The 144,179-nt window shown below is 40.4% G+C and overlaps 1 protein-coding gene across 6 annotated transcripts; it reads right to left on the reverse strand.

Moving 5' to 3' along the window:
- Positions 1-2,221: 2,221 nt before the first annotated feature.
- LOC140730083 (uncharacterized) lies at positions 2,222-66,492 on the reverse strand. 6 transcript variants are annotated; one of them, XM_073050220.1, is made up of 11 exons: positions 66,457-66,492; positions 63,587-63,957; positions 62,936-62,990; positions 51,215-51,332; positions 48,715-48,762; positions 35,975-36,025; positions 33,802-33,849; positions 15,084-15,166; positions 8,164-8,233; positions 5,195-5,276; positions 2,240-2,326 (listed from the first exon to the last, which is right to left on the reverse strand). In XM_073050220.1, exons 2-10 carry the CDS (start codon positions 63,942-63,944, stop codon positions 5,199-5,201), a joined length of 909 nt encoding a protein of 302 aa, XP_072906321.1. In that variant the 5' UTR covers positions 63,945-63,957; positions 66,457-66,492; the 3' UTR covers positions 2,240-2,326; positions 5,195-5,198. The 6 variants fall into 6 exon arrangements, with proteins under 6 accessions (XP_072906319.1, XP_072906321.1, XP_072906320.1 ...); XM_073050219.1 differs by lacking the exon at positions 66,457-66,492 and adding an exon at positions 66,051-66,158; XM_073050215.1 differs by lacking the exon at positions 66,457-66,492 and adding an exon at positions 65,786-66,097 and having other exon boundaries at positions 51,215-51,320.
- Between the last annotated feature and the right edge of the window lie 77,687 nt (positions 66,493-144,179).

Here is a 144,179-nt window from a genome sequence, read left to right on the forward strand (position 1 = left end):
AACTGAAAAGCATAATGACAAACATGATAATTACCAGTTTATTGGCTGAGCCATGTACAAATTAGCAAAGGATAAACAGGATCAGAGAGGCAAATGTGTGGATCAAAACTCAATGTGAATTTAGGAAGCTGGCACAATGAGTGGGGAAAGAGAACTGGGATTTCTTTGGAATGGGCTTCACTTGAACAGTGTTGGGTCCCATATTTGGTGAATTGCACAACTAGAGATGTACTTAGGACTTTGAACTAAATTGGAGGAAATGGAACTCCAGGAATGGAAGCTTTAATAAAACAGGAGGAAACCAGAGCAGTGGTGTAGGATAATGAGAGAGAAACTGACAGTCATACTGTGACAGGCCAGGGCACCACAGATCAGATAGTTTAACAACTATTATTGGCAAGAAGTAGACCCAATAAACAGCTAATCATTTAAGAAAAATGAGTATAATTAAACCTTATCAACATGGCTTTATGAAAGGTCTATCACGTTTTGACAAATTTGTTGTAATCCTTTGAGGGTGCGACATGGAGACCTGATAGAATGAAATCTAAATGCAGTGTAATGGGTGTCGGTGTGGAGATACGTCTATACCAAAGGAAATGTAAGGAGCTCCTTCCCTCCACTAGCCTGCAGGTCACCCTTGGGCAAAGTATACCTCCCACTTAGCACCCCCCCCCCCCCCACCAACCCAATCAGGATCATGTGAAGCCATGGGTGCAGCTGGTGCATATCACAAGTCCTGCAACCAGTCTCTGAAGAGTATTGATAATGGCTGGGTCACTTGTCTTGTAAAGACACTGCCCAGAAGGAGGCAATGACAAGAGCATTCTACTTCTGTAGAATTTGCCAAGAGCAATCATGGTCTCAGACCATGATCACTTACATCATACAACATAGCACATAATGAAGATTGTATTTATTTCCAAATGGCGTTTGACAAGATGCCACATAAGAGATTGGTATACAAATTAAAAACCCATGGTATCAGATGGAATGTGTTGGAATGAATTGAAACTGGTTGTCTCATAGATTTAGAATAAATAGGTCATTTTTAGACTGAAAGGAGATAACTAGTTGAGTACTGCAAGGAGCAACTCTTGGCTCACAATTGTTCACTATTTATATTAATGATCTGGAGGACAACAGTAGATAAAGTTTCTATCTTTGAGGCTGAAATGAAAATATGACGATACATTGATTCTACAAAGGGATACAGATTAAATGAGTGAGCAGAAGTTGTTTAATGTGGGGAAGTGTAAGGTTATGTACTTCAATAAATGAAATCAAAAGGCAAATTATCTCAATGGAGCGAGTTTGCAAATGAATGAAGAGTGAGAGAGGGACTAGGTGTCCTAGTAAATGATTTATAAAAAGCTAGCAGGTAGGTCCTACAAGTAGTTAAGACAAACATATTTTGGCTTTCACTACAGAGGTTGGAGTTTAAAAATAGGGAGGGTGTTGCCTCACCTGGAATACTGTAAGTAGTTTAAGTTCCCTTGTCGAAATAAAGATATAACATTAAAGGCAGTACAAAGGAGATTTATCTCTCACCATGAATGAGAATATTATCCTATTAAGACAGACTAAATAGGTTGTGCCTGTATTTTTTGGGAGTTTAGAAGAATGAGGTGTGATTTTATTCAAAGATGTAAGATTTGAAGGGGGATTGATGGTGTAAATATTAGGATGTTTCCAGAAGTGATACAGTGTCGAACAATGGGGTATAACTACAAGGGGTCAGTCATTTAAAACTGAGGTAAACAGAATTTTCTTCTTGCAGAGGGTGAAGAATCTCTGGTATTCTCTGCTCAAGTGGGTGGTGGATAAATATTCCTTCCCTTGCAACAAACTCAGTTTTTCAGCCATCTAACACAACACTCTTCTACCCGTTTGAAATGAAACTAGACTTTTTGCAAATTTTGTCTTGTATCTCTCATAAGGAATCAGATTGGCACTGCAGAAGTCCTGTGACTCACACTACGCTGTTCGAAAGGTTATGCTCTAGAATTGGTCAGCTATAGGCATATCTGTCAGTTAATCTGGTGCAAATGTCAGCATGATGTTTTCCCTATTTTGTAGGAACATAAACCCTATGAAAACAAGCTAGTCATCAACACAAACTGAGAGGAAACAAGAAATGATACAACAGTATTATGGAAATGTTTTTTTTTTTATTAAAGTTATTCCAAAACTTATAACAGCAGCAAAATTTATCAACAAGCAAACAATTTACAGCATGGAACACCACTTATTATAAAACAGATCAATAGCTTCATCTTAACAGATCTCTACAGGCAAGTAGTTATCTCTCAAAGAATTCAGGATCCTGTTGAAAAACAAAAAGAAATTTCTGAATTTGTTAAAGGTAAACTCAGACATCATAACTTACTTGTCACGTCATACACTAAAAGCATACACCACCATAATCCAGCTAGTTTGGGACTTCCATGGTAACTATTCATGGATTCTATTAACATTCACTACACTTTTTTTGTACGTTACAAAATAGAATAATAAGTTTTTTCAGTGAGCCTAGTAAGTTTAAAAGGAGCATGGGAAAACAGGGTCTCTAAAGTTTTAAGGCAATGAGAGAAGCAACCAAGTTAATTTCAAGGGAGTATAGCGGAAAGGGAGTGTAGGAACTGGGGGCCCTGGAGAGTGAAAGCTTGTGAGGAAATCAAAGAGCCAGAGTGTAAAGAGAGTAGAGAACTGAGCACAAAGTGAAAGGAAGTGCCCAGTTCCCCTCCTCTCTTTACTGTACTGTCCTAGCCCAGTGGGATTTTCAAATAGTTCTATATTGGATTATTAGTTTTACTGTACTGTGCTACACATTAGCTGGAAATTCCAAATTCTCTCAAACTAAAATGAATCCTTAAGCTAAATTAAAAGATGTTTAACATTGCTTTTAATACATGAGATATCAACAGATTCATTTGAGATGAAATATTTGATGTTTGGGCTCTGTGACATTGTGTGTCCTAACTGGGCACTAATATATGGTTATTTAATCTTGACTGTGTACCACACAGTCTGAGCACCAGAATGGAGTGATAAATTTGATGGTACAGTGCCCATAAAAAGTAGTCACCCCTCTCCCCAGAGGTTTTCATGTTTTATTGTTTTACAACTTTGAATCACAGTGGGTCTAACTCCTGTTGACTCTGATCAACAGAAAAACTCTTTTGTGTCAATATGAAAAGAGATCTATACAAAGTGACCTAAATTAATCACAAATATAAAACACAAAATACTTGACTGCATTCATCGCCTTTAATATGATACACCAAATTATCACTGGTGTATCCATTTGGTTTTAAGTCACATCATTAGTTCACTTGTGATCACGTGTGCAGTCAAGGTGTTTCAATTGAGTACAGTAAAAATACACCCATATTTGGAAGGTCCAACCGCTGATGAGTCAGTATCCTGCAAAAACTACACCATGAAGACAGAAGAACACCCTAAGCAATTCCACGAAAAGGTTATTGAAAAGCACAAGTCAGGAAATGGATACAAGAAAATTTCCAAGTCACTGAATATCCCAAGAAATGGAAAGAATATGGCACAGCTGTAAATCTGCCTACAGCAGGCCGTTCTCAAAACCGAGTAACTGTGCAGGACGGGGTCTAGTGAGGGAGGCCACCAAGAGTCATATGACAACACTGGCAAAGTTACAAGCTTCAGTGGCTGAGATGGGAGAGACTGTGCATACAACAACTGTTGCCCAAGTGCTTCACCAGTTGTAGCTTTATGGGAGAGTGGCAAAGAGAAAGTCACTATTAAAAAACACTCACATGAAATCTTGGCTAGAGTTTGGCAGAAGGCATGTGGGAGGCTCTGAAGTCAGTTGCAAGAAAGTTCAATGGTCTGATTGAACCAAAATTGAGCTTTTTGGCCATCAGACTAAACACTATGTTTGGTGTAAGCCAAACACAGCACATCATCAAAAAACACACCATCCATACTGTGAAGCATGGTGGTGGCTGCATCATGTTGTGGGCACGCTTCAGTGCAGCAGGCCCTCAAAGGCTTGTGAAGGTAGAGGGTAAAGTGAATGTGGCAAAATACAGGGAAATCCTGGAGGAAAAGCTGATGCAGTCTGCAAGAGAACTGTGACTTGGGAGAAGATTTGTTTTCCAGCAAGACAATGACCCCAAGCATAAAGCCAAAGCTACGTAGGAATGGCTTAAAAAAAAAACAAAGTTAATGTCCTAGAGGGCCAAGTCAGAGTCCAGATCTCAAATCCATCTGAGAATTTGTGGCTGGACTTGAAAAAGGCTGTTCAGTTATGATCCCCATGTAATCTGAGAGAACTTGAATAGTTTTGTAAAGAAGAATGGGAAAAAAAATTGCAGTGTCCAGGTGTGCAAAGCTGAGAGAGACCTACCCACACAGACTCAAGGCTGTAATTGCTGCCAAAGGTGCATCTACTAAATACTGACTTGAAAGGGTGAGTAATTATGCAATTAATTATTTTGTGTGTAACAATTGTAATAAATTTAGACTAATTTGTAGAAATTTGTCTTCACTTTGACACAAAAGTGTTTTCTGTTGATCAGTGCCAAAAAAGCCAAATTAAATGCACCAATTCAATGTTGTAAAACAATAAAACATGAAAGCTTCCAAGGGGTGGGGTGAATACTTTTTAGACACTGTATTTACCAACAAATGATACAATGTGCCAAAACAAGATTAACTTTAAAAATATTTGTGTGCTTTTGAAATCTCTATGTATTTGCAGAATTTGACTAGAAAGAGTTCTACAATTTGCAACGTAGTAGAGCTGCTTGTCCTGCTACACCAAAACATGAGCAAAGACCACTTCCTGCATCACTTGATATTTAAGCTGTATTTGTTACATGCTTAAAAGCAAATCTTCATTGATTCCATAAATGTCCCTAAGCTTCCGTATCCCAGTTTAAAACTGTACAGTAGAAAATAAAGGGGCAAATTGTAAGATGGTTATGCGTTTTACTAATGACTTTGCTTCAGTAAGTGCTGGTAAATTAAATTATAGATTTTCACCTAGAAGTGGAGCTTAATGTGCACACATTGACAAGTATTCCATCCATCATGAAAAATTTAGTCACTGTAGTGAGCACCAAGTAGATAGCTAGATAGTCATAGGAGTAGCTAGGTTGTGGGCTTACCACAGAAAATTTTAATAGTGATGAGGGTAATGAACAGGTATTACCTTCTTATTCTGAAGCCAAAAATGTGTCACGAGACCATGCTGGGGAAGAGTCACAGTCGGTAGCTGAAGATCTGATTAAGGTCTGGAATAAGATTTTGTAAGTGAGAGAGAGAGAGAGAGAGATGAGAAGTATGATGAATATATTGGAAATAAAGGTTTCCGTTGAGGACCAAAGAATTGGAGGATCTATGGGCTGACTGAAGTGATGAGTAGGAAAATGAACCAGAGATAATCATAGCTTTAGTTGGTTGGAGGGGGAGACTGGAGGGCTGCTGACCTTCAACTGGAACATCAGAAAGAGACTGCTGGGCCATGAAGTTCATAACCATGAAGTGTAAGGGCCATAAAGATAAAAATATATGAGTCTTACCTCATCACAGCTGCAGTCCATTGCTTTAAACACCTAGTTATCCTAGGAGTTACCCTAGGAGATCCAGAAGATTATAAGGCTAACAGGAAGAAGCTTAAGAAGGAAATTAGGAGAGCCAGAAGGGGCCATGAGAAGGCCTTGGTGGGTAGGATTAAGGAAAACCCCAAGGCATTCTTCAAGTATGTGAAGAGCAGGAGGATAAGACGTAAAAGAATAGGACCTATTAAATGTGACAGTGGGAAAGTGTATATGGAACCAGAGGAAATATCAGAGGTACTTAATGAATACTTTGCTTCAGTATTCACTATGGAAAAGGATCTTGGTGATAGTAGTGTCGACGCAGCAGACTGAAAAGCTTGAGCATGAAGATATTAAGAAAGAGGATGCGCTGGAGATTTTGGAAAGCATCAAGTTGGATAAGTCGCTGGGCCTGGGTGAGATGTACCCCAGGCTACTGTGGGAGGTGAGGGAGGAGATTGCTGAGCCTCTGGCGATGATCTTTGCATCATCAATGGGGACGGGAGAGGTTCCGGAGGATTAGAAGGTTGCGAATGTTGTTCCTTTATTCAAGAAAGGGAGTAGAGCTAACCCAGGAAATTATAGACCAATGAGACTTACTTCAGTGGTCGGTAAGTTGATGGAGAAGATCCTGAGAGGCAGGATTTATGAACATTTGGAGAGCCATAATATGATTAGGAATAGTCAGCATGGCTTTGTGAAAGGCAGGTTGTGCCGTACAAGCCTGATTGAATTTTTTGAGGATGTGACTAAACAGATTGATGAAGGTAGAGCAGTAGATGTAGTGTGTATGGATTTCAGCAAGGCATTTGATAAGGTATCCCATGCAAGGCTTATTGATAAGGTAAGGAGGCATGGGATCCAAGGGGACATTGCTTTGTGGATCCAGAACTGGCTTGCCCACAGAAGGCAAAGAGTGGTTGTAGACGGGTCATATTCTGCATGGAGGCCGGTGACCAGTGGTGTGCCTCAGGGATCTGTTCTGGTACCCTTACTCTTCGTGATTTTTATAAATGACCTGGATGAGGAAGTGCAGGGATGGGTTAGTAAGTCTGTTGATGACACTAAGGTTGGAGGTGTTGTGGATAGTGTGGAGGGCTGTCAGAGTTTACAGTGGGACATTGATAGGATGCAAAACTGGGCTGAGAAGTGGTAGATGATGGCAGAATATAGTATTAATGGTAAGACTCTTGGCGGTGTGGAGGATCAGAGGGATCTTGGGGTCTGAGTCCACAGGACGCTCAAAGTAGCTGTGCAGGTTGACTCTTTGGTTAAGAAGGCATATGGTGTATTGGACTTCATCAATCGTGGAATTGAATTTAGGAGCAGAGAGGTAATGTTGCAGCAATATAGGACCCTGGTCAGACCCCACTTGGAGTACTGTGCTCACTTCTGGTCGCCTCACTACAGGAAGGATGTGGAAACCATAGAAAGGGTGCAAAGGAGATTTACAAGGATGTTGCCTGGATTGGGGAGCATGCCTTATGAAAACAGGTTGAGTGAACTCGGCCCTTTCTCCTTGGAGCGACGGAGGATGAGAGGTGACCTGATAGAGATGTACAAGATGATGAGAGGCATTGATCGTGTGGATAGTCAGAGGCTTTTTCTCAGGGCTGAAATGGTTGCCACAAGAGGACATAGGTTTAAGGTACTTGGGAGTAGGTACAGAGGAGATGTCAGGGGTAATTTTTTTTACTCAGAGAGTGGTGAGTGCGTGGAATGGGCTGCCAGCAATGCTGGTGGAGGCGGATACAATAGGGTCTTTTAATAGACTTCTAGATAGGTACACGGAGCTTAGAAAAATAGAGGGCTATGGGTAAGCCTAGTAATTTCTAGGGCACAACTTTGTGGGCTGAAGGGCCTGTATTGTGCTGTAGGTTTTCTGTGTTTCTGAGTACCAAATTATGGTTGCTCCTGGGACAAGTCGGTACAAATTTCCTCCAAAATGGTTCAAAAGGAATATTGCACAGGGGATAATGTAAGTTGATATGTGCATCTGAAGTACTGAATGTGTCACATGTATGACCATAACAAATATTGGCTAGAGCTCCGTTGAATTTCCTTAGTGATGCAGAGTAACCTGCATATGGCCATTACAGCAATTCAGTTAAAATTCCAGTTGACAGCAGAGATTAAACAACTTTCAAAAGTATGATCTTCAGTCAGTGGAAAGCTTGTATATTTACGTACAATGCATATTTATCGCTCCCTATTTGCTCTATCTTTATATTCAACATGCTAACTCAACAAACAAAATAACAATTTCCCATTTTATACAATGTAGATTCTAGTCCAGATTAAAACAGATCCCTTTTCAGTGTGAAAGGAGTCAGAAGCTTTCATAAATTTATCAACTCCTTATTCCCTACCTAACTCTAGCCTGAAGCCTAAGTTCTGTTCAGTATCTTCCAGTGGGATTGTAATGTTTAACAGTTCATCATAAATATTCCTCAGACCTATACAAATCATATCCTAAAATCAAGTCAATTTTGTAATATTTTATGTTAGTTAAAAGGTGGACTAGCTTTTTTTTAATTGAAAATAAGATAATTTTACAAAAATAATTGTTTGCCTTGCTCACCTGTTCTTTCTCATGCTTATTTCTCCTTCTCAAACATAAGAATGGTAGGCATAGCATTGATCTTGTCTCCCTAAAAACAAACAAAATTGTGCAAAAAAAAAGCACACATTAAAATACAAATACTTCAGTCAGTTCTTATGACCTTTCTCTAAGGATGTTGGTACAAAGGGGCTGGAGGGAACAATTCAGAAGCTACCATTTAATTAACATACAAGAATTCTTAATTTAAGATATTTTCTTTTTTTTAAAAAATATCAGAGGAGTGTAAGAAATAGGAGTAGGAGTGGAACAGGCGCTCTGCTTTCATTAGTCCTTGGCTCATCTACTAACACTGCACTAGTTTCCTGCACTATCACCACATCCCTTGATTACCTTAATGCTCAAAAACTATCATTCAAGCAACAGATTCTTGAGTGTAGAGAATTCCAAAGTTCACAAGCCTCTAAGTGAAGAACTTTTCATCTCAGACTAATCCAGCCTATCCCGTTCTCAAACATGTCCACTGGTCCCAAACTCCTCCATCAGGGGAAATACCCTTCCCGTATCCAGCCTGTCATGATCTCCGGTCATACTTCCCAACCCTGGAAATTAGAATCTCAGTCGATTTAAACCTCACGCAGCAAACCCACCATCCCTAAATCCAATGGCCTGGGGAAAGAAGTTGTTTCCCATCCTAACAGTTCTTGTTCTAACTCTATGGTACCTCCTGTCTGATGGTAGGGGGTCAAAGAGATTGTTGGATGGATGGGAGGGATCATTGACAATGCTAAGGGCCCTGTGTACGCAGCATTCCTGATAATTATCTCTAGTGGGTGGAAGAAAGACTCCAATGATCTTCTCAACAGTCTTTGCAATCCTTTGTAGGGACTTGCAGTCAGATGCCTTGCAATTCCTGTACCAGACAGTGATGTAGCTGGTCAGGATTCTTTTGATGGTGCTCGTGTAAAAACTCTTTAAAATGGGGGTAGAAGCAGCACTTGCCTCAAGCTTCTCAGGAAGTGGAGATGTTGCTGTTGTTACGAATGTGCCACAACTCTGAGGGGCCGAAGGGTACAAAGTAGCCCCCTCCTTTTTGAGAATCACAAGATCGCTATTAATTCAGGTCTGGGACCCAGGAAATGAGAGAGAGACACACAGAATCCACAAGGGTTTGGAATGTGTCCTGGCCCCCAGAAAGGCAGAACCATTGATAACGACTATTGTCTCTTGGAGATGGAATTGTGTATTGAGTACTGTACTATTCATTGAAGCCCTCAGGGAATGACCAGAGTGGGCTGGTTGAGGGATTGCATCATCCCAACCTGATTGACATCTGAGACCCCGTGAGTAAGGATAAAAGAGGGTCTGGGGAACAACCCCTTCAGACACACCAGGAGAAACGCTAGAAATCCCGTGACAGCGTTTAACAGCGACAGCCGGTGGGGGCCCGCGTGCGTCCTTTCCCTTTGCCGGGATTGGGGCCTTACCACGGAAGAACGGCTTTAGCTAAAGGAGAAATCAACACCAACGGAACTCTGGAAGGATCAACATCATAAAAAAGAAAAAGCTGGCAAGTTTCTAAAAACTCTCTCTTGACTCCAACCAAAGGCTGCAGCCTGAATGAACTTGAGTGACTTTTATATTTCCATCGGACAATACATTATCCCCTAGACAACGATAGAGCTATTTCTTATTGATTATTATTATACCCGCACTTTTAGATTTAGTATTGACAACGTATATTATCTGTATGTTTGCATTGATATTATTTTTGTGTATTTTTACCAATAAATACTGTTAAAGATAGTACCATCAGACTTCAACGGACCTCTCTATCTTTGCTGGTAAGTGACCCAGTTACAAGGTTCGTAATACTGTGCTTTTTTGACCAGAGGTTCAAAGTTCAAAGCAAATTTATTATCAAAGCACATATATGTCACCAAATACAACCCTGAGATTCAATTACTTGCAGGCATACTTAGTAAATCCAATAACCATAATAGAATCAATAAATCAAAGACTGCATCCAAAAGAGCAGACAACCAATCGGTAAACAACAACAAACTACGTAAATACAAAAAAAAAGCAATAAAATTGAGAACATGAGATGAAGAGTCATCAAAAGTGAATCCACAAGTTCTGGGAACAGTTCAGTGATGGGGCAAATGAAGTTCACTCCATTGGTTCAAGAGCCTGATGGTTGAGGGGTAGTAACTGTTTCTGAACCTGGTGGTGAGAGTCCTGAGGCTCCTGTACCTTCTTCCTGATGGTAGCAGTGATAAAAAAAGTATGACGTGGGTGGTGGGGGTCCCTGAATTTGGATACTGCTTTCCTGCGACAAAGCTGTGTGTAGATGTACTCAATGGTGAGGAGGGCTTTACCCATGATGGACTGGGCTGTATCCATTACTTTTTGTTTCAAGGGCATTGGTGTTTTCATATCGGCTTTTGATGCAGCCAAACAATATACTCTCCATCACACATCTATACAAGTTTGCTGAAGTATTAGAGGCTGAAACTTCAAGGAAAGCCGTGCTTTCTTCATAATTGCATTTACTTGCTGGGCCCAGGATATGTCCTCTGAAATGATAACACTGAGGAATTTAAAGTTTCTGACCCTCTCCTCCTCTAATCCCTCAGTGAGGACTGGCTCATGGATCTCTGGTTTCCTCCTCCTTAAGTTAATAATCAACTCCTTGGTCTTGCTGACGTTGAGGAAGACATTGTTGTTGTGGCACCAGTCAGTCAGATTTTCAATCTCCCTCCTATATGCTGATCTGTCACCACCTTTGATTCTGCTAATGGCAGTGGTGTTGTCAGCAAACTTAAATATGGCACTGGAGTGTGCTTAGTCACACAGTCGTAGATATATAGTGAGAGGAGCAGGGAGCTAAGAACACAGATGAGAATGTCTGTTATGTACACTTCCGGAAACTTTGTGCTTCTAACCCTCTCCACAAAGGAGTCATGTAAGTACAGTGAGGAGTGGTCAGCTTGCACTTTCCTAAACTCTACAAACATCTCTTTGGTTTTCTCCATGTTGAGACTCAAACTGCGTTTGCACCATTCTACCAGCTGCTCTACTTCCTTTCTAATCATTGACTTGTTGTTGATGAGGCCAACTGCTGTTGTGTCTTCAGTGAACTTGATGATTCAGTTTGAACTGGATCTAGCAATGCAGTCAAGTGTCAGCAGCAGGCTGAGCGCACAGCCCTGGAGAGCCATGGTGCTCAGTATGATGGAGCTAGAAATGTTTCTGCCAACACAGACTGACTGGCTTTTCTGTCAAGAAATCCAGGATCCAGTTACAGAGAGAGGTGTTGAGACCCAACGAGGACCGCTTACTCACCAGTTTCTGAGGGATGATCATATTAAATGCCAAGCTGAAGTCAAAAAACAGCATCCTGACACATGAGGTACCATCTTCCAGGAGAGACAGGACCGAGTGGAGTGCATAGTCTACGGCATCATCAGTGGACTGAGTTGAGCAATAAGTGAAATGGAAAGGGTCCAATGTGGCAGGAAGATGGAATGTTGGCCTTCATTGCTAGAGGGATTGAATTCAAGAGCAGGGAGGTCATGCTGCAACTGTACAGGGTACTGGTAAGGCCGCACCTGGAGTACTGTGTGCAGTTCTGGTGTCCATACTTGAAGAAGGATATACTGGCTTTGGAGGCAGTGCAGAGGAGGTTCAGGTTCAGATTCAGATTCAGTTTACTGTCATTTAAAAAACACAAATGCAATGCAGTTAAAAAATGAGACAACGTTCCTCCAGAATGATATCACAAAAGCATGACAAAACAGACTACACCAGAAAATCCACATAACGTTTGGCAATCCCCAATCCAGAGTCCAGAGAGGCTGCTGTGCATTAATATTGCGTTACCGTCTTAGCGCATTCCCCAGAAAGGAGCTCCAAATTCACCAGACAAACAAGACCAAATACTAAAGCTACAGGACCTGCACAAAACCACATAGTTACAACAGTGCAAACAATAGCATAATTGATAAAAAAAAACAGACCATGGGCACAGTAAAAATAGTCCAAAGATGTTAAAGGACTATAAGTTCAAAAGAAATCACCACAGTTTCCATAAGTCCCCAGGGTCCCGACAGACTCGCCATCCCACGCCGGCGGCAGAAGGGAGTACCCCCGCTATGGACTTCCACGGCGCCGCCCGACGCAGCCTCACAGACGCAGCACACAATGAAAGCTCCGTCGAACCGAGCCTCGCAGACCAGGTTGATTCCAGGGATGAAGGGGTTAACCTATGAGGAGCGATTGAGTCACCTGGGACTATACTCTCTGGAGTTCAGAAGAACAACAAAATTTTGAAAGGGCTAGATAAGATAGAAGTAGGAAAGTTGTTTCCATTGGTAGGTGAGACTAGAACTAGGGGACATTGCCTCAAGAATCAGGGAGAAGATTTAGAACGGAGATGAGGAGAAACCGTTTTTCCCAGAGAGTGGTGAATCTGTGGAATTCTCTGCCCAGGGAAGCAGTTGAGGCTTCTTCACTAAATATATTTAAGAAACAGATAGATTTTTACATAGTAAGGGAATTAAGGGTTATGGGGAAAAGGCAGGTGGAAGGAGCTGAGTTTACGAACAGATCAGCCATGACTTTATTGAATGGCAGGGCAGGCTCAATGGGCAGGATGGCCTACTCCTGCTCCTATTTCTTATGTTCTTATGATTTAATGCGATCCATAACTAGCCGCTCAAAGCACTTCATTATTGTTGAGGTCAGTGCCATTGGACAGTACAGGTGTTCCCCGTTTCTCAAACGTTCGTTTTATGACATCGCTGTTACAAAAGACTTACATTAGTTACCTGTTTTCACTAACAGAAGGTGTTTTCACTGTTACGAAAAAAAGCAGCACGCACCCCGAGCAGCCAAGCACCTCCCCGAACTGCATTCTAGCCAGCATTGCTTAAACACGTGCCTGTGAGCACCTGTGCTTTATGTCGATTTATTCTGTGCATCTGTTAGCAAGATGAGTTCTAAGGTATCGGAAAAGCCTAAAAGAGCGCGTAAGGGTGCTACACTTAGCGTAAAACTAGACATAATTAAGTGTTTCAGTCATGGAGAACGAAGTAAGGACATCGTTTGGCTAAGGAGGCTGGGTTTGTGGAAGTTGACAAAGATGATGTTAAAGCAGTTTTGGCATCCCATGACCAAAAGCTGATGAAGAGGAAAGGATAACAATTGAAACCAAACGCAGTAACAAATGGCCCGAAAGCGAAGTCGTCCAGGAACTGAACGTGAAGCAATTGCGTGAGATTTTCGCTGCGATTGACAGCGCTGCAATAATTGCAGAAAAATATGACTTTAATTTTGAAAGGGTAAGTAGGTTTAGGGCACATTTGCAGGATGGTTTGAGTGCTTACAAAGAACTCTTTGATCGAAAAATGCGCAAGGCTAAGCAGTCAAGCATACTGTCATTTTTCAAGCCTTCCACATCAGCCACAGCAGATGACAAACCTCAACCTTTGACATCGAGGCAAGCATAGATGATGACCTGCCTGCCCTAATGGAAACAGACAACGATGAGATGACACCCCAGTCTCCTCTACCTCCCACCACCCCAACCTCTGACAACTCAGCCTAACACACCATCATCAGTGTGCTTGCTGTCTTCCCGATTCCAGTAAGTGAAACTACACTGTACATACATTATTTCTACTTTATATAGGCTGTGTATTTTTATGTGTTATTTGGTATAATTTGGCAGCTTCATAGCTTAAAGGTTAATGGAAAGAGTGCTGCCGAGAGCACTTGCGTTGAGTGTTTTTGCCTCGAGTGCTGGCGTCCAGTGTTTTTGCCGTGAGTGCTGCCGAGAATGCTTATGCCGAGTCTTTCTGCTGTGAGCGCTTGCATGAGATTTTCACTGCGGTGGACAGTGATGCAATGATTGCAGAAAAGTATTCCTACTTTATATAGGCTGTGTATTTATCAGATAATTCCTGCTTTTACTATATATTGCTATTATTTTAGGTTTTATGTGTTATTTGACATGATTTGGAAGGTTTTTTTTGGGTCTGTGAACGCTCACAAATTTTTCCCATATAAATAAATGGTAACTGCTTCTTCACTTTACGACATTCCGGCTTACGAACCGTTTCATAGGAACGTTCCACCTTCGACTAGCAGGGGAAACCTGTAGTTGTTCAGTCAGTTACTGTCACCTCTTGGGCACTGGGATGATGGTGGCCATCTTGAAGCCTTGAGGGGACAGTGAAGATGTCTGTTAGAGCCTCAGTTAACTGGGCTCCACAGTCCCTCAGCACCTGACCAGCTATGTTATCAGGTCCCACAGCTTTATGTGAGTTGACCCTGGTTAGTCTTCCTCACATGAGCTGCAGCCAGACAGAGCACCTGTTCCTCGGGAAGAAAGGGTGCCTTTCTCACCCTTTGTAGCACATTGTTCTATGCTACTAATCAATATTCAAAGAACTCCAACAAATTATTCAGGCATGACTCTCCCTTTACAAATCCCTATTATTCTTCGAGATGTTCGGTTATTTTATCTTTCATTATAAATTCCAGCATTTGCCTTACCAATGACCTTAAATTACAAGTCTGCAGTTTTCTCTTTTTCCTTTACTTGCTTTTTAAAATAGTGGGTTTACATTTGTTACTCTATAATCCACTATTCCAGCATCTACAGAATGTATTTTTTATATATATTCTTTTCCTCATTTTGCCCTAATAATCAAATAGTTATGTAGATGTGGCTATTTACATCCATCTACATAAGGTGATTATTATGTAAATGATTTGTACATAGCTATTCATCTACATCTTTCAAAGAAACTACAATGAACATCATTGTCCTGTACTAACCCAGTAACTAGATATTTTCTTGGCTGGTATATGGTCAATGATGCTTTTAAATCTTGCTTACTTATTTATACATTGTTTGAAATTACAGTACTTACAGGTTAGCACTGTCATCATCATCATCATCATCATCAATTTCATCAAACAGCTCCGCACAATACTTAAAGTCCACATCCAATGCCTAATTGAAAGAGGTTCAGAATTACATTCATTTGTTGTAACACACACAAAATGCTGGAGGAACACAGCAGGTCAAACAGCTTCCATGGAAAGCAATAAAGCATTGATGTTTTTGGCTGAGACCCTTCATTAGGACTGGAAAGGAAGGGAGAAGCAGCCACAATAAGAAGGTGGGGGAAAGGGAAGGAGTACAAGATGGAAAGTGATGGGTGAAGTTAGGTGAGGGGAGGGAGAGGAAGTGAGAAACTGGGAGGTAATAAGTGGAAAAGGAAAGGGCTGAAGGAATCTGATTAGAGAAGAGAGTGGACCACAAGAAAAAGGGAAAGGGGAGGGGGTCACCAGGGAGGAGATTCCCTTCTCTCCTCACATCAAAAAGACACTGATAAAAAAAAGTGAATAAATTTCACTGCCCTGAGCTTTGCTGGTTTATAGTAAACTTGGTGTTATGTGTATGAGTTATATGTACTGTGTTGTGTACCTTGGACCGGAGGAACATTGTTCCATTTTGCTGTTATACATGTGTATGGTTGAATGACAATAAACTTGAACTTCAGGTGTTTGTGAAAACAACTGCAAACGGTGGGGTACATGATATAAGTTGCTTCAAAACACTAGATTATCAGTTTGCACATACAAGTATGCTGGCCCAGGTCTTACTTAGACAACATGCAGCCTGCTGAAACTACAGATGAAAACATTGAAAAATTAATTTGATTCCACCCATTACTGTGCTTTCTGATATTGGCTGTCCTACCTTGTTATTACTCACCTTGGGTTTCCTTTTAAATCCTCAAATTCCACTTGCTTCTCAAGTCATCAACCTCAGCCCTTCAAATAAGTGTCATCTTCAGTGACCTCTTTCCACTGAACTCGTGTATTCAAGTAAACCTTTCCTTAAAATAAATTATCATAACCCAGACCAGATCCCATCTTATATTCAGAGTGTGTAAAGGAGAATGAAATAATTGTTACTCTGGATCTGATGCAGCACAAAACCACAACAAAATGAAGAAAACAAGAATTTTAAAAACTAATAAATATAAATACATAAGATAGCTTATATACATAGATTGACTAGATGCTCATAAAGTGATGACAGGCACAGGAGTGTCTGTAAATAGGAGTTTGAGGATTAATCAATGCAAGTAAAAATTTGTGTTACAAATATAAAACAACCTGGAGTAACATTTTCTCACATTTACTCAGCAGCTTTTCATACTGTAACACTAATGGTAATCTAAATTTCCTGTCACTAACATAAATTGACTTAAAAATTAAGAAGGGGGTTGCAGGAACTGTGTATTAGAGTTACTAAACCTCTAGGAGTTAAAAAAAATCAGTTCTGCATTTTTATAGTGGATATTGAATCCCAAGAGTCAAGTGGCATAGTGTCAAGGCAACCTTTCCTCCAATGTCAGCAAAATGAAGGATCCTTGCTTTACGAGCCAGTTTTAATTTTTTGAGAAAGTAATAAAACAGATGAAGGCAGAGCCATGGATTGGTGTGTAAGGATCTTAGGAATGTGTTTGACAAGGTTCCCCATGGTAGATTCATTCAGAAGGTCAGGAGACATGGATCCAGGGAAACCTGGATGTGTAAATTCACTACCTCCTCCCATAGATGCTGTCTGGCCTGCTGAGTTCTGCCAGCATTTTGTGTTTTTATTTATTTCCAGCATCTGCAGATTCACTCGTGTTGTGTAGATTCAGAATTGGTTTGCCCACATAAGGCAGAAGGCGGCAGTAGATGGAATAGTAGATGGAGTATATTCTGTTTGGAGGTCAGTGACCAGTGGTGTTCCTCAGAGATCTGTTCTGGGATCCCTGATCTTTGTAATTTTTATAAATGACTTGGATAAAGAAGTGGAAGGGTAATTCAGTAAATTTGCAGATGACAAGGTTGGTGGGGTTCTGAATAGTGTAGAAGATTGTAGGCTAGAACAAGACGTTGATAGAATGCAGAGCTGTGCTAAGAAATGACAGATGTGATTCAATATGGAAAAGTATGAAGTGATTCACTTTGGAAGATTGAACTTAAGGGCAGAATACAGGGTAAGTGGCAGCATTCTTAGTGTGGAGGAACAGAAGGATCTTGGGGTACACATCCATAGATCCTTCAAAGTTGCTGCATAAGTTGATAGAATGGTTAAGAAGGTGAATGGTGTATTGGTCTTCATTTGTCAGGGGATTGAGTCATAGAGAAGTACAGCAGAAACGGACCCTTTGGGCCATCTATTCATGCTGAAACCATTTAAACTGCCTACTCCAACCAGGACCATACCCCTACCATCCATGTACCCATGCAAAATTCTCTCAAACATTGAAATCAAGCTAACATGCAGCACTTGTGCTGGCAGTTCATTCCATGCAGGAATTTAGAAGGATGGGGGAGGGGGGATTTCATTGAAACTTTCTGAATGTTGAAAGGCCTAGATAGAGTAGATGTGGAAAGGATGTTTCCTATGGTGGGGGAGCCTAGTACAAGAGGGCACAGTCTTAGGATAGAGGGGTTCCATTTAAAACAAAGATGCGGTGAAATTTATTTAGTCAGAGAATGGTGAATTTATGGAATTTATGAAATTAGGAGAGCCAGAAGATGCCATGAGAAGGTCTTGATGGGCATGATTAAGGAAAACGCTGTGGAGGCCAGATCGTTTGGTGTATTTAAGGCAGAGATTGATTGGACACAGCATCAAAGGTTACAGAGAGAAGGCTGAGGAATGGGGTTGAGGAGGGGATGAAAGGATCAGCCATGATTGAATGGCAGAGCACACTCAATGGGCCAAATGGCCTAATTCTGCTCCTATGGACATTAAGAAAGCAGATGTACTGAAACTTTTGAAAAACATTAGGATAGATAAGTCATATGTGATATACCCCAGGTAACTATAGGAAGCAAGGGAAGAAACAGCTGTGCCTTTGACAATGATCTTTGCATCCTCACTGGGCTCAGGATTAGTCCAGAGGATAGGAGGATGACAGATGTTATTCTTTTGTTCAGGAAAGAATCAGTGAGTCTTGTGTCAGTGGTAGGCAAACCTTGGAGAGAATTCTTAGAGGTGGGATTTATGAGCACTTGGAGAAGCATAGTCTAATTTGGGATAGTCAACATAGCTTTGTGAGAGGATCCTTTTATTCCCACTCACTGTCTCCTACCAATCAAGCAATGCTCTAACCATGTTAGTAACTCTCCATGGGCTCTTAACTTGGTAAGCAGCAGTTTGGTGCCATGTCAAAGGCCTTCTGGAAGTCCAAATATACAACATCCCCTTTATCTATCCTATGAGTAATCTCCTCAAAGCAGTCCAACAAGTTTGTCAGGCAAGACTTTTCCTTAAGGAAACCATGCTGACTGTCCTATCTTGTCCTGTGTCACTAAGTAGTCCATAATCTCATCCTTAACAGTGGACTCCAACATCTTCCCTGCCACTGAAGTCAGGTGAACTAGTTTATAATTTCCTTTCTGCTGCCTTCCTCCTTTCTTAAAGATGAAGTGACATTTGCAATTTTCCAGTCCTCTGGCACCTTGCCAGAGTCCAATTATTTTTAGAAACATAGAAAATCTACAGCATAATACAGGTCCTTTGGCCCACAATGCTGTGCCAAACATGGTGGACTCTCACATGGTGGATTGGATAGTGGACTACTTGACAGATAGACCTCAGTATGTGCGGTTGGGAGACTGTAGGTCTGACACGGTGGTAAGCAGCACAGGGGCGCCGCAGGGAACCGTACTCTCTCCGGTCCTGTTCACCCTGTACACATCAGACTTCCAATATAACTCAGAGTCCTGCCATGTGCAGAAGTTCGCTGATGACACGGCCATAGTGGGGTGTGTCAGGAATGGACAGGAGGAGGAGTATAGGAAACTGATACAGGACTTTGTGATATGGTGCAACTCAAACTACCTGCGTCTCAATATCACCAAGACCAAGGAGATGGTGGTGGACTTTAGGAGGCCTAGGCCTCATATGGAGCCAGTGATCATTAATGGAGAATGTGTGGAGCAGGTTAAGACCTACAAGTATCTGGGAGTACAGTTAGACGAGAAGCTAGACTGGACTGCCAACACAGATGCCTTGTGCAGGAAATCACAGAGTTGACTGTACTTCCTAAGAAGGTTGGTGTCATTCAATGTCTGTAGTGAGATGCTGAAGATGTTCTATAGGTCAGTTGTGGAGAGCGCCCTCTTCTTTGTGGTGGCGTGTTGGGGAGGAAGCATTAAGAAGAGGGACGCCTCACGTCTTAATAAGCTGGTAAGGAAGGCGGGCTCTGTCGTGGGCAAAGTACTGGAGAGTTTAACATCGGTAGCTGAGCGAAGGGCGCTGAGTAGGCTACGGTCAATTATGGATAACTCTGAACATCCTCTACATAGCACCATCCAGAGACAGAGAAGCAGTTTCAGCGACAGGTTACTATCGATGCAATGCTCCTCAGACAGGATGAAGAGGTCAATACTCCCCAATGCCATTAGGCTTTACAATTCTACCGCCAGGACTTAAGAACTTTTTAAAAGCTATTATTAATGCTTTTTGAGATAGTGATTTAGATGCATATCATATTTTTTTTTTACTGAGTTAAGTATTGTATGTAATTAGTTTTGCTACAACAAGTGTATGGGACATTGGAAAAAAAGTTGAATTTCCCCATGGGGATGAATAAAGTATCTATCTATCTATCAAACGTGTCCTTACTTTAGAAATTACCTTGGGTTACCCACAGCCCTCTATTTTTCTAAGCTCCATGTACCTATCCAGGAATCTCTTAAAAGACCCTATCGTATCCGTCTCCACCACGGTCGCCAGCAGCCCATTCCATGTACTCACCACTCTCTGCATGAAAAACTTACCCCTGACATTTCCTCTGTACCTACTTCCAAGCACATTAAAATTCTTGTGTTAGCCATTTCAGCCCTGGAGAAAAGCCTCTGACTATCCACACAATTGATGCCTCTCATCATCTTATACACCTCTATCAGGTCACCTCTCATCCTCCGTCACTCCAAGGAGAAAAGGTCGAGTTCATTCAACCTATTCTCATAATGCATGCTCCCCAATCCAGGCAACATCCTTGTAAATCTCCTCTGCACACTTTCTATGGTTTCCACATCCTTCTTATAGTGAAGTGACCAGAACTGAGCACAGTACTCCAAGTGGGGTCTGACCAGGGGGCCTATATAGCTGCAACATTACCTCTCGGCTCCTAAACTCAATCCCATGATTAATGAAGGCCAATGCACCATATGGCTTCTTAACTACAGAGTCAACCTGCGCAGCAGGTTTGAGTATCCTATGGCCTCAGACCCCAAGATCCCTCTGATTCTCCACACTGCCAAGAGTTTTACTATTAATACTATATTCTGCCAACATATTTGATCTACCAAAATGAACCACACCTTATCTGGGTTGAACTCCATCTGTCATTTCTCAGCCCAGTTTTGTATCCTATCAATGTCCCACTGTAACCTCTGACAGCCCTCCATGCTACCCGCACACCCCAACCTTTGTATCATCAGCAAAGTTACTAACCCATCCCTCCATTTCCTCATCCACATCATTTATAAAGATCACGAAGCGAAGGGGTCCCAGAACAGATCCCTGAGGCACTTCACTGGTCACTGACCTCCATGCAGAATATGACCTGTCTACAACCACACTTTGCCTTCTGTGTGCAAGCCAATTCTGAATCCACAAAGCAATGTCCCCTTGGAACCCATGCCTTCTTACTTTCTCAATAAGCCTTGCATAGGGTACCTTATCAAATGCCTTGCTGAAATCCATACACACTACATCTACTGCTCTACCTTCATCAATATGTTTAGTCACATCCTCAAAAAATTCAATCAGGCTTGTACGGCACAACCTGCCTTTCACACAGCCATGCTGACTATTCCTAATCATATTATGGCTCTCCAAATGTTCATAAATCCTGCCTCTCAGGATCTTCTCCATCAACTTACCAACCACTGAAGTAAGTCTCATTGGTCTATAATTTCCTGGGTTAGCTCTACTCCATTTCTTGAACAAGTGAACAACATCCGCAACCCTCCAATCCTCCAGAACCTGTTCCATCCCCATTGATGATGCAAAGATCATCACCAGAGGCTCAGCAATCTCCTCTCTCCCTCCCACAGTAGCCTGGGGTACAGCTCGTTCAGTCTTGGTGACTTATCCAACTTGACACTTTCCAAAAGCTCCAGCACATCCTCTTTCTTAATATCTATATGCTCAAGCTTTTCAGTCCACTGTAAGTCATCCCTACAATTGCCAAGATTCTTTTCCATAGTGAATACTGAAGCAAAGTACTCATTAAGGACCTCTTCCTTACACACTTTTCCTCTGTCACACTTGATTGGTTCTATTCTATCACGTCTTGCCCTCTTGCTCTTCACATACCTGTAGAATGGCTCGGCGTTTTCCTTAATCATGCCCATCAAGACCTTCTCATGGCCCCTTCTGGCTCTCCTAATTTCATTCTTAAGCTCCTTCCTGCTAGCCTTATAATCTTCTAGATCTCTATCATTACCTAGTTTTTTGAACCCTTTGTAAGCTTTTCTTTTCTTCTTGACTAGATTTACAACGGCCTTTGTACACCACGGTTCCCATACTCTACCATCCTCTCGTCTCATTGTAATGTACCTATGCAGAACTCCACGCAAATATCCCCTGAACATTTGGCAAATTTCTGCCGTACATTTCCCTGAGAACATCTGTTCCCAATTTATGCTTCCAAATTCCTGCCTGATAGCCTCAAATTTCCCCTTATGCCAATTAAACACTTTCCTAACTTGTATGTTCCTATCCCTCTCCAATGCTATGGTAAAGGAGATAGAATTGTGATCACTATCTCCAAACTGCTCTCTCACTGAGAGATCTGACACCTGACCAGGTTCATTTCCCAATACCAGATCTAGTACAGCCTCTCCTCTTGTAGGCTTATCTACATATTGTGTCAAGAATCCTTCCTGAACACACCTAACAAACTCCACCCCATCTAAACCCTTTGCTCTAGGGAGATGTCAATCAATATTTGGGAAATTAAAATCTCCCACCTGTTATTATTACTCCTTTCCAGAATCTGTCTCCCTTTCTGCTCCTTGATGTCCCTGTTACTATTGGGTAGTCTATAAAAAACACCCAGTAGAGTTATTCGCCCCTTCCTGTTCCTAACTTCCACCGACAGAGACTCAGTAGACAATCACTCCATGATTTCCTCCTTTTCTGCAGCTGTGACAGTATCTTTGATCAGCAGTGCCACACTCCACCTCTTTTGCCTCCCTCTCTGTCCTTTCTGAAACATCTAAAGCTTGGCACTCTAAGTTACCATTCCTGCCCTTGAACCATTCAAGTCTTTGTAATGGCCACAACATCATAGCTCCAAGTACTGATCCATGCTCTGAGCTCATTCGCTTTGTTCATAATACTTCTTGCATTAAAATAGACTCATCTCACACCATCGGTCTAAGCGCATCCCTTCTCTATCACCTGCCTATCTTCCCTTGTGCACTTGTCTACAAGCTTTCTCTATTTGTGAGCCAACTTCCTCCATCTCTTCAGTTTGGTTCCCCAGCAATTCTAGTTTAAACTCTCTCCAATAGCCTTTGCAAACTTTGTAGCCAGGATATTGGTCCCCCTTGGATTCAAGTGCAACAAGTCCATTTGGTACAGGTCATGCCTGTCCCAAAGGAGGTCGCAATGATCCTGAAATCTGAATCCCTGCCCCCTGCTTCAATTCCTGGCTCTTGTTCTTCAAAAGTTGGCGTTCAATTGGGTGAGTGGAAATAAGATCAAATTTGGTTTGGAGTTCTACTTGCTTTTTGTACAGCTCCGGAATTTTAAATTGAGCATATTGTTGGTCCATTTACTTAATTTGATTGGCCAGATCTAGTCGTTCTTTATGGGTCTTTATTTTCATATTCGCAAAGTAGGAGATTATTTGACCCGAGGTATGCTTTCATAACGTCCCAAGCAACCAGGCTTGAGGTTTCAGGTGACATATTGGTGTTAAGGAAAAAGATTATCTGGTCCTCCATATATTTTACAAAGTCATTATCTGACAGTAAGGTCGAATTGAAACACCAATGCTTATTTATTTGTGGAAGGCCAGGAAGAGTTATGGACAAGACAACCGGGGCATGGTCTGATATCACTAAGCTCTGATAAACACAGGAACAGACCGAAGGAATCAGTTGAGTATTGATTAAAAAATAATCAATTCTAGTAAAGGTGTGATGAACATGTGAGAAGAAAGAATATTCTCTCTTATTTGGATGGAGAAAACACCATACATCGGAGATGCCATAGTTGGAAAGGAAGGACTGAATTAATGAGGCAGATTTGCTTAGTACTCTGGGAATAGGAGACGATTGCTCCAGCACTGGATCTAACCAACAGTTGAAGTCTCCACCTAGTATGAGAGAGTGTGAACTCAGATCAGGCAGCACAGAAAAAAAACGTTCAATGAAGTCCACATCGTCCGCGTTAGGAGCATATATGTTAGCCAGCACTATCAATGTATTATATAATTTCCCTGAGACAATGACAAAAAGGCTGTTTGTGTCTGATATTGTGTTGTGGAGTTCAAAGGGAATGTTTTGGTTAATAAGAATTGAGACCCCCCTGGCTTTAGCCTGAAAAGTGGAGTGGAAGTGCTGCCCCACCCATCGTGACATAAAGACCGGAATTATCAGAACTGCAAATGTATGTTTCTTGTAGAAATGCAATTGCTATATTAAACTGTTTGAGATGCGAGAACACCTTTCTTCTTTTAACAGGGTGGTTCAGCCCCTTGACATTCCAGCTCACAAAATTTAACGGACTAACCATTCTCCTTTAAAAAAGATACAGATTGATAGGCATAAGTAGTATCAAGATTTTGGGTATCAGCTCTGGGGCAAAAGTGTAAAACAAAGAGAAGCAGAGCAGAAATAAATCCTGTATAACAAGGACTTTTAAGGGTTCTTAAAACAGTGTTGGCATTAGAGTATCCTCCCCTACCCCCCAACCCACAAGACAGCTGCCAAAGAACATAGCAGCAAGCTCTTAAGAACAATAGTCACCCAACAGTACAACTTCCTATCACTCGTAGCATCATCTGCAACTCCGTTATTGTTATTTAAAGGAAACGGTAAGCATTTAACACTCCTAAACTGACATTGTGCTTCATGAGAGGTAAACAATTTCCTCAAGGTTTGTTAAACATGACTCTGAAAAATGAACCATAAAACACAAATATAAACTTATATTTGAAAAAAGTGAAAAAATAATAATAAAAAATAAGCAGACTTTACCCAGTGCTCTTCCCACGTAAGGTTGTAGAGTTCATTGAATTGGAGATAAAAGGAAATACTCTCTCTCTCTCTCTCTCTCTCTCTCGAGAGCAGTTTGAGTGAATATTATTCCACCCTTCATAGTAGTCAGCACCTAACCAGGCCAAGTCAGACCAGACCTCGCTATCCAGGCACTACTAATGTTGCCTGCAGAGGGTATGGAATAAAAAGTATTTTATGAAGAGTTCCATGCAGTTGGGAGGCTATCGATGTAGTTCCATGCTTCGTCAACTGAGCCTAGCCGCTTCTCATCACCACTGGAAAGTGTGATGCAGAGCCGAGCAGAATATAGTAAGGAAGGCCTGAGTACTTAGTTGTACAGCTCCATTGTTACTTTCTCTGTACTCAGCTTGTAGGCTCAAAACTTCAGGAGAGTAGTCTTCCACAACCTGAATCTGTTGGCCGCAGTATTCTAGCTTCCCTCTCCGTCGGGCCTCTCTGACCAGGAGATCTTTAATCTTGTAGTGGTGGAGGCAAAGAATAACCAGACGTGGTCTCTATTCTGGGGCTGGTTTGGCTGCTAGTGGACAGTGGGCTCTATCAATCTCCTGTGGGGTCTCCTTCCCGAAGATCTCACAAAACAGACTGGAAAAAAAATTCAGTAGGACACCCGCCTTTGATAGATTTTGGCAGGCCCAGGATGCATAGGTTCTACCGTCTGCTCTGGCCTTTCAAGTCAGTAACTTTAGCCGTTAACTTGATATTGTTTTCACGTAAGCTGGAGCAGGTAGTTTCCAGTTCACTGACGCGCTGGCTCAGATTGTTCATGGTGAGCTCGAGAGAAGGTAAGCGTTGGCCATGGTCCTCCACTTTGGATTGTATTTGGTCAAGTTTCGCTTCCAGCAGGCTGAAAGAAGATTTGAATTCGGCCACTAATGCTACACGATGTTGGTCTAGTAGCGTGGAGATGGCCTCCAGTCAGGCCAGCCGCCAAGTTGTCTTTTTTCCCGGGCTTAGTACTCCTTGAAGTCATTGCAAAGCAAGTGTAGTCGCAGGCAGGTGGAAGAGCAAAAAGTCTAACAGGTTGGTATGAGAGAAGGGGGAAGAAAGAGTGTGGAGATAGAAAATAGAATAGAGCGCTCATTCTCTGCGACTGACTACTCCATATGGCTGCCGACTGGAAGTCCATCACCCGGCCCCACACATTCAAGACTTTTTGGCATGTTTAGCCAAAAAGTTAATTTTTTTCCAAAGTCGATCAAGTTAGGGGCAATCGTAAGGTACCTTGGTGCTTGGAGGACATTCCCAAAACCGTTTGGCCTTTTTGAGTTGCAGCATGAGCCATTTAGACTGAAAAATGCAGCACAGACTTTCCAATGCCTGAAGGACTCTGTATTAAAAGACTTAGATTTTCTTTTTGTTTACCTCAAAGACAAATCTGAACGTATCTCATCTCCGTACACTTTGAGCACTTAAACCAACATGGGTTGATTATTAACCCTACTAAATGCCAGTCTGAGTTGTCAATCATTGATTTTCTCAGCTATTGCATCTCTGCAGAAAGTGCGAAACCCCTCCCATCAAAAGTAGCCTCTATTATGGATTTCCCACTGCCCCACGCTACAAAAAAAACTACAGGTGTTTTCAGGTATGGTAAATTTCTATCACCGCTTCATTCCGCGCACTGCTGAACTTACGCTCGATCCTGTATAGTGCACTTAAAGGCAATACCCCTAATCAAGTACTTGACTGGTCAGTGAACATGACCAAGGCATTTGATGATACTAAAGGAGCTCTTTCTACGTGACCCTACTAGTAGACCTGCTCCCCATTGCACCCATAGCTATTACTACTGGCACATTAGACTGTGCTGTGGGTGCTATGAACAATTGGTTGGAGGCACGTGGCAGCTGCTCGCCTTCTTCAGCCAGCAGCTCTGTTCCCCTGAAAGGAAGTACACCCTATCCTCGTTATATGCGTCTTCAGACAATGCAGATTCACAGTTATGCGAGGAACCTATTTCTACCTATGTCTCCTTATGTGCGTCCAAAACTCAGTTATGCGAGGAGCACTGCTTTCTAGCCAATACAAGTCACGTGCACACGCCTCACAGTTTCACTGCTGGGATGAGAAACACCACTTTCCCACCAATACACGTCAGGTGTGCGCGCCTCACAATCTCACTCCCGCCAGTCTCGCATTGGTTTTGGCAAGGTGTGGATGTGCGATCTTGTGCTCTTAAACTTTTGTTGGTTTTACCTACGGTGCAGTGATTTTGTGCTTGAAATATTTAACTATGCCTCCTAAGCGTCCGATGTCGTATCCTGGGCCATCAGCCGAGTGGCAGAGAAACACTTTAACACTTGAAAAAATGTTGGAAATTATAAACAGTGCGGCATCAGGTGAAAATAACACTGCTCTGGGACACTACTGCCGGGAACACAAATTTGCCTTTAAAGCTCTTTTGTTGCTTGACGAAGTGCCAGCCCATCCTAAACATTTGGACAGTATTCATCCTAACCTAACAGTGTGTTTCCTGCCGCCTAACACAACATCGCTGTTTCAACCACTCAACCAAGGTGCAATCCACATTCAGGGCGTATTTTTGTTTTACGGCAACTATCTCTCAGATGCTGCAAACAACAGGTGATTTTGAAAATCCCGGGAGTTTACCAACGGCGAGGAAATGGTGGAAGTCGGAACACTTGGCATAAATGGCGATGGACATGGACCCAAGTTTAGAACGGAGTCAGCATTTCAGTCGTTCCCCGCTGTCAACCCTTCTTCCCTACAAGCAAATTTATGCTGAAAAACAAAAAATGCTGCCAGGCAAACAACCCTCACCACTTTCTTCAAACCGGTGTCATCTCCTGCTGCCGGCAGTTCTAAGAGTTCTGTGAGTCTTCCTTCACCCCTTGCTGTGCTTGATGATCCTGACGACCCACAACCATCCACCTTATCCATGTAAAGCTGCCCGACACCACAACCACCACTCACCTCCCGGAGCAAACACACCTGCCGCTGTTGGTGAGTACTGTACACCCTAGTATGTTAACTTTTTATGATTTATTACATTGAATATTACTTTAAATTGATGAAATATAGTAGGAATGTTGCCTTGTGGTACTGCTTTTGTGTCGTATTGGTATGAAAATGTGAATAAATTACAGATAAAACATATTTAGGAAGCCCTCTGGAACGCATCCCTATTTTCTCCATTTAAATAATTATTCACATTATGCGTCAACTGTGAGGAATGTATCCCCTGCATATAACGAGGATAGGGTGTATAGCATGTTTGACCTGAAGCATCTAGGTCTCTATCTAGCTGTCCACCATTTTTGCTTTCTTCTACAGGGTCACCATTTCACAAACCCCTCATGCATGCCATGGCCAAAATATCAGACCCTTGGTTTGCATGGAAGCAAAGTCACCTGCTCAACATAGTTTACAACTGATATACAATATATCAAGGGGAAAATTAATGCTGTGACTGATTGCCTCTCATGGCCAGCCCACGAAGCCATACACAATACGATTGACTGTGCTGGCATGGCAATCGACCAAGTTACTGACCCAGTGATCCAGGCTTACTGAACAAAAATCATGGGCCTGAAGTTCAGGGAAGCTGGGGTTTCTCTCTTGTGTGATGTCTCAACTGGTCACCCTCGCCCCCTCGTGTGTGCAAACTGGAGCTGGACTTTTCTGACTCCAGACATGGCCTCTTGCATTTGGCCCCGGAGTCTCACAGAAACTGGTTACACTCAAGTTTGCTTGGCAAGGTCTCAAAAAGGACATGTGTGATTGGACTGCAGCCTGTGTGGAGTACCAGCAGACAAAAATTAACCATCATGTTCAGGCGCCATTGGCACCTTTTGAGGTCCCTGAGTGAGTTTGATCATGTCAATGTGGACCTTGCTGGTCTTCTTCCCTCCCTCCTGCAGTTTCACACACCTTACTATGGTGGACCGTACCACCAGGTGCCCAGAGGTTGTCCCACTAGCATCAATAACAGCCTCAGATATGGCTTGGGCATTCAACAGCATCTGGGTTCCTCAGTTTGGCACCCCATCTGACATCTTCTCTGACTGCGGTCCCCAATTCTTTTCAGACCTCTGGGCCGTGATGACCCAGAATCTTGGCGTTAGGTTACATCACACTTAAGGAGCGGTGAAACCGTTCACATAAGGCTGCTCTGAGAGCTTCCTTGACGGATGAGTATTGGCATGATCAGCTCCCGTGGGTCCTGCTGGGGCTCAGAACTGCTCCAAAAGAGGTTCTGCAGTTGCTTGTGGCAGAGTTGGTATATGGACAGCTGTTCATCTCATGTTCTCAGTATTTATTGTTTATTTATTTATTATTACTCTTTCTTTCTTTTTGTATTTACACAGTTTGTTGTCATTTACATCCTTTTGGATGCCCAAGTTGGTGCCGTCTTTCATTGATTCTTTAAGGTTATTATTCTACAGATTCTCAGCGTTTTTATTCTTTCTTACTTCTCTTCTAATATTTGTATACCTGTGGGCATGTAAGGCTACTGTGACACTGTCATTTCCTCTCGGATCAATAAAGTGTATCGATTTAGTTGTATATGGTGACAAATTTGTACTTTAACAATAAAGTTATATAGAACTTTGACACAACAATGATGAGATGGCCTACAGAGAGGAAGTGGAAAAGCTCGAGGTCTGGTACCAGACAGATGACCTCTTTCTCAAATATCAACAAGACAAAGGAAATGGTTATCTACTTCAGGAAAACCCACCCCACTGACACCCCTCTTCACATTGTTGGCACAGTAGAAACTGCAAGCAGTTTTAGATTCCTGGAAGAACATACCTCAGACATCTCATGGTCCCAGAACACATTCTTCACAGTCAAGAAAGCTCGCTAACACCTTTACTTTCCGAGGAGGCTGTAGAGAGCTGAACTAACCACATCAATACTTATAACCTTCTACAGATGTGCAGTTGAGAGCATCCTAACATGCTACATCACTGTGTGGTATGGAAACTGCACTGTGGCAGACAAGAGGGATTTACAACAGGTTGTTAAAACTGCCCAGAGTGTCACTGGCACCAGCCTACTTGCTATCAAGAATACATATATAGAAAGGTGTTGGATCAAGGCCAGCAATATCATGAAAGATCCCACTGACTTACGGTGCCCAATGGCGACTCCTTTGCTTGAATCTTTGGAAACAGCCCTATTTCCATTTTCAATATCTCTATTTTTGCCTTTCAGGGTTCTTTTGAAGACCCTGACCTGGAGTTACACACTGACTATGGTTCTTTGCGGGAATGGGACCCGCTCTCGGGGTTGCACAATCAGCCGCTATTCGGCATGCTGAAGTCTCAGCCTCAGGTTTCGGCACAGATTCAGAAGCCTGGGATCTCGAGGTACTGGAGACGGGTGGATCAATGGTCGGTGTCGCCACAGGAGGCATAGTGTCATTGGGGGAGTCGGAACATCTGCTGTGTGCTTAGGGACCTGGGATCTTTGCCATCTTCAGGCACAGAGCTCAAAAGAAACAATGTAATAGACGTTTAACATCATAAACTAGCGAGTTGTTTGTTAGGTCTCCCCGCTCACTGGAAAATGGAGTCATCTCTTTCTCCCTTATTAGGAGAGAGAGCCTGCAGCATGTTGATTTATCGGGTGAACAATGCAGTCTTTGGGGTAACCGCAAGTCTGTGTTTTTGCTATTGCTTGGCTCACACTTTTGCCAGTGCGGGGAGGGGGATTGTTGCTCTCTGCCGTTTACGCGAGGGAGGAAGGGGAGCTGGAGGGAGAACTTTGGGGTTCTAACATTTAACTGTCGTTCATTCTTGGGCACTCCTCTGTTTTTTTGTGGATGGTTGTGAAGAAAAAGCATTTCAGGATGTATATTGTATACATTTCTCTGACATTAAATTGTACCTTTGAACCAACCCTGCTTATGGACTGTTCATCCCATTCTCATCAGGGAAGAGGCTATGGAGCATCCACGCAAGAACCACTACACTCAAAAACAGTTACTTCCCCATGATGTCAGGCTGATCAACACCTCCACCCATTAACTCAGGCCTTCACCCAAGGTTTCATATGCCCTGCTGCTACCTAGAAAGAGTTCCACTTGCTAAGAGTCAATTTGTCACCTGATCATTTCCTGCTAGTCATCTTACGTTCAGATACTCCTGCACCTAGCGTAACTTGATGCATATGTAATCAGTCTATATGCGAGCTAATCTTGTGTATATGTGTATGTATGTGCGTGTGTGTATATTGAAAATTCAAGTTAAATACAATTGCTTGCAATAACGAACACACGCACTACGTTGTGACGCTCATGAAAACATTGCGCAGCTTCAGCGGCTCGAGGAAGGAGAACGCCATCTGCCATTTTAAGTCAGATCACGTTGCCATTTACACTGTGTTGAGTGTGTAACTTTGTATTTGGCTTAAATTTTTCTCTTGTTTACCATGTCTCTGAAGCGTAAATCTGATGCAAGTGCTGGTGATGCATCAAAGAAAAGGAAAACGATCACGATTGAAAATAAGGTGGAAATAATAAAGTGATTGGAAAGAGGTGAAACGCCATTGGTCAATGGAAAAACGTTAGGCTACAGTCAGTCAAGGATTGGAACAATTTTAAAAGATAAAGTGAGAATAATTGAGCATGTGAAAGGCCCTGGCCCAATGAAAGCTACAATTATTACTAAGCAACGCGGTGGTTTGATTATTGAAATGGAAAGGCTATTGATAATTTGGTTAGATGATCAAAATCAGCGTAATATTCCTATTAGCCTTACTTTACTGCAAGAAAAGGCTCGAAGCCTTTTCAATGATTTTAAAGCTGCACATACAGCAGTGAAGGTGATTGTGATGAAGAATTTGTTGTGAGTAGGGGTTGGTTCAATCGTTTCAAAGCGAGGGCAGATTTACATGATATTAAAGTGCAAGGTGAAGCAGCGAGTGCCGATGTAAGTGCTGCGAGTGATTTTCCTGAAATGTTTAAAAAAATTATTGAGGAGGGAGGTTATTTGCCAGAACAAATATGTAATGTCGACGAGACTGGCTTAATATGGAAAAATATGCCTGAAAGAACCTACTTTCAAAAGAGGGAAAAAGTACACCAGGGCATAAGGCATTGAAGGATAGGCTAACGTTATTGCTTGGGGGCAACACATCGAGGGATTTCAAGCTCAAGCCTTTGCTTGTGTATCACTCCCTAAATCCGAGGGCATTTCGCTGTATCATTAAGGCATCTCTTCCCGTTATTTGGAAGGCAAATTCAAAGGCTTGGTTACAATTGCCATCTTTGAAGATTGGTTCTTGAATCATCTTGTTCCTGCTGTTGAATGTTATTGCTTGGCCAAGAAAATTCCTTTCAAGATTCTCCTTGTGCTTGACAACGCACCCGGACATCCAAACACTTTAGATGACCTTCACCCCAATGTAAAGGTTGTATTTTTAGCCCCCAGCACCACATCGCTACTTCAGCCAATGAATCAGGGAGTCATAGCCTCCTTTAAGGCCTATTATTTACGGCGGATCTTCTCACAAGCAGTCAGGGCTACCCAAGATGATGTAATGAGCTTAAGTGAGATCTGGAGGGATTATAACATCTATGATGCCATCCAAAATATTGCTGATTCTTGAGATGAAGTGAAGCAGTCAAATATGAAAGGAGTGTGGAACAAATTGAGCCCCCAATTCGCGCATGCTTTACAGGGATTTAAAGTTGACGACATCGCCAAAGCCAGGCAAGCTGTGGTTGATATTGGTAATGAACTGCAGTTAGGCATCAGTGAAAATGATGTCGTAGAGTTACTCGACTCCCATGCGGAAGAACTGACCAATGAAGACCTTATGGAACTAGAGTAGCAGATGAGAGCATTTGAGGAAGAAGAAGACTGGGACCTAGGAACTCCGGAACTGAAAAAGTTTGTAACGAAAAGAGTTAGTTGAAGCCTTTCGTCTCATTGAAGCAGGGATGGCAAAGTTAGAGGAACAAGATCCTAATACAGAGAGGTTCACCAAAGTTTACCATGCAGTTACTGAGGACCTCAGCCGCTACAAGGCCACTTGTGACAAGAAAAAGAAAACTTCAGCAGCAGAATTAAACCCTAACTCTCCAGCACCAGGTCCATCATAATGTTACCTCACGAATGCCCCCTCCAGTATACAAGACATTAATGGAACCATATGTGGTTACTTTTATTATTACTGTATTATTATGTATACATTATGTATATATGTATATATATATGTATATATATATATATATATATATATATATATATATATATATATATATATATATATATATATATATATAGAGTACTTTTATAGGACTTCTTTTATATTTATATATGTTTTATGCTTATTGTGCTTTTTAAAAGTTGCATTGGATCCAGAGTATCAATCACTTCCTTCTCCCTCTCCTTTACACTCATGTACTGAAGAATGCCAATAAGCAACCATTAATCTTGTAGGCTTTTCTGTCCTTGGGCATCGGTGTTTCCATACCAGGCTGTGATGCAACCAGTCAGGATTCTCTCCACTGTGTGTCTATAGAAGTTTGTCAGTGTTTGCCATGCTGAACCTTTGCAAACTTCTAAGAAGGTAGAGGCACTGTGTGCCTTCTTTGTAATGGCACTTACATGCTGGATCCAGAACAGATCCTCTGATATGACACCACCAAGGAATTCAAAGCATCTTGATATATGCGTCTTCACTGTCCAGATGTTCCAGAGCTGAGTGAAGAGCCAATGAAATGGCATCTGTTGTTGAACAATTGTGACGGTAGGCAAATTGGAACATATTCAGGTCACTCCTCAGTTAGGAGTTGATATGCTTCATGACCAACCTGTGAAAGCCCTTTATCACTGTGGATATAAGTGCAACTGGACAATAGTCATTTAGGCAGATTAGCCATGTTCTTTTGGGCACTGGTATGACTGAAGCCCGCTTGAAGCAGGTGGGTAGCTCAGACTGCCAAAGCAAGTGTTTAAAGATGTCAGTAAACACTTCTGCCAGTTGATCAACCCCAGTCTTCAGTACTAAGCCAGGTACGCTGTCTGGGCCAGATGCTTTCTGTGGTTTCACCCTCATGATGGATGTACTCACTTCGGCCTCAGATACCGATATCACAGGGTTTCAGGGGGTGTAGGAGTTTGTGCAGGTTCCTCCATATTCGGTCAGTCAAACCGAGTGTAAAAGTCATTCTGTTTTCTTTTTACTACCTCAATGTAATTGTGAATGGCACGATCTGCCTGGATGACACACAAAGCAAATGCTTCTCATTGTACCTCAGTACATGTGACAACAGTAGCCCAAAACCAATACCATATCTCCTAGTGCAAAATACTATCTTATAAAGCTTACCTGATAGTGTCCTAGAGTAAATTTAGGTTGTTGGCTCTTGCAGTCTGTCTGTATTAAAACAAAAGGGTAGTTCATTTTGAATGGATGAATATAAATATAACCTATACCACATATGAAGAAAAGTTAAAACAGATATAAAAAAGGAAATATAAACACACATAAATGGAGAAAATCAGAAGCTCAGAAATTCAGCTACTCCTTTCAGAAGACAAAATAAATTAAGTATTTCAGATAACCAATGATTTTCTTTCTTCTAGCAACACAATATGGAGAGTTTTTAAAACAAACAATTATAAATACAGAGAGTATACATGGAAATGATTGATCATCTTGTTTGTAAACATGTTAATAAGATGCACCTATTAAAATTTTAATTAACTGCTTTTGGCATGGTTATATTATATTTTCATATAGTTACCTCAGCCTCATCGTTCACTAGTTTTATTTTGTCTTCTGCGCAATATGGCTATGTGAAGAACTTCAGTTATAAAATAGTTACAATTTATTTTTACATTATCTGCTAAGATTTTGCAATTTAAGCCCAAAAGAATAACATAGGCTTGTGTTAGATTTATTGGAGTGAGCAAACACTGTAACACAACTTTTGGTTTAAGCTTTAAGGTACAAAACAACTTATAGCATTAGTACAAAACTACCTGCCATTGTTAGTACTCCTGTGATGGCAGGTCGGAAACCTTATGCTATTGCTCTCATCCACCCTGCAAACAGCTATTCAGTTCAACTCATTCTTCAGGGAAACAAACTCCAAACACTTCACGAAAGGGAAGTCAGGAGAACAAACTGCAGTCCTTATTGAGGGTCAGAATTGGAAAGGGTGAGCAGCTTCAAGTTCCTGGGAATCAGCATCTCAAGCGGATCTATGCTGGGCCCAGCATATTGATGCAATCGTGAAGAAGGCATGTCAGTGGCTATACTTCATTAGCAGTTTGAGGAGATTTGGTATGAAATTTCTACAGATGTACTGTGGAGAGCACTCTGGGTGGTTTTATCACCACTTGGTATGGAAGCTCCAATGCACAAGATTGTAAGAAGCTTTAGAGGGTTGTAGATTCAGTCAGTACAAGCTTCTCCACTATTGAGGGCAATTTCAAAAGGCAGCATCAATCATTAAGGACCTTCGCCATCCAAGACATGCCCTCTTTATATAATAATCAACAGGGAGGAGGTACAGGAGCTTGAAGATGTACACTCAACATTTTAGGAATAGCTTCTTTCCCTCTGCCCTCAGATTTCTGAACGGTCCATGAACTCATGATCACTACCTCACTGTTACTCTTCTGCACTACTTATTTTATTTTTTGTTATGGCAATTTTTAAATGTCTTATACTGTAAAGATGCCATAAAACAACAAATTTCATGACACATGCCAGTGATAGTAAGTCTGACTCTGATAAGTCAATATTGTTTAATTTGAAGTTAAAAGATGAAGTACAATAGTGCAGTGCTGAGGTTATTGGACCAGCAGTTAGAATTCTAGAACACTGATTCCCAGACTTTCCTTACCACACAGTTCTGATGAACCAAAAGACCTCCTTTGTTGGCTCGTAGAGAGCAATCCCATTCCTTAGTTTCCAGTAACCCTTTCTCTCACACATGGTTATTAACATTCCCTTGATTTTCCTGTCATCCACCTACACTAAATGTAATTTACAGTGGCCAACTATTTTACCAATCAGCACATCTTTGGGATGTGGGACAAAGTGGGAGCACCAAATAGAAACACACGTGGTCACAGGGAGATGTGCAAATTCCACACACACAGAGGAGAATAGAATCGAACATGGGTAGCTGGAGCTGTGAGGCAGTTATACTATGTCCACTGTGCTGATCTGAGGTGTGAGTTTAAATCCTATTATGGCAGCCCTGGAATTTAAATTCAGGCAATTAAATGTATTTTGAATATTTTAAAAACTGCTAGCCTCAGTACAATGCTGCTAAAAACCAACCTGTTTAGGAGAAAATCTGCTGTCCTTGTTTAGTCAAGCCTATACAAGAATACAGACCACCAATATGACTAACTTTTAACTTCATCACCAGTTCAGGAGCAATGATGATACTGCATGCCTAGCATTCCCTATCCCATGAACAAATAAATAAAAAAGGTAACTCTTCTGAAAGGTACAAAAGTGAAGCTGTAAGATGAACAGTTACCTTTCTTTTTGATTTAGTGAAAGAATATTTGAGTGACTCCATGCTTCCAAACTGAAAGAGAAAGAATGCCATTCCTCATTATTTTCCTGCTTATGTGATTTCCCATGTCTTTTAATATCCAGAAATCTACTGAGGTCCATTTTCACAGTAGACAATGACAGAGTCTCCGCAGCTCACCTGAATGATTTTTTTCTTTTCATTTTAGTCCTACTTGCAGAGGATAGGCAAATCATAAACACAAGAGATTTTGCAAATGTTGGGAATTCAGAGCAACACACAACATGCTGGAAGAACTCAGCAGGTCATGCAGCACCTATGGAGGGGAATAAACAGCTGAGGTTTTGGGATGAGACCTAATGAAGTGCCCTGGCTTGAAACATCAACCGTTTATTCTCCTCCATAGGTATCCAGAACCTGACCTGCTGAGTTCTTCAGGCACTTTGTGAATAGCATAGGCTTCAGACCTGGATTAGAGAGGTTTAGAAGGCTATGGGCCAATCATGTGCAGATCAGACTAACTGGGCAACACATGGACAAAGTGGGTCAAGGGGCCTGTTTCCATGCTGTAAGTTGTGACAGTCTTATGTTGTGGCAGTGAACCTAATTCTAAGCACTCTAGGATCAGATGTCATCTTCAAATCAATGCAGCCAAGCTCTCTTATACTCAAATCCTCTTGTAACAAAGGCCAGTAAACTGTACACTTTCCTAATTGCTTGCTGTACCTGGAAATGTAATTTTCACTGATTCATACAGGTTACTCTTTTCTTTTTAAATCTTTTTATTGATTTTAAGAACATAACATAAGTAAAATATAAGTACAAAAAACATTTGAGAGTACACAATAGATTCATTAATAATCAATTATATATTATCAATGTAAAAAGTCTCCCAAACTTATAATATTAATATGAAGGATTTAAGACGAAAAGCACAAAAAAAACCCCAAAAAGAAGAAGAAAAAAAAACAAAAAAACAATATATAAAAAAAAAACTAACATGGGCAATTGTATAATGTTAAGTACATACAGTAGTGCCAATGACTCCGAAACTCCATTTATACAATTCAGGATGGTGGCAATAAGGTTCAGGATCAGACCATTTAACTCGCATGAAAATGTTGAATAAATGGTCTCCAAGTTTCCTCAAATTTAACTGAGGAGTTAAAGACCACACTTCTAATTTTTTCTAAACTCAAACAGGAAATGGTTTGAGAGAGCCACTGAAATACAGTTGGAGGATTAATTTCTTTCCAGTTCAATAAAATAGATCTTCTAGCCAATAGTGTAACAAATGCAATCATTCGCTGAGAAGAAGCAGATAAACACATATTATCTATCATAGGTAGACCAAAAATTGCAGTAAAAGGATGTGGTTGAAGATTAATATTTAAAACTCTTGAAATGATATTAAAAATATCCTTCCAATAGCTTTGTAAACAAGGACAAGACCAAAACATATGAGTCAATGTAGCAATATCAGAATGACATCTATCACAGGTTGGATTAACATAAGAATAAAATCGAGCAAGTTTATTTTTAGACATGTGGGCTCTGTGTACAACCTTAAATTGTATTAGAGCATGTTTAGCACAAATAGAGGATGAGTTTACCAATAATAAAATGTTTTCCCATTGCTCAGTAGATATAGGGCAATGCAATTCTTCCTGCCATTCCTTCTTAATTTTTTCTGATATATCCGGCTGTATCTTCATAATCATATTGTAAATGATAGCTACTAAACCCTTTTGATAAGGATTAAGAGTTAGAATTCTCTCTGTAATGTCCAATGGACATTCTTTCGAAAAAGACTTTAATTCATTATATAGAAAATTTCTAATTTGTAAGTATCTAAAAAAATGGGTTTTAGATAAATTGTATTTGTTAGATAACTGTTCAAAGGACATAATGTTATCATCCAAATACAGGTCACGAAAACATTTTATACCTTTTGTTTTCCATAGAAAAAAAGCCTGATCTATAGATGATGGCCGAAAGAAGTAATTAGATATTATAGGACTTGACAGTATAAACTTATTCAAGCCAAAAGATTTACGAACATACAGGTTACTCAGGTCTTTTTAAATAACACCTTTCAAGCTTGGCAGTTAGTTTGCAGATATTTCATCACCATTCGAGGTCACATCCTCAGTGTGCAGTTGTTGGTGTTTCTCTCTGGGAATACTGCACACCGAGGATGTCACCTTGACTGATTTTTCCATTTTAAAATAGCACTATCAAAAATGTGCAATAGCTTACTGGTAAATCATAAGGAAAGAGAATCTACTAAAAACATTACTTATGACTTCTTTCATGAAGCAAATTGCGGTGAACTATCACCACAGACAGTGAGGAGGCAGACGGAGGTGAAGCTGGTTCGGGGAATGAGCTGGAGGGCGGGGACATTCTGAGGCATAATGTGTTCCTGTTCAAGTTGGGGTCGCAGGCGGACTTGGTGGTATCGCTGCTGGAAATAGAGTAGGCAATTTGGAGAGGAGTTGATGTGGAAGAGTTTCAATGTTCGTCCACCTAACCCAGATACGAGGTTGGATTACTCCAGGCACCAAGCTGATTTGGTGAGATCGAGATTGGCTTGAGGTGGGCATATTAGGGCACCAGAACTTGGATCCTAGAACATGCCACTACCCAGTGCTTGGACAATTTAAACGTCGGCCCAGACAGACTGGAGGTCCCAGTGTCGGATATGGAGGTGAGGGTCAGGCAGATTTTGCTTGCTCTCCTGTGAATGTTCATGCCTTTCCCCACGGTGTGAACTGAGCCCGCTGCTATACCTTCCTGCCTGCTGGTGTGAAAACTGGGAACTGAGGCTTGGCTTGGGCCATCTCCAGAAGTGGATCTGGGACTCAGCCTGGTTCGGGATGCTGTTGGTTTGCTTCTATTGTTTGCACAATATGTGTTTTTTCCTTTCTCTTTCTCCAAGCAGTGGTTTCTCGTCCTTTTTTTAAAATTGGGCTATTTGCATTTCTTGATTTGTAGTTGCATATAAGCAGACAAATTTCAAAGTGTATAATTTATGCTTTCTTTGATAATAAATATGCATTGAATCATTGACTAGTGATGGAATGCCTGCAAACTAACTGCCAAGCTTGGCGAATGTCGAACTCTTCAACCCGAGCTATCAAAATTCACCACCATCCTAAAAACCTTTCAATCTTGCAGCATTTGAAAAATACTTTGCCTTTCTATATTTTCTATTAAAGGGGATGATGACATTATATTCAATAGCCAACATCCTCACTCATTCACTTTGCCCATCTACATATCTTATCTTTCTGAATTCTCCACACCACGCATTCAGGAATCAAATTTGTATTATCAGCAAACTCAGATTTATTACACTTCATAATTTTAAAGACTATTTTTATCTCTTGCCTGCTGTCTTGCTCATGAAACCAAAATATTAAATTGCAGTTTTCTGTTTCTTCTTTCTTCACCATCACCACATATACTGGGTTATAGTCCTGAACAAACCTTTGAGGTGAAGAAACTTAAGGACCCCCAGTACCCAGGGCATGCCCTTTTCTCATTGTTACCATCAGGTATGCTGTACAGAAGCCTGAAGGCACACACTCAACGATTCAGGAACAGCTTCTTCCCCTCTGTCATCCGATTCCTAAATGGACTTTGAACCCGTGAACACTACCTCACTTTTTAATATATATTATTTCTATTTTTCCATGATTTAAAATCTATTCAATAGACATACACTGTAATTTATTCATTTATTTTCCCTTCTATATTATGTATTGCATTGAACTGCTGTTGCTGCTAAGTTAACAAATTTCATGACACATACCAGTGATAATAAACCTGATCCTGATTCTATTTTTAAAATCAATTGTATAGCCTACATTTTACTTTACTTTGGGGAATTGCAGCCTTTTCATAATACACAAAGGGTATAATGAAAGAAAATTAAATAATTAACACAATTAAAGAAAAGCCAAATCTTCATAAACAGAATGAAAGAAAGCAACAGATACGATTGCTTATTTTTTACTGCATTGTATTTACCTGTTCAAGATGTTCAGGTTTTTCAGCTACATCTGTCTTTTCATTTGCTTGATCCACCTGAAATTTTTTTTTTTCTGTAACATGATATTTTGGCCAGTTGCACTTAACATTTATACAAAATTATTTTGATCATTACACTGGACTAGGATAAACACAAGAATATTAAGCAGTGTAATATGAATTCTAATTTTGTGAAAGAGGTTTTTCTCCCCCCAGTCAGCCTTTATTTTCTATGTATAAGATAATTAATTCCATTTACAGTAGAATGTACCAGATGTGTCTTTCTAATTTTGTCTTTATTACAACCAATTTCTAATTGGCATGATAAGATGATAAACTCTGGTACGTCACCTAATTAACTTTATCTTAACTAGTGGGTTTTAATTTAATTATGCAATACAGCCCAGCCCAAGCTTTAAACCATCCTAGAAATAAAGTATGAGAGTTCCTCAAGATAGAACTTCATAGTCACAATGTTTTACAACTTTACTAATTGTTCTGCTTCAGAATTCTTGAATGACATGACCAACATATCTAGTAATCCTTCCTCTCTGTGCGGTATTTTGTACAAAGACACTTAAACATGCATTTGGATCATTCTACTTTTATTAGTTCCCTTAAAAGATTATCAGATAATTGAAGTATTTATGCTGTAGCTTTTAAAACTTTTCCAATATTTATATTTTTTGGATGTAATTGTTTCAACCCATATAGTGAAATAGAACTATATCCATACAATCTGCTGCATAAAAATAATTAGAAAATTTTCTATTAGACTATTTTAAAGAGCAGTATTTTGGCATGAACTCTTGGGTAACAGGGTGGAGATACATCTCTACCAAAGGAGGTGTAAGGCACTCTTCCCTCCTATAGCCTGCAGGTTACCCTCAGGCAAGGTGCAGCACCTGCTTAGCCCCTTGATCAGGGTCATGTGAAGCCACTGGTGGAAGGTCGTATGAGCAGTTGGTGCTCATACGAAGTCATGGTTATGTGACCACTGATGCCAGGCAAACAATCTCTGGAGAGTATTGATAATGACTGGGGACACCTGTCTTGTAAAGACAGTACCTAGAAGAAGGCAATGGCAAACCACTTCCATGGAAAAATTTGCCAAGAACCATGATGGACATGAGACCATGATCATCTACGTCATATGACACAGCTCATAATGATGATTATGACTTTGGCATGCGTGGAGAACTTCAGGTTCCTGGGAACCACCATCTCTCAGGATCTTAAGTGGGAGCAGAACATCAGCTCCATCCTGAAGAAGGCCCAGCAGCGGATGTATTTCCTGCGGCTCTTGAGGAAATACGGTCTGCCTCAGGAATTGCTGCTGCAGTTCTACACTGCAGTCATTGAGTCTGTCCTGTGCACCTCCATCATTGTGTGGTTTGGAGCTGCCACCAAGCAGGATAGAACCAGACTACAGCGCACAGTGAGGACTGCTGAGCGCATCATTGGAGCCTCCCTGCCCTCTATTGTGGACCTGTACTCTTCCAGGTTGAAGAAGAGGGCAGGGAACATCATAAAGGACTCCTCCCATCCTGCGCACGGACTGTTTGATCTGCTTCCGTCTGGTAGGCACTTCAGATCCCTCCAAACTAAGACTAATAGGCACTGGAGAAGTTTTTTCCCTACTGCGGTCACTTTGCTGAACAGTTAACTGCCGGTTAACTGTTGGCTAACTATTACTTGGATTGCACTACCTGTATGTATAATCTATATTTTCATTTATATTTATCATTATTATTGTTATGAGCAGAGAGACAACATCTGCCGGAAGTAAATTCCTTGTATGTGTATAGGTACTTGGTGATTAAAGTTTGATTCTGATTCTGATTTTAAAAAGAAAATTTAGCAAAGGAAAGTTTGTTTTTGCTACTATGTGAATACACAAGCAAATCCATGAAATTATAAGGACAGAAGAAACTATATAATTAAGGATACAGTCAGATAGATGAAGAAATGAGATTTACTTGGTCTATTCTGTCAAACAAAGATTATGGAAAAGGTAGAAACATATATTCAGCACTGCAGGAAGCGCTATTGTCATTGAGACATGTTTGCATTTGATGTTTAGTGGAGTAGGTCAGAGATGGTCTTTGTGAACTAGCTAGATTAGAAGACGATAAAATGTTAAGTTTATTTTTCCCTAAAGAACAAAACTGGCACAAGTTGGTTGCAGTTAAGACACTGGGCTACAGATGCTAATGTGCAAGTCCCTCACTTATTGAGGTCATTCATCAGAGGAAATGTAAGAGATTATAAGTGCTGGACTCTGGCGCAAAAAGAAACCTGCTAGAAGTTACCAGGTCAAATAGCATATGTGGAGACAAAGGACCGAAGCATGATTTCAACCCAAAATGTCGATCGTCCTGATGCCTGCACAGACGCTGGCTGACCCGTTGATTTTTTTTTCATGCTTCAGTTTAATATCAAAGAATGTATACAGTATACAACCTGAAATCCTTGAAACAGAAAAAAACCCCAAAGAGAGAATGGCAGAAACCGTTGGATCTCCAAAGCCCACCTCCCCCTCCCTTGTACAAGCAGCAGCAAAAGCATCAACACGTCTCTCTCCCCCCACTTGCTCCAGCAAAAGCATTAATCCCCGACTACCCACCCACCATACAAGCAATAGCAAAGCCTGCAAAAAAACCATGATCCAACAGCTTGTTTCTTGCACCACATGTCAGAGGATCTGGATGATGATGATAGAATGCTGTAGATATATGTTTAGGATTGTCTGGCACATTACTTTGCCTGTCTGAATACCTCCAGACCATCAGGTAAAGACCAGGCAAAGGCTATATGCACCAGTAATTGCTAATTCAGTAAAGTCAAGTCATGCTATCTAAGTGCAGGCAAAGTAATTCTCCAGGGACCAGTACTAGTCACATAGTGCCTGTCAAACTGCACTGTCATCACTCCCTCTGGGCTTGGACCCATCCTTGTGACTAACTTGCATTGACAGAATTGGACAGCCAGCAGAGCTCCTGCCTCACAACCCTGGCAAAATGAGTTCAAGCCTGACCTCAAGTCCCATGTGTGTGTGGTTTGAAGTTCTCCCTGTGACTATGTGGGTTCCCTTGAGTGCTCTGGTTTCTTCTTGCATCCCAATGCTTTCAGGTGGTAGGTTAACTGGCCACTATAAACTACCCCTGTATGTAGCTAAGGGGTGGAATTTGGGGGTAGTTAATAGAAATGTAGGGAGTAAATCATAGGGAGAATTAGAGGGAATGTGGAATTGCTCTATGAGCCAGTATTCCATCAATGGACCAAATGGCCTCCAAGTCATCAGCAAATATGTAAAGTTCCTGAGAAGGCCTTAACTGGTAATTCGATTATTATTGTCACATGAACTGAGATACAGTGAAAAGTTTTGTTTTGTATGCCATCCATACAGATCATTTCAAAACAGAAGTACATTATGGAAGTGCAAAGGGAAAAACAATAACTGAATGCAGAATATAGTGTTGCAATTACAGAGGAAGGACACTGTAGGTAGACAATAAAGTACAAAGGCCAGGACAAGGGAAATTGCAAGACTAAGTGTTCATCTTTATCATTCAAGTGGTCCACTCAAGTCTTATAACAGTGGGATAAAGACTGTACTTGAATATGGTAGTTTGGGTTTGCTAGCTTCTGTATCTATACCATGATGGAAGTAGGGAGAGAATGACTGGGGCACAAGAAGTCCTTGATTATGCTGGCTGCATTCTTGAGGCAGCAGCAAGCGTAGACCAAATTAATGAAGGGGAAGTTGCTTTTTGTGAAAGACTGAGCTGTACTCACAAATCTCTGCAATTTCTTGCGGTTTTGGGCAAAACAGTAGCCATATCAAGCTGTGATGCATTCCAATAGGATGCTTTCTACAGCACATCTACAAAAACTTGGTGAGGGTCAATGGGGACACACTGAATTTCCTTAGTCTTCTGTGGAAGGAGTGGTGCTAGAGCACTTCCTTGGATTTAGCTTCTATGAAGTTGGACCAGGACAAGCGATTGGTGATACTTACACCTTGGAACTTGAAGTACTTAACCATCCCCACCCCCACACCATTGAAGCAGAGACGGATGTGCACTTTGCTCTGCTTTCTAAAGTCAATGCCCAGTTCTTTTGTTTTGCTGACATTGAGAGAAAAATTGTTGTCTTGACACCATGCCACTAGACTATCTACTTCCTGTACTCTGTCTCATTACTATTTGAGATCCACCCCACCACAATGATGCCATCTGCAAACTTATAACTTGAGTCAGAGCACAATCCAGCTACATACAATAGTTGTGAGTGTATAGGGAGTAAAGGAAGGGCTGAGGATGCAGTCCTTCAGGACACCAATGTTGAGGATAATCATGGCAGAGCCATTGCAGCCTATGCTTACTAATGCTCATAGGTTAGGAAGTCAAGGATTTAGTTGCAGGAGATGCTGAATCCTGGGTGAAGGAGTCTTTAGATGGGTTTGTTTGCAATTACGTTATCGAAGGTGGATTTCATAATTTATATTATATCAATTGAAGTAGTATTACATTTTCAAGGTAGTGGTTGTAAGAGGCACCAGGCTCCAGTCATCAAGTCTTTGGTATCAAAGCAGGTAGGAACCTCGGATTCGAGTGGGATGATTAAAAATGTCTGCGAATACTCCTGCCAGCTGATCCATGCATGACCTGAGGACGTGCCTGTTACTCCATCTGGGTCAGAACTTTTCTGAGCCATCACTCTCAGGAAGATGCATTTGATGTCTGCAATGCTGTTTGTGGGTACAGGTGTGTTGGATGCTGCAGGGGTGGTTCAAAATATGCATAAAATGCATTGTGTTCATTGGGGAGAGATGCACTGTTGTCAGCAATGCTGGCTGACATTGTTTGGTAGTCCGTAATAGCATACAAGTCTGAAGAGTCTATTTTGAATTGGTATTATTTTGTGACATCCCTGATAGCTTTAGGAAGGTCACATCTTGATGTCCTGTATAGGTCAGGGTCACCTATTTGAATGTCACTGGATTTCATTAGAAAGTGAATCGCTTGGTTTCCAGTTGAGAAACACCCTGAATGATCTCTTTACCCTTCACCCACTTGCTGGTGAAGTCTGTAATAGCTATGACATACTCACTTCCATTAACCACTGAGTCGTTGAACATACACCAGTATACATCTAAAAGCAGTTGTGCAGAAGCTTGTCTACTTCCTCAGATAAGCAATGCATAACCTTCTGTATGGGATCCACACGTTTTAACTTGTTGAAATTGAAGATGGAGCACAGTCTGACGGTCTGATTTACCAAAGTGTGGACAGGGGATACTCTGTTATCAAAGATGAGGATTTTGCTATTTGACATCCAGGATATTGCCAATGGCAATAGATTGCTGCTACCTGTGAAAAACCAATGTCCAGGTTAACTCCACTGGCTACTGTGGAACAATCTTTAAAAACACATTTAACTGTGTGGTCATTAGTTATGAGATTCCAAATACTCAACACTCAGGTAAACAGCATTTTATCCCAAAGGAACAGACGTAAGCCTCTCACCGGGGCTCGTAACAATCTTGGCTCATGAGCTAACTCTGCTAACAGCCACGTGACTCAGCTGTGAAAAGGCCACCTTCCACAAGCAACAAACGTCTAGGGTCAGTATGATTTGGGTTCAACCAACAGGAACTTTGTGATGTTCCGATGAGGTAACATTAACTGTGCTGAATGCTGTATAAATACTGTTGCATGCAAAGTTATTGTTTGCCAGGAAATAACAGTTCACACACCGGCACAAAATTACAGAGGTATATTTACCAATTTTTCAACTTTAACAAGCAGTTAACAGAAAAAGAAAAGTAAAATAAAGGGGCCCATTACAGTTAAACCAGTCTAAATGGGCACTTAAATGTTGGAGCTTGTTTCTGTAGTGTGGGTGTGTCACTTTACTCACAGCACTGAATACCCATCACCAACCACAGATCAAATTTCCCTCAAAGAATGTCAGAAACAAACTGGCTAACTTAGAACTATTGGCACTTCCTCCTTGAAACCATTCATCTCCACAAAGCACTCCTTCCAATAGGTTCTCCCCTTCGGGTGGGATCTTTCAAGTATCTTCCCTTGTGCTCTTCTCCGTATCTCCTCACAAAAAGACCCCAAATCAGATTACTATCCTCCAGAAATCTGATCCTACCCAGTTCTCTTGAATCTTCCATCGTATCCCACTGGGCAAGATGTTACAACACATTATAAAGACAAACCCAGTTGGCTGATACAACATTCCCAAGTTGGGCAAATGGCTTTAGCTGAAGCCAAAACACTAGCCTTTAAGTTTACTAACAAGGCACACTGTGTTTGCAGAAAACTGCTGAAATAAAAATACCTCACAGCACAGAGGTAGAAATGTTAACCCTGGCATTACACAGAATGAAAACTCCATTAAGTACTTTGAAAATGTATAGAAATTGAGTCATTCGTTTAAATAATAATCATGCTACTGCTTACTTTTTTTGATTTCCTTAACTATTGTCTATTTTTCTAAAGACATTGAAATTACAGAATATGTCTGAATACTCTTATTTGATAAATAGTCCAGTATTTCAATAAAGCACATTTTTTAAACTTACAATGTTTCATAATTTCCTAACCCTTCCTGTGTGCCAACACATCTATTGTCTACAGATCTGCTCCAAGATCCAAATTCATTGCTATAATCAACTTTAATGAAGCTCAGCTATAGAGCTCTCAGTTATCAAGTGCTAGTCTTCCAAATTCTGTGACTAATATGATTTCAATACATTAGTATCGTTAAATGTATAAAATCCAGATAATGGTGTACTTACTCTGTGTGTGTGTGTGAGAGAGAGAGAGATTTATTTATTTATTTATTTGATGGACGATCGATGTTATGGCTTCTCTGCAGCTTGTTTTGAACATACAAGGACACACACACAATCCTGAGTATTGATAAAGGACTCTCTCTCTAAGTAGCCCATGAGGGCGAGTTTGTTTCCATCGGCTACGAAAGTGTGATTGTCACATAGTTAATCCACAGGAGTGGGTTCTCTGGTGAGGGGAAAACCTTTGTGAATACCATATGTGTGTTTACCCTTCTGTCTGGGTGTGGTAGTTCACTGAAAAAAGGCACCCCTGTGGCAAATCACTGTTGGAGTTATTTCGTATGTCGTGGAACTGGATAAGTGTGAGATTGGAGTAACCTTGTGGAATCTACTGGTGTGTCGACCCTTGGCTGGGTGGTGGTTTCGCTGAAGATGGTCCCCTTTGTAATAAGCTACTGTTGGTGATAATCCATTCGTGGATTCTGCTTGAGTATCCTGTGGCCACCACTTTGGAATGCCCCGTAGCTGAATTCGGGTGTGCTGAAAGGATATGCGTTGAAGATCACTGTTGGTGATATTTCTTGTGTGGAGTGGAACAACTTTGGAGATAAAACCTACTGCTATTGTTATTTTGTATTGCTGTCGTGTAATCTGTGGAATATCGACGATATTGCCTTCTAACAACACTTGCCCTTGGATTACAAACATCTCGCATTAACTAACCTGTGCATTTGAACTGAACTTTTCTTACATACCATCATTTACCACCTAAATGACTGTATCATTTACCACCTAAGCTTGAAGAAGTTTGGGGACTTTATTTTTACACCTATATATGCATAACACCATTAACTCTTGATTTACCTGGTTTAATTTACTATATGAGGTAGTTACTAATAAAATAGTGTTTTGTTAACAGCAAAACCAGACTCCAGGTGTGTTCTATTGTTGCTGGTACTTTTACAGGGTTGCATGTACGTGACATACCCAAAAGGAATGTTTCATTCAGACATTTATTTTAAATCAAGACAACCATGGAGGCTGAGCATATTCAAGAAAAACATCAAAAGATTTTTAGATACTACAAGAATCAAGAGATTACGGAGTTAGCACAGAAAAGTAGTGATGAAACAGAAGATCAGCCATCATTTTACTGAAAGACAGCAGGTATAAGTGAACTGCTTTGATTTGTTCTCGCACAAGCTTTCTAAATGAAAAGTCTTACACACTGTACAGGATTTCATTGGATTTTAACATTAGCAAAAAATAAAATAAAATAAAAATAAAAAATAAAAATTTATATAATGTGTAGAAATCAATCATAACAATCAGCAAAGAAAATCATGACCAACATCTTTGTTCATATCAAAATATTCTGAATGGAGGACATTTCTTCCTGCCTGTAAATTAATTTCATATAAAGCATATTAATATTTTAAAACATTATCTGCAAATTATAAATTAAATGAATCAGAAAAAAAACATTTTAATTTAGTAAACTGGAGCTTGGGAGAGCCGTGATGGACCAGATGGCCTTTTTTCTCTCACCATGCTTTTGCACATCTATCTAAATTAATTTTTCAGCATTATCCAAAATACCTTTGTATGACTTATATTATTTTGATCTCAACAATAATCTATGAAAATTCATTTCAGATCTTATTAATTCTTTGACTGTATTTATTTTAGGTTGCTAAATAAAATTTTCTCAATTCCTTTACTTTGTTTCAATGCATTCTTCGAAATTATTAATTTAGATTGGTTGGAAAGCATAAATCAATTTCATGAGTGAATTCTCCCCAATTTAAACACCAAAGTGCCATTGATATTTTTGTTCACTTTACATTTGGTCAGACACTAGATGAAATTGTTTGCTGGCTATGCAAGGACTTACCAGACTCTCCTCCATTACCTCAGGCCCTGTATTTGTTTTTTGATTCACCTGAATAAACAAAAAAAAATACAGTAACATGAAAGAAAATTATGAACGTTCTTGAGCTAATCTCACTTCCGATGATAACGTGACACTTAGATTAGATTATTGGCAGATGACACAATAATTGGCAGAGTTGTGGCTAGAGGAAGACTGTCAAAAGACTCAGCAGGGTACTGACCAGTTGGAAATGTGGACAGAGCAAAGGCACGTTTGTCCTTAATACTAATATATTAAAATCAATTAATCTAATATTTGCCTCTAAACCCCAGTTGAAGTGTAGCAATTTAAAGGTTATATAAGTTTATTTTGTTTCATTCATGGTTCTCTTACTAACATATTTTCCACCAAAGCATCTCATTTTGAAGAATAATTGATCATGATTACTTATTGAGATGCTTTCTAAGTTGCATCTTGGAAAATCTGGATAATGAACAAATTACCCAAGCACGAGATGCGAGTAATGGACAGTTATACACCTAATAAAACTACAAACAGACAGCAAACAAAGAAAACTACTTTCACAGTATTAGTGGGCAATCAAGCAAGCCAGTCAGCTTGGAAACTGTAAACCTCGTTAGTACTGTTGGAAATGCACATATCTTAAAATTGTTAATAGTATAAAAGCTTTGGGGAGTAAAGAGATGAGGTAACTAACACCAGGTTTCTGACATGCTCCTCCAGCTACTATATTTATGCTCTTGACCAAATTTTTAATCCAGCGATGGGCAAAGGTAGTGTCACTGAATATCAAGAATACGTAAATAGACTTTTTTTTAGTTTGAAATAGTCATTTCTTGTTGCTGGGTGGACTCCAGTGTAGTAACTTCATTGAAATACATTTCTTGGCAAATGGTTCAGTTAGTCCAGGATCTCAAGCTTCAATACGATAGCCATAAGTTTGTAAGCTCTCATGTATTTCTTGTACCCAGTGTTCTCACACATTTCTTGGATCTACAGAGTAAATCAAACTGGCAAATGACTGGATTCTATAGTCTTCTCAGAATGTAGTGAGATGGATCCTCCACTTCATACTGCTTTTTGAACTAAACAGCAAACGCTGCAGCCTTATCTGTGCGACTCAAGCTGGGCCTTCACTTCATTGAGCACGAGGATGTTCTTGGAGTCTTTTTTGACCCGCCCCCCCCCCCCCCATCCCCATTATCTGTTTAATTGTCCTCCACTATTCATGACTAGATGTGGCACGGCTTTGATTTCATCAATCAGCTGCGGATTCACTGAGCCCTGTGAATTTGTTGTATCATAAGATCATGGGATCATACAGTAGCACAGCACAGAAGTATCTCCTTCGAACCCAGATGTTTCTGCCAATCCTATTCACCTCATCAGCCTGCATGTGGTCCACATCCCTCCATTCTGTGCATGTAATGCACCTTTCTAATGCCTCTTAAAAGTTTTTATCATATCTGCCTCCACTACTCCTCATGGCAGCTCTAGGCAGCTGCCAACATATAAAAAATCCTTGCCCCAGAGATTTCCTCTGAACTCTCTCCCCACCATCTTAAACTATGCCTTTTGGTATTTAACAATTCCTCCCTGGGAAAACCGACCATTATCTATGCCTCTTATTGTTTATACTTTTATGAGGTTCCAAAGGCCCCTCAGCCTCCAACGCTCCAGAAAAAAAATCGTTCGTCCAATCTTTCCCAATAGCTAATACTCTCTAAACCAGCAACATTTTGATGAACCTCTTGTGCACCCTCTCCCAAGCCTTTACATCTCTGTAATGCAGTGACCAGAACCATACACAATACTTCATATGTGGTCTGTCCAAAGATTTATAAAGCTACATGACTTCCTCACTTTTATACTTAACACCCAAATTTTCAAAGGCAAGTATGTTGGATGCCTTCTTTATCAACCCATCTACTTGTGTTTTCATTTTCAGGGAAATATGGACTTGCACCCCAAGATCCCTCTGTACATCAATGCTCTTAAGGATTCTACCATTTACTGTATGATCTTCTGAAGTGCAACATCTCACACTTGACCAAATTAAACTCCATCTGCTATTTCTCTCTCCTAATGGTCTATATCCTGCTATATCCTTTGACAACTTTCCTCACTATCCATAATCCACCAATTCTTTGATCAGCCACAAATTTACTAATAACCATCTATACTTCATCCAAGTTATTTATGAACATCACAAAAAAACCCAGAATATGCTAAATTTGCTTCCAGTATGTATGAAGTTCTGTGTCATAACTGGCAAATTTGCTCACTTTAGGTACAAATGGTTCTTCTTTCAGCATATCCATCCTAATCAACTAAGGTTGGTCCTCTGGCTTTGATTGCAATGGTAAAGAAATGGATATACTCAACCACAAGACTATATTCTGGTGAAAGCTGAGGTACAGCATATAACAGTGCATGTGGGTATTGTGAAAAGAGAATAACCTGTAGGGGAAGATGGGAGAGAAGAGATAAAAGACCTTACCAATTTACTGATAGTCACTGCTGGGCTAAGGTAGTCATTTTCCAAAATCAACCCTTCCTTTTCTTCCGCCACAAATTCTTGATCTTTAATATTAGTCTTTTCAGCTCTAGAAACAAAACTACAATCATTTTACAAATGGGTTCCATTTTTAAGATATCCATAAGTTGCTTTAATCCACGAGTCAGAGATACACAATGATGTGATACAGTAACCATACCTCCACAGTATTGTCGCAAACATGAGGAAATCTGCAGATGCTGGAAATTCAAGCAACACCACAAAATGCTGGTGGAATGCAGCAGGCCAGGCAGCATCTATAGGAAGAAGTACAGTCAACAGATCATTAGTCCTGATGAAGGGTCTCGGCACGAAACGTTGACTGTACTTCTTCCTATAGATGCTGCCTGGCCTGCTGCATTCCACCAGCATTTTGTGCGTGTTGCTCCACAGTATTGTAATTGAATGGTGTTAGTAAGGTCCAATTAACAAGAACTATTATTTGTCTTCTGTTGCCTTGTTATAACGGTACATAACTGCAATACTACACACTAAATAGCTGGTTTTGATGAGATTAAAGTACTAGTCCATGCTATATTAATAGATACCACTGTACAAGTATCAATAGAAGTCAATTTCCAAAGCAACACTCATAAGTGGCCTCCCTGGTGCAATGGCAACCTACAGTATATTCTTAAAAGACCATAGTGTCAGATTATCACAGGGAGATTACATATAAACGGTCTGACCCATCTCCTCCACCAACCATTTATGAAGCTTATTTATAAATAAATGCCCATCAGTTGGGCATTTGTAACCTGGGTGGTGCCTATATATGTAAATCTTAATTATTTTATATCTTTCAAGAATTCTCTACAGTTGGATATATACAGTATATGGCCTATAATTTTTTTAAATTTTTCTCTGGTGTCTCTGCTCAGATAATAAGGTAGCACACTCAAGTCATGTGACTATCCCTGCATCTGTTATGTTCCATTTAGTTTTGAGTAGTGAATCTCACCAAACTGGTACTCAAGTTGGTCTTACTGATAATACCAGGGTTCTTTTTAACTTCACTCTTTTCAGTTGTCAAGGTCAGCCAATATTATTCATTCCCAAGGCGGCTCAAAAGGTTACACAAGAGAAGATTCATAACCTTAACATGAGTATAAAAGATTAAGCAGTCATCTGATGTAATACAACTTCATCTCTTCATCTACATTAATCTGTACAGAATAGAAAATAATTTGCAATCATCTTGATGTAGTATATGTGCTAATTTTCTTTTATTTATTGTTTTGAGTGACATCTATTACAATAAAAGGTTGAATATTTTAGTGCAAAATCTGATGGAGGAACTCAGCTGGTACAACAGCATCTGTGGGGAGAGGATCTGTCAACATGTTGGGTTGAAACCCTGCATCAGGTCTGAAGTGGAGAGGGAAGATAGCCAGTATAGCAGAGAGGTGATATAAGGGTTAGGTGGACTGAGAAGGATAATGGGAAGGAGGAGCCAGGTGGGGAAAGCAGAGGCAGTTGAATAATAGCTGGAAGCAAACAAGAGGAAGAAAAAACAAACGGAGCCAGTTAAGGAGATAGAGGATGTAGGTGAAGAGACACAAGGTGATAAACAAGGACACAAAGGCTACGAGCTCTGGAACCTGCCAAGTAATGAGAAATGAAAAGCAGATGGAATCAAGAGTGGAGGGGGAGGTGTAGGAGTAGGTGGGTGGAATCAGGATATTGTGGTTTATGGAAAAGGTAACAAAAATAGAATGAGAAGTGGATCTTGGGGGTTTGGGGGAATGGTGGGTGCAGTGGAGAGTAGAAGCGAGGGGGTGTAGCAGAAATTGGAAAATATATTGTTGGGTTGTAGACAAATCAAATGGAATATGAGGTGTTCTTTTAGTGTCTCACAGTTCACCCACTGTATGTGCTTCCCCATCTGCCTTTCATCTTTCCTTTGAAGGTTGTGCAATCAGTTCAGTGTTGAGGTTAGTGAAATTATTCACACTGGTTAAGGAGCCTGATGGTTGAAGGACAATAAATGTTCTAGAATACAAGATAGCGAACAATGTGACCAACAGCAATGTACATAAGGCTACTTCTTTAAAAGATTCTACTACTAAGCTGTGTGCAATTGGAACCTGTAAGTTACACTTCGATGGCGTGTTTTTGGACTGATTGAGTGATCTGGTGTTTGTGAGGGAGCTCGGTGAGGTTTTGGAGCAGAGTATACAGCCTAGGGACTGGAAGCCTGGAGACGGGGTGTGAGCCCATGATCACCTCCATTGCTTCTCTCTGATTGAGGTGAAGAGCCCATGATTAACTCCATTGCTTCTCTCAGATTAAGGTGTTGAGTAAGGTTGAAGTTGATGAGGGTGAGAGCAGAGGATGGGCAGGTGTTCGACACTGTCTGCCTGCATTTGACTAGTCTCCCTCTCCGCTGTTGGAGCTAAGTACAGGACTTCACCTACTAAGCAACTTTGAGCCCCATATCTAAGAAAGATGCGCTGGCAATGGAGAAGGTCCAAAGGAAGTTTATGGAAATGATCCCAGAAATTTGTCTTAACAGTGAGAGAAAACAAAGCCAAATATTTAAAGGAAAACAACATTACCTCTCCAATGACCAAGAGAAAAACTCATCATTCTGGTGTGGCATTTAATTATCATCTGTACATTGTAGGAACGCCAAAGTAAGGACATCTAGCTCTACAGCTAACCTGATGACGACATGGATAACTTCTGTTCTCAAAGCAGGGAAGGCTGACCTTTTGACAACTAATCAAGTAAAATACTGGTTCCTCTCTCTTATTTTGCGATGATAACAAAACATTAAAAATACAAAATCCAGAATACTACAGTACCCTGCTATGTGGAATGTGAACAGCATATGGCACTTCTGAAGTAAGAGTGATCTGATATGTGAAAACATGCCTCCAAGTGTGATTTACACACAGATAATCAGTAATTTCAATTGGAAGATGGATTGATAGTTTAAATAAATTAACTTGAGGGATTATGAGGATAGAGTGGAAAGATAGGGCAACTGGATCACTCAACAGAGAACTGGTATGGACGATGGGCTGAATGGTTCCCTTCTGTTAAGTCTATGATAGTGTCAATTTGACCAACTGTTGATCTTCTGTCAACTACATCTTTTTCTGTCTGACCAACTCAAAACTTTTCATAATATTAAAGACTTCTATTAATTTACTGTTTTGACTTTCCTTAAACGAGATCCAATTCATCCTTTCCTGATAAATATACTCTTATTTTTTGAATCATCTTTAAAGACATACTTTACAATCCTTTTCATTGTCTCTATATTCTTTATAACAATTCAACAGAAAAATATGCAATAGTATGTTTGCTCTCACCAAAGTTTAATACATTTAACATAACTTTCTTACTTCAGTTCTACCCCTCCAAAAATAAACTGCAGTACATGGTTTGTTTTCCTTACGCATTGCTATCCCATTATTTTTAAGTGATAGATATATTTGCATTCCAGGATCCACTTGTTCCTTCACTCCATATAAACTTGCACCTTTCAGTAGTAAAAGGTCTCCTTATTCTTCTACCAAAATGTAGAACCTCATCTACTGATAGTTCCCCATTTTACAAGGTTATTATGTCTCTAGGTACTTGTTGCTGTGCTCACTTTGATTTGATTGAGTTGATTTCACTGTTTCCCCAATCTGGTATCATCTCAAATTTAGAAATTGCATCCCAGCAGTGGTCCCACTGGTGATCCCTGTGGAAAACCATTACATACTTCCACTACGAATAGTGCAATTCTCTGCTTTCTGTCCTGTAATCAGTTAGCAATTTATTCTGCTACTTGAGTTGATTCTGTACTCTCCAACCCTATTATCTATTAAGAGGTAAGTTATCAAGCTGTTGAAAATCTAGATAAATCAACTCTAGTACTTGGTTGTCTCTACTGTTACTTTTTTGAAACATTCACTAAGTCTACTCATACAAGACTTTCCCTTTTGAAATCCAGGTTTACTATTCATTATGAGAAATTTCATGTAGGGATACTTTTCTATTCTCTCCTTTAATAAGGGTTCCCGTATCATTCCTGCACCAATGTTAATCTGCTTGTTAAGAATTGCTATTACATTAGTGGTTTGCCAGTCATTCAGTGCTGCAGTATTTCTGAATCAATTATTAAATATGCTTTGTAATGCTTCTGCTTCCATAGCTTCTTTTCAAATACATGAATGTAATGCCTCTAGACCATGTGTTTTACCTGTTTTGAGTATTATCTAACTTTAATATATCAGTCTCCATTTTACATGCACTTGTCTCTTTACCCACCGCCAAATGTCATATCTGCCTGGTCTGTCTCCCTGATAAAAAACAAATCAAAATAAATATTTCTGACACCTTCTCCTTGTTACCTATAGTAATGTCCTACCTCCCCCCTTACATATATATCTATAATTTACTACGATGTTTATTGTTCCTTAATACCTTAATTTGAGTTTAACCTCTGCCTATAGGCTTATTTGACATCTCTTCCTTCATATTTTCTCTAATCATATGCTCTTTGGTGTAAGTGCACCCTATTTATTATCCTCATTGTTCCCTTGTGTCATGCACAGAGACTCATGAGTGTTTGTTTGTTGATGTATCAGAATTATTGGTTATCTGGGAATTTTGCAATATGCCTTTTTTTAAAGCTCCAGATTGTGAACTTTCACTAATCTTCTGAGACAGAAATGGAGAGAAAATATATAAATTCCACCCCGAAGATATTGGAGCCAGTATCATCTGCATTCAAAAATAACACACTAACAGCTAGAATACTGAGGTGGGATCACAAAGATAGGAGGGACATTTAGCTAAAAAAAAAGAACAAAGTCAACCAAGTGGATGAGGTGATTTGCAAAGCAAAGAATGCAGCAAACCAGTGTATTTGGCTAAGACAGTGGTGCTCAAGGGCTGGAGGTGAGGTTTGTGGTTAAGGTCAAGGACAGGTTGAGTGTGGGGTGTGCTGTCATAGGCAGATCCTGTTCTGGCTCAAGGGAATACACTGACAACTCCTGGAATTACTTTTTGGGAGGATTCCTCCATGTTAAGAGTTAACGAATTCAAACATCAGTGCTAAGTCTTGCCACTAACTGTAAAATTCTGCCCCAGAGTTATTCAGCTTTAGACCAGTCCAGAATTCTATCCTTGTGGATATGCTGCTCTGGTTAGGTAAATAGGAAAATGGATATTCTGTAGTGATATCATGGACAGTACTTAGTTTTGTTTATAGTCAGTGGCCAGTTCATTAGGAACACTTGTTTGTTCATACAAATATCAAATCAGCAAATCATGTGGCAGCAACTTAACGCATAAAAGCTTGCAGATATGGTCAAGAGGTTCCGTTATTGTTCAAACCAAATGTCAGAATTTGGAAGAAACATGATCCAAGTGACTTTGACTGTGGAATGATTGCCAATGCCTGATTGGGTGATTGAAGTATCGCCAAAGATTTTCCACACACAATAGTCTACAGCATTGTGGTGAACTACATATACCTGTCTGGACTGCTCCTGTGGCTCCTCCCACAGACCCCTGTATAAAGGCGATTGAGGCCTGAGCCCGGCCTCATTCTCCAGGATGTAGTGTTGTTCATTCTTCCAGTCAATAAAAGCTGATATCTCGCTTCTTATATCTCAGAGTGAGCTATTGATGGTGCATCAAGCATATATGTCAAACTCAAGGCCCGCGGTGGAATTATCTTTGGCCTGCGAGATAATATCTAATTACTATTAAAGCTGGCCCCAGTAATCGAAGCGCCTATGGCGTATGATATGGCTAATGCTGAGTTTATTCAGGTACCAGGTTTTCAGGGTTTTTAGTGTTTACTCGGCAGTCTTCTTCATAAGAAACGGAATTTGTAAAGTGAAACACTTTGTAGTTATAGCAGAGACTGAGACACATGAGAGCAGGCTGAAAAAACGGAGGCAACGAAAGCTGCGTTCGCACGCGTCCGACTGATCCGGCCCGCATGAAGCTGCATTTTGCTCAATCTGGCCCGTGACCTAAAATGAGTTTGACACCCCTGGTCTACAGAGTTTACAGACAATAGTACAAAATAAAAATCAAAACTCATTCAGTGAGAATTAGTGCTGTGGGGAAAATGGCTTATTAAATGAGAGGTCAGAGGAGAATGGTCAGACTGGTTCACGCTGACAAGAAGGTGAGAGTAACTCAAACAACCATATGTAAGAACAGTGGTGTGCAGAAGAGCATTTCTGAATGCACAACACGTCAAACCTTGAAGTGGATGTGCTACAATAGCAGAAGACCATACTGGTTTCACTAGGTGTACCTAATAAAGTGGCCACTGAGTGTATATACATTGTAGTGTCAATGTATATGTATAGGATCAATGACATGTACCCCTCCTCCCTTGCTTCTTCTACTCCTTGCCTATTCTTTCTTTTCCCACATTCCAGCACATCTCCCACCATGTGCCCTTTCTGATTCCCTTCACATCTCCTGCTCCCAACAGCTCAAAGTAATCTTGACAAACACGAGGCCATAATACCAATTACAGCCAATTGCCAGCCATCAGCAATTCACTGGAAAATGCCTTTGTATTTTTGACCATAACAAAACTGACTGAGGTTTGTTAGTTGCCACATATTGCACTTGTTCCCTGATTAAAAGGCACAGGATCAGTTCATCCCAAAGTGTCGGGCTGGGGTGGGGGTGGTAAATGAGGCACTATGGCTAACAAGGGAAGTCAAAGACAGCATTAAAGCAAAGAGAGGGCATACAAAATAGCAACAATTAATGGGAAGTTAAAGGATTGGGAAGCTTTTAAAAAACCACAGAAGGCACCAAAAAAAGCAATAAGGAGAACAAAGAAGAAATATAAATGTAAGTTAATCAAGTCTATAAAAGAGGACACTAAAAGTTTTTGGAGTAAAAGAGAAACAAGAGTGAATATTGGACCCCAAGAAAATGATGCTGGATATATAGTAATGGAGGACAAAGAAATGGTGGATGATCTCAATAAGCATTTTGCACCAGTTGTCACTGTGGAAGACACCAGAAATTTAAGAATTTCAGGGGACAGAAGTGAACTTAGTCTCCATTAATAAGGAGAAGCTGCTTGGGAAGCTGAAAGGTCTGAAGGCAGATGAATCAACTGAACCAGATGGACTACACTCCAGGGTTCTGCAAGAGGTTGTTGAAGAGATTGTGGTGGTGTTAGTAGCGATCGCAGAAATATCACTAGATTTTAGAATGGTTCTGGCAAATATCACTCCACTTTTTAAGGGAAGGAGGCAAAAGAATATGAAATTACAGGCCAGTTAACCTGACTTCAGTGGTTGGAAGTATTTAAGAGCCCATTATTAAGGATGAGGTTTCAGGGTACTTGGAGACACATAATAAAGTAAGTAGGTAGGCCAAAGACACCATGGTTTCCTTGAGAAGAAATCTTGCCTGACAAATATGTTGGAAATAATAGGCAATATATACAAAATAGTCAGTGGATGTTGTTCACTTGGAATTTAGGAAGGTCTTTGACAAAGTGTCACACTTGAGGCTATCAAACATGGCAAGAGCCTTGGTATACAGGAAAGATACTGACAAGGACAGAAGATTGGCCAACTGGTAGGAGGCAAAGTGCGGGAATAAATGGAGCCTTTTCTAATTGGCTGCCAGTAACTAGTGGTGTTCCACCCAGATTGGTGTTGAGACCACTTTTCACATTATATGACAATGACCTGGATGATGAAATTGATGGCTTTGTGGCCAAGTTATGTGGATGATACAAAGATAGGTGCAGGGGCAGGCAGTGTTGAGCAGCAGAGAGTCTGCAGAACTTGAACAGATTAGAATAGGTAAAGAAGTGACAGATGGAACACATTGTAGGGAAGTGTATGTTCATGCACTTTGGTAGAAGAAATAAAGGCACAGACTATTTTCTAAATGGGGAGCAAGTTCAGAAATTGAAGGAGCAAAGGGATTTAGGTGTACTAGTGCAGAATTTCCTAAAGGTTAACTTGCAGATTGAGTCAGTAATGAAGGCAAATATAATAGCATTCATTTCGAGAGGATCAGAATATAAAAGCAAGGAAGTAATCCTGAAGTTCTTTTTAAGGCATTAGTCAGACTACATTTGAAGTATTGTGAGCAGTTTTGGATCCCTTATTTATGAAAGAATGTACTGGCATCAGAGAGGTATCAGAGGTGGTTCACGACAATGATCCAGGGAATTAAAGGGTTAATGTATGAGGAGTGTTTGATGTCTCTAGGCCTTTTCTCACTTGAATTGAGAAGAATGGGGGGGGGGGGGGGAAGAGGGAGAACCTTATTGGAACCAACTGAATATTGAAAGGTACAGATAGAGTGGTTCCTTAAGGTTGTTATAGCTGGGGGTGGTAATGGGGACAAGCTCCCATTACCTATTAAATTCTCCCAATGGCATGTGCCTCAAATAGCCTCTGACAACCAAGCCCAGCTCCTGACCTTCACATGAGGCTTAGCTACTAAGCCCGGCGGAATCTTTTCTACTGACAGAAGGGGCAAAGGGAAGTTACTGGTGCCTTAAAACCAGATGTTTTGGACAGCAGAGGCTTGTCAGCCATGGTTGGCAGCTCATCTAGAAGGTGAACTCCGATCTCAAACCTCAGCTGCCTTGCGGCTATACCCTCTCATGGGGAAGGCTTTGGAAGTAAACCCCGGAAGTAAAAATCCAAAGCTGGAGTTCCTAGGGTAGTCTTATGTTGGGTCAACACTGACTGGCGACTCCTCAGACACTGCTGGTACCGAACTGTATCGGTCTCTGCTGTTCCTTTGGGTTCATCAGATGTGTGGGGATGGGGGGGCGGGGGTGCTTCCTACATGGGCAGCAGCTTGCTCTCCGCCTCGTACTCCCCAGGCTTGTGTATCTGGACAGCAAGGTTGCAATATCCATGGTCGACCATGACTGAAGGATCATTATTTCATTCGGATAAAGTGGACGTGAAAGGATATTCCCAATACTGGGAGAGTCTAGGACCAGAGGGCGCAGCTTCAGAATACAAGAACTTCTTTTTAGAATAGAGATGTGGAGGAATTTCATTAGCTAGAGAGTGGTGAATCTGTGGAATTCATTGCCACAGACGGCTGTGGAGGTCAAGTTATTAGGTATATTTAAAGCAGAGTTTTATTTAAAGGATTGGTTTCTGATTAGTAAGGGTGCCAAAGGTTACAGGAAGAAGGCAGGAGAATGAGGATGAGAGGGATAATAAATCAGCCATAATCACAAAGCCACAAATGGCAGAGGAAATTCAATGGGCCGAGTTATCTAATTCTGCTTCTATCCTTTATGGGATGTGTTTGAGTCTTATCAAGCAGATATATACAGCTCTTCCAGGATCACTGCTGGGATAATTGCTAGTTCATAAATTTTTGATGTGTTTTTTTTGTTTAGTGGGGATCACTACCAATTACAGATATAGGATATTGTTTCCTTTAGGCTCAGGACTTTACCTTTGTCGATTGGGTGGGGAAAATAAGGGCAATAGATGGTTCAATTACAATTTTGAATTGGACATCCTATTTAATGTATTAATCCTTACAATGAGGGACTCTTGGCAACCCGAGGACAGGGGATGGATGTGGAAAAGAGACACAGACTAGCCAGAAAAGAACAGAAAAAGAATGAACATAAAGAGTGGGAGGAGTGAAGAATTCTGCACAACTGTGGGTTAGATTTTGCCTGCTTTGTATTACCGCTTGTAAATTTTACCTGCCAAGGACATACTGCAATAAATAGACTTAGTCTTCACACAATTCTCAGCCCCATTCATGATATCACATGAATCTTGAACTAACAGGCTCCTGGACTGGCTGCAGGAACGACTGGCTTTGTGGCTATGAACTCACCTTCATGAATGTCACTTCTGAATGTTATTTGTTTACTTTTTATTGTTTGCATGATTTGTTTTTTTTTGCACGATTTGTTTATTTTTTGCACATTGGGTATATCACAGTCCTTTTTTTAAAAAATGGGTTCTATTAGGTTTCTTTTTATCTGTAACCTCCTCTAAAGAGATGAATCTCAAGATTGTATATAGTATACATTCTTTGACAATAAATGTACTTTGAACTTTTAATTTACTATTTAGGACAGCTTTTATTTGGTGGGAAATTCTATGCTTCAAAGAAATTAAATTTTATTTTCAAGACCCAAACTTAAAAAAATTAAAAAAAAACTAAATGAAACTGCCTCTCTGGAATATCTTCTCTGTCAATATTCTATAAACTGAAATACAGACAGTACAAGCGGAATAAATTTCCATTTGAAAGACAATTTTATCTCCATGAAAACAACACTCAAGTACTATGAGCATTCAGCAAGCCAACACACTCAAGTTATGGAACACCCTTCTACATCAACTAGAACCTTGGATCCGATTCTGCATTCCATACTGCAAAAGGGATACAAAGCCTCAGGAAAGGATGAGGGGCATCATATGTAAGAATACTAGAGAAATTGGGATTATTCTCCCAAGTTAAAAATGTTCAAGAATGAGGGTGTTGAAGGAAGATTCTAAATAATCTCATGGTTTAAATTACTATATAGTCTAAAAGAAAGTGGATGATAGAAGAAATCCCAAAAAGCCTGAAATAATTATATGTATTGGAGATTCAAATGTTGAACAAAGGCGCGAACTGTCCTGTCTCAATAACTACTGACCAGTAGCTCTAACATCAGCCATTATCAAATAATTTAAGAGACTGATATTAGTCCACACACTGCCAGCCTCCCAAACAATCTGGACCCCTTGTAATTGTCATACAGGAAAAGTAAGTGTATGCAGGATGTTACCACCCTTGCACTAAATTCAACTCTAGGTTACCTCCACAATAAGAATACATACATCAAGATGCTATTGATTGATTTCAGTTCAACCTTCAACATGATAATACCCAAGAAGCAGATCTCAAAATTCTTTAACCCTGGTGGCCCTCATATGCAACTGTTTCCCAACAGTTTAGACACCTTCTTATACTATACCACCCCAGCACATCTGCAAAGCTTCTTTACAAGACCAACTTAACTTATTGAATTCAGCTGGTAAGACAAATGCAGCAGATATATTGGAATACAATGATCTCAGTCAAGAAATATTCTCCTTATGATCCCTTGCATTAATATTCGATCAAAATATCAATATATCTCTTTTGCTTTAAATATTAGATCAAAAGTTTGGAAGCTGTACTAAACAAAACTGTAGAAATATCTTTGCCATCAGATTAAAGCAGCTCAGGATGACAAAGCAATCTCAATTTCACAACAACTATGAATGGGAAAATGTTAGTAATGCCCTTAAAAGCTTGAAACAAAACTGAAAAGTAGGTGCTCCACTATTCTTCACTTGACATCCTTCTTTAGAGAAGTCATTTCATGATGCACTGAATGCTTTATGCATAAGTTACTCTCTTCTAACTTACTGACACCAACAGCAATATTGAGTTCTACTGAGCATCAGAATGCTGTATATTTTTAGCATTACATCTGCAAAGGGGTGAAAACGACTCACAGCGGAAGAAAAATAAAGGCCACATATTTATATGTTCAGATGAATGTACTCAAAATACTGCTTGAAAAAACAGAAATCCGGCTCATCTATTCCTATAAATTATTAAACTAACTTATTCTCCATCTCATTATTAGTAACATCAAAGAGATGTTTTAGCGTTAAAGTTTCAACTTACTGATTTGTTTCCTCACTAGAAACATCTTCAGGTTGACTGGCAATACTTGGAATTTCTGTTAAATATATAAGGAATAGGTTAAATTGCACCAAAGTCTTGCCAAATCAGATTCCTTGAGGCTTGCACACATCTATGCTGTTTACTTTGATGCAATTACTTTGAATCAACACAGAATTATTTGCATCATTGATTACATTAACATTTAAGTCAGAATAGTCAGGAAAGAGGCTGATGTACCATCAGGGAAAGAACACATGCTTACAAAAGCATGAAAATGACAATAATAAAAAAATCCAGTCTGTATTATGCTTTAAAACTTGTGTAATGCAAGAAAACATTTTATACAAAATCATGTACTTAGTTAGCACTGATCGATTTCCTTTCTGCCATCACAGATCAGCTCAAATATTTATATTTTACTGAATTCTTTGAAACCAAATTCAATTTGTGATTGAAAACACACATATCTAACTAGTTTTTTTTAAAAAGCAGAATTTCCAACATTGTTTCTAACAAAATAAGCTTAAAGTAAATTTAAAGCATTTGTAAAACAGTTCAAATATGCAGATAAATGTAAATTTGGCTTGTGCATTGAAGTAGCAAGAGGCTAGCTAAGTTCTTGTGAATATAAAGTCTAAAACTTCATCTAACCTCCACAGTAAGAATCAATGGCGCTATGTAACATGAAGACTGCAGAGGATTCCGGCCTGCACACAAGTGATGGACAGCTCTTGCTCGATGTAAAGCTCCTTCTGGGATGCAAAAAATTGTCTTCTCCATGTTCATGAAGCAGAAGCTCCCATCTTGTAAGTGGCAACGTTGGCAAAGATATTGGTTGCAAAGTTGTAACTGTATTATATTCTGGGATATCTTTTAGTATCCAGTTGGTGGTTTCCAGTAGTGTATCCAAGCTTTTACTTTTTCTCAACAATTTCATAACCTTAATTGTCGATTCACTATGAAATTTTGCCCAAGTCATACTGTAGCTTTTATCAACAGAAGTTGCCATACTGATTTTTATTCTGTTCAAGAAGGAAATGAAACATTAACAATTCATCCAGCATAGATATATATAATCTCAAAACACCTTTGGAAAATCCCAACATTTTAGATAGAAAATTCAAAGTGGATTCTATAGATCGCATTGATTTCAGCAAATTGATACTTAAGCAATTCAGCTATCACATTACATCATTAAATATTTAATTATTATTTCATTTCTGTTTCCCCAAAATTCATGTTTCAATCTGCATGATTTTAAAAACACAAAAAATTGCACAGAGCTGACAAAGATAGATTTTCACAAGTATAAATGGATATTATTTTCACATATTTGAAATGTGGTCATGTTACAAATGCAAAGGGAGCAGCATTAAGTCAATGACTCACCTTCAGAAACTTCCTTTTTTATAATTTACAAGCAATAGAAAACAATGACAGAAATGGCTGGCCACAATATTTTCAAATGGCAACACATCATAATAATGAAACAACAAAGATGGTAAGCAAAAAATACCATAAATAATCAGGTCAGGTAGTATCCATAGAGAGTAAAAGACCTATTGTCAGAAGTGGATAAAGTTAACCTCCAGAGGAAAAAAATCAGTAGGAGTAGACAGATCAAAAGGGAGGGTTTGTGATAACATGACACTGTAAGAAACTGGATGACAGAATGAGCAATGGTGCCGGCTAAAAGAGGGTGCTGAAGAATAGTGGATAACAGAAGTACAAGTAGATGATTAACATCTGAAATTAAAAGAGAAATATTTATTAAATCCTGGAACAAAAATGGAATGCTTGATTGATGTTATCATCAAATTCAGAAACCAATATTGTGTTAGCCAAAAGATTAGATGCTATTCCTTTGGTTTCGCTGGAATAGTGGAGGAAACCAAATATGAGTGTTACAGTGGGAGTGTAAGGGGGGATCTGACAGAGTGAACCAGGGTACTCAAGTATAAATTGACATCTCAGAATCCTTAAAAAGAGATAGAGAAACTGTATTGAATATTGGCATCATGAACAGTGATGATAAAGGGTCCCTTACTCTTACTCCGGGTGATATAAGCACAAGAAGAAAAGTGTAAGAAATGGAGCAGATGTGGTTGAGTCGGTAAACGGTACTGTAAAAACCTTTAACTGTTATTCTCAAAGGACTAGTACGGAGAATGGGGGCAAAGAAAAGCTGGAAGAATGGAAGAGCCTTACAGGACTGTGAGAAGTGTACTCAAGGTAACAGTGGGCTTGTGAGGGATAATTCTTACCATCTCCTGAAATGGATAGAGAAATATAAAAAATAGTATTAATAGAGATGGACCACGTGAAAGCAGAGATTGGCAGTAAAGTTGATGAAACTTTCCCTTTCTTTCCTGATTAGAAACCAGCGACAAAAGAGTATTGATATTCAAGCAACAGGCCTCAATAGGTCCAAGACAAGGACTTCCCCACATACAACACAAAGAAAGAAAAAGCATAGACCAATACAGGTTCCCGTTGTTACATGTTTTTCTAAAGGTCACTCAACACAATTTAAAATACGAATGGCTTCATATTTCCAGCAATCTCATTTTGTTGTGTTCCCCCAGCACGACCACAAACTACATTTACTCGTTAGCTAACGTAGGAAGTTACAGGTCTCCTCCTAGAGCGGGAAATAAAACATATGCGGGAATGGGACCGAGTGGCTCCACTGTCTCTGGTAATTTCACACATAGGCAATAATACACTTCCTACGTTCCCCAAATTACCAAACAGTAGGGCACGACTCCATGTATAAATCCAAATAATTTAGAATCGCGAATAAAGCCTCGTCTGGCCGGGCGTGACCGTTGTTTTGCAGAACTCCCTCACCTCACCACTAGAACTTCCCTCAGACAATCTGTCGGGCAAGGTGGCTCATTCATCAACCGGCCAAAGCGCAAACTTTAGCGGCGACGGTACCCTTTCGTCACCAGCGCCAGCGTTTGTCGACTATTGCTTCAAGGCAGGCGCGGTCCGGGGAGCTTCCCGCTACTACTACCCTCCGCGCCCCGTCACACACGAGCGGGTCACCGCGCAGACTGGCGACGGCGGCGCCAGCGCCAGCGCCAGGCCCCGGAGGCGGCTGGAGCCTCACCGGCAAAGACGACCGCGGGCTTTGCTTCACTTGCAAAGCGGTGAACGACGACGACGTGAAAAAGTCCGGCCCGCTGCCCGGTGTCGCGTGTCAAGCTCGCCAAGGCACACGGCCACGCGCCTCCCCCCCTCCCAACTGGGATCGTGCACGTGCACCGATCGTCGTGCGGAGGGAATGAGGGACTCGGCGGCAGCAAAGGGACGGATAATCGACGTTTCGGCACCAGTGTGGACTGGAAGGAACCCGGTATATTGAAGTGAGAGGGAAGGCTGAGATGTAGGGTCGGCGGCAGTAAGTGGAACCAGAAGAGAGAAGGGTTAGGGGTGCACGAAGAGACGAGAAGGAACCCAGGTAGATAGGTACGCAGCAGGGACTCTCAACCTTTTTCGATGCTGTGAACACCTACCATTAACTGAAAGGTCCGTGAACTCCAAATTGGGAGACCCTGATGATGAGCAGATCGAATCACGGGAAAGGGTGCTGAGTCTAGGGGTGGTGGGGTAGGAGTGAAAAAGGTGAACAAGAAGAGAGAGAACTGGGGTAGGCTGGTTAGTCCGTGAGCCAGTACCATCTGAGGAGAGTAATGCTCACAGTGATTTTTGGTATACATCTCTAGAGTTAGAAAATATGTCATAGCATTGCACCAGTGGTAGCTTTATTACTTCAAATAAGTAATCACTTTTTGTATCTATTCCATATTAACATCAGTACAGCAGAAAATGTTATCCCATCCCACAAAAGGTAAAAAACCTCATTTGGAGAGATTTCTGGAGTTTTATCAATGTCATGATATTTTCCTTTTTGTATCAAATCAAAACAATCTTAAGCTTTTGTCATAGCATATAGAATTACAGTACAATAATTCAAATGTGGGGTTCCACACAGCCATAACCTAGGCCCTATTTGGTTGTAAAATGAATACTGTACATTTAATCAAAGACTGCTTTCCATACTTGGTTTTCCATACTTGCATAACCTGAACTTTCCACACTCTCTGAGGTGGATGCCTGGTTCTCACAGTCTTCCAGTCTACACATGTCAGTACACCTGAGGCCATTTGCAACACACATACATCTTGGGAGTGAACATTTTATTGGACATTTACAGGCCAGTATATCCAGGATGGCATCAGGTGCTGGCTGGCTTTCCATCCAGTGCACCATCAACTGTTCAGCTTCCTCTTCTCTCTTCATTTTCCATCCTCTGCCAACAGGGCTTGGCACTTGTGGGTCCTTCTCCAAACATCTTCTCCATATATCAGCCTGGTAGCTGGCTTGCTGTGCATGCTTTGTTAAGCAGTCCTTGCTTGGTGGGAGTTGATGACTTTTGATTTTACCTTTTTTGGCACAGAAAAGGTGATACCTGAGCTCAATGACCTTGGTGGTCGATGCTTTTGGGGCATACAGGAGACAGTCCTGAGGAAGGGTCTCGGCCTGAAACGTCGACAGTGCTTCTTCTTATAGATGCTGCCTGGCCTGCTGTGTTCCACCAACATTTTGTGTGTGTTGGTTGACATGTAAATGCCTCCAGTTTGTCCATCAGTTCTGGGGAGAGGTCCCATTCCTGACCCAACTCTAAGAATGTATCCTGAGTTTCCCTGTTGCTGATCAGAAGTTTTAGGGCACTTGTCTTCCCTTTGCCTGCAAAAGCGCTTACAGTGTCACATCCTGTATATGCATGCAACCCGATGAGAGCCCTACAAACTTCTGTGCCAACAGTGGCAGCAACCTTCCTGATGTCTACAAGCCTTGTATGGGTTCTAGTGCCACACTTCTGGAACAATGAGGCCTCAATCTTGTCACAAAATGCTAAAGACATGATAAAGACATCTGTGTCTTCTGAGCAGATCACTACAGATTGATATCTCTCTCTTGTGACATGGGCAGCATGAAGATGTAGGTGGCCATCTGCTTCTTGCTGACACTGAAGAGCTGACACCTCCTCACTGTCTTGAGATGTAATTCTGTAACATTTGTCATTCACAGTTGCATACAGAATCTTCCCCTGTAGCTTTGCTCTGTACTCCGCCTTCCTCCATTCATGGACTATGAAGCTAATGAGACTATTTTTGTTGCTGACTTTGGCCAGGAAGCTCCTCCACTGCCTCACCATCTGTGTGCATCCAAACAAAGACCTGTCTGCTTTCAAGATGATCGCCCTCTCATTTGATTTCACTTCTTTCTTCTCACACATATCACTGAATGTTTTCAGCTTGTTGGTTTTCATTGGGTCATGGAACTTCTTTGCTGGTGGGTCTTCCTCTAGTCTGTTATCCTTGAAGGTTGCATAGCATTGCTCACCAATCTCATATGCCTTCATCAGGTCGGAGGCAATGTCCTTGGGGGCTGCCTTTGCCATAGAGATGCTAATGAGGTCCTGCTTCTCTGCAAATGGGTTCGTGCATTCATGTACAAGTCTAACTGCTGAAACGGCTTCCTCATCTTTCTGGATTCTTAGCTGCTGTAGTTCCGCATGACAAAGCTCTGATTTGTTGCCTTGCACCATCTCCCTTAACTGTCCCAGGAATGCACTGCGGTGCTCAGCTGTTATGTAGTAACGCTTGATAGCTCCAGCATTCAGGCTGAACTGTGATGTGTCTCCAGGAGTCTGTGTGTCTTTGTTCACTGTGGCTTTAATAGCCTGGTCCACAGCGATCTGCCAAAACAGGTTGTTACTTGACAACTGCACTGAGAATTGGCCTGTCTTGAAGGCCTCACACACAGAAGGATTCTTTTCTGGGGGGGGGGGGGGTTTCATCGTCTGAACAAAGTAAGAGGACAGGTACCTGGCATAATTCATCTTATCATAGGTAAAGCACCATGGGATCATGGTTCTTACAGCATGGAGGTGCAACTCCCAGTCCCCTTCACGAGAGGCGCGCAGAAGCCCACGTTCTCTACCATGTCAATGTATGATATCCAGAATGCGGATAGCTCTCCATTGTTGTGATGGAGGTGTTCCAGAAAGTCTGCCCACAGGGTTATCAGCTCAGCTAAGAGTGGACTTTGCAGCAGATTGTTCAACTTGTGTTGGTTCAAGTCACTGGCCATGTTGTTCACATTCTCTAAGAATGATTTGAAGAAGCTACCACCGCAGCAATGCTATCACATTTTTTAGCACTAGGGTTAGACCAGGTAGACATGAGAAAGAAACGCAGAAAGCGGGTTACCTGGAAAGGCAAAATTCAATGTGGTGCATTTGGCCTGTAGTCTACCCAAAACAGTACCGTAGTCCACCATGAGGAGCTGTTTTCCGAATTTGTGTTTGTCCTCACCATGACGGTGGCAGTCAGATTGCTGTGGGAATGGGAAAGAGATTTGGAAAAAAAACATGAATCTAAAAGCTCATGGTTCTCAAAGGTAGAGAGCAGGCGTTCTGCAAAATGATTACCTAGTCTATGTTTAATCTCACCAACAGAGGAGCTAAAGTCATAAGCGCTTAACACAATAGACCAGGTTGGAGGAAGTGCACGAAAATCACCTGGTTTTTGACTCTTCATGGTGGAGAGCGATGATGTGTAGAAGCTAAGGAGGCTTCAGAAGCAGTGTTTCTTCTATCATGAAGCAACATCAGAGTTTAACCCTCAGATTTGCTATTGAATGAAATCTTGTTTGTATTTCAGTGTTACTGTTTTTAAGTTGATAAATTGGGATTAGGGAAAAGTTCAAGTACTTCTGCTTAATGGTTGTACTGTTGTAAGGGCTCCCCAAATGAGCATGGGAAATACCGTGAAACTTGGTGGCTTTCATGGCGTAAAGTAGTCAGCAGGGACAAACTTAAAGTATTTGGAACACCAGTACTATGAAATAGACGTATTTGGAATTAGGATATGATTCTGGTAGTATTTTGGCAGTTGTTTCACACTTATCACATTTCATTCATCTGTGAAGCCGGCCAGCAAAGTTTTCCTGCATACCAGTGATCTGGGGTAATGTTAGTAACTGATGTACAATATTACATGCCAGGATAAAATGTAAAAGTCATATACATTTATATTTGCATATTGAAGTCACTGGAGGACTTTTAATCCTTTCTGCCTTTTTCTGGCATTTTACAAAACTCTCATTTTCCCATATTACCCAATCTTTTCTTGCTAGGGTATTTTTCTAAAAGCAGATTTGCTGAGCTGGATATCTGGAAAACACAGAAAATGGTGGAGATGCTCAGCAGATCAGACAGCATCTGTGGAAAGTATTAAAGTTAGTAGCTCAACTGTTTCGATAGAAGATTATCAACCCAAAGTGAGTGATGTTGCCTGACTTGCTGAACGTTGGACCATTCTCTGCTTTTATTTCCTGTTTTAAGTTAAGTTTTGAAACCTGCATTAATTTTGACCTCACTACCCTATCAGATTGTGCATTTAAGACAATAACATGGTATATAAAAATCTCTGGATTTCCAAGTTATTAGATTTGTGTGCTTTTGTTACCAGCTTTTCTACTAGAGGAAACAGTTTATCCTTATTTATCAAAGGCCTGCATTGTTTTGAGACTCATTGTGATTTACTTGAAGTATCTTCAAGAACAATCCAAGTTTCTGTAGGCTTCATCCCTTATTCCAAGTATAATTTTGTTTTCTGTGTAAAGGTTTGACCTCCTGCTTTAAAAGTAGTGCCCAGAGATGGCCTCGTTACTCTTTGTGAAGCCGAGCCAATGATCTATGCTTTAGAAAAAATTTAATTTATATTACACTGCGGTAGAAATCTGTCTTCAGGTGTTTGAGCTAGATGCACAATTGAGTGGTTTGTCACATTATACTTCACATCTGAAATTTTGTTTCTTTAAATTCAGTGGAACCAACTTTGTAACGCGAAGATCAGTGGACATCGGCAAGTTTGATGCAGGCAGCGAAGGATGAATTTTAGCACATCCCTGTTTGTGTAGCTTGATTATTCGCTCCTATCCATTTTTACATTCTACTGTTCCTCAGCATTTATTCTTCCAAATCCAGATTGTTACCTGCCAGTTGCAAAATAATTCTGAAATTAATTCTTTCCACTTTAATAATTCTGCAGGAAAATTAAAGATTGCTAGTAATTTAACTCCATTTGGAAGGGCAAAACAGGCAATGTAGTCAAACCTTTGTATTCTGCCTCTGAAATGTATTGATTTCAACATAATTCAAAATATTTCAGAAACAAAGTACAACATAATATTATGACTATAAAGCTGCAGAAGGACGATTTCCTAAGTAAGAAATTTGAGCAGTATCCCAGCTGATGGATAGTATTTTAAGTGGTATCTCTATTTCCTCTTCCAGGTTTATTGTAAAATGTCCACACTCCAGCCATGTTGTTGCTAGAATTTAACTTGTAAGACAAACTTTTTGTGTTACCCATAGCACCAAAGTCCCATTTGGGGTTTTTGTTTTGAAATAATTTTCTTCTGAGCCAATGTGCCTTCACTGTGAACTGTTAGGGCTGACAGGATGATGGAGAGAGAGGAAGATATTGGCATCAGTTTGCACTTGAGGATTGGAAAGCTGGTACAGATGTTAATGCTTGGTATTATTCAGATTTAATCGTCCTTGTTGGCAACCTTTGCACTTTCATTTCTTTTAAATAATACATACTGTATATTTTATCATCAACATAATTTTGAAAAGTATTTTGTTTGATGGGTGGAGTCTGGGAAAAGTGCATAGTCTTAAACCATTCTTAAGGCTGACGTAAAGAAAGGCTTCTTGACATCATCTTCACATGAGATGACATTGAGCTGAAAGATTAAATCTGTTATTTTCCCCATTAGTGGAGGCTAAACTGATGAATGTTTCCAAAAAAAAAGTGATCTTTATTTTAGCTCGTATTCACACAGATGGTAATGGAAATGTCCTTTCAGTTTTGCTCAATTGAAAATTTTAAATAATTTTAAGATTCTGTTAATCTTTTAAGTTTATGGTTCCAAAACAAGAAATTGGATTTAAGAAATGCAGATAAGTCATGATTTAATTGGGGAACAGATCTAGCTTACTCCTGTTCATATTTTCCTTGTGTAATCAGAAATTATTTTTTTCCGAAGGTCTATTAGAAAATTCTGTTTTGGAACATGTTGTCTATGGTTCATCTGTAGCACTCTAGTCTATCAATCAGGAGATTGTGCATTGAAATCCCAATCTAGAGAGCACAACAATTCAGACCAACATCTCAGTACGGTACTGATGCACTATTGCTGTGAAGATTCAATTATTGAATATATTCAAGACTGAAGTAAACCATAAAAAGAATCAAGAGGTATGGTGAGGTAGGAAATTAGAAGTTAGGCTAAAATCAGATTGTTCACCATTTTTGCTTAATGATGGAGCAGTCTGGGTAGCCATACATCCTATTCAACTGCTTATTTCTTACATTCTTAATGTTATCTTAGCAGAGAGACCAGCTGAATACGGTCCAGACATTTGTCAAAGCACTGTGGGAGAGCATAGCCAGAACACTGCATTGCTTTGGCTCATAAACTGCAATTAACACACAGGTTTTGCTTATTCTTCCCCCTCCCCATGCTGAGGGTAATTGTTACTCTCCCTTTTTTTCAGGTGAGATCAGACCACTGGGTACAGCTGGGGAATTACACTCAGACCCTGCATTGCCCTAATTCATTACACATGGTTATTCAATTCCTTTATTGAAATTTTAAAAAATGAAAAAATTCATTCTAAAAATCTCTCAAAACTTCTCAAGACTGGCCACCATTACAGTGAGCATTCAGTCAGCCAATGAAAGCACTTTGCATATGCTCTGAGCTGCTCACAGCCCAATCATGGTATTAGTTCAAGGTCTGCCTTCCTCACTTGTGCAAATGTTCTTGCTCCCTCGCCAATTTGATCCACTTTTTTCACCTATAATATCTGGTGAATGGCCTGCAATTTTCAGTGAGGGTAGTACATCTAAGATGTCTAGGAAAAGCTTTAGCATGGATGTAAAACTGCAAGTGATACAGTGTTTGGAAGCTGATTGGCGCCTCTTTGAAATTGGCTACATTGACGATCAGAACAATTACAAAAAAAATGCAGACAAGATAAAAGCTCCTGCAATAAAAACTTCAAAGGTACCATCAATGAAGGTGACTTGTTCAAGGAGCCGTTCGATTGAAAAAATGGAAAATGGTCTAAATGTATGGGTGCATGACCAAACACAATGAAACATGCCCCAAGCCAGATAATAATGGAAAAGGCAAGAAGCATCTTCAATCATGCAAGAAGAAGAAGATATGTTGGTAACATTCACAGCCAGCAGAGGTTGGTTTGATAGATTTAAACAGCACAGTAACCTCCAGAGCATACGTATCTCTGGTGAGGTGGCTAATGCCAACAGCAAGGGCCTTAATAATGAAGAGCTTCGAAAATTGACAGAGCAACGCACCCTTAGTGAATCTGAGGACACAGTTAGAGAAGAGGGAACAGCAGCAAGAAATCTCACCACAAAATTCCTCAGCACTAGCATCACCATGATCACACAAACCATGGACCAGTCCATAGATAATGACCTTGACAGGGAGCAAAGCAATAAGGCAAAGAGGTGTTCTCAACATGATTTCCTGCTTCTGAGAACTGCTTCATGAGAGGAAACTTAAGAAAAGGCAGTCAAATCTCAGTGCCTACTTGAAGAAGAAGCTAAAGTTGGAGGAGGACCCACAGCCTAGTCCTTCCTCTGAAGTGTAACCATAAGATGCTTCCTTCTGCCGCTGTTGTGATGTGTTGCTGCTCCACTGATGTACAGGTTGGGCCCATTTGCGCGATTGTTACTCCACGAATTACTATGTATGCATAAAATCATACATCTCAGGTTTGATTTATTTTTACTAGGCACTGTGTCTATTTACATAATGTTATAATGACGCTGCATAGCGCTCCACCACCTCAATGTTAAGCAGGGTCTGAGTGTAATTGGTTCGGAAGTGCTCAAGCACCCATTCTGTATTGTTAGGTAAGTAATAGCTGAGTCACTAGGAATATGACTTAGATTTTCTTCTTGGTCAATCTTTCACTATCTGACCGTATTTGTATGGTTATTTGCTACTGTAACTTATAATGGGTTAGTAATGAGTGGAGTTATTAGTTGATAGCTGATTTTTGTACTCATTTTGTCTGTGGGTGGCAGAGTGCCTTGCTCTGTTAATCTTGTTGAAGTTGCAGTAGACATTGTGGAGCCATGCCAGGATGATTAATGTAGGAACAAAGTAGATCAGGCAGAGTGTGGAAAACCAGACCAGTAATCATAATTTTTGACTGAAGGAGTTCTTGGAGAAGACAGTTCTGTCTAAAAGCCTGGTCTGCTGCAAAATCCAGGACATAAGAAGTTTGCATTTTTAAAATTCTTTTAAGTATCCTGTTCTCACCTACTTTTGAGAAAACACTTCAGTTTTGGCATATAAATCTGTATTTAACCTTGTATAGGTCATATTGGCCTGTGGGAATGACCTGCCAAAAAAAAGCAATTTATTAATTCACTATACGGAATAAGGTAGATGATCTTGCGACACAGTTAGATTGGCAGGTATGATGTTGTGGGCATTACTGAATTGTGGCTGAAAGAAGAGCTTAAATACAAGCATACACATTGTATCAGAAGGATAGGTAGGCAGAGAGAGTGGGGAGGCTCTGTTAAAAAAAAAGATACCAAATCCTTAGAAAAAGGTGACATAGGATTGCAAGATGTAGAATCCTTGTGGGTTGAGTTGAAAAACTGCAGGAGTAAAAAGACCATGATGGGAATTATATACAGGTCTCCAAACAGTAGCCAGGACGTGGGCTACAAATTACAATGAGAGATAGAAAAGGCAGGTAAAAAGGGCAATGTTGCAATAGTCATGGGGGATTTCAATAGGCAGGTAGATTGGGAGAATTGGGTTGGTGCTGAATCCCAAGAGGGAGTTTACAGAATGCCTTTGAGATGGCTCTTTAGGGCAGCTTGTGGTTAAGCCCACTAGGGGAATGACTATTCTAGATTGGGTGTTATGTAATAACCCAGATTTGATTAGAGAGCTTAAAGTAAAGGAACCCTCAGGAGAAAGTAATCATAATATGATAGAATTCACCCTGCAGTTTGGGAAGTAAAAGCTAAAATTGGATGTATCGGTATACACAGAAGACATGCACAGGGATGATGGCAGAACAGAAATGGCTGGAGTTTTTGGGAGCAATTCAGAAAGCGCAGGAAAGATATCGATAAGTCTGAATGTAGGTAAGTCACTTGGACCAAATGGATTACACTCCAGGGTGCTGAAAGAGGTAGCTGAAGAGATTGTAAAGGCATTAGAAGTGATCTTTTAAGAATCACTTGATTCTGGAGGACAATAAAAATCACCAATGTCACTCCACCCTTTAAGAAGGGAGAGTGGTAGTACAAAGGAAATGATAGGTCAGTTAGCCTGACTCAAGTGGTTGGAAAGATGTTGGTGTCTATTATTGAGGTTTTGAGGTACTTGGAGGCACATGACAAAATAGGGCAAAGTCAGCATGATTTCTTTAAGGGGATTTCTTGCCTGACAAATCTGATGGAATTCTTCGTGGAAATAACAGGCAGGATAGACAAAGAAGTCAGCGGATGTTGTTTATTTGGATTCTCAGAAGGCCTTTGACAAGGTGCCGCACATGAAGCTGCTTCAAAAGATGGTATTAGAGGAAGGATACGAGCAAAGATAGGAGATTGGCTGACTGGCAGGAGGCAAAGGGGGCCTCTTCTAATTGGCTGCTGGTACTAGCAGTGTGCCACGGGGGTCAGTGTTGGTACTGCTCTTTTCACATTATACGTCATTGATTTTGATGAAGAAATGGATAGATTTGTGGCCAGGTTTGTGGATGATTTGAAGATAATTGGAGGGCCAAGTGATGTTGAGGAAGCAGGGTGTCTTCAGAGGATTTGGACTGATTGAGAGAATGGGCAAAGCAGTGGCAGACAAATATAATGTAGGGAAGTGCATGGTCACGCATTTTGGTAGAAGGAATAACAGTGTGGACTATTTTCTAAATGAAGAAAAAAAATTGAAAGTTAGAGGTACAAAGGGATTTGAGAGTCCTAGTGCAGGATTCCCTAAAAGTCAACTTGCAGTTTGAATTAGTAGTAAGGAAAGCAAAATTAATGTTAGCATTCATTTTGAGAGGACTAGAATACAAATGCAAGGATGTAATCCTGAGGCTTTTTAAAGCATTGGTCAGACCAAACTTGGAGTATTGTGGGTCAGTTTTGGGCCTCTTAATGATGTGCTGACATTGGAGAGGGTCCAGAGGAGGTTCACGAGAGTGATCCCAGGAACGTAAGAGTTAACATGAGGAACACTTGATGGCTCTGGGCCTGTACTCACCCGAGTTTAGGAGAATGAGATGGTGGGGGAAGGGGTGGAGGATGATCTGATTGAAACCTATTGAATATTAAAAGGCCTAGATAGAGTGGATGTGGAAAGGATGTTTCCTATAGTGGGGGAATCTAGAAACAGGGCCCAGCCGCAAAGTAGAGGGGCCTCCATTTAGAACTGACATGTATTTTTTTTTAGCCATATTTTCTATGTGAATCTATGTAATTCATTGCCCAGACAGCTGTGCAGGCAAGTCATTGGGTATATTTAAGACCGAGGTTCTTGTTAATCAGGCGTCAGAGTTTATGGAAAGTAGGCAGGAGAATGGGTTGAGAGGGATAATAAATAAGCCATAATAGAATGGCAGAACAGACTTGATGGGCCAAGTGGCCCAGCTCTGCTGCTATGTCTTACACTCTTACTATTTTTGTACATTGTAGATTGACATTTGAGAAATGATCAGATGACTGCTCCGATCATCGCTTTATAGTAGCTCTGTAATGCTTTTTAAAACATTTTCGTTACCTATTGGATAAGTTTTATAGTAGGTAGGCGGTGATGATTATTGGTAGTTCAAATTAAATATTGCATTGGATTATTAGTGCTCTTGGGTTACGTGGGCATTTAACAATGTGTAAAGACAATATATTGTATGAAAAGAGTACTGGAAACTGAGAATCAGGTATTGCAAAAATGTTGTGAAGGAATCTTTTACATACATTTTTAATATTTGTCAGGATGGTTAGGATAAAGTCCTATCAAAAGTCGCATTTCTGGGAGGAAATGTGTACAGTTATTGCTCTTTCTTTTTAGGAAAAGATGAAATACATTTGAATAAGTTTAAAGAAGATTAACTCGACTGATACTTGGAATGAGTGGATTGTCTTATGAAGAAAGATTGGACCGGCTTTGCTAATATCTGTTGGAGTTACAGAAGAGTGAGAAGGGACTTGAAACCTAGTATTGACAGGGTGGATATGCAAAGTATATTTCCTGTTCTGGAAGAATCTTGAACCATTGGTCTCTGTTTAAAAATATGGAATGGTTTGTTAAGACAGGATGAAAGAAGTAGTCTTTAAATATTTTTAGGAGTAGGTATATTCTTGATTCAGGTAGCAGGGTGGAGTTTCGTCTCTACCAAAGGAAGTGTAAGGCGCTCTTTCTCTCTGCTTGCCTGCAGGTCACCCTTGGGCAAGGTGTGGCACCTGCTTAGCATCCCCCCCCCCCCAGATCAGGATCACGTGAAGCCATGGGAGCAGGTGGTGGATGGTCGTACAAGTAGCTAATGCATGTCACAAGAACTGGTTATACAACCGCTGACACCAGGCAGACAATTGCTGAAGAGTATTGATAATGGCTGAGGTCACCTGTCTTGTAAGGCAATGGCAAACTGCTTTTGTAGAAAAATTTGCCAAGAAAAATCATGGTTATGGGACCATGATCACCTATGCCATTCCATATGGTGCATATTGATAAGCAAGGGGACTAAAAGTTACTGTGGGTAGACTGAAATGTGACCTGAAATTATAGTTATGAGTTGCTTAATCCTGCCCCTAATTTGTATCTGCATTTCAATAGTTTTTTTTCTTGTGGTCTTGGTGAAGTACTGTATGTTGGGAGGCATGAATGGCAATGGAAATTAGAGATCAGGGATGCCAGGAGTCCCTTCCTTGGAATGGCAAAGGCTTACAGAATGATGAATTGAGATATAGTTGGTGTTGTTGAGAAGTCACCTAGCTTGAGTAAATGATGAAGGAAATTTTAGTGGCTGTTTATGAAAGCAGAATAAATGATTAAGAATAGAATGCTTGATTAGGACCATCTGCTGGAGTCATCTGAGTTGAGGTCTACAGATGATAGCCATGTGGTCAATGTTACGATTTACTTGAGGACAATAGAATGAGGAAGTGTCGTTCTAGGGAAGAACTCATCAACACTGAGCCAGCTTTTCATTATGCTTGGGATGGCTTCAGGTATTTATAGGAAAAGTGCTATCTGAGATAGAGAGTGAGTGAGAAAAGAGTATAGGCAAATTTTTAAGATGACGTGGCACATCAACAATTATAGATTTCTGGACATTTGAATTGATGAATATTGAAACAATTTCAAGGGACTGGATGGGCAAAGATTAGAAGATAAGGTTGCAGACGGCTCCTTTGTATGTGCAGATAGTAGAGAATATATACATTGTTGAAAAGAAATTTGACCAGGTTATGGTAGATGGAGAGGATACAGATGTTAAGTTATCAGAGTATGTGGTCAAGCATAGAAATAATAGTTCATTATGCAGAAACTGAATGACATGTTGGAGTACCAGACATATTAAAAGGAGTTAATTAAGATCCATACCTGTGGTGTGTATGCAATAGACACAGATATAAATTAATTTTATATTTTCTGGTCTCATTGAATATACATACATCATGAAATTAATTTAGATAGGTGGCTGTATTCTGCTGCAGGGTCCTGAGGAGCTGCAGCCTGAGGCAGATCTAAGACACTAGCTTTAAATTTCCTGGCCAAGATCAGAGAGCAAATTCATGAATTATAATGTCAGGTCTGTACAGGGGGCTTTCTAAGCAATTCATTTACTTTCTGTGGTAAGTAGGTATGTGTCAACAGAGCTAGGTGGTGACTGTGTATTGTTTGAAAATTAATAAAAAATCTTCCATCTATGAAACTGTCACATTTGGAGGATACTTTTTCATACTCTATTATAAATATCACCCAGCATTTGTAAATTATGTTTTGAAGTAGAGTGTAAACATTATTTTGGACCGTTGGCCAGATGGCCTGTTTCTATGTTATTAACATTGCATCGTTTTAATCATTAGAACAACAGTATCCATCTTGTGAACAGACAATTATCTTAAAAATGACAAGAAGTAATCCTGGAGCTTTTACCTGCTGTCTGTGGATCTGGTGACATGAATGATTTAATAATCTGCTCAACAGCACCTGATGACATTGAAGTTTAGTTCTGTGACCAGAAAGGAGAAAAATTGTAATACAAAAATACAACTGCAGATACTGTGGATCAAAGAATACGTTCACAACGCTGTAAGAACTCAGCAGGTCAAGCAGCATCTGTGAGAAAAGAGTAGCCAACGTTTCGGGCTGAGACCCTTCATCAGGCCATTCCTGATGAAGGGTCTCGGCCCGAAACATTGGCTACTCTTTTCTCACGGATGCTGCCTGACCTGATGAGTTCTTCCAGCGTTGTGTACGTATTCAGAAAAATTGTAATGTATGGCAGTTTATTATACTGTTGTTAAAACAAACTCTGGTCAGCAGAATAGCTGGGCAATACCTTGATCCTCAACTGTTCCAGAAAGTTATGTTTAATTGTTAATAAAATATAGGTGTTTGAAACTGCTTATACAAAAGCAGACATGCATTAAATGACAAGCAGTCCTATCTTGTCAGCTGCATACTTCAATTTTGAAATAAGCAAACAATCAATTGTATGTTCCATAATTAAGGTTATACCATTGAAGCAAAACAGGAAAGTCATGACCTACAATGTTGACTGTCCATTTCACGCCACTGCTGCCTAAAACACCAAGTTCCTCCAGCATCATGTTTTTTATTCTTGTTCCAGATTCTGTCATCTGCAATCTCTTATGTCCCTTCTTTAATAATTGGTTGATTTTTATTAGTCTGTTGACAAGGAATGAAAGAGGGAGGCAGTAGGTATACTTAACTAGTTTTATCTAGAACATATTCTTATAAATGGGTAAGAGAGAGGAGGAATATGTGATAGATGAATGTGGTTTATTCAGTACATGCATTTAGTTGGGTTATGGTATGCAATGCTGGGATTGATGGGAGAAATTTAAAGGAGGTATGTTTTTCACTCTGTGGGTAGTGAATATTTGTAAGAAGCTGCCACTGGAGAAGGCGGAGATGATACAATTACTTTATTTAAATGGAGTTTGCTTAGGTATTTATATGGGAAAGGCAAACCCTTCGTAGGTTTCTAATGCCTGACTTATGAACATCTCATATATAATACTTTCTTCTAATGAGAACTGGTTTTCGAAAAAAGTCTTTATTTGTAAGCTCCCCACAGTAATCAGATACCATTGTCCCTTAAGAACATAGGCTGTCATTTGCATTGTGGGAACCCTCTTAATAGAGTTGCTTTGCAAGTTAACCAGCACTTGCTTTTATTGATATTATTATTGGTATTGGTACTCTATTAAATAAATACAACATGCACTGGTACTTCAAGCCCATTGAAATCACAGGACATTCAGTTTCGGTACTATTGTAACTAGGCAAGGAAGATCAGTAAATAAATGTTCATATTAATTGGTCCTCACTAATACCAACTGTTACTTCACTGGCAGTATGCTTACCTTATCATGTGATTTTGTGTATTTTCTGATTTATGGATTTGTACTTATTTATTTACAGATGTGATAGAGGCCCTACCGGTCCAATGAGCTGCATCACCAACAACCCACCTATTTAACCCTAGCCTAATCATAGGACAATTTACAATGACCAATTAACTTACTAGCTGGTGTGTTTTGGACTGTGGGAGGAAACTGGAGCATCTGGAGGGAACCCATACCCTCATGGGGAAGAATGTACAAGCTTCTTGTAGAGGATGCCAGAATTAAACTCTGAACTCCAACATTCTGAGCTGCAGTAGTATTGCGCTAACTGCCACGCTACTGTGGCACCCCAAATTTCTGTAAAACTAAAATCCATTCATAACCCAGGGACAACTTGTAATGTGGACTAATGGGATTAACACAGATTGATGTGGCATAGAATGGGTGGATTGAAAGGGCCTGTTTCTGTTCAGTTTGTTTCTGTTATTCTATGGCTTTCTAGGCTTTGTCAGTTTGCTTCCAGGGTGTAGGTTTATATTCCTTGAAATTATTAGGGTACCACTTTAGGCGAGTGTTTTCTCTAAAGGTTTTCTTACTATTCTTTCTAACTCACTTAGGCTCAGTCTCCAATCTCATTTGACCTCTTGTTCCATCAGTGATTCTAGGTGCATGGGTTTGTTGTCTTCTGTGAAGTTCAAATTTATTGTCGTAGGCATATATACACAGAGTATAAGTATCAGGAATATCAGCCTTTTGCACAGGCTCTGCACATTATGAACATGGCAAGCACAAGTTAACATAAAGTTAAATTAACTTACATTATACATAGTTTACACAACAAAATAAAATGGCATGAGTGTGAGGTGAGGTAGAGAAAATGAAATATAATACAATATACTGTAATTTTTCAGGTTGTTTCAAGAACCTGATGGCAGTGAGGAAAAATCTGTTGTTGAACCTTAGGTAGGTGTCTTCAGGTTCCTGATGACAACTTCAAGAAAATGGCACGGCCTGGATAGTGGGGATCCTGAAGCTTCCTGTTACATTACCTCTTGTAGATGTCCTTGATGATAAGAAGACGTGTACCTGTGATAGAACTGGCTGAACCCACTAATTCCTGTAGAATCTCGCATTCCTGTGCAATGGAGTTTCTGTTCTAGGCTGTGATGCAACCAGATGTTCTACTGTACATCTGTAGAAGTTTGTCATAATTTTTGATGACATGCTGAATCTCCTCAAACTTCTAGGAAAGTAGAGATGCTGGTGTGCTTTCTTCATGGTCACATCTATGTGCTAGGCCCGGGATGTATCATCCCAGATGTTGACACCTAGGAACTAGAAGCTGCTCACCCTTTCCACTGCAAATCCTTCAATGAGGACTGGAGTGTACTTGTTTGATCTTCCCTTCCTAAAGTCTGCAAATTAGTTTCTTGGTTTTGTTGATGTTGAACTCAGGGTTGTCGCTGTGATACAACTCAACTAACTGACCTATCTTGCTCCTGCTGCTGCATGACACCTCATCACCATTCAATTTGCAAAATATACATGTTTAGAATTGATTTGATGAACAGGAATACATTTTTCTGATTTGAGCTTGTGCCAAGCAGATCACTATTGAGAGCAAGATTTAGCTGCATTCAGTTAAGTGTTGAGGAAATTGCATGAAATGTTGTCTAGGTTTTACATTAATTTGAAGACTTTGCAAATAAAAAATTATGTATCGACTTCAGTATTGTAGTTCTTTTAACAGACATAAATTATGGGAAATTAAAGGACAGGCCATATTCAGTTCTCTTAACAGAAAAAAAAAAGCAGTCCATCCTGATGCATTTTAAATCATAGTTGAGGACTATGATTACAGATTTCTTCAAAGAATCTGTAACACCAGAGGTCCCAACATACTAGACCACTGTTACACTAAGATAAAGAATGTTAGTTCCATGCCTGCATCACATTTAGATAAATCTGATCACCTGGCAGTCCTTCTTGTTTTGCATACAGGTAGAAGCTAAAGAACAAATCTCTAGAGATTAGGACAACAAAGAAGTGGTCATGGGAGGCAGTGGAACGACTAAGGGATTACTTCAATTCGTTGGACTGGGCCACGTTCAAGGACTCACCTGTGGATCTCAGTGAATAAATGATGGTTGTCATGGATTTTATTAAAACAGTCGTAGACAGGTGTGTCCCCACAGAATCATTCAGAGTCTTCTCCAACCAGAAGCCCTGAAACCTGCTGAGGGCCAAGTCAAAGGTTTTCAAGTCTGGTGACCAAAGAAGTTACAAGAGGTCTAGATATGATTTCTGGAAAGCCATCTCCAGTGAAGTGACAATTCCAGACTAAACTTGAAACAACGAAAGATGTTTGACAGTTGTGGCAGGGCTTGAATGCCATCACTTGTAAAGTAAAATTAAGCAACATAGGTGACAACAGGGCTTCACATCCAGATGAGCTTGATGCTTTCTATCCTCACTTTGACTGTCAAAACACAGAGGAACAATCACTAACTCTGATCAATCTCTGAGTCTGATGTGCAGGAGGCCTTCAGGAGGGTGAACCCATGAAAAACACCTGGCCCAGACGGGGTACCTGGCCACGTACTAAAGATCTATGCTGATCAACTGGTTGGAGTGCTCACTGAGATCTTTAATCTCTTGCTTTGGTATTCTGGGGTACCCAGCGCTTCAAGCAGACTTCACTTATACCGGTGCCTAAAAAGAGCGTGGTAACCTGCCTACTGACTATCATCCAGTAGCACTTGCATCCACAGTGATGAAGTGTTTTGTGAGGATAGTGATGAAACATACCATACCAATCCAAGTCACCTGTGAAGCGACTTGGATCTGCTGTAGTTTGCGTACTGGAACAACAGGTCCATAGTAGATGCCATCTCAACCCTGGAACATCTGGACAGTGTAGATGCATACACCAGGGTATTCTTTACTGACTACAGCTTGGCATTTAATATCATCATCCCCCCAAAGCTTCAAAACCTTGGCTTTAATACTTCCTTATGCAATTGGATTGTCAGCTTCCTCATTTGTAGACCCCAATCAGCACGGGTGCACCACAAGGTTGTGTGCTTAGCCCTCTGCTCTACTTGGTTTACACTTATTACTGTGTATCTAAGCATATCTATAATACCATATTCAAGTTTGCTGACGACACCACTGTTGTAGGCCAAATCAGAGGTGATGAATCAGCATATAGAAGGGAGATTGAATGGTGCCACAGCAACAACCTCTTCTTAAGACCAAGGAGCTGAAATTTGACTTCAGGAGGAGGACACCAGAAGTCCATGAACCAGTCCTCATCGGAGGATCAGAGGTAGAGAGAGTCAGCAACTTTGAGTTCCTTGGTGTTATCATTTCAGAGGACCTGTACTGGGCCTAACATATAATTGCAATTACAAAGAAAGCACAGCAGTGCCTCTACTTTGCGAAGATTTAGCATGACATCTAAAACTTTGACAAACTTCTATAGATGTGTGGTGGACAGTATATTGACTGGCAGCATCACGGTCTAGTATGGAAACACCAATGCTCTTGAATGGAAAATTCTACAAAAAGTAGTGGATATAGCCTAGTCCATCATGCGTAATGTCCTCCCCACCATTGTGCACATCAATACAAAATGTTGTGGCTGGAAAGCAGCGTCCATCATTAGTGACCCCACCACTCACGTCATGATTTCTTCTCACTGCTGCCATCAGGAAGAAGGTACGGGAGCCACACGAGTCACACCACCAGGTTCTGGAACAGTTACTACCCCTCAGTCATCGGGCTCTTAAACCCGATAACTTCAAAGAGGATAACTTCATTCAACTTGCCCCATCATTAAAATGTTCCCACAACCTATGGATTCTCTTTCAAGGACTCTTCATCTCATGTTCTCGATATTTTTTGCTTATTTATTTTTTATTATTCTTTCTTTTTGTCTTTGTACAATTTGTTGTCTTCTACACACTGGTTGAATGCCCAAGTGGTGTGGTCTTTCATTGATTCCTTTATGGTTATTATTCTGTTATGGGTTTATTGAGTATGCCTGCAAGAAAATAAATTTCAGGATTGTATATGGTGACATATATGTACTGTGATAATAAATTTGTTTTGAATTTTGACCTTTAACCTAGTTTTCTGGTGTCACTGTCCACCACACCACAATTTTAGGATCAACATAACCATCTGCATTCTCATCCAAATCATTGGTATGTATGACAAAAAACAGAGGACCCAGCACCAATCCCTGAGGCCACAGGCTCCCAATACGAAAAGCAATACTACCACCCTTTGGTCGTCGAACTAATTTTGCACCTTTGATAACTTCCAATAAAAAAAATCAATCATTATACTTCGGTTCCTCTCACTGTATAAATTTTGACTGCACTTTACTATATTGGATCCCAGGTGATTTTACTTTTTTGAATAGTCTGCCTTGGGAGAACTTGGCAAAAGCCTTGTTAAAACCCATGTTGACTACATCAAATGCATAGCCTCTTTGTCTTTACCTGTTACTAGCACAAAATGTTCAGTCAAATTTGCTAGACATAACCATCTCTTAATCAATCTATCCTGATTGCTCTTGTTTAACTCTGCCTTTCTAAACAAAGATTTATACTCGCCTTCAGAATTGATTGGGTGGAGGAAATGCAGGAGACCAAAGACAACTTGGGATATATTTTATCCAGGCCTAGTAATTCATCTATTTTCAGATGCTAAACTCTTTAATACAATAACATACTTGGGATTTTGTTGGTGCTAGTTTGGCAGATTTTCTGGACTGTTGAATGTTATTCCTATTACTACTTCAACATACCTTTAAGTTTTCTTTTAAAATATGTTACACTGAATAATAGTATCATAAATTTTCACATGAATCTGGCAAGTTTAAGGGAACATGATGAATTTAAATTGAGTTTCAAAAGAATGTGGAGGTTGTGTCCGGCAAGTTTAAAGGGAGCACAGGAAATGGAACCAATGTGGAAGCAGGCTTTTGTGAATTTCAAGTGAGTGCTGGTGAGTAAAGAGAATGTAACAACCTGAACCCTGGTAAGTTACAGTGGAGCATGGGAACTGGCATCCCTGTGTGTATAAAGGAGTGCATGATTCAGTGTAGGATCTAAAGCACTGGTGTGTTAATAGGAATGAAAGAACTGGAGATATGGTGTCTTATTGGGATTGTGAAACCAGGACCTTGGTATGTTAGGCATACATAAACTGGGGCCTTGGCTGTTATATTGCATTCATAACCATGTGGCTATATCTAAGGAAGCTCAAGTATCAGCAGTGAGTGAGCCAGATATTGAACCATCAATATTTCTGAACACTCAGAACAAATGATTGGATTTTAACAGATTATCAGAGGCCCTTGCCGATTTATTGGTATAGTTTGCGGCAAGTGCTGTTGAATTAGTCTAAATGGGTAACTACCTCTGTGGTTAGAATGCACTGCAATCATAGTATGTTGGTGTACAAAATCACTGTTTATGATGGTTAATGCGCTTTGTTCTGGATGGTGTCAAGCTTCTTGTGTTGTTGGATCTGCACTAACCAATGTATTCCATCTCAACCCTTACATATCCCTTGTAGATGGTGAGAAAACATAGGTATCAGATGAACCATCTGCAGCAAAATACCTAGTCTCTGACTGAATCATGGCATTTATTTGGCTAGTTCAGTTGGGATTCTGATCAATGGTAAAACTTTGATTTTACCATTTGCTTCAGGATGTTAATGTTGGGGGATTTCAACACAGGTAATGCCATTGAATGTAAATAGTCGTTGGTAAGACTCTTGTTGAAAATAGTCATTAGCTAATATTTTAGTGGTTCAATATTAGTTGTGTTTCTGTTTTATATTTCCATTTCCAGTTCTGCCTTTCTCTGAATTTAAGCTCAGCTTCCCCTTCCTTTAGCAAGCTAGCTTAAGTACTTCCTGGCTGCGCCAACAAACCTGCCTGCAAGGATATAGTCCTGGCTCTGTTGAGGTGCAACCTCTTTGGTCTCTACAGGTCCCATCTTCCTCACAATGGGTTCCAGTGCTTTAAGAATCTGGAAGTCCTCTCTCCTAACAACCATTTCTCTAGCCATGATTTCAAATGCACAATCTTTCACTTTCAATATTCACGTGACATGTTATCTTTAATGTCCTACCTAACTTCTTCCTCACTGCTTAAAATTTTCCTGAAGAACCTCATTTCTTTTGCAACCAATGTTGTTCATATGTTAACAAGGGTCATAATATCTGGGTGTTGACTCTCCTCTTTAGAAGACTGAGCAGCAGAATAAATAAAATTTCAAAGATTCATTTTGCAACTGCCACCATCAAGCGGCTAGCGCCCACTAACAATGTGATGAATAGATGTTCATGTCAAAAGTAAGCAAAGCTAAATGCTAACTGGAAAACCTAACTAGATTTCTAGACATGAATCAACTCTTGAAATCCTTAACACTGCCTCTCTCACCAAAACCCTGAGCTTTGTACTCTACAGAAGCAGTGCTAATTACTGTTTGCACTAGCAAAAATCTTCATTATTTATGTTAGCTAATTTGTTCTTCAAACTTATATAAATGTGAATTTGACCCTGTTGACAGTACGTAGCTGGAGATTCCTCGCCATCCACCCATTCCAGCTGGCCATCTACTTAGCTATGCAATTGCCACGCATGCATCCTGTATATTAGTGTAAAAGAAACTACAAATTAATGCCAGAATTTTTCATTGCAATCAAGGCGTCACTTGAACTGGTTGGATGTGAAGCTATTGACAAATACTTTACAATGATAAATAAGCCATTTCTAATTCTATTGGTTTAGTCTGCAAAGGCCCTTTCTAGTCCTAGATTTTGAGAATATTTGTAGCACGTAAGCAGGCCCTTCAGCCCAACTTATCCATGCCAGCCATGATGCCTACAAATGCCAAGCCCATTTGCCTACTCTGGGCACATATCCCTCAACCTTTCATATCCACGTGCCTGTCAAAATATTTTTAAAATGTTACAATTGATAAATAGGTTTATTATTTTCACATTTACCAAGATACAGTGAAAAGCTTGTTTTGCATGCTGTTTGGACAGTGAATTGAGGTAGTACAAGGGAAAACAATAATAGAATGCAGAGCAAATGTGTTGCAGTTCATAGAAAGTGCAGTGCAGGCAGGAACTAACATGATCTGCCATTAACAGGGTAAATTGTGAGTTCAAGAGCCCATTTTATTGTACTAGGGGTTAATAATCTTATTAGGCTATTTACCTGCCTTTACCACTCCATCTGGCATCTCATTCATATACCCACATATGAAAACACTGTCTTCATATCCACTTTAATTTTTTTCTCCTCTCACCTTAAACCTGTAGCTTTTAGTTTTAAGACTCCCCTACCCTGGGAAAAAGACTGACCATTTACCTTATCTATTCCCCTCATGATTTTATGTGCATCTAACTATATAAGGTCACCACTTATCCGCCTTCTCTCCAAGGGAAACAGTCCCATCTTTTCCATTTTCTCTGTATAACCCAAGCCTTCCCTTTCAGGCGATGTTTCTGTGAATCTTTTGCGCTGTCTTAGCATTGTCACGTCAATCCAAAGCCATGGTGATCAGAACTACACCCATACTCCCATGCCAAATGATTTCTACAGTGCCATGTGACATCCTTATTTTAAGAATAAGGGGTAGGCCATTTAGAACTGAGATGCGGAAAAACTTTTTCACCCAGAGAGTGGTGGATATGTGGAATGCTCTGCCCCAGAAGGCAGTGGAGGCCAGGTCTCTGGATGCATTCAAGAGAGAGTTAGATAGAGCTCTTATAGATAGCGGGGTCAAGGGATATGGGGAGAGGGCAGGAACGGGGTACTGATTGTGTATGATCAGCCATGATCACAATGAATGGCGGTGCTGGCTAGAAGGGCCGAATGGCCTATTCCTGCACCTATTGTCTATTATCCCAACTACTGTAGTCAGTGTCTTGGCCAATGAAAGCAAGCATATGTGTGCCTTCTTTACCACTCTGTCTACTTGAATTGTCATTTTCAGGGAACTGTGTGCTTGCACCACAAGGTCCTGCTGTTCAGTAACACTCCTCATGACCTTGCTATTCACTGTCTATGTTCTGGCCTGATTTAATTCCTCAAAATGCATAATTTTGTACCTCTAAGTTAAATTTCTTCAGCCATTCTTTTGACTGCTTTTCCAGTGACCTATAGCTTGCTGTAATAGACAACTTTCTTCACTCTCTACTGTGACATCAGTTTTGGTGTCATCTGCACATCTCTTTGGCTGTCCATTGATTTTCGATGATGACTGAGGCCTGGGCAAGGTTGTATGGAAGACCTGCAGTTGCCCATGCTGCAAATCTCCCCTCTCCACACCACCGATGTTGTCCAAGGGAAGGGCATTAGGACCCATGCAGCTAGGCACTGGCGTCGTCACAGAGCAATGTGTGGTTAAGTGCCTTGCTCAAGGACATAACATGCTGCTTCAGCTAAAGCTCGAACTAGCGACCTTAAGATCACTAGACCGATGTCTTAACCAGTTGGCCACGCGCCATACTCTGCAAATCTACTAAGAATGCTACCTACAGTCTCTTCCCAATCTTTAATGTGTATGATGAGCAATAAAGGAATCAGCATCATGCACAAAATGCATTTTGTGTGTGTTGCTTGGATTTCTAGCACCTGCAGATTTTTCTGTTGTTTGTGGGAAGGACTATCTATCCCTTTGGCACATCAGTAGCTACAGGTCTCCAATCTCTAAAGCAACCCATCTATTCCCAATTCTATCTTCTACCACCAAATCAATTTTGCATATAATTTTCTATCTCATCTTGAATACCGTGTATTCTAACCATATGGACCAGCCTACCACGTGGACCTTGTCGAAGGTCTTGCTAAAGTCCATTTAGAGAAAGTCCACTGCCCTTCCTGTGTCTATCCTCTTGGTCACTTCCTCAAAACTTAAATCAGATATGTGAGACATGATGTCTCACAAGCAAAGTTATACTGATTACCCCTAAGCTGACCTCAACTTTGCAAATACAAGTAAATCATGTCCCTCAGAATATCTTCCAGGAAATTTCTCAACTCACCAGCCTGTTGTGCTCTGCCTTATCCTTGCAGTCCTCCTTAAATAAAGGCATAACATTAGGCATCCTCTAGTCTTACGGGACCTGAATTTAGTTTATTTTAACTGGGTGACGATACATTAATTTTAAAAGTGTCTGGGATGCTGAGGGCAAGTTAGACCAGCATTTGTCCAGCAAGTAGTATTCTGACCAGGAAATGCTGTTTTCCTTCCCATCATTAACAGCATGCATATTAAATATGTGACTTTCACAGCAAATTCTGCAAATCTACACCGTCACTTCTAGATCAGAGCAAGTTAAAAGTAAATCTGATAAGAGTTCCTCAGAATTGGAAAGAGTTTTGATACCTAGGAATGAGGCAACATTTTATTTGTCTGTAAAGCCATAACTAAAGTCTTGTTAATTATATTTGCCTTTTAGTTATAGATTAACATTCCAGAGGGTAAGTGAGAACTATTAAACCACTTCCTGTTTATCATAGTTCTCTTTTCAAGACATTAACTCTTTCCTGCAGGAATCTGTTGTGGTTTAGTATATGGATGAATCATTTGGACAGATATAAAGCACGTGGTCTCAGTTTTATTTTTTAAGTTGTGGTTCCTTTCAGTGCTTTAAGTAAATGTCTTCTAGAGCTGGTGATTTTAAGTTCATTCTGCTTACTGAAATCTGAAATGGGCACGGGGGTCCTTTTTATTTCCATTGCCCATAATTGCACAAGGATAAAGGTCAGAACGTATCACATATGAAGGGTAAATATGAGGATATCTGGACTTTTCAAAGCTATATGTAGAAATTTAAATACATTTGAAGTATACTCACTATAGGAAACTCTGGCAGACAATTTGCAGTGTGTCAATGACCAGATCGTCACTTTTAGTGATGCCGGTTGTTTATAAAACTATGCATCAACAACTAACAGTTGGTCAGATTTTCCTTGGTTTCCATTTGCGGATATATAGAAAAGAGGCAATAAGATGGGAGAACACTGTTCTGGAGAGCCTTTGGATGTTTCCTGTACAGCTTATCATCTAAGTGTGCAGCTACCTAAGAAATTTGGATTCTGCAACTACAGAGAATGGAACAGAGCAAGGCTATGCTTTGATCTACTGACAGTAAAGCTTCACAGAAAATGCAGTAGGCAGAAGAACTGGAGCATTGTGCCTGACTTTTTGTAAATTGAGGATGGTGGTAGTTTGAAAGAAGGTGAGAGAAATAGAATAATGTTAGAACATTGTCAATAGCTGCAAATAAATTACTTGGTCTTCAGTTCATCAAAATACGCATTTGCTGCCTTTTCTTAGTATTTTGTGACAATGTGGCCAATAGGAGATAAATACAATTATGTCAAGTTCAGGCATATATTTCTTTTATTATTTTGAGCTTTAAGAATGCTGGCAACGTGGTTTGGCACACTGATTTCTTTCAGTTTCTTGCAATTGATTCCCTGTGTGTAACACCTAAGACACCTAACCTTGCAGCCCTTTTCTGTTACATGGTTCTGTTATAACATGCTAATTATGTTCAGAAGTAAGCTCACATGGTAGCACAGGCTGTAGTTGATTTCAAAATACAGGTTTAAATAGGTTTTCCCTTTTGCGATCATGCTATAACCAATGTGGCCTGAGTAGTTTGTGTTATGGAAATGTGCATTGTAGTGAAACTACTTCTAGTTACTTTTGAACGAAGTAAGTGTTTTGCCCGTAGTCTACTGAGGGTATGGCTCGACTCAAAGGCTCTCCGGACTCTTAATTTCAAGGTGCACTTTGTAAGATTTTGTATTTGTCTTCTACGTTGTGAATGAGACTTAAAAGAAAAGTAGTTTTATAAAAGGGGCCAGCACTGTACATGGAAACTTGAATGACAATGTGATATAGTCAGTGTTTTAGATTCACAGAAACTAAAGATTCTACAGAATTGTGTTGTCATTCCACAGTAAGCAAATATGTGTGGCAATATTATTGGTTCCTTTGAAAACAGCATCTTTGGCTTCCCAAAAATATCAAGCCGCTCAGTATCACTTGCCTTCTCTGCGATAGGGAAAATTGAAAGAGGTGTAATATTTGAGGACAATAGTCACTGTTGGCTTTCTTGCTGCCATGTTGTGAAGTCACTGCTGACTAACTGGATATTGACAGATCTGAAGAATACATTTCTGGAGACATTTGACTTCTGTTGCAACCTTTCAGCATGTCTGCATGTCACACTGTCACAAAAGTTTATTGCCATTGTGCATTTTCTTTCTGTTTCTGTAATTTACAAGTGAGCTTATTTACTAACTGCCATTTCATTTGGATAAGATAAACATCTTGCAGGGATCCACATCACAAGCAGTAATCGCTCATTTTCACACAGAGATGCAGCCAATGGAAAATATCAATTAAAAGCCTTGCAGCAATCCATGATAAACCTCAAATGTGTTGGGCACCACTGGCACAGGGCAGACTCGATGGGCCAAATGGACTAATTCTGCTCCTATGTCGTATAATCTTTATACGCAGAACAATTCTCAGGCTGCTCATTAGATAATGCAAATGATTGAAGAGTTTTCCTTTGAGCTCTGAGTTTAAATGCTCAAATTAAAGGAAATTTAATCCTCTTTCTGGGGTCACATTCTGACTTTATTTAGAAATCCTGCTAAGGCAGGGTTTCCTAACCTGGGGTCCACAGACCCTTTGCTTAATGGTATAGTTCATTGGCATAAAAAAAGGTTGGGAACCCCTGTTCTGAGGGGACTCAATGATACCAAGTTAATGGAAAAATAACACCGGTACATGAGTGGATACTTTCTGTTTTCAATCCTGACTTCAGCTTATGAAATTTTCATGTTATTCTTATGACCGTTGGTTTTCATCCATGTGATCTGATCTTCTTCACAGATGTATTGGTAGGTTAATTGGGTAAAATAAATTACCTCTACTTGCAAAAAAGAAATGAGGGGAGTTGACAGGCAAGTGGGAAAGAATAGGTTACAGGAAAACAGAAGTGATGAAGGAATGAAGGTTTGATGGGATAGCTCGCTGGGAGCCAGCTCAGACCTGAGTGGTAAAGTGGCTTCCTGTGCTGTAACATATCAGTCAGGAAACCAAACAATTGTAATAATGACTACATACAGGCTCTCCTCAGGTTTCAAGCACTTGACTTATAGACACACTATATTTATTGAACAAGTGTTGGAAAAATAATCTATTTACATGTAACCCCTCCACAGCAATTGCCACAATTGTCTCTTAAGAACACATACCATCAGTATCACCGCAGAAGGTCACTGGAAAAAGGCTGCCTTGGAAATTGACAAGTAATTACTTCTATTGATTCCTGCCCCAAATTTTTTATTAAACAATGTAACATGCAGATACTTCAAGCCCATTGAAACCAGCTAACTGAGCAGAAATTGCTTTTTACACCGCTGACGTTTAGGGCAGTAATGAAGGTCCTCCATCTCTGGTGATGTTCAGAGCTTCCTTCATCATGTCAGTAGCTTCCTCTCAGTTTTCAGTACTATCAGTCATGCAAGTCCTGGGTGCAGACTCAGGAATTCTGTCACACTCAGATGTGGAAAGATTCCATAACATTGCTGTTTCTGTAACAATTTTGATTTACCAGTTTGTTAGCCCTGAACTGAACCCCTGAATCTGGATGACACTCTCAGCTGGTCCTCTACTCTTTGACCTGTTTTGCATGGGTGACTCTACAAAGAGCCAAAGCATAAAGCTCAGACTCCAGCCAACATAGCTCTCCCAGTCACTGAGGCATGCAAGTCTTTAAATACCTGAAAAAGTTGTGGTACTCTTGAAGGACAGCTATTGAGCGTGGATATCTTATTTCTGTACTATTGTAACTAGGCAGGGGAATCCAATAAATAAAATTGATAATTGGTCCTCATCAACATAATTCATTATAATTCTCTGAAGGAATGCTTACCAATTTGAATGATTTTTTGTGCATTTTCCAACTAATGGGCAGAATCTACTTATGGGTGTCTGTAAAAGTAGAACCTGTTAGTAACCTGAAGATGGCCTGTAACCCTTTTGTGATTTGAGGTGAGGGAGATATTAACTAAAACATCAGAGAGGACTCTTCTGGATTTCTGTGAATTGTGCGACGAGACTTTGCTCGTCCATATGATAGTGCATACAGAGCTTTGATTTAACACCACATCAGAAAGACTCTGAAGTTGCTCCTCTTTTTTTTTAATAGCATGGTGAGTGTTCCTCATATTACAGGAGCCCAGATTGTTGAGTTTCTGAAGTTGAACAACCTTCTAAGCACTATCAGTTGAGCCATGGCTGACACCTGAGCTGTGCAAAAGAGAAGGATCACACTGGATACATTGTGAAATTCCTGCGCAATTATATTGAGGAATTCGGTACTAATTTTTCATTCTTTACTTTGTAGAAGGAATGTGCCTCACATTCCAAAGGCAAACCACTATCTTCTGATATAATCCTTTAATCTCAAAATGGGCGCTAACTGAATCCCTTAATTACACATTTTGAAAGGTTTAGTTCCATTTTCATCATAAGCAGTTCAACCCCTCCACAAGAATGTGGTCAATTTCAAATAGAAGTTGGAAACTGAAGAAGTAGAAAATGCAGCATCTTTTGGGGAAAAGAAGTGAAGAAAGCACTGGTATTCAAGATCTGTCAGTGAATGCAAGCTCACAGCTTTTTCTTCATTCCAAGACAATAAGTCAGCATGATTCAACCAGCTGTCTCCAGGAACAGTGTGAAATGTGCACGGAGCAAACAGGACTCGCTGTAATAGGGACCTGCCAGTACGTTAATGGACACAGCTGACTAAATCACTAGTGGAAACTAACTTTTTTTTCTCTTTCATATATAAATGACTACATTTCTACATTTGGTGTCAGATGATAGATGACAATGATTTGTTGTAACAGAAAACCTTTGCTTGAAATTGCTGAAGATGTGCCCAGTGACAGATTACATCTGAAGCAGATATTGACATTAAATAGTTGGAGCATGCTTTGTAGCTGTGTGTTTAAGTTAGTGTGTTTACTCCAGATTTAGCAGAATATGTCAGCAAATCTAAAGGATTATCCAATGCATGTTCCAGAATTCAAATTGGCAGGCATACCTGCCAAATGCTGTGAACAAAGCAAAAAAAAAAAGATGAAAGTGATATGGTCTTTGAATTTCAATATGGGTCCACTGCCCTTAGCATTAATTTACCACTTATATTGTCCATTGTATCTTGCTTGCCTATGTTCTTGAGGCCAGGAGCATCCTGAACTAGGTCAATGAGACCCTTCCTGCATCCTGTCAGGATTATGTTGGTGGGCCAGGAAAATCTCTGCTGGTGCTGAGAAAACCTTTAAAGTTTCACCTTCAGTTTTGTTGCATGTCAGTTATCCGACATGATCTTCAGAAACATTTAAAAACTGTTAAAATGCAATTAAAATGAATTACAAAACTTCAAAATATTTAAAAATACTTGACATACAGTACTAATAATTAAAATGGAAATGTCAAGGCGGCGGAGCTCAGGTCTGAGAATATAGAAACATAGAAAACCTGCAGCACAATACAGGCCCTTTGGTCCACAAAGCTGTGCCGAACATGTCTGGCTTACCCGTAGCCCTCTATTTTTCGAAGCTACATGTACCTATCCAGGAGTCTTTTAAAAGACCCTATCGTGTCTGCCTCCACCACCGTCGCCAGCAGCCCAGTCCACACGCTCACCACTCTCTGCATAAAAATAACTTACCACTGACATCTCTTCTGTACCTACTTCCAAGCACCTTAAAACTGTGCCCTCTCATGCTAGCCATTTCAGGCCTGGGAAAAATCCACACGATTAATGCCTCTCATCATCTTATGCACCTCTACCAGGTCATCTCTCATCCTCCATCGCTTCAAGGAGAAAAGGCCAAATTCACTCAACCTATTCTCATAAGGCATGCCCCCCAATCCAGGCAACATCCTTGTAAATCTCCTCTGCACCCTTTCTATGGTTTCCAAGTCCTTCCTATAGTGAGAGGACCAGAACTGAGCACAGTTCTCCAAGTGGGATCTGGCCAGGGACCTATATTGCTACAACATTACCTCCAGGCTCCTAAACTCAATCCCACGATTGATGAAGGCCAATGCACTGTATGCCTTCTTAACCACAGAGTCAACCTGCGCAGCAGCTTTGAGTGTCCTATGGACATGAACCCCAAGATCCAACTGATCCTCCACACTGCCAAGAGTCTTACCATTGATGCTATATTCTGCCATCATATTTAACCTACCAAAATGAACCACCTCCCACTTACCTAGGTTGAACTCCATCTACCACTTCTCAGCCCAGTTTTGCATCCTACCGCTGTAACCTCTGACAACCCTCCACACTATCCACAACACCCCCAACCTTCATGTCATCAGCAAATTTACTAACCCATCCCTCCACTTCCTCATCCAGGTCATTTATAAAAATCACGAAGAGTAGGGGTCCAGAACAGATCCCTGAGGCTGTTCTGGTTATCGACCTCCATGCAAAATATGACCCGTCTACAACCACTCTTTGCTTTCTGTGGGCAAGTCAGTTCTGGATCCACAAAGCAAGGTCCCCTTGCATCCCATGCCTCCTTACTTTCTCAATAAGCCTTGCATGGTGTACCTTATCAAATGCCTTGCTGAATTCCATATACACTACATTTACTGCTTTACCTTCATCAATATGTTTAGTCACATCCTCAAAAAATTCAATCAGGCTCGTAAGGCATGACCTGTCTTTGACAAAGCCATGCTGACAATTCTGAATCATATTATTGGCTCTCCAAATGTTCATAAATCCTGCCTCTCAGGATCTTTTCCATCAACTTATCAACCACTGAAGTAAGACAACCTGCTCTATAATTTCCTAGGCTATCTCTACTCCCTTTCTTGAATAAGGGAACAACATCCACAACCCCCCAATCCTATGGAACCTCTCCTGTCCTCATTGATGATGCAAAGATCATTGCCAGAGGCTCAGCAATCTACTTCCTTGCTTCCCCCAGTAGCCTGGGGTATATCTTGTCCGGTCCTGGTGACTTATCCAACTTACTGCTTTCTAAAAGCTCCAGTACATCTTCTTTCTTAATATCTATATGCTCAAGCTTTTCAGTCCACTGCAAGTCATCCCTACAATTGCCAAGATCCTTTTCTGTAGTGAATATTGAAGCAAAGTACTCATTAAGTACCTCTGCTATCTCCTCCAGTTCCATACACACTTTTCCACTGTCACACTTGATTGGTCTTATTTTCTGAAGGTTTATCCTCTTGCTCTTCACATTCTTGCAGATTGCCTTGGGGTTTTCCTTAATCCTATCTGCCAAGGCCTTTTCATGGCCCCTTGGGCTCTCCTAATTTCATTCTTAAACTCCTACCTGCTAGCCTTATAATCTTCTAGATCTCTATCATTACTTAGTTTTTGAACCATTCATAAGCTCTTCTTTTCTTCTTGACTAGATTTACAACTGCTTTTGTACACCATGGTTCCTGTACGCTATCCTCCTTTCCCTGTCTCATTGGAACGTACCTAAGCAGAACCTCATGCAAATATCCCCTGAACATTTGCCACATTTCTTCCATACATTTCCCTGAGAAAATCTGTTTCCAATTTATGCTCCCAAGTTCCTGCCTGAAAGCCTCATATTTCCCCTTACTGCAATTAAATGTTTCCCTAATTTGTCTGTTCCTATCCCTTTCCAATACTATGATAAAGGAGATAGAATCACTCTCTCTAAAAATGCTCTCCCACTGAGAGATCTGACACCTGACCAGGTTCATTTCTCAATACCAGATCAAGTACAGCCTCTCATCTTGTAGGCTTATCTACATATTGTGTCAAGAAACCTTCTTGAACACACTTAACCAACTCCATCCCATCTAAACCCCTTGCTCTAGGGAGATGCCAATCAATATTTGGGAAATTAAAATCACCCACCACAACAACCCTGTTATTATTACACCTTTCTAGAATCTGTCTCATTATCTGCTCCTCGATGTCCCTGTTACTATTGGGTGGTCTATAAAAAAACACCCAGTAGAGCTATTGACTCCTTCCTATTCCTAACTTCCACCCACAGAGACTACATAGACAACTCCTCCATGACTTCCTCCTTTTCTGCAGCCATGACACTATCTCTGATCAACAGTGCCATGCCCCCACCTCTTTTGCCTCCCTCACTGTTCTTTCTGAAACAACTAAAGCTGGCACTTGAAGTAGCCATTCCTGCCCCTGCACCATCTAAGTCTCAATAACTCTAATGTATTGAAGCAGCAGGGCCTGGGTCCAAGAGTAGGGAACGACCAGAGGTTTGGACCTGAGGTCACATCGAGAATCAAAAGGTTGAAAAGGTGAGGGTGTTGGGGCTGAGGGCGAGGGATGGAGCAGTTCAGCCTGCTGCTCCATGAGGTTATTTGTCTCTGCGCTAAACTGAGGTTGTGCCCTGCAACTAAAGGGCTCCTGAATAGATTGCTGAGATGCCTGGCTTTGTGTCTGTGGACTCATTTTCGTGAACTTTTGTTCTGAATGCGATTTTCTTGCTTTTATTGTTTGTACAATTTGTTTTTTTCTCTGCACATTTGACTTTTTTTAAAATGGGTTCTATTGGATTTCTTTGTTGCATGGCTGCCTGTAAGGAGAAAAATCTCAAGTATGCATTCATACTGTGATAATAATTGTACTTTGAACTTGAACTTTTAAGGAATTGTTATGTGTCTTCTTAACCTTTTCTAAAATTTCTCTCGGAATGAATCTGCTTGCTGATCCTGAACCATATCTAATCAACTACAGAATCAGTAGTTGTCCCATCACAAATGCTGGGGCATTTCAGAAAGATCATGCCAATGGCATTGGGCTCTGCATCGTGAATCAGTACCAGTTCACCAGTTAGATTCTCAGCAGGTTCAGGATTCCTGCATTTCATTGTGTTTGTACTGCTTGTATTTTTGAACTTGTTTTGACATTTTGCTTGCAGCTTACTGGTCAGAATTGGTTCATTGTGAAGATGATAGGGATACTGGAAAAATGCAAAATCAACAAATACATAAAAAGAGATACTGAAGAGTATGTCACATGGATGATGTGACAGAACTTGAAGAGTGTTAAAGACTGTCAGAAGCATTTATCAGACATAACAGCAGGGAACATGGAAACATATACTGGTGCAGACTTACAATAAAACACTGAATTTATTTTTGTTCTCTTAGTCAACTTGAAGAATTTCATACAAAATAGAAACCTAATGTTGGATGAAAAACTAATTTTGTATGAAAAGGTTTTGGAAAGATTGAACATTAATAGTCACCTAATTTAGGTTGCACTCATACATTATAGCAGGAATATTTTGGGCCTCACCTAACTATGTACAATGTATGCCATATGCAAAATGCACTGTAGTTACTGGCCAAGACCATTCTGACAGCACTTCCCAAGACTATGATCTCTGCCACGAAGAGGGACTAGGACCGCAGGATCTTGGGAAACCACCCGATTCTTTTTCAGCTTGCAAACCATCCTGAATTAGACATGTATTCTTATTCCTGCCCCAATCTGACCAAGTTTCTTCTTCCCTCTCAGTCACGATGCAGGGCCTTGACTTGTACCTTTTGACTCCACAGATGCTGGTTGACCTGCTGAGTTCTTCCAGTATTCTACTTTTCACTTCAGATTCCAGTATCTGCGGTTTCTTTTATCGTCTGTTGTTGGTCCTTGCTCAGTCTAAATTCAGGATCTTCTTCCCCAACTGAAGGGTAGAGGTACCTTCACTGCAGTGGTTCAAGACAGAAGTTTACCACTACCTTCTCGAGCAATTATGGCAGAATTTAGATGTCAATCTTGCCAGTGATATGTAAATCCTGAAGAATGAATAAATTAGTAAAAAGGCTAAGGGGTCTTATTCCATAGCTACTCTAATTAAAAAAGCACCCTGCAGTAGATTATATGACAATGATGGAAACCAACAATGCTTAATTGAAATCATATTAAGTTAAACACAATTAATTGCTTACTTAAGGTAAAAGAATTAGAACAACTCTTTGTGTGAATTGTTCTTGTTTTTGTCCCATGCTTCTGTTTCATATTCTGTTACATTCTTGATTTAATACAGTACCAGTAATGAGGACCATGAAGGTGTGGACAAGGGAAGCACAGGAGTGATTACAGGACTGCTTTGAATTGGTGGACTGGACTGTATTCAGGGATTCATCTTCAAATCTGAATGAGTATGCTGCAGTTGTTACTGACTTCATTAAAACCTGTGTGGATGAGTGTGTGCCTACAAAGATTTACTGTACATTCCCAAACCAAAAGCCACGGAGGTACGTTGTCTGCTGAAGGCTAGATCTGTGGCATTTAAGTCTGGTAACCTAGGTCTGTACCAGAAAACCAGGTATGATTTGCAGAGGGCTATTTCAAGGGAGAAGAGAAAATTTCAAATGAGGTTGGAGGTGACATCGGATGTACGACAACTCTGGCAGGGTTTGCAAGACATTGCCTCCTACAAAGTGGAACCCGATAGCATGTATGGCAGCGATGCTTCACTACTAGATAAACTCAATACCTTCTATGTCCACTTGGAAAGGGAGAAAATAACTACAGCTGTGAAGATCCCTGCTGCACCCAGTGACCCTTTGATCTCTGTCTCAGAGGCCAATGTTAGGCTGTCTTTAAAGAGGGTGAACCCTCGCAAGGCTGAATGTCCAATGGAGTTCCTGGTAAGGCTCTGAAAACCTGTGCCAGCCAACTAGCGGGAGTATTCAAGGACATTTTCAACCTTTCACTGCTATGGGTGGAAGTTCCCACGTGCTTCAAAAAAGGCAACAATTATACCAGTGCCTAAGAATAATGTGAGCTGCCTTAATGACTATCGCCCAGTAGCACTCACATCTACAGTGATGAAATGCTTTGAGAGATTGGTCATGACTAGACTGAACTCCTGCCTCAGCAAGGACCTGGACCCATTGCAATTTGCCTATTGCTACAATAGCTCAACGGCAGATGAAATCTCAATGGCTCTTCACACGGCCTTAGACCACCCAGATAATACAAACACCTATGTCTGGATGCTGTTCATCGACTATAGCTCAGCATTTAACACTATCGTTCACACAATCCTGGTTGAGAAGTTACAGAACCTGAGCCTCTGTATCTCCCTCTGCTTGGATCTTTGACTTCCTGATCAGAAGACCACAATCTGTGTAGATTGGTGATAATATCTCCTCCTCACTGATGGTCAACACTGGTGCACCTCAGTGGTGTGTGCTTAGCCCACTGCTCTACTCTCTCTATACCCATAACTGTGTGTCTAGGCATAGCTCAAATACCATCTATAAATTTGCTGATGACACAACCATTGTTGGTAGAATCTTAGATGGAGACGAGGGGGTGTACAGGAGTGAGGAATGCCAACTAGTGGTGTGGTGTCACAGCAACAACCTTGCATTCAACATCCGTAAGACAAAAGAGCTGATTGTGGACTTTAGGAGGGGTAAGATGAAGGAATGCATACCAATCCTCATAGAGGGATCAGAAGTGGAGAGGGTAAGCAGTTTCAAGTTCCTGGGTGTCAAGATCTCTGAGGACCTAACCTGATCGCAACATATCAATGCAATAATAAAGAAGACAAGACAGCGGCTATACTTCATTAGGAGTTCAAAGAGATTTGGTATGTCAACAAATACCCTCAAAAAGATCTATAGGTATACTGTGGAGAGCATTCAGACAGGCTGCATCTCTGTCTCATATCGGGGGGCTACTTCACAGGACCAAATGAAGCTGCAGAGGGTTGTAAATTTATTAGGCTCCATCTTGGTTACTTGCCTACAAAGTGCCCAGGACATCTTCAAGGAGCAGTGTCTCAGAAAGGCAGCGTCCATTATTAAGGACCTCCAGCACCCAGGGTATGCCTTTTTCTCACTGTTACCATCAGGTAGGAGGTACAGAAGCCTGAAGGCACACACTCAGCGATTCAGGAACAGCTCCTCCTCCTCTGCCATCCGTTTCCTAAATGGACATTGAACCCGTGAACACGACCTCACTTTTTTAGTATACAATTATTTCTGCTTTTTGCAATATTTTAATCTATTCAATATATGTATACTGTAAGTTTTATAATGTAAATTTACTTTATTATTTTTTTCTTCTATATTATGTATTGTATTGAACTGATGCTGCTAAGTTAACAAATTTCACGACACATGCCGGTGATAATGATCTGATTCTGATTTTGAACCTTATCTGAGATTGCTTAATAGATCTTTTCATCATTCACAGTTTCTTCCTTTCAGTAAAACATCATTCTTTGAAATGCTTTTAGAATGCTGGATCTGTAATATTTTAAGCTTGTGGAATTTCAACATTGTAAAGCATATCAACATTACAATGCAAGAGGTATTGAAAATCTTGAAAGGTGGATAAATCACTGGGACCTAATGGCATCCTGGACATTGTGTGAAGTAAGAGAAGAAAATGCAGCAACTTCAATTCAGATTTTTGTACCTTCCTTAGCCATGGGTTAGTCTCAAGGACTGGAAAGCAGCTAATGTTGCATTTTTGTTTCAGAAGGAAGCAGAAGCAAGCGAGGGAACTATCCACTATCGGGGGAGGCCCATTGTTTTTGCCTGCTCCTGCCCCATTGAAATCATGTCTGCATACCTCGATGCCATTTTATCCCTCTTGGTTCAGACCCTTCCCACCGACATCCACGACACTTCACGTGCTCTCAGTCTCTGCAACAACTTTCAAATCCATTGCTCTGATCACTCATTTTCACCATCACACTCATATTTCGTCTGGGTAGGCTCCAAACGGATGGCATGAAAATTGATTTCTCCAAGTTCCAGTAATTTTTCCTCCCTCTTGCTTCCCTCTTCTTCAATTCTCTGCTGTGCCTCCACTTTTATCTCTTCTCCTCACCTGCCTATCATCTCTTCTTGGTGCCCCCCTTCTTCACTTTCTCCCATGGTCCACTCACATCTCCGATTAGATTCCTTCTCCAGCCCTTTACCTCTTCTACCTATCACCTCCCAGCTTCTTACTTCATCCCCACTCCTCTACCTACCTGGCTTCACCTATCACCTTTTAACTTGTCCTCCTTCCCCTCCCTCCACCTTCTCATTCTGGCTTTCCCCCCCTTCATTTCCAGTCCAATTGAAGGATCTTGAAATGAAACATTGTTTATTAATTTTCATAGATGCTGCCTGACCTTCTGAGTTTCTGCAGCATTTTGTATGCATTGCCCAGGGAGCTACCTTACATCAGTGGTTGGAAGTTTATTGGAAGTGATTCTGAGGACAGGATTTAGTTACATTTGGAACAGCAAGGACTGATTGGGATAGTAGGCATGATGTTCTTTATGGGAGATCATGTCTCATGAAATTGATTCCAAAAGTTCAAAGTAAACTTATTATCAAAGTACATATATGTCACCATATACAACCCTGAGGTTCATTTTCTTGTGGGCATACTCAATAAATATATAATAGAGTAATAATCATAATCGCAACAATGAAAAACTGTACCAACTTGGGCATTCAACCAATGTGCAGAATACAACAAACTGTGCAAATACAAAAAATAAATAATAAATAAGCAATAAATTTCGAGAACATGAGATGAAGCATTCTTGAAAGTGAGGCCTTGGGTTGTAGGAACACTTAAATGATAGGCAAGTGAAGTTGAATGAAGTTAGCCTCTTTGGTTCTAGAGCCTGATGGTTGAGGGGTAATAACTGTTCGTGAACTTGTGGTGGTATTTGAAGAGATCACCACAAGAATCGACAGATAGGATGGTAGGCATTGTCTACATGGACTTTGACAAGGTCCTACATTATAGGTTTGAACACATGGGATCCATGGTCAGATATAAAATTGGCTTGGTGGTAGGAGCAGAGGGCGGCAGTGTAAGATGGTTTTCCAGGTTGGAAACGTGTAGGCAGTGGTGTGCCACAGGAATTGGTTCTGGGTCTCCTGCTGTTTGTCATATATGTAAATTAAAGATTTGTCTGAAAATATAGGTTACATGATTAGCAAGTTTGCAGATTAGACTGAAGTTGTTGTAATAGTGGACAGTGAAGAATGTTTCTAAGGTTACACAAGGATATAGATTAATAGAGATAAGGGACAAGGGAATGGCAGATGGAATTTAACTTCAAGTGCAAAGCAATGCATTTTGGGCATTTAGACTAGGGCAGGACATACACAGTAAGTGTCAAGGTCCTGGGGTTGTGTTGTTGAACAGAGGGATCTTTTGCTACATGTACGTTGAATCCCTGAAGCTAACACAGATGGCAAAGAAGGTATATGGTAAGCATGCCTTCATTGTCCAAGGTGCTGAGTATAAGAGCAGGACATCACATTACATTTGTACAAAACATTAGAGTATTGAGTGCAGCCTGGTCAGCACCATGGAAAATCCTGGACTTGGGGAGGTGAGAGGTTGACTTATAAGGAGAGATTGGACAGGCTGAGTCTTTTCATGAAGCAAAGGAAATTGAGAAGGGACATGATAGAGGTATATAAAATAATGAAGGGTATAGATAGGGTAGATAGCTAGAGTCTGTTTCCTATGATAAAACAAGATGGCATAGAGTTAAGGTGAGAGAAGAAGTTTAAAGGGATCTTGGATACATTTTTCACACAGAGCATAGTTGATATCTGGAATGAACTGCCAGAGGAGATGGTGGAGGCTGGAACAGTATAGGAATAGGATTAATAGGATAGGAACAGAATAGGAAGCATCTGAATGGGTACTTGAATGAGCAAGAGTTGTCATCTAGATATAAATCATGATACGATAAAATGATTAAATACTGTGCAGAAATAAAGACAGTTCCAGCTTGGTATAAGAACAACAAAACTCTGATAATTTACTCTCTGATTATCTGGAAATCCAGATGATTGGGCATCTGCCCTACTCTGTAAACTCACAAGGGCTCTATTTCCTACACACCCTAGAAACTTCTGGTGTCCCGTTTCCTGCATTCCTGTTAAGTTCACTGGGGACCTTTCTCCTCACTTTTTCAAAGCTCACTGGGACCCCATTTCTTATGAGGGAGGAGGGAGTCAGTTGTTAAATCAGGAGAGGCTTGACAGTTGAATTAGTGATGTCAGGTATAGATTTAAAAGATATTGAATAATACGTTTTTGAAGAGTTTTTCTGGAGAGTTTCTTGCATATATAAATCTGACAGCCACTAGATGGCATTCATACATAAGTGTTTGTGCACCGAAGAATTGTGGCATCCTTGTTCTTACTTTTAAATCTGTTCTAAAGCAGTCTATCAGCACTACAAAATTGTGCCCCTTTGGCAAGAGTGATGGAATGGAATAGTGCCACTAGTTTGGTCCTTTCTTGGGTTTTTTTGGTCCATTGAGCCACAGAAACTTGATGCAGAGATCTGATTACTTCCAGGCTGGTGGACCAATATTCATCACCTTTCCCCATTTTCTGTTTATGCGCCAGCACTAAAGTTCATCATAGGGAGAAGTCAAATAGTCCTGGACTTGGTCTGGAAACAGAATGAAACGGCTTCCATTTATTTCTGTTCACATAGTATTGAAACCCATAAATAACAACTGAATTGCCCTGAATTCTGAACTGTATGCTTGCATTTGCTAGAGCATTGTTGGTATCATTCAATAGAAGGATAAGCACAAAACTAGACCCCTTGCATCCTTTTTGTTGGTCATCTGGATAGGTTAACACAAACATCTATTGTAAATATTTAAAATATTGAAATGGCAGCAGATGTTTCAGTGGTAAAGAGCAGCAACACTTAGAATGTGTACCCACCTTCCAGAGTGGAATGAAACAAATGTAGATGTTCCATGCTCATTCTTGAGATAAGATTCTTCCATGACTTTACCTCTCACTAACTTGTAACACACCTTTCCTGCTAGATTTGTATGCTCATCTACTGCATGTGTTAACCTTGCCTTCGGACTCCAATGTTCAGAGATTAACTAAGCTGCCCTCTTTTCCTTTAACAGGCTCCTTAAAAATAATTTCTTTGATGAAACTTTTAGTTTAGTTGCCCTAACATTCTTTAGGGTAATATTTTCAAATTATGGTACCGTGAAACATAGTACATCAATACAAGTTCTGGCCTTTAGGATAGCTTTCATCATGCTGTTTTTTCAGCATTGTGTATTGAAAAATGTGTTTGTCCCTGGAGTGAAAAGTGATAATGGCACTTCGGTTCATCTCACGTCAGTCTGGACATTAGATTAGTTTGCTGCAACTCAGGTTTTACACAGGGTGACACATTTCCACTTCCAGACTTGTAGCTGATACAATCAATCCATGCAATACTATTCTTCTTCCTCTCCTAGCGAATTAATGACAAAATATGTTCAACCAAGTACGATTTAGAAAGTTTTTATGCAGCTGCACGGTCTAGGGATACCTACAGTCACATTTGAAGTTTCTGCAACCTGTTCCACTTTGGAGGTTGTGTTTTTTCAGTGAAGCTTCTACTGAATTCCATTACCATTTTAACAAAGGGTGCTTGTGTGCCGTGATTACTGGTGATGCTGAATGATTTGGAACTGGATCAAATGCACCAGGTATATTCCTAGATAGGGCTTGTGAGGCTTTATCATCGAAGTATACAGGACCTCATGCTCCTGTGTTGTTCTCTTTGAGGAACAATATTTATGGAAGTTAGGGTTTTTCAAGACAGAGAAAAGCAACCTTCAGTACTGTTAAGATTCAGATCTACGCCATTTACTGGAGTACTCTCACAATTAATGTCAGGATTCCTATTCTCAAGGTAATTTTGAATTGCTGCGGCAAATCTATGCTCTTTCTCATCATTTACTGCTCAAGAGGCATTACTAAGGTCACTGCTATTCTGTACTTCAAGAGAAATGATTTCCACTACTGTTGCCTTCATGCATCATTGAAGCCAACTTTCTATTACATTATTTCAGTGGCTATTGGATTTGCCAGTTTCCAGCCATAAAATACTAGCCCTTTGGTTTCCCTTTAACGAATCTGGAGTTCCTCATGAATGGCATGATTCACACTCCTTAATGTTTATGGTTTGCCAGCCGTTAGAGGAACCTACTCATGCTTGATGCTATGTTTCCAAGGAGCTCCTATGACTCCTTCCTTCTACCTTCCTACCTACTCACCTATCAATGTTTAGGTGATAGATATTGAGTAATATGGTAATATCTCCTTACTAGGCCTCTCATTTGTGTGCCACCTCTAACTGTAGCCAAAAGCGGCAATAGAACAAGAAACTTCAAAGTATTTCCTTTTCACTCTGGTTAAGGAAAAGTAATTTAGTCATCTGAACATTAAGTGACTGTTATTAATCTTTATTTAATAGCCCTTTTAAGACCGTACGATATAGGAGCAGAAGTAGGCCATTTGGCCCTTCAATTCTGCTCCAGCATTTCATTATGGCTAATCCATTTTCCCTCAGTCCCAATCTCTTGCCTTCTCCCTGTATCCCTTCATGCCCTGACTCATCAAGAATCTTTCAGCTTCTGCCTTAATTATACTTAATGGCTATATTTTTTTTAACAATGGAAAAATTTGATACTAAAGCAATGTTGCACAATCCTTATGTTACGAATCTTAGGGCTGCTTTACTTGCAGCTTAATGATACTAACATATCATCATAGTGGTTCTCTGTGGTTAATGCCTGACTGATTGAAGGCTGGCAACTCTCTGGATACAGGAAACAAGTTTTCATACAGTATGTCGCTGATGAACAGTTCCCCTGGAAGGACCAATTTCTGGGATCTCTGACTGTGGCATTTATATGGGCATTGCCAGGGAGGCAGTGGTGATCTAGAGTCTGTAGAAGGACTTGGACGGATTCGGAGAATATGGAAAGCAGTGGCAGATGGAATATAGTTTAGGGAAGTATATGGTCATGCACTTTGGTAGAAGGAACATTATTAAAGTAGATTATTTTCCAAATGAGAAGGAAATTCAAAAAATCAAAAGTGCAAAGGGATTTGGGAGTCCTTATGCAGGATTCCTTAAAAGTTAACTTACAGGTTGAGTTGATGGTAAGGAAGGCAAATGGCACTGTTAGCATTTATTTCAAGAGGACTAGAATATAAAGAACAAGGATGTAATGCTGAGGCTTTACACTTGAAGTATTTTGAGCAGTTTTGGGTTCCTTATCTTAGAAAAGATTTGCTGGCATTGGAGAAGGTTTAGAAGGATGAGGGGAGGGGGATCTCATCGAAATTTATCAAATATAGAAAGGTCTAGATAGAGTGGATGTCAAGAGGATGTTTGCTATAATGGGGGAGTCTAGGACTAGCGGGAACAGCCTCAGAATAGAGGGATGTCAATTAGAACAGTGATGAAGAGGTATTTCTTTTACTAGAGGGTAGTGAATTTGTGAATCAGTTGGTTGTGGAGGTCAAGAAATTGAGTATATTTAAAGAGGACAATGAAAGTTTCTTGATTAGTCAGGGCATCAAAGGTTACAGGAGAAGGAAGGAGAATGGGGTTGAGAGGGATAATATATCAGCCATGACGGAATGGCAGAGCAAACTTGATGGGCTGAATGGCCTAATTCTGGTCTTATGGTATGGTCTAGTGGTAGGAGAAATAAAACTAAATGCTATAAGCATTCAGCAACACACAATATGCTGGAGCAATGCAGAATGTTTGGCAGTATCTATGAATGGGAATAAACAGTCAACATTTTAGCCTGAGATCCTTCAGCAGAACTAGAAAAGAAGGGGGCAGAATAAGAATGTGTGTGGTGGGGGGAAGGGAAGTACAGGCAGGTGATAGATGAGACCAGGTGAGGGAGAAGATGGATGGGTGGAGGGGGTGGGGTAGGGAAAAATCCGCATAGTAGTAGGATCCCATTGGAGATGTTGGATGTTATGGTATTCTATAAGTATTCAGGAGTTCAGGAAAAATCTGTGGAGTGAATGTTGACTTTTAATTAAAGCTGTGAAAACAGAAACAAAATACATTTAAAGATGAAAAGATAGAGGAAGGGAGAAAAGAGTACAAAATGGAAGTGTTGATTGAGTTAGTGAAAAAGAAGAGATACAAGCTTCAGTGAATAAATAAAGGTAAGACTGGAGGGGATGTAACAAGGCAAAGATGTAAAACCAGAGAGAGAAGCCCCTCATGAAGGCTGGAAGTGTGAAATGCATAGCATATAACTGCATATTAATTGGAATGGCTGAATTCAGTGTAAACCACAGATATTTTTATGGGAAGCTGAGGTACTGTTCCTGAGCTTACTTTGGATTTTGTGAGGTGCTAGCTCATTACAAGAATTGGAAGCTGCATTGATACATACCAGAAAAGCAAGGGAGAGGATCTGAGCTGGACTAAAACAACAATTATTCTATGTCTTCCAGAAAGAGACAAGTATGGTTTGAAATCACATAGTTTTCTACAGCTGCTTCATGATTTGGATGAAGTAATTGGAGTTAAAAGGAGAAAATTACCCTCTTTCTCATTAAATCTCCGTATCTTCCGTTCTAATACAGGTTTTCCTTTCTGTCTTCTCCTCCACTCTCCCTTTCTCTGCACCTCAAAACTCATTTTACCACTCTTATCAGTTCTGATATGAAGTCATTAGTTCTGCTTTACTCTCCACAGATGTTGCCTGATATACTGGTAGTTCCAACACAAATCTAACATCTGCAATATTCTGCTTACAGAAGAAATCCAGCAATAGTACCAAAGCTTTGGGCGGGCAATGCAGTGACACAGTGATGGCTACTTTTACAATAGCCACTAGATATCGACCCTAGAGATCACTTCTTGGAAAACAGTCACCTGCATGCAACCACAGAGATGTTCAATGAGAACATTTTGATGAACAGTCTTCCACCAGAAAAATTAACTGTTCTTCTTTCCACAGATGCTGCTTGATCTGTTGAGTGTTTCTGATTTTATTCCAGTGAGGCATCTCTCCCTTTTCCCAGACAAATACCTGCTCATGCTGGAGATGAACCTTTCCCTGACTCACATTGAACAGTTCTGAGACATCCCAGTGGTGGAAAGTCTTAAGTGGCCTTGGTAAAACTAAGTCTGTGAACTCCACACGGACAGCACTAAACATCAGGACTGAATCTGGGTCACTGGAACTGAAGCAGTAGCAACTTCTGGACTTGCAAGGTTAAAATGACAACAGCACCACTCTAATATCTTGCACTTTTCTTTGTCCTGTTGGTAACAATTCTTTAATTTTATAGTGATTGTTATTTAGCCGGAAAAGTGAGTCTAGTTTATAAAGTTGTTAAAACTAGACAAACTAAACAAAACTACTGAAGGATGAATGCTGGAAACAGCCAATAGTTATGGCAGGTTCTGATAAACACTCTGTAACCTGAAACATTAACCATTTCTCCATGAACGCTACCCAAGCTGCTCAATATTTCCAGCAATCTGTTTTCATTTCTCTTGTTAGGTTACTTAATTTTTTTTTCAAACTCCATTTCAGAACATCTTAAAGTGCATTGCAATTAATTATTTTTGAAATATAGCCGTTGTCTGAACAAAGATGTGCAGCCAACCATGCACAAAGGTGACTCACAAACAATAATATCCTAACGATCAGTACCTATCCCAGAAATAATAATAGTAAATAGTTGTGGCATCTATAGAAAAATCACCAGAGGCAGAAGCATCATTTCTGCCCACAGATGGCAGCACTGCCTCAGCTCTGCACTGGAAGAATCAACTGAGATTATGTACCAGATTCTGCTTCTATCATTGAAGTCAATTTTCCAGTACATTATCCCGATGGCTATTGGATCTTTAAAGCACATTCAAGATAAGATAAAAAATTTTGGTACTAAAGGGCTTCACTATTAATCTAGGTCTTCACACAGTCTTTCAGAAGACAATTACAAATGAAGTATATCTCAATGACTGTGAAATCTATTTACTTTTCTGACTCCCATCAATGCTACATCGGCCACTGACCAATAAAACATAATAATGGGGTCTCTGTAGTGCTTTCAAACAGTGGACCAACAATATCAAGTATTATGGAACATTCTGAGCAGTATAATTACAATTGATTATAAACTTAAGACCATAAGACATAGGAGCAGAATTAGGCCACAGCCCATTGAGTTTGCTCCACCATTCAGTCATGGCTGATTTATTACCCCTCTCACCCCCATTCTCCTGCCTTCTCCCCCAATCCTTTGACACCCTGACTAACCATGAACCTATCAGCCTCTGCTTTAAATATACTCAATGTCTTGGCCTCAACTGCTGCCCATGGCAATGAATTCTACAGATTCACTACCCTCTGGCTAAAGAAGTTCATTCTCAACTCTGTTCTAAATGGATGTCTCTCTATTCTGAAGCTACGCTCTCTGGTCCTAGACTTACCCACTAGAGGAAATATCTTCTCCACATCTACTTGGTCTAGACTTTCCAATATTCAATACATTTCAATGAGATCCTTTTTTTTTCTAAACTCCAGTGAATGCAGGCCCAGAGCCATCAAATGCTCTTCATATGTTAACCTTTCCATTCCCAGAATAATTTTAGTGAACCTCCCCGGACCCTCTCCAATGCTGGGGCATCTTTTCTTAGATAAGGGGCCCAAAACTGCTCACAATACTGTGGTCTGATCAATGACTTGTAAAATTTCAGCATTACCTCCTTGTTCTTGTATTCTAGTCCTCTCAAAATGAATGCCAACATTGCATTTGGCTTCTTTGCCACTGATTCAACCTGCAGGTTAACCTGTAGAGAATCTTGTGCGAGGACTCCTAAGTCCTTTTGCACCTCTGATTTTTGGATTTTCTTCCCATTTAGAAAATACGACTTTTATGATTTTCGCCACTTAAAAGAAAAAGGATGCCAGTTGCATGTGTGTCTCCTCAAGTTTCTTACTGCAGCAATTCAAGAAGATGCCCATCACCCATTCTCAACAGGGATTGCCACTGACAATGGCATTCTAGAATATCATATAACATTCAGGGAAATAGTCATACCACATTACCAGAAAAATGCTAACTTAACAAAATTCTCAAACTATTACCGGTAGTTAAAAAATACACCACACTAATAACTTTGACCTAGTTTTGCCCTCTTGTTAGCAACCCTTTAATGATGATTCCTGTTTAGCCAGAAAGTAAGTCTTGGGTGTAAATTGTTAAACTAATGAAGAGTGAATTTAAACTGGATATTAGAAAGAGTGCAATCCCTAAAATAATTATAAACAAAGTAAGTTAGCAAGTAACTTGAGGGAAATTCAACGTGGTTTAAAGCTGAAGTGAAAATTTGTGGCTGAAAGGCCTGTTATGGGCTTTTGCTCTTGCTTTGCTCACACATTTTTATCAGTACTACATTAGATTTAGACATAGCAAGAAACGACTTATTTGACTGAATTGATTTGTGTTGATAATCATGCTTCACTCATGTTTTCTGTCACCTCTTCATTTCAATCTAACTGCTTAACTATCTATTTCTCTTTATGTCATAATTATTACATTTATGGCTTTTAGGAAATGCGATGCCTTTGCTTCTGTGACAATTCACTTATAGAAACATTACTGAAGTATAAGTGAAAGACTGGCTTACAATAAATTTATGTGAAACAATCTATTACATTCAGAAAATATGAATAGATACTATGTGAAGGAGGGAGAGGAAATAGACTGGAAAAAAGGTGCATTTGTAGTCCGAAGAAAGCTATAGCAAAGAGAGAGAAACAGCAACTTGTGATAGCATAACCTTATATTGAAACCTCTGTTACATAAACCAATGAGAACAAATCACAAAATAGCATGGAAACTGTTTCATTGTTTCCACACCTTTTCTTAGAGCATTAGTATAAGCTTGGATACAGGAAATATACAGGAAATTAATCAGCATAAGGAACAAAAAGGAAAAGAGTGTTGTTCAGGAAAAGCCTTTGTGTTGATGTTGGAGCACTTGTTACTGTGTTGATTTAAACACCATTTGAGGTTTTCTCACTCTCTGGTTGAAAAACTACAGGATTGCCCTGGATAGGGAATGGATCTGCAAAGTTAACGCAAGCAGTGAAACTTCTGCTATCTTTCTCTGCCTTGGAAAGGGGAACTCAGGCTATCCAGTCAGGCATCAGTGGTGTCATCTGATCTCTCCTTGTTACCAGAATGGCAAGAACCAGGATCAATAATACAAGTTAGCTATAATCAGATTATCATTCTCAAAATTTTAGGTGCCACTGACCAAATAAAAGATTATTCAAGGATTGTTCTTGTAAGTTCTATTCTTTTTCTTTGACTCCTTATGTGGAATCACTACTCAGTACTCAAACCGTATGAGAGTTTTACTTTCTAACCATTTATGAGGGTTGAATTTCCAAATTGTGCAGGAAAGCAGAAGATCTCTCAGTTCAGCAAGGAAACTTGGTTTGCTCTAAAGATTGTGATGTTCTAAAATCATGAAAGATGCCAATGTCTGAGACCATAAAAACTGTCATTTAGTTGTTTTCTCTCCTATACAATATAGTATAGTCTGCCAACTCACCACAACCATTCTGACCTCCACCCCAAGGTAGGGTAGCACAGTAGCGTAGGGGTTAGTGTAATGTTTTACAGTGCTGGAGTTTGTGTGTTCTCCCCATGACAATGTGTGTTTCCTCTGGGTGCTCCAGTTTCCGCCCACATTCCAAAGATGTATGGTCAGGGTTAGTGAGTTGTGGGCACCACAGGTTGGCACTGGAAGCCAACATATTAAAAATAGTTTTGTAATATGAGTGGTGGGGTGGAGATAAGTCTCTACTAAAGGAAGTGTAAGGTGCTCCTTCCCTCCATTAGCCTGTTGGCCACCCTCGGGCAAGGTGTACCACCCGCTTAGCCCCCAACCCTGATCATGGTCATGTGAAGCCATGGGAGTAGGTGGTGGATGGACGATCATGTGAGCAGCTGGTGCATATCACAAGACCAACTATGGAGGTGCAAAGGAACTCCCATAAATCACGACTGGCTGCATCACGGTCTAGTACAGCCTTTCCAATGCCAACGAGTGCAAGAGGCTGCAAAGAGTAGTAGTTTCATCCTGGTCCACCATGAACACAGCCCTCCCCACCATTAACAACATCTACAGGAGGCACATGAAGTACTGGGGGAGCTCAGCAGCTTAGGCAGCATCTATGGAAATGAATCAACAGTCAACGTTTCAGGCCAAGATCATTCTTCAGGAGAGGGGACACAGCCTGAAATGTCGACTGTTTATTCATTTCCATAGATCCTGCCTGACCTGCTGAGTTCCTCCAGCATTTTGTGTATGCTGCTTTGGATTTCCAGCATCTGCAGACTTTCTTGTATTTACAGGAGACACTGCCTCAAGAAGACAGCATCTATTATTGAGGATCCCATGCTCTCTTGTTTTTGCCACAACTGGGCAGGAAGTCCAGAAGCCTGAGCTCCTGCACCACCTGGTTCAGGAATGGCTACTTTCCTAAAACCATTAAGTAGTTGAACTGATCTTCACTACCTAAATCCTCCTTTATCAGCGGACAGTGGAACACAATGGACCATCTCTTGCACTACTACGGACTTGTCTCTGATTGTGGTTTTTATTTGCACTAGAGTATTGATTTTGCACAGTCTTTTTTCTCGCTCTCTTGTATAATTTATGTAAAATTTACGTATACTTTATATTCTTTGTGCTGTCTGTACCGACATGCCTGTGATGCTGCTGCAAGTAAGGTTTTCATTGTGCCTGTATCTCACTATACTTGTGCACATGACAATAAACTTGACTTAACTAAAAGCACAATGGTTTGACACAACTGAAAGTTATGTATGGCAGCTTTGAATTTGTCCCAGCAATGCACCAAAATTGTGGCTGTTTCTATGTGGCCCCAGCTCTTAGCTGAGTAATTTTCCTGAACTACATTTTAATCTTCTTTATCAGTATTTATTTTCCTGTCATATTCACCATTTGATTAGCTTATCCCAGACTGGACCTTCAGAACAGAATCACAATAACATCCCATGCGACAAAATGCAATAAATGACAAAGGCATTTAAGAATGCCAGCATACATTAGCTACATGGAAGTGAAAGACTGTATCTTTGAACTGACTGGGTCATTAAAACATCGCAGGAAGTTGACCACATTCTTTCATTTTTCAAATATTTCTCTACTTACTTTTCAACAGCTACAATGGATTCTACATCCACAACTATTTCTGACAAGGAATCTTGAGTCCCAGCAGTCCATTGTGTAAAAAAGAAGTCTTCATTCTTTAGTGGTGATGCTATATTAATACTCCAGTTATCCCTTGATCATTAGAAATACATTCTTGCTGAATTCACTTTATTTTGAGCACCTTTATCACAGTTTTTAATTTCTGACCTAGCTCTAGTTTCTTTGATTACTGCTCCTAACAATTGTGCACCACCTGAAGCATTGTTGTGCTGCCTAGCGGTTTTGAGACCATGATAGCCGAAACCTGAAGATCACCAAAGATCATTCAGGCTTCAACCAAAGAAGTACGATCAGAGTTTACACCATTTTAATGAATCTTGTCAGTGCTTTCTTTGTTCATCATGACATTTACACAATGTCAGAAGCTACGCTATTTAATAGCTAAACCCGCTAAACCCCAAATAAAGCAATTTGGCATTCATGCCTTTGTGCAATGAAGCAAGGAAAATCATCTAATTTTCTGACAGTGTGTTTGTTCCCTTGCACTTTCTCTTCTGCACAAAATGAAAAGCAGTAAGTTCATCTGCAGTGAGATTTTTGCCAATCTGAAAAACAACAGTTCTTATTTCTATGAAGGTTCTCAGTCATCCATGACATTGTATATTAGGCAGTAGTAAATCAAGGCTTGCTAGGTTGTGTCGAAGATATTTCGCTACTCATCCGAGAGGCTTCTTCAATTCTAGTCTATGGTGGGTAGTTTTCCGGTTTTTAAACTCTGTGAATTGTTTAAAGGTATTGAAATCGCAGGAGGGTCGTTAAGAGTTGTAGAGGTAATGAGAGGGTCATTAGTCTTATCTTTGCATGAATGGAGATGTTAATTGTTGTGGAAACGCCAGAGTAGAGGTCAAACACGAGGAAATCTGCAGATGCTGGAAATTCAAGCAACACACACAAAATGCTGGTGGAACGCAGCAGGCCGGGCAGCATCTATAGGGAGAAGCACTGTCGACGTTTTAGGCCGAGACCCTTCCTAACTGAAAGGAAAGATAGAGATTTGAAAGTAGGAGGGGGAGGGGGAAATGCGAAATGATAGGAGAAGACCGGAGCGGGTGGGGTGAAGCTGAGAGCCGGAAAGGTGATTGGCAAAAGGGATACAGAGCTGGAGAAGGGAAAGGATCATGGGACGGGAGGCCTAGGGAGAAAGAAAGAGGTGGGGGGAGCACCAGAGGGAGATGGAGAATAGGCAGAGTGTTGGACAGAAAGAGAGAAAAAAAAGGAGGGGGAAAAAAAACTAAATATATCAGGGATGGGGTAAGAAGGGGAGGAGGGGCCATGGTGCATCGATAAAAAATAGTAAGCATCACTGGGGACATTTCCTTAGCCTTCTGAGGAAGTACTCTCTTGGTTGTAGCCTCAATGTATTCTGAATGGTCATACTTTCTTGGTCAGAGCCTGAATGATCTTTGGTGATCCTCAGGTTTCAGCTTTCATTGGCCTCAAAACCGCTAGGCAGCATAATGATGCTTCAGGTTGTGCAACTGTCTCAGTCAGTCTTCAACTCCATCTGTGTGGAGTTTGTACAATCTCCCTGTGATTGGGTTTCCTGCTCCTGCTCTAGAAGTCGTGCTGATTATTAATTCACTATTGTAAAGTGCCCCTGGTATATGTGGCTGGTAGGGGGTGGGGGTGGGATAAGGAAGGTGTTGATGGATGTATGTAGAGAATGGATTGTAAGGAAATAAGTGGGAAGTAGGATAGCTTTGAGAACTGGTGAGCGAAAGGATGAACTCCAGATCATTCAGGAGGCTGAGGCGGTGATAGATAGGAACATAGAAAGGTAGTTACACCCAAGGAGCACTACACAGGAAACTGGGTGACAGTCAGGAAGGGGAAAGGGGTTAAGAAGCCAGTGCAGAGTACCCCGGTGGCCAACCCCTCCCCCCTCAACAACAGGTATATCACTTTGGATACTCTTGGGAGGGATAACCAGGCAGAGGAAAACTACAGTGGCCAGATCTCTGGCACTGAGCCTGGCTTTATGACTCAGAAGGAAAATGGGAAGAAGAGCCAAGCTGTGGTGATAGGGGATTCATTAGTTAGGGGAACAGAAATGAGATTCTGTGGACTAGAACAAGATTCCCAGCTGGTACATTGCCTCCCGGCTGTCAGGGTCTGGCCCATTCTAGATTGAGTACTCAGCATTTTTAAGTGGGAGGATGAAGTGGTTATTGTCTCAAGTAGGGACCAATGATACACAGTAGGTAGGAAGAGTGACGAGGTTCTGCAAAGTGAGTTCAGAGAGTTAGATGTTAAGTTAAAGGGAATGATCTCCAGGGTTGTGATCTCAGGACTGCTGCCTGTGCCATGTGCTAGTGAGACCAGAAATCGGAAGATCATACAGTTTAACATGTGGTTAAGGAGTTGGTGTGGGAGGGAGAGCATCAAAGTTTTGGATCATTGGGCTCTCTTCCAGGGAAGATGGAACCTGTATAGAAGGGGTGGAAAGGTTTGCTGGTGCTGAATGGGAGGGTTTTAGACTAGAGTTACAGAGAGATTGGATCAAAAGTGCCAGAACAGATAGTGGAGAGCTTATAGAGACTGATGTTGTTAAGACTTCAGACCAAGTCAGGAATCAAAAGGCTGAGCAGGGTGTGACTAATGTTCTGAGTTGTGTGTATTTCAATGCAATAAGTATTGTAGGAAAGGCAGTTGAGCTCAGGGCATGGAATCATACCTGGAATTATCGTATTGTAACCATTAGTGAGACTTGGTTGCAAGAAGGGCAGGACTGGCAGCTCAATATTCTGGGATTCTGTTGCTTTAGATGTGACAGAGCCGGAGAGATTAAAGAGGGAGCAGTGTCATTACTAGTCAGGAAAAAGTCATGGCAGTGCTCAAACCGGAGAACTCATCTCATGAGACTTCATGGGTGGAATTGAGGAATAAGAAAGGTATGACCACGTTTAATGTGGCTATATTGTAGACCACCCAACAGTCCATAGGATTTAGAAGAACAAATATGTAGAGAGATCAAGAGACATAAGGTTGTTATTAGTAGGTGATTTTAACTTTCCACTTATTGACTGGGACTCTCATACTGTAAAAGGACTGGATGGGATAGAGGGGGAATGAGACAGGGCAGGTGACAGAAGTTTGTGTAGGGGAATCCATCTAGTGATCATAATGCTATTAGTTTCAAAGTAAGTATAGAAAAAGATAGATCTGGTCCATGGGTTGAGATTCTAAGTCAGAGTAAGGCCAATTTGGATTGTATCAGAAAGATTCTGGCAAGTGTAGGCAGTTTTCTGGCAAAGGCGTATTTGTTAAGTGGGAGGCATTCAAAAGTGAAATTTTGAGAGTACAAAGCTTGTATGTGCCTGTTAAGATAGAAGGTAAAGACAAAAAGTATAGGGAACACTGCTTTTCAACACATATTGAGGCCCTGGTTAAGAAAGAAAAGGAGGTGCATAGCAGGTTTGGACAGGTAGGTACTTATGGAGTATAAGAAATGAAAGAGAACACTGAAGAAAAAAATCAGGAGGGCTATAAGAAGGAATGAGGTTGCCCTAGCAGACAAGGTAAAGGAGAATCCTAAGGGATGTTAAGAGCAAACGGATTGCAAGGGACAAAATTGATCCCCTGGAAGATCAAAATGGTAATCTATCTGAGGAGCCAAAAGAGATGGGGAAGATCCTAAATGGATTTTTTGCATCTGTATTTATTTAGGAGACGGACACAGAGTCTATAGACGTGAGGCAAAGCAGCAGCGAGGTCATGGACCCTATACAAATTACAGAGGAGGAGGTGTTTGCTGTCTTGAGGCAAATTAAGGTGTATAAATCCCCAGGATGTGACAAGGTGTTTCCTTGAATCCTGTAAGAGACAAGTGCAGAAATTGCAGGGGCCCTAGCAGAGATAAACCATCCTTAACAACAGGTGAGGTACCAGAAGTTTGGAGAATAGCCAATGTTGTTCTGCAGTTTAAGAAAGACTCTTAAAAATAAACCAGGAAATTATAGGCCAATGAGCCTGATATTAGTAGTGGGAAAGTATTCTTGGATATCCCTGTCATTCCGGCTGCAGCAATACAGCTTGCCGGCTTCCCGATTCACCACCAAGACAGGACTGCTGAGTCTTTCAAAGGCAGAGGAGGTGGAGTTTGCTTTATGATTTACTGCTTGTGGTGTACAAAAATGGCAGTTCTGTCCCAGTCCTGCTCATCCCACCTGGAACATCTAGCGATCATGTGTCATCCATTTTATTTGCCGTGGGAGTTTTCAGCTCTCATCTTGGTTGTGGTTATACTACCATCAAGCATGCGTATTGTGCCATCCCACACCCACAGTCTGGAACATCTGATCACCTGGCTGTACTTCTCCTTCGGCAGCATAGGTGGAGTCTGAAGACCCAGTAGAGAGGACCAAGGAGGTATGGGTGAGGGAGGCCCAGGTGGGCTTACGAGATTGCTTTAAGCCAATGGATTGGACAGTATTAAGGGATTCATCTTCAAGTCTGAATGAGTATGCTACAGTTGTCATTAACTTCGTTAAAACCTGTGTGAATGAGTGTGTGCCTGTGAGAACATACCGTATATACCCGAATCAGAAGCTGTGGATGTACTAGAAGGTTTGTAGTCTGCTGAGGGCTAGATCTGTGGCATTCAAGTCTGGTAACCCAGGACTATACAAGAAGGTGAGGCTCGACTTATGTAGAGCTATCTGAAGAGCAAAAGAACAAGTCTGATTGAGCTTAGAGACTGAATGGGATGCATGTCAACTCTGGCAGGGTTTGCAGGCTATTACTTCCTACAAAGTGAAATCTATCATCACGAAGGGTATTGATGCTTCATTCCCAGATGAGCTCAATGCCGTTTATGCACACTTTGAAAGGGAGAATAAAACTACAGTTATGAGCATGCCTGCATCTGGTGATCCTCTGATCTCTATCTTGGAGGCCGACATCTGAACATCATTCAATAGGGTGAACCCTCACAAGACAACAGCCCTGGTGGTGTACCTGGTAGGGTTCTGAAAACCTGTGCCCACCAACTGGCAGGTGTGTTCAAAGGTATTTTCAATCTCTCTTTGTCACCGACGGAATTCCCACCTGCTTCAACAGGGCAACAATCCTACCAGTACTCAAGAAGAGCGGGGTGAATTGCCTTAATGACTGTTGTCTAGTAGCACTAACATCTACGTTGATGAAGTGCTTTGAGAGGTTGGTCTTGGCTAGAATCAACTCATGCCTAAGCAAGGACCTGGACCCAGTGCAATTTGCCTATCGCCACATAGGTCTACAGCGGATACGATCTTCTTGGTTCTTCATTTACCCATGGATCACCTGAACAATACTAATACTTAAATCAGGCTGTTATTTATTGACTACTGCTCTGTGTGTAACACTATCGTTTCCACAGTTCTGATCAAAAAGCTCCAAAATCCGGGTGTCTGTACCTCCCTCTGCAACTGAGTCCTTGACCTCCTCAACAGAAGATCACAGCCTATGCGAATCGGGAATAACATCTCCACCTCACTGATAATCAACACTGGTGCACTTCAAGGATATGTGCTTAGCCCAGAGCTCTACACTCTCTATACCCGTGATGATGTGGCTAGGCACAGCTCAAATGCCATCTATAAGTTTGCTGAGAGCACAACTGTTGTTGGCAGAATTTCAAAAGGTGATGAGGTATGTAGGAGTGAGATAGGTCAGGTAGTTGAGTGGTGTTGCAGCAATAACCTTGCACTCAGCGTCGGTACGACTGATTGATTGTGGACTTCAGAAGGGCAAAGACGAATGAACACGCACCAGTCCTCGTCGATCAGAAGTGGAAGTGGTGAGCACTTTCAGGTTCCTGTGTATCAGTATCTCTGAGGATCTATCGTGGCCCTAACGTATTGATGCAAAGAAGACACAACAGCACCTGTATTTCATTAGGAGTTGGAGGAGATTTGGTACAACACCAGAGGCACCTGCAAATTTCTGCAGATATACTGGGAAGAGCATTCTAAAAGACTGCATCACCGTCTGGAATGGGTGGAGTGGGGCACTGCAGAGGATCGAAATAAATGGCAGCAAGTGTAACTTCAGCTCCATCATGGGCACTAGCTTCCACAGCAATCAGGACATCTTCAAGGAGCGATGCTTCAAAAAGGCACATCCGTCATTAAAGATCACCATCATCCAGGACATGACTTGTTCTCATTGCTACCATCAGGGAAGAGGTACAGGAACCTGAAAGTGCACACTCAATGATTTAGGAACAGCTTCTTCCCGTCTGCTATCAGATTTCTGAATGGACATTGAATCCATGAACACTACCTCACTACTTTTTTTCCTCTTTTTGCACAACATTTAAGTTAACTTTTAATAAATATATATATTTACTGTAATTTACATTTTATTATTATGCATTGCTGCTGCATAACAACAGATTTCACAACATGTGCCAGTATAATTAGACTATTTAGGTAAAGAATTATTATGCATCTGGAGATATTTGCAACAGCTTTGCCAACCCCTGTTTCACAAGGGGTGCCCTCAAAATTCCAAGATGAATTCTCTCTATTTTCAGAGATGAATACAATTGAAATAAATGGGCCTTTTGAGGAATACAGGGTTCCCCGGATAACAGATTGTGGTTTTGTTTTTTTTGCAGAGCTCAGGTGGATACTGGGTATGTTCAATGCCATATGAGGCTTCCTGGCCAGTGCAAGTTAAAATTCTATTTGTGTATTACCTTTCACTTTCCCCGACTATCCTGTGAAACTTTACAATTGGTTGAGGAGAATACCGCTATAATGTAGAAAGCATACAGCACAACGGTATAAGGCTGTGTGCCAAAACAGTAATGGTAATGAGCATATCTAATGTATTTCCATGATATTGGCTGGGGTATAAATAAAATTACAGTCATACAACATAGAAGTAGACCCTTTGGCCCAACTAGTCAATGCCAACCAAGATACTCATCCAAGCCAGTCCCATTTGCTTGCATTTTGCCCATAGCTATGTACCTATACATGTGTTTTTAAATGTTGTTAATATACCTGTCTCAGCCACTTCCGTGGTAGCTCATTCCATGTATGAACCACCTTCTGGGTGAAAATGTTACCCTTCAGATTCTTATTAAATCTGTACTTTCTCACCTTAAGCCTATGCCCACTGGTGCTTGATTTCCCAACTCCTGGTAAAAGACTGTGCATTCACCCTTTCTGTGCCCAGTATTAGTTGGGGCTTTGGGATCCCTCCCTTTTCATTGATGTAATGACACAGAAACATTTGCATTTGAGAGAGGGTGAACAACATCTCTATAAGTGCAGCATCGTCTCAGAATTGCATTGCATTTTCAAGTTTCTGGAGTGGGACTTCTGCCACAACAAAATGACTCATGAGGCTGCTGTGTAAAGAAGCCACTGGATCCACAGTAACAATATCAATCAGTGAACACTGATTGCTTAACGTCACTGCTGCAATATCAAAGAGTGCAAATGCGTTTTAAAATAAAAGCAAGTTTTGACAAGAGAAACTGGCCTTAACTAGAAGATAAAGAACTGCGCAAATGTGATTGAGTGATTAGAACAATCGCTCAGGGGAACAGGGGCAGATCCAACGTGCAGGGCACTTTTACCTCCAATTTCCATGTGCTTTAGAATTTCTGACACTTCATTTTTCCATGTGACTATCGGAAAAAATGATTAAAAGGTTAATTTCATTGCCTTGCTCATTGCCTATTGAGGTCATTAGTGACAAACTTTAAACTGGTTCCAAAACTCCTCTGCTAATTTGAAATGTGAGCATTTTATTCCCTGGTATCAGTGACTTTAATGAAGGCAAAGAAGTTGAATCAATGCCATGGCAATTAAAAAGAATGACTCATGCCGGGAAGTTTTCTTCATTACTTTAACAGCAGTTTGCAGCTTAATTACAGTGAAGTAGTTAGAACTGGAGAAAGTGGAGAGTTTTGTATATGTGTGACTAACGTGGGGAGAGAGTTTGACAGATTCAGATGTCTTTTCACAGTAGAAGAGGGATCTTGGACTGTGATGGTATTGAGTTCACTGTCTGCAAAGCCCTCAACTCAAGGAAATTTAAAGCCTTATCTGATATAGATATCCATGGGTACCCTCACTCTAGGGAGGTTATACTGTATCAACCAGCTCTTTAAAGACTAGTTTACTTCCCAGTTTAGTGTCTGTGGCAAGGTCTAGCTGCCATTACCTACAAATTGAGTGGTGGATTCCTAACAAGGAGGAGATACACCCAGTTATTTTTAATGACATATGTTTAAATTTAGACAAATAGTTCATAACACACATTAAAACTCATAGAGGATTTCTGATTTAAAAGATTTCTGAATTACAAGCAATTTATAAACTACAAAGGACTTCCAAACACAGGTGCAACTCTTATGAACTAAACAAAAGCCACCAGTGAGTTGCAGACGAATGCGTTGTCTGTCGCAGAAACTGGAGGTTGAGGAATGAATTCTAGTTCTTCTTTCTGATACCTCATCTCTCTGTCATTCTCCTTGAATTCCTAGCAATCTCAAATCTTTCTAATATTTATGCTATTTTGCTACTAGTTGATATTATTGGCATGAGACGTTTTTCAGATACCTTTGCTGGGACAAAGCAGTTCATAGAGATGGTCTAAATGCTTCTAGGGACAGAGATTCCAGACACCCAAAATTAATGCTGTGAGGGTTGTCTCTCTGAGTACACAAATATTGCAACTATTGATTGATCAACTATATCTGTGATCCATGTGCTAAGTGACAAAATAAGACTGGTCTAGAACATTTCCTGATCTCTATCACAAAGATGCAGATAACTTGACTGTAGTTGCCTGGTTTGATGTAGGCCATTTAACATAACCCTATTGTCGATGATTATCTAATGTAGACCAGAACATCTCATGGTCACTTCACTTTGTAAACCATATCTCTCGAGCAGCCAGTCACCTGCTATGGGGCAGCAGCCTGTGCTCTGTAGACAATGAAAGATTTTTGCAAAGCAGTCCTTTTAAATTCAGACTTTTTATTACTTGGAATTTACATTAAGAACTGAAGACTGGTTCTTGTTTATGACAAGAAGTTGAGCAAGAATATTGTTAGAAGTTTAACTTTGTCTACAAACAACTTGGACACTTTGGAAAGGTCATGCTGCGGTGTTAGAAATCTGAGGTTAGCATTAAGCCTCTCAGGCATTGGAAAGTGAATATCCATCACAGGACTTGCTAAAGAAGAAGAACTTATGGTCCCTTTATGGTCTTAAGATGACTCAAGTCTCTTTACAGCTTTTGATGCATTTTTCTACTTATGATGTGGGAGATAAGTCAACTACTATTTTGTCTCCCCTCCCCTTTTTACCTTCACCTTCTCACCCTCCCCTACTCACCCTCACCCTCCTCCTTTTCCCCTTCTCCCCCTCCTCCTTTCTATCTCTCAATCTGTGCCTCTCTCTCTCCATCTGTGCCCCACTCTCTCTATCTACTATGTATAGTCAATGTTATTTCTGCTGCTCTGTAGGAAGATGAAGCTAGTTTTGTTTTGTTGGGACATCTTCTACAACCTTCCTCTTCCCCCTGCTCCTTTTGCACCTGCTGCTATTCAACCTGCACGGCGTGACCTTCAGACTCTGGATCATGTACATCTTGCTCTTCCACTGGCACCATCTGAATCCTTTGGGTGATGTGTCTGCACCTCCTGGTTTATAGTGCTGGTCTGATCAGACATACTGGAATCTGATTTTCAGATAACTACTACTTGCTTTGCTCTCAGTGTGGCAGCACTGAACAACCAAAGTAGGACTACAAGTTAATGTCCACACCAGTATAGTAGAGTGTAGTCTTTGCCCACCCCCTGGTCAGTGCTGGCCACTGAAAATATCAAGCTGTGGGGTCTCCAAGAGCATGTGTGCTTCCCTGAAACATAACGTTCACCTTCAGGCAAATCTATGAGCACCAGTACATTTAGGGAATAGAAATCTTTTCAGTTGATGAAATGGCTTGAGTTATAATGATCACATGATTATAGTTAATGCTGCTTGCACTCATGGGAAGCCTGCAACCTTTGGCAAATCTCAGTGCTCAAGATACCAAGTGGTTGTTATTGAAATCAAAGTAGATGAATATATTTCTTTGCATGTACTGTGCTTGATGCGAGCAAGTTGGGAAATTTGACTGCATTCTGCCACTGTTGCTTTGTATGATCTATTGGCATTGAGAGTTGAGATGACCTTTATCTCCAGGCATAAGAACTTGACCTACGTTTTTCTTCCCCCCCCCCCCAACACCATTTCACATACTGTATCTCTTTGATGATATTGTTGGATAAAGTGAAACTGTGATGCTTAGTTTTTCAGATGGGACCAGAATGGATGTGGTGTCTCTGCAGTCTCTGTGGAAGTAGGCTCTTTGCAATTGGGCAAGTCTTTGCCTCCTACCCATGGTACCTTGCTTGGCCAGTCTGACACCTTCTGCAATGGATTTCTGTAATCAAATCCATTTAGTAATTTAGTACATGCATCTTTTAGTTTAATCCAGCTCTGTGAAATTTAGATAAGGATTGAGAAACTTGTAGTTTGTTCTGAAGCTGCCCGGTTAGGTTCCTCAAGTCAGCAGAATCTTCCTCTAAGGACACACAAATGAATCAATCCAGTGCTAATCGCTCCCCATTGTGCTATGAGTGTTCAAGTGAAGATTCTACGTTGGACTGCAAAATTATGCCATTAAGGGAGTCAGTGCATGCTGTTTGTGACTAATGATGGTATTGGATGTGCAGCTGATGCTGAAGGAAAGTCAGATGTGTTGCGGAGAACTGCACATTGAACCGGCTGCTTGAATTTTTTGATATGTTTCTGTCACCCAGAAATGATTTGCTAGTGTGAACTAAACCAGGAAAATTCATTTTATGTATGATCTGTTCATAAAGAGAATAGGCACTAATGAATCTAATTTCTAGGCAGTTACCTCTACTGCACTGAAGAAGCAGCAGAGATTTTCTTTTGTATAACGTTTTCAGTACGTTTTTCTGCAGCACCTTGCAATTTTCTTCTTGTGAATGTATTAAAATATGATAATCAGTGCTTTTTGATATGCACGTACTTTAAAGAGTTTAGATAATTCCATGAAATTAGTAGCCAGTCAGCTGTCACAGATGAGTCTATCTGGGAACAGTGAGGATGGGGAATAAGGAGGAACTTAAGAACACTTTTAAATTACTTCATGCAGTGTAAGCCTTTTAGGAACATCCTGTGGCCATGAAAAATGATACACAGGTGGAAATCTTTCTTTTATAAGTTTTGTATAATTTGTTCTAATTATTTTGCTTGGTGAACCACTTTTTATTTGTCAACATGTTTGGTTAGACTAGAGTCTAACCAGTTCTGGGTTTCAGATGGACTAACAACTATGCACTACAGGAGGCAATTGACAATAATTGGGATTCATCTTCAGAAACTTTGTTGGCAGCAATGGAAAAAAATACTGTCTATCTGCCTACGGAAACTCTTCTCAAGATGTTAACAAAGGAAAAAGCTGCTGGAAAAAAGCAAAAATCATAACAATTATTCTTGAACCATGACTTCATACACAAGTGCATGTGCTGTTAAGTCAAAGCTGTACAGCACACATTTATGCTTTTTTCCCCCCACAAAATGCACCTTAGTTTTCCTTGGTCAAGTTTGCACATTAATTGAGATTTCTGCAATTTCTTTCATAATAAAACCATGTTTTGTATATTCAGGGCTTTCATCTAAAATTATTATTATAAACATCTGAACTTTTCATAATCTTTGGATATTTATTCATTTATTTAGCAATACAGCACAGAGTAGGCCCCTCTGGTCCTTTGAGCCATGCTGCCCCAGCAACCCCTGACAACCCCAAATAACCCTAACCTAATCATGGAACAATTTACAGGCACAACAGCCAATTAACCTACCTGGTACATCCTTGGATTGTGGGAGAAAACCAGAGCACCTGGGGAAAACCCATGTATTCTACTGGGAAGACGTACAGAGACTCCTTACAGATGGCACCAGAACTGAACTCCGACCTCCGAGGCCTGAGCTGTAATAGTTTTGCGCTAACAGCTACGCTACTGTCACGCCCAAGCAGAGTCCTAGTAACATTCAATCAGACACATTCTGCAGGCTTTGCTCTTTGCATTCATGATACTGGTTTCAAAAAAATAGCACTCAATCCTGAGAGTACCAGGTTTGGACAAGAGAAAAAAAAATTCAAGGATGTACTAAACACCATCTTGAAGAAATACCACATCCCCCACTGACTCCTGGAAGCCTCTGATCTATGAACTTTCAAAGTGGCGAAGAAGCATTCAGGAAGGTTTTTATGGAAGTCAAGACCATTTACCAGAAGCACAAGCTACCTCATATGCATCTTCTGCCTCATCAGTGAAAGTGTTTGTAGTTCCCATATGGATTCATTAGCCACCAAAATGTTGTCTTGGGGCTGGTGTTAAATCAGTTAATTTATCACTTTCGGTATTCATTGTGTTTTCCATCGGTAGATTATGGCAATTCAGCTGGTGGTACTTTTCCCAGATTCATTTAAATTTTAAGTGTAAACAAGCCCATTAAAGCTGCTGCCAAGGCATGAATGAGCCAACTGACCTTTTAAAAAAGTCAGTGGCTGGATGACAATTACTTTTAGTGAGCTGTGTCACATCTGGCTTTCTTCATACTGTTAACTGTATTTCCAGTACTCCTGTGTGCTCTTACACTCCTTTATAAATTGCACATACTAATTACTGTTTCAAGCAGTCCAATCAGTACAATGGGAACACTTAAAAAGTGCTGGATTGTAACGTGCCACTTTGTGCATTTGAGCTCTTCTTTGTTTGTAAATGGGAATGATCTAAAATGATGGTAGAAGCTGTTTACTTTGCTCCATGTCTCATTGAACTGAACAGCGATTCATTCAAAAACACCCTGTTTTAGGGCTCAAAATGTTTCTGCTTGTATCTCTCTCTTTCTGTCTTTGCGCTATTTGATCCTGTATCTGAACTAAAAATAGAAAATGCTGAAACCACTCAGCAGGTCAGGCAGCATCTATAGAGAAAGACATGGAGTTAACGTTTCAGGTCAAAGACCCATTTCAGTCCTTCTCTGACCTTGCCTACCTTTCATAACCAGCTGATGTTGCAAAGCATTTTACAGCCGTTGCTTTTCCATTATAGTCATTCAGAGAATTAAAACGGCCAACTTGTGTCAAGACAGATGGAAAACAGATCAGCTCTGTAATAGAGGAACAAGAAATTTACTGGTCTCCTGAAGGCTTCTCCAAGATAAGTGCTTACAATTTTCTTAATTTTACAACAAGACACAATATATTAATGATACTTTAGCAACATAAAGCAGAAGGCTGAATTGGACAAAGAAATGAAGAGATTTCAGTAGGACGATTTAACAATAGTCAGATAAAACCCCATCAGTGCTGGTTAATTATTGTTGAAGCTTCAGACACTACGTATAAACAAAAATCACCAAAAAAAAACATTTTTAGCTTAATTAGTGATTGCAAAGCATCAGCACCATTATGAAATTAGATGCATTATATTCAATAAAAGTTCATTTCTTGTTTCTCCAAATTCCGGCATGATACAAGACCAGCGAAGTTAACTAACATGAGAGTCCAGCTGAACAAGGGTGAGAAAGAAATGTTTGATGGGACTGTAGAGAGGAAGATGCAATATTTGTACTTTTTTCATTCTCCATAGCTGCTACTTGACCTTTCTCTTCTTACTTCAGATCTCAGCATTTGCCACTTTTTGCTTTAAGAAAAATGCTTGGTCTGGATGGATTTCATCCAAGAAGAAAGATCCATGGCATGAATACACATGTTTAATAGTTTGTTAAAAAGGCGCATTGCTAGAGGACTGGTGGTTACCTTCATTAGGAAGAGACATTCCAGTAAGCTGTAGATAAGTTAGTCCCGTAAGGTGTAGATAAGTTAGCTTAACTCAGCTGCGAGGAAGTTAATGGAATTCGTATATGAAAGGAAAAATAATAGAATCCACAAACATGCCTGGATTTTAATTGAGCAAGCCTTCTTGCCTTCTTTGACTAAACTTTGTTCCAGAGTACAAAATGTATGAGAAATGTATAAAGAGGCCTTCAGGGTAGCAGAGCAATGAATAAGTCTGGGAAGTGCAGAATCAGAGAACAAGCAGCAGGAAGAATCTCTGGCTGGTTGAAGGACAGCAGACTGTAAAAGGTAGTGAGACTAAAGATGAAAAGTGATGTCCTATAAAGGACAACTCAGCCTTCTCTGGGGATATTAATTGCTTAGGTTCCTCATTGTCTTTTGCACCTATTATTTTTGGTAGGGTTTAGTATCTGTTTCTTGGAAGATAAAGACACCATTTTTGTTTAGCCTCTCTCCTTTCCTGTCTCTCTATTGCACTGGACAATAAATCTTTTCAAAAGTGTTACTTACTCAGAATTTTTTTTGTTTATGATAGACCACTTGAAGCTGAGCACAAATATAATTTCAGACCACTTGTATCATGTAGGAATGTGGAGAAACAAGAAATTAACTTTTATTGAATATATTGCATTTAATTGCGTAATGGTGCTGATGCTTTGCAATCGCTCAACTAAGCTAAAAAAATTTCTTTGATGATTTTTGTTTATACTCAGTCAGCATTGATGGATTCCAGTTGCCCTGATACCATTTCTCCATGACCACAATGCCCTGATGAAACCTTTCAATATGCTCGTCATTGAAAGTGCTAAGATTTGCAGGGAAGAAGTCAAAATGGAAATGCAGAAAGTGAATCTTTAGTGACATGTTGCACATCATAGTTTTGTATGCTTGAAGCATGTTGTCAACTAGCTGCATGTAATTTAGAGCTCTGTAGTTGCCAAGAAAGTTTTCAACAAATTCCTTAAATGCCTTCCATGTGATTTTTCTCTGGTCCCTCTATAAGCTCTTCGGATTGTCTGTCTTTGATGACCTGTTTGATTAACCGGCCAACAAAAATGCTTTCCTTAATCTTGGCATCGGTTATTCTGACTTGAATTTGAATTGAAATAACAAATATAGTTGATTTCAAAAAAATATGCATGATAGGGAAATTTCATGGTGATTTTCACGATCAGCAGCCCAACATCCATAAGATACACCTAAAAATATTCAGGAAGCAAAATCTTTGTTGCCAATTCACTGCTTTGTGTTATTAATTCTCTGCTGTGCTTTCTAAGGGTTCAATTGATGTTTACTGATTTTTTTCCTTTTATACATGGAAGATCTTATAATCCTTTATGCTGACACCACACATTTTTCATCCTATTATTTTAATTTTTTTTAAAGCCTATCAATGGTCTGTGACGATTCCTTTAAACCTTATAATCTTTTCCTTTTGATGTCAGCCTTAAGTTCTTTAGTTAGTCTTGAATGGGTTATCTTCCCTCTGGTGATTTTTTCTTAATTATGTATATTCTGTGAACTTGAAATTGTTCACTCTCTCCACTTCTGATCCCTCTATGAAGATTGGTTTGTGTCCCTCGTCTTACCCTTCCTGAAGTCCACAATCAGCTGTTTGGTATTGCTGATGCTGAGTGTAAGGTCATTGCTGTGACACCACTCAACTAGCTGGTATATCTCACTCCTGCATGCCCTTTCATCACGATCTGAAATTCTGCCAACAATGGTTGTATCATCAACACGTATTGGTGAGGCTAGAATTAGGAAGTTTAGTACATGGCTAAGGAGTTGGTCTAGGAGGGAGGATGTAAGATTTTTGAATTATTGAGCTCTCTTCCAGGGAAGGTGGGACCTACACAGAAGGGTTGGTTTGCACCTGAACTGGAGGGGGACTAATATCCTAGCGGGAAGCTTTGTTAATGCTGCCCAGTGGAGTTTCAACTAGAGTTGCGGGGGGTTGGGAACCAGACTTCCGGAACAGTTAGTGGAGAGGTTGTGGAGGCAGATGTTGGTAAGACCTCAGACAAAATTAGGAATCAAAAGGTTGAGCATGATGTAGCTGTTGTCTGGGCTGTGTATGTTTCGATGTAAGAAGTATCTTAGGGAAGGCAGATAATAGTGCTGAAGGTGAGGTAGCTGGTTTACAAACAGAGGCAATGTGTAGTGAGGAGAAGCTATTGCAGTCAATAGGATGAGTGGCAAAGTTAAAGGCCGACAAAAAAGCATGAATACAGGACTGAAGGTGTTGCTTCTGAACGCGCGCAGTAGACGGAATAAGGTAGATGAACTTGCAGCACAGTTGCGGAATGGCAGGTATGATGCTGTAGGCATCACTGAATCATGGCTGAAAGATTATAGCTAGGAGTTTAATGTCCACTGATACCTATTGTATCAAAAGGATAGGCCGGAAGGCAGAGGGGGTGATATTGCTCTGTTGGTAAAAAATGAAATCAAATTAATAGAAAGAGGTGACATGGGGTCAGAAGCTGTTGAATTGTTGTGGACAGAGTTAAGGAACTGCAAGGGTAAAAAGACCCTCGACCCTGATGGGAGATTTACACAGACCCCCCCCCCCCCCAAACAGTAGTGAGGATGTGGCCTACAAATTACAACAGAGGTAGAAAATGCATTCCAAAAGGGCACTATCACAATAGTAATGGGGATGTCAATATGCAGGTAGCTTGGGAAAGTCAAATTGGTGCTGGATCACAGGAGAGGGAATTTCTAGAGTGCTTACAAGATGGCTCTTTAGGACAGCTTGTGGTTGAACCCACTAAGGAATCAGCTATTCTGGATTGGGTGTTGTGCAATAAACCGCAATTGATTAGAGAGCTTAAGCTGAAGGGGACTACAGAGGCATGAGAGAAGAGTTTGCCAGAATTGATTGGAAAAGAACACTGGCAGGAATGACAGCAGAGCAGCAATGGCTGGAATTTTTGGAAGCAATTAGGAAGGTGCAGGATATATACATCCCAAAGAGGAAGAAGTATTCTAAAGAAACGATGACACAACCATGGCTAACAAGAGAAGTCAAAGCCAACATTAAGCCAAAGAAAGGGCGTATACTAGAGTAACAATTAGTGGGAAGTTTGAGAATAGGGAAGCCCTGAAAAACCAACAGAAGGCAACAAAAAAAAGTCATTAAGAAGGTAAAGATGGAATAAAAATGGAATGTAAGTTAGCTGATAATATTAAAGAGGATACTAGAAGTTTCTTCAGATATATAGAGTATAAATGGGAGGTGAGAGTGGATATCAGACTACTTAAAAATGATGCTGGAGCGGTAGTTATTAGGGACAAGGAAATGGTGGATGAACTGAATACATTTTTTGCATCAAGCTTTGCTGTGGAAGACACTAGCAATATGGTGAAAGTTCCAGGTGTCAGGGATCATGAAGTGCGTGAGGTTAACTAGAGAGAAGTTTCTTGGGAAACTGAAAGGTCTGAAGGTAGTTAAGTCACCTGAACCAGATGGTGTACACCCCAGGGTTCTGAAAGAGGTGGCTGAAGAGATCATGAAGGTATTATTAGTTTCTGAAATGGTTCTGGATGACTGGGAAATTGCAAATGTCACTCCACTTATTGAGAAGGGAGAGAGACAGAATAAAGGAAAATGTAGCCCAGTTAGTCTGACCTCAGTGGTTGAGAAGATCTTGGAATAAATCATTAAGGATGAGGTCTCAGGGTACTCGGAGGCAAGGGTACACAGGCCATAATCAGCATTGTTTCCTCAAGGGAAAACCTTGCCTGACAAATCTGTTGGAAATCTTTGAAGAAATAACAAGCAGGATAGACAAAGGAGAATCAGTTAGTGTTGTGTACTTGAATTTTCAAAAGGCCTTTGAGAAGGTGCCACACATGAGGCTGCTTAACAAGCTATGAGCCCATGATATTACAGGAAAGATTCTAGCATGGATAAAGCAGTGGCTGATTGGCTAAAAGGCAAAGAGTGAGAATAAAGGGAGCCTTTTCTGGATGGTTGCCAGTGACTAGTGGTGATTTACAGGGGTCTGTGTCGGGACCAATTCTTTTTACTTTATATGTCAATGATTTGGATGATGGAATTGATGGCTTTGCTGCAAAATTTGCAGATGATATGAAGCTAGGTGGAGGGGCAGGTAGTTTTGAGGAAATAGAGAGGCTACAGAAGGATTTAGACAGATTAGGAGAATGGGCAAAGAAATGGCAGCTGGAATACAGTTTTGGAAATTGTATGGTATGCACTTTGGTAGAAGAAATGAAAGGGTTGATTATTTTCTAAATGGAGAGAAAATACAAAAATCTGAGGTGCAAAGGGACTTGGGAGTCCTTGTGCAGGATTCCCTAAAGGTTAATTTGTAGGAAGAGTCTGTGGTAAGGAAGGCAAATGGAATGTTAGCATTCATTTCAAGAGGACTAGAATATAAAGGCAAGGATGTAATGTTGAAACTTTATAAAGTACTGTTGTGGTCTCACTATTGTGAACAGGTTTGGGACCCCTTAGAAATGATGTGCTGAAACTGGAGGGTGTTCAAAGGAGATTCACGAAAGTGATTCCAGGATTGAATTGCTTGTCATATGAAGAGCTTTTGATGGCCCTGGGCCTGTATTCACTAGAATTCAGAAGAATGAGGGGGGTGACCTCATTGAAACCTATCAAATGGTGAAAGGCCTTGATAGAGTGGGTGTGGAGAGGATGTTTTCAATGGTGGGAGAGTCTAAGACCAGAGGACACAGCCTCACAGAAGAGGGGCATCCTTTTAGAATGGAGATGAGGAGGAATTTCTTTAGGCAGAGAGTGGTGAATCTGTGGAATTCTTTGCCAAGGGTGGCTGTGGAGGCCAAGACTTTATGTATATTTAAGGCAGATGCTGATAGATTTTTGATTGGTCATGGCATGAAGGGATACAGGAAGAAGGCAGGAAATTGGGGCTGAGAGGGAAAATGGAACAACCATGATGACCAAATGGCCTCATTCTGCTCCTATATTGCTTATTTAAATTTAGGCTTGGGTAAGTTTTAAATTTTTGTTTTTATATTTGTCTTTTAAACTGAGTATGATATGCTATCATGTTATGATGATTCTTCTCTAGAGGATATTTAAGTATGTAATTGTTAATTATTCCTGTTTATTTGACATGGATTATAAATGTTAAATAAACTGGGCCAACAACATATTGCTCTAAGAAACTGTCTTGAATATGTTCCATGAATCAGTCCTCAAGGCTATCTTTGCCAATTTGACTTGCTCAATTGATATAAAATTCTCTATGATTATTGTTATACTTCCTGATTTCTTTCCCAAGATCCTTTCCTAATGTTGTTCTAATGTCAACTTCCATTTTAGAGCTTTTGCATTATGCTTATCTTTCCAAAAAGTTAAGTACTTTGGAATATCTAGTTTCCAGCCTTGGCTTTTGTAATAGTATGTGTCTGCAGTGTTTATTATATCAAATATTCATCTCTTTTTATACCACTAATTCATCTGTCCTGTTATGAATGCTTCATAAATTCAGGTAAAGAGCATTTAGAGTTGACATTTTACCATTTTCCCTGATGAACCCTTACTGTTGCATGGTCCTGTTCTTATCATTGCCCATATCTTAACCCATACCCAGGCAGCACTTGTACCTGTCACTTTTCTTTACATCTCTCAATTTCTCTTTATGTGAACTTCCCATCTTGTCTGTTCCCTTCCCACACGAGGCAGGTGGTGGCTTCAGGAAGGGTAAGGCGTGGGAACACAAACCAATCCTCATAGAGGGATCAAAGGGAGAAAGAGTGCAATTTCAGGTTCCTGAGTGTTACTATTTCTGCGGACCAAAACCAGTCGTAACACATTGATGCAGCTATAAAGAAGGCAAGACAGCGGCTATATTTCATTGGGAGTTGAAGAGATTTGGCTAGTTACCTAAAACGTTCGAAAACTTGTACAGATGTACTGTGGAGAGCTTTCTGACTGGCTGCATCACCGTTTGGTATGGGGGGGAAAGTGGAGGGGGGAAGCTACTGTACAGGATCGGAGTATATTGCAGGAAGTTGTAAAATTAGTCAGCTCCATCATGGGTACTAACCTCCATAGTACCCAAGATATCTTCAAGGAGTGGTGCCTCAGAAAGGTGACATCCATCATTAAGGTTCCCCCATCACTCAAGGCATGCCCTCTTCTCATTGTTACCATCAGGAAGGAGGTACAGAAGCCTGAAGGCACACACTAAGCGACTTAGGAACAGCTTCTACCCCTCTGCCATCTGATTACTAAATGGCCACTAAACCCATGAACACTTCCTCATTACTTATTTATTTCTGTTCTTTTTGCACTACTTATTTTAATTTAACTATTTAATATACATATATAATTACATATACATATATATGTAATTCATTAAAAATATTTTTACCATGTAGTGTTGTAGTGTTGTTGCAAAGTTAACAAATTTCACGACATATGCCAATGATATTAAACCTGATTCTGATTCTGATGGTGGGTTTGTGAAGCCGTCTGTTCCTAATGCAATTCAACCAGAGATTCCATGCTTCTGTCCTCTAAAGGCTATTTCTGTGCTGTAAGTGATCATGGGCAGGGATTCTGAGAAGCCAGCAGGGAATTTGCATATCTTCAACAAGGCCTTAAGCATATCTTTGAATCTTTGCCTCTCATGTGACTGGTAATGGCCTTCTATGAGATGGGATTAGTTTAAATTGCCATCATGGTTAGCACAGAAGGCCCTGTTTCTGTGCTGTACTGTTCTATGTTGGAGCTCCTATGTCCTATGACAGTATCTGAAATAGAGGCCTTTTTTTGCGTGTGTGATGCCAGGCATGTGAATGATGTGGCCTGACCCCATCAGCTCTGGGGACAGTGGCATGGAAGAAGATACTGACATTGGTTTAATTGTGCTTCCAGGATTTTATAGAGGCAGAGTTGGTTGTATCTTTCCAGCACCTTGGTATATCTATTATAGGTCTCAAAGCATGTGGGAATATAGCATCACTGATTCTGGATGGACCATGAATTTTGTGTTAGATGTAAGGCCTTGGTCTTCAAGTCCTCCTAGCTTCGATAGACCTAAGTCAGTGCTGGTGAATTATGGAAGTGGTGCATTTCATATTGATGTCTGTTTACACTAACGGATGGCTCCCAAGATATAGGAAGTAATCCCTGTTTTCCAATTCCTTGTCCTGACCTTTATTGCCATGAGGTCAGGTTAGAAGAGGATCTTTGTTCAGAGTAGGGTCCCTCATGTTCTCAGATGTTTCAGTTGAAGCATTGATGATGGCTGAGAGCTTGGCCTCTGAATTCACACAATCATTATCTGAATATCAATTGAGAAAATCTGCAGATGCTGGAAATCCAAGCAGCACACACACAATGCTGGAGGAACTCAGCAGGCCAGGCAGCATCTATGGAAAAGAGTACAACACAAAACAAGAGGCAATCTGCTTATGTTGGATATCCAAGCAACACGCACAAAATGCTGGATCCTGATGAAGGGTCTCAGCCCGAAACATCGACTTACTTTTTTTCCCTATAGATACTGCCTGGCCTGCTGAGTTCCTCCAGCATTTTGTGTGTGTTGCATTATCTGAATATATTTGGATCGAGTGTAATCGCTATAGTCTGAATTTACTAATTGCATTAGAGTAACTGTAGCCCTCACTATGATACATGTTTTGTTGGTTGATGATCCACCCAAGATTCAGACTTGTGGTAGGTGTCCTCAGGTTTCTCGCTTGCAACTTGGCTCGCTACCACGTGAGCTCATAATGTTATACTAGTGAAGTTTAAGAGACTACTAGACAGGTATATGGAGGAATTTAAGGTTGGGGGTTATATGGGAGGCAGAGTTTGAGGGACAGCACAACATTGTGGGCCGAAGGGCCTGTAATGTGCTGTTCTATTCTATGTTCTATGTTACCGTCATAGGTCTGGATAAAAGCATTCAAATGATTCATTCCTGAAGCATTTCCTCAGTGACTCAGTAAGGCTGGAATTCTCTGTCTTGTCTCAGGTTGACAGCATTTTTGATCTGACCAATGCCTCTCTTGCATACTGCCCAGTCCAGACTTCAGGCTCATGCCAACAAAATACAGTCTGAGCTTGGGCATGTTCTACATTCAAGGCCATCTGCACCATCCAGCATTGAAAGTCAGCACCTTTGCATCACTCAGTTGGCAGCCACAGGGGCTTGCAACATTCGGGAAATCAGACCACTGTTGCTTAAGGTTGAAAATGGCCAGACTGCTTATTCTGAGGAGAGCAAAAGAGGAAATGAAACAATCTATCTAACATAATTTATTATAAAAGACAAGGTAGAGCCATCCTGAAGTGCTTTCGAGCCAGCATAGAAGATGTAGTCAGTTTGTTTATGGCTTTGTCCCACAAACTAGATAAACTGCTTTCACGCTGTGTTGTTGCCAGATAAGAAAGGAGAACAGGTAAATTGATCTGCATTTTTGAATAGTAGCTTAGGATCTTTTGCATCCATTTGAGTGAACAAACCAGCCCTCAACTTGTCCAAACAATGGCATTTCTAACAGAGTTCGTACATTGTACTCATTTCTGCCGTGAAGTATGATTCAAAATAAGTTTCTGGAGTGGGATTTAACCCCACAGTGAAGAGAGTGCTACTAAACCAAGGAGTGACTTTATGAGGAGAGCAGTCCCTATAACTACCCCATCCACATGGCTTAAAATATAATGTTTACGTACATTTGTGAAAACATGGATCTTCAAACAGCAAATGTTGCTCGCTTCAAGCCGTTCTTCACCAGAGCAAACATGGAACACATGGAGAGAAATGCCTGTCTCTAAGCTCATGGGAGACACTCGCTGAGGTTTGGAGCTGGTTCTGGATTCCTACTAGACAGACTCTGGGAAGATGTAAATTGTCAATGACCAGCTGCTGGAAGAGCTGTAAGACTTCAGAACCGTTTCCAAGGGATAATTAAAAGCAGGTTAGGTAGCAGTAAAAGTTCAACTATTAGATAGTTGTACAGCAAATCTGAAGAAGCCCCTGATGTTCCTGCCCCTGTTCTCTAATACGGCTGCCAGGCAAGGATCATTGCTTTGGCGCGTGCCTCTTGAGATTATGAATTCAAGGTTCATTCCAGGGATCTGAGTACAAAATCTAGGCGGCCACCCAGAGCAGCACAGTTGGATGGTCCATCTTCCAATGAGATTTTAAATCAAAACTCCAACTACCTTCTAAGGGTGAAATTGAAGAATTCTATGGCATGAATTCAAAGAAGAACAATGAGTTCTCCAGGGTGTCCTGCCCGAATTTTATGATTCAGTCAAAAGCCTGCAGGAAAACAGATTAACTGGTGATTATCACATGGGTTTTTATGGCATTTTACAAATTGGTCACCTCAGTTTCTAAATTACAATAGCAACTGCATTTAATAACTGAAGTCTTGGTGTTCTTTCACTTATTTGCTCCATGGCCAGAAGTTAAGTGCAGATAGCTCTCTTGACCACTTTTATCCAGACCCATGATTTAGGGTCGACACACACACAAAACAACAGGCATGATATTCAAAATGGGTATTGTTTACTTGCAATTCTTGGATTTTCAAAGGGTCTTTCAGCATAAAATATAAGAGCAGAATCAGGCCACTCAGTCCATCAAGTCTGCACCACCATTTCATCATGGCTGATTTATTGTCCTTCTCAACCCCATTCTCCTGCCTTCTTCTCATAACCTCTGACTCCTTGACTAACCAAGATTTATCAACAGCAACACGAGTGAATCTGCAGATGCTGGAAATAAATAAAAACACACAATGCTGGCAGAACTCAGCAGGCCAGACAGCATCTATGGGAGGAGGTAGTGACGACGTTTCGGGCCGAAACCCTTCATCACTACCTCCTCCCATAGATGCTGTCTGGCCTGCTGAGTTCTGCCAGCATTGTGTGTTTTCAAGATTTATCAACCTCCATTTTAAATACACTCAATGACTTGGCCGTCTACAGACATCCATGGCAATGAATTCCACAAATTCACTGCCCTCTGGTTAAAGAAATTCCTCCTCATTTCTTTCCTAAGGCTGTGTCATATGGTCCTAGACTCATCCACTATAGGAAACTTTCTCTCCACATACATTCTATTTAGGCCTTTTAGTATCGGATATGCTTCAATGAAGTTCCTCTTCATTCTTCTAAACTCCAGTGAGTACAGGCCCAGGGTCATCAAATGCTCCTCATATGCTAAACCTTCCATTCCCAGAATCATTCTTGTAAACTTGCTCTGACACTCTGTAATGTCAGCACATCTTTTCTTAGTTAAGTGCAATCCAACCAGTGCCTTATAAAGCCTCAACATCACATTCTTGCTCTTGTATTCTAGTCCTCTGGAAATGAAAGCTAGCAGTGCATTTGCTTTCCTTACCACCAGCTCAAGTTAACCGTTATGGAATTCTGCACAAGGACTCCTAAGTGCCTTTACTCCCTTGATTTTTGAATTTTCTCACCATCTCAAAAATAGTCTACATCTTTATTCTTTCTACCAAAGTGCTTAATCATACACTTCCTAACACTAAATTCCATTTGCCACTTCCTTGCCCATTCTGCCAATTTGTTGAAGTCCTTCTACAGACTCCCTGCTTCCTCAACACTACTTGCCCCTCAACCTATCTTTGCATCATCTGCAAATCTGGCCATAAAGCCGTCCACTTTATCATCCAAATCATTGGCATATAACTTGAAAAGAACCGGTCCCAATACCGACCCCTGCAGAACACCACTGACAGTCAACCAGAATAGGCCTCCCTTTATTCTGACTGTTTGCCTCCTGCCAGTGAGTCAATCTTCTATCCAAGCTTATATCTTTCTTGTAATTCCATGGGCTTGTTGCTTGTTAAAGCAGCCTCATGTGTGGCACCTTGTTAAAGGCCTTCTGAAAATTCAAGTGAACAACATCCACTGATTCTCCTTTGTCTATCCTGCCTGCTATGTACACAAAGAATTCCAATAGATTTGTTAGGCAAGGAAACCTTGCTGACTTTGACCTACTTTATCTTGTGCTTCCAAGTACCCTGAAACCTTATCCTGAAAAATGAACGGACTCCAGCAACTTCCCAACCACTGAAGTGAAGTCAGGTTAACTGAGCTATAATTCCCTGTCCTTTGCTTCCCTCTCTTCTTAAAGAGAGAAGTTACATTTGCAATTTTCTAGTTCTCTGGAACCATTCTAGAATCTAATTATTCTTGAAAGATCATTACTAATGCCTCCATAATCTCTTCAGCTACCTCTTTCAGAACCCTGGGCTGCAGTACATTGGATCCAGGTGACTTATTTACTTTCAGACCTTTCAGCTTCCCAAGCATCTTCTCCTTATTTATAGCAATAACACTCACTTCTTCCCCATGACACTCTAGAATTTCTGGCATACTGCTAGAATCTTCCACAGTGAAAACTGATGCAAAATGCTTATTTAGCTCATCCGTCATTTCTTTGTCCCCCATTACAACCTCTGCAGTGTTATTTACTTTGGTTTAATATCTATCCTTGCTTCCTTTTTGCTCTTTATAAATCTGAAAAAAATGTTTGGAATTCTCTTTTATAGTATTGGCTCACTTACCTTTTTATTAATTGCATTCTGTTGGTTTTTAAAAGCTTCCTAGTTCTCTAACTCCCTACTAATTTTTGCTCCAAGATATGCCCACTCTTTTGCTTGTATGCTGTCTTTGACTTCCCTTGTCATTCACAGATGCCTCATACCCCCTTTAGAATACTTTATCTTCGGGATGTTTCTATCCTGTGCCTTCCAAGTTGCCCCCAGAAACTCCAGCTTTTGCTGTTTTGCCATCATCCCCGCTAATGTTCCCTTCCAACCAAATTTGGTCATCTCCTCTCTCATGCCTCTATAATTCCCTTTACTTCACTGTAATACTGATACATCTGACTTTTATAGTTTGCATGATTTGTGTTTTTTTTGCTCCTTCTCTGCGCATTGGGGGTTGCTATTTATTTTTTAATTGGTTTCTTTCAGGGTTCTTGTTTTGCAGCTGCCAGTAAGCAGACAAATCTTAAGGTTTATAATTTATACACTCTTTGATAATAAATGTACCTTGAGTCTTGAATCCTAGTTCAATAGGACATTTTCATCGAATGGAGTACAACCTAGAAGTAAGTCCTTCAGGTACAATATCCGAGCTGAGCATTAAAGGCCATTTATCAGCACTTGCTCCACAGCCTTCTATGTTCTGATGATTCATTTGCTTGTCAGATGCTTTTTAGACGTTGTGAGAAAAATCTGTCTCCACCACTTTTGTTATGCTCTGTGTTTCAGGCTGCACCCACCTTTAAGGATACCTTTCTTCCCATCTTCTCCAACCCTCTCACTTTTCACCTTAAAACTATGCCCTCTGGTTTTAGATGCATATTTTTTAATGGGAAAAATTCTCACTGTCCATCCTATCTATGCCTCTCATAACTTTTTATATCTCTATTAACCCCCCCCCCACACACACACATTTACTTCAAAATCAGGTTACTCTGTTCCTTGTGAAGCAAACCCGGCTTGTCCAGTCTCTCTTTGTAAGGTAAACATTCCATACCAGACAAATACCTGGTAAATCTCCTCTCCATCCTGTCCAGTGAAAGTGTTCACCTCTATATCTTCCAAAAGGCAATTAAAGATGGGCCATGTATGAAGCCCTTACCAGTGACACTCACATCTTATGATTAAATATATAACAGAATTAAATCTAGAATTCCCTGGAGTGTAGGTACTGAGGGGTGACTTTGAGGAGGTTTATTGAAATATGGGAGATATGGATACGGTGAATGGTCATCGTCTTTCCCTTGGCAAGGTAGTCTAAAACTCGAGGACATAGGTTTAATGTGAGAGAAAACAAAATTAAAGAAGATTTGAGGGGCAACTTCTTCATATAAGGGGTAGTGAGAATGTGGAATATGCTACCAGAGGAAGTGGTAGAGGTGAGTACAGTTACAACATTTTAAAGAAATGCAGACAGATACATGGATAGGAATGGCTTAGAGGGATATGGCCAAACACAGCCACATGGGACTAACTCAGGTAAGCAATGGTCAGCATTTATGAGTTGAACTGAAGGGTCTGTTCTGTGCTGTATAACCATGCCAATTAAAATTAATATAGAATTGCAGTACTATAGGGCTGAGTATTTGCCAAATGGGATATCAGTGTCATTTAAAATCAATTGGTAACAAACAGCCTTCATCTCAGATTAAGTTTGATAGCAGCTTACTGTGAACCTTTGATACGTCCACAGCAGCAGCAAAAACAAATTCAGCTGGTGCCTGAGGAGAAGTGCATTTCACAACAACTCCAAGACCTGAAGGAGTAAAGTTTCAATTGATCGTAAATCACTGCTGACATTTTGGAACAGTGCTTGTCAAGTGAGAAGACACACAATATCCTTACTTTGGCCAGAACAAGCTTACACACAAATATATTTACAATTATTCTGAAGATTTCCTAGTGTTTTGACTGGGAAACCAGTTCATTTTCTGTTTGTCACTATCACTCCCTAATTTGACAGTCATGGATTGCTAGTAATAACACCTTCTTCAAAATTGTTCTTGACACTAAAAGGGCTATAATTCCTCATTTGCTTTGGCTGTGTTTATTTCTGATATTTGCTATTCATCAAATTTCTCTGAAAAGTTAAGTATGAAATAGCTTATTTTGCTCTTTGAGCTTGTGTTGGTTCTTTGAAAGAGGTATCCAAGCGTATCCACACATTGGTTCTGATCAGAAATCATTGATCTGAAACATTATCTCTATTCCTCTCTCCACAGAGGCTGCTTGACTTGCTGAGTATCCCCAGCAGTTTTTGTTTTTATTTTAGATTTACAGCATCTATTTTTATTGCTTTTTAATTGTACTTTTACCCTATTGTTTCCTCATAGCCCCACAGTCTCTTCTTTTCTTTTTTGATATATATCTATTGCTATTCTTAAATCCATAATTGAACCTGCTTCCACAGGCATTTCAGACAATCTAATGCAACACATAATACATTTTATCCTGCAATCCTACAGGGCACAAGTTAAGTATGACAGTATACACTCAATGGCCACTTTATTAGGTAAACTGACTCGTTAATGAATGATCTAATCAGCCAATCATGTGACAGCAGCTCAATGCATAAAAGCACGCAGACATGGTCAAGAGGTTCAGTTTAAACCTGCACTTGATTTGAAATTATATGGTCAAATTCATGAAGAAGTGTCAGTGGTAAGATCTCTCAACGTGTGGCTGGATAATATACTGACATGGAAGCACCATATCAGTAAAATAATTGATAAATGTAAAACAACATTAAATATCTATGTCTATGTCTATGTGAGTATTCTTGGGATGCTACATGAAAATCTTTGTTGACCATTTAGATCATAAGCTGTGTGGCTTATGGATCAGCTTCATCTTCAAATTTAAAATGTTTGGATGTGATACAAGAATAGGCTTTAAGACGGTTGTGGTGCAGTAAGGTCATCTCCCGTTTTGGCTTTTCTTGTTTACCCTTAAGGTTGAAGCTGATGTTAACATACTGGATTAATTTGAGGGGAGAGAGAAATGATCACCCTGTTAAAAGTGTGTGGAAAGACTGTTGGGAACATCACAAGGAGAGTGTTTTTAGTTTTGGATGGCTGGGTTCTTATCACACTAGCAGTATGGGTTTGCTGGATTATGCAATATGTCCCACTGTAGCTTATTCAGTAGCCCTACCTTGGGTTTTCCAATCAGTTGATTTTAAGTTACTTGACTTAATAAAGTCTAAGGATCCTGATATGCATGAGAGTCTGTTGGTTCATCAATATGTTAAGGAAAATTATTATAATATGTTAACCATTTTTGCTGATGGGTCAAAAGATAATTTAACAGGGAATGTTGATGTGGCTGTTTTTGTGCCTGAATTGCAGGTAACAATAAAGAGAAACACCTTATTAATCACTTATCACTATATACAGCAGAGTTGGTTGCCATCATTTTGGGCTTACAGTGGGTGGAGGAAATTTGTCCTTGCAAAGTTGTCATTTGTTCAGATTCTTGTTTTGGTTTTGATTAGTCTTAAAACAAGTCATTCTAGCAGTAGTCCAGATTTACTGCTGGAAGCTCTTCAAACTTCCAAGTATGGGTATACATGTCTTCTTATGGATCTTTGCACATCAAGGTGTTGAGGGTAGTGAGCAGGTTGATTGTTTGGCCAAAAAAGCTGTTAAAAGTTCAACTATGGATCTAGACCTTCCACTTAGCAATTCAGAAGCTAAGTGATTGGAGTGGTTAAGAATCGGGGGATTACAGCAAGACTTTTGGGATAATGGGCATAAGGGGCAACATCTTACAGAGTACATAAAACTGTTGGGTAAAGTAAGAAGGGAAGGAATTATATTGACTCAACAGAA

Source organism: Hemitrygon akajei, chromosome 7, assembly GCF_048418815.1.
Source record: "Hemitrygon akajei chromosome 7, sHemAka1.3, whole genome shotgun sequence".
NCBI lineage: Eukaryota > Metazoa > Chordata > Chondrichthyes > Myliobatiformes > Dasyatidae > Hemitrygon > Hemitrygon akajei.

Coding starts and splice junctions, on each gene's coding strand:
- LOC140730083 (XM_073050214.1), bottom strand. CDS start 65,838: ATGAATGAGCCACCTTGCCCGACAGATTGTCTGAGGGAAGTTCTAGTG. Junction 8,234..15,083: donor GATGATGACAGTGCTAACCT/GTAAGTACTGTA, acceptor GTTTGTTTTTAG/GGAGACAAGATCAATGCTAT. Junction 5,277..8,163: donor ATAAGCATGAGAAAGAACAG/GTGAGCAAGGCA, acceptor ATCTTATTCCAG/ACCTTAATCAGATCTTCAGC.